This window comes from Centroberyx gerrardi, chromosome 20 (assembly GCF_048128805.1).
Source record: "Centroberyx gerrardi isolate f3 chromosome 20, fCenGer3.hap1.cur.20231027, whole genome shotgun sequence".
Lineage (NCBI taxonomy): Eukaryota > Metazoa > Chordata > Actinopteri > Beryciformes > Berycidae > Centroberyx > Centroberyx gerrardi.
Window position 1 is genome coordinate 7,434,493 of NC_136016.1, and position 108,008 is coordinate 7,542,500.

Consider the following 108,008-nt stretch of genomic DNA (forward strand, 5'->3'; position numbering starts at 1 on the left):
GAACTGTAGTAAATATGTGGCAAGAAAAGGGGAAAAAACAGATAAGTTGGCAAGTCTGAACTAGAGTGGTGATTTACTCTCCCTAGTGGACAAAAACGTGCACTGATCGACCAGGTTGCACATTTGACACCCTCCTCCTCTGACTGACTTCAGACATCACTTACCATTTAAAGTCATAGCAATCACACATTCGTCCTCTCCTCAAATTCATTTACGTATGTTAATATTTGCAGGCTGAAGGATGCAACTTATTGCTGCTTTGGTAATTATCTAATATGTGTAACATCTATCAAATGGAGTGCTGTAGAAAAAAAAACCTACAACTTAAAATTTGGTAAAACAAAACAACAAAAAACCACAGACAACTTCTGTTACATTAACTGTATTTTTTAACATTTGATACAAATATTAACCTTCATTAGGAGCCAGCTTGAACTGGAGTGTTTCATCCAACTTCAAAAAGATGAAATGTTGACAAGGTGATCTACTGTGAGTCCAAGAGGTGCTTGTAAATACTTTTAGTTGACAGTCAAGCCCAGAAATAAAATATCCCTTCTTAAATAATCCACTTCAGAAAGAGGAACATCAGACAATATTTAAATCAATATTGGCAATATCAGTACAACACACAAAGTGGGATTCTCTATGGTGAAACTAACGTACCAGTAACATGATTTAAAATGGACATCTTAGTGTTAATAAATGCCAGGGTGGGTACTGAATAATAAAAATATTCTTAGTTTGGCACAATGTTATGGTTGAGGACTGAAATGATGTTATTAAAAAAAATAACGGTGCCACTGCAGAACATTAAAGACAAAATCCAACAGAAGTGTCAGCTGCAACATAAAGTGAATTAAGCAAGTTTGCCCAAATTTTTCCTCTATAAATAAAAACATTAATGAGAAAATAGCATCCTTTCTATTAACTAGACAGCTACATTTGTATAACAAAAAGGTTCATAACCAACATCTTTGATTTGATTAGATAAATTAAATGGCAGAAAAAAAATATATGTATAAATATAGAGAAGGGAACACAGTGGTCCATTCTATCCTCACTTCTATAATCAAGTCTCGACTGATTTGAATACGCATTGATGCAGTCTGCCTGTGGTCCTACATATTCTTGGGACATACTGGAATAAAGGAGTGCTAAGAGTTAAGGGAAAATAAAACATTCAAGTAAGCATTACATTAAACACTAGTGTAAACAAATCGCTAGCTGTAGTACTTCATTATTGTAGTGGGAATATTACATGAATACCATCAGTGCCATTACAAACCTGATATTGTTATATGCGCTGTGTGGAAACAGTATTGGGAGTTAACCGTGATGACTGCCAGACGTACCGATTCACTGTGCATCCTGTAAAAAAAAACCCTCTGCTGAGCTGAGGCGTTACATGCAGTGAGAGGTGAGAGGAGACATTTCTACGAGGCTCCGTCTGGAATCCACAGTACTTTGCTCTGCTCCTGCTCCACGATGGTCATGATCTGAGTGTAAATGTAGGACAGACTGCCTCCTTGGACAACACCTGCAACATAATAGGGAGGGGGGTTGAATTTAAAATAGGCAGCGCTATGTCAAAAAGTCCAGCCTGAAACTTTGCTACTTGTATGGAAACGAGAGCAACTTTCCCCATGTGTTGTAGGAAGTCAACTTTCCTTTCACCCCTTGATGCCATCTACCACCCAGCACTCAGATTTCTAACTGGTGATAATTATAGTACTATAATATGGAGAAGTTGGCTGGCCATCTCAGCATGGGGATCAACACTGGTATGTGTTCGTTTACAAAGCTCTTCTCCATTAATCGCCCCCTAATATAGTGTTGTTAATTGACTGGAGAGTGGATCTCCAGCGCGTCTTGAAACTCAAACTGGTCAACCTGCACCATTTTAAAGATCTGACTTTAAATCTTACCATGATTGAACCTTATTTTATTGGTGTATTTTGGTGTCTGTTTATGCCTCTTGCTACGTAACGCAGCTCCATTGAATATGAGGCTCCGTCTTAGTGTGACTCAGAAGTGAAATAAAGGTTAAATAAAATACATTTTTATACTGGTGTTCATTCCGGCAATGTCTCTCCGATGAGTCATCATAAACACATTGCTGTCCGTACTGATTACTGGGCCTCATTCACTTCATTTCTCAAGATACACGGCTGTCACAGTAGAGCTGGAGTAGAGCTAGGGACGTCTACTGAAAACAAGACATCCCAAGATATCTCTAAAAGCTCTATATAAATATTATCATTATTGTCTGCATTCCTGTATGCACAGTATGCCTTAAAGCAATATTCCACTTAGTTTTGACATGGGGGTTATTTAGCTGTGAAAACCAGAATATAAATTAATCACCAAGATCGGATGCAGCTGGACGAGTTTGTAGTGTTTGGATTTTTACTTCCCATTCATTTGAATGAGGCCATGAAAGCAGCCTGAAAACTGACATTTATCATGTTCGTGAACAGATTCAACAATAGATCCTGCTACTGTGATTTTCAGTTGACTTTTGGCCTTACTTTTTCGTCATTTCACCAAATAGCATTTTTATTGATAGACGAGAACATAGAGGAGGGATACCATTTAGGAGAGATAGTTCCTGTTTGGGAGACCGGATCTACTTTCATTTTCAAATACTAATTTTAGCATAAACCAAGAATAGAAATACAAAATGACGACGTACCAATTACTGCTTAATTGGTACGTCTTAAAAGCAGGATCTGTTGTTGGATCCGTTCACAAACATGTTAAATGTAAGTTGTCAGGATATTTTCGTGGCCTCATTCAAACACTACAAACTCGTCCAGCTGCATCCGATCTTAGTGAGTAGTTTATATTCTGGTTAATAAACCCCATGTTAAAACTAAGCGGAATATTGGTTTAAAGCACACTGTGGATACAGGAATGCAGACAATAATGATAATATTTATATAGAGCTAAGGGTTGTTCGGTCAAGAGCCGAACAACCCCCATGTTAAAACTATGAGGAATATTGCTTTAACTTGGTCTAGCTGAATGAAAATAAGCCTTCACCACCAACCTGTGAAAAACCTGCTGTATTCTTGCTCTACTTTCTGTGCCGTCTCAAACTGCTCCTTGGAATGTTTCTGTGAGACTTTATCCCGCAGGTACAGAGGGTCCTTCTGCTCTCTGGGGGGAAAACAACAAAATCTGTCAGCATGCTAGAAAATCTCTTTTCACAACCATATCATACACAGGTTAATAAAAGAGTATACTGGGTAGACAGTGTGATACAAAAACCTGTATGACTCCGACAGCCATGTAGAGCTACAGTTACACTTGTCATTTCAACATCATTTTTTAGATTTGATTCTTAAAATCAGATTTTGTGAGATTACATCACTGAATGTCCACACTTGTCCTGAAAATAGCTGTTAATTGTCTCTAGTGGCTGTATTTATTTAAATCCGCTTGCCTTACTTTTCCCCCCACTCTCCCTGTACATCTCTTTACATTGCTTGCATGCACATTGTGGCTGGATTACAACCAGACTACCTACAAATTCAATCACAATGTGAGCCTGAGCACTTCAGTATCCGGTTTTGAAGATCTGATAGCAATGTGAGCAAAATCCTACTTTTGTCCATCCAAACCTGTCACTTAATGCATCCTGGTGTGATTGGGTGATAAAAGCTGCACTGAAATAACTGAAAAATGTAACTATGTGACTTCATACTCAAGTCTTACCTACAGCAAGTTTAATAGATACCCTGCTGCGCTTCAGTGAGATCCCTACACTGCCAAACAACCTATCAGTTTACTTCATATCTGAAAAACATTCTCAGAAAGAAGTAATGCGACTGATGGGTTCTCAGTCTGCATCCACCGAGAGCTTCTGACCTAACCTAGAATCGTGCTCATCTTTCCCTGGCACTGAGTATGTAGCAGTGAAAATATTGGGCTGGTGATGCCTTCCAGAGGATAAAAACACGGGGAATAGCTTGAGCTTCTGTCAAACGCCGCTCCAGGCAGGCAGTGGGTGGTGTGTGTATGTGTATGTGGCGGTAGAGGGATGCGGCCAGTGTTTTAGCCACCCACGCCACAAAGCGGAGCCACAGGCCCTGCTAGCCGCTCGCTGGGACAGCTGGCACTCAGCTGATGACAGAGAAGGCTTAGCAGCAATCAGCCTCCATGTTTGCCTGCTGCACCACTTCATGCATGTGTGTGTGTGTGTGTGTGTGCGTGTGTACATGTGTGTTTGAGAAAGTCTGTTCCTGCCAGACCTGAGTGTGAGTGTGAGTGTGTGTGTGTGCGTGTGAACATAAAGGACCTTGCTGAGGGTTCAGCAGACTTAATCTTCCCCTGCGATTATAAATGAAAAAGCCAGGGATCTTTGGTAAATCACAATTATCCTATCAAAACCCCGGCAGGTGGTGGAAGAGAGTGGGCTACGGCCCCTGAACTAATGAAATTGTGATCAAATCATTTTGATTAATTAGTTTTTGGCACGTCTGTGACATGAACCAGTGATAATCAAACCAGTGGTACTTTTGGAAATGTCAATTTCCCGGGGGTCTGCCGGGACAGAGAGAAAATGACGCTGCAGACATTAAGGAAAAGTCATCAAGAATTACGGCTGCTGGAAGGAGAAGTGGCACTACCAGAGATGAGACTAGCTCGGGGGATAGCTGGGAATAGTACAGCACCAGCTCATTCATCCTAATGTCAGGTCTCCTAACCAACAATGTACTTACTGGGCAAAATGAGCCAAGAAAGCAGTGATGCCAAATAATATTCTACTGTTTCTATATAACCGATTTTCTTTTAATTATATATGCATTTAAATGTCCAATCAGATAGTTTACTGGAAATTAGACAGCTAATTAAATGAATCAGACACTACAGACAGTATTTTCATTATTTCTGTGCATAAATGTTTTATATTTTGAATAAGCTTTGGACCAAAATTTCAGTACGATTCAATTTTCTGAAAATGTTATTGTCCTGAACAGCCTCCATAACCAAAATCTGGATGAACCAGTTTCTACAGTCTGTCTTTGGAGGATTCGAACTTGAAGTGAAATTGGGTAAACAGCAGTGGCACTGAAAACACAAAGCAAACCTGACATATCCTTGACATTTCTCCAGGCAACAAAGATAAAAAAAAAAAAAAACGAACAAACATCTATAAAAAGGCATGGGACTACTCACTTTATCTGCTTGGCGTTTTTGTAGCGAATGAATATGACGATTGGGTAGATGTGAACGCTGTGAAGTCGCTCAATGGCGTGAGGGGCAATGTCAAGTAAACAGTGACAGTCCTATGAGAGAAAATGACAACAAAAGACTGCGTGAGAAATGAGGGATGGTGCAAAGCAGAATTTTACCAAGAAAAAACATAAAAAAACAAATTTGACAAACACAACTTCATTTTGTTACTTATATTTTGTCATGGTTTCGGATACATATCTAAGCACACAACATAAAGCTGTCATTAAAGCTGCAATTCAGAGTTGGCAGACTTAACTTAGTGAAGGATTAGGCCATCACTTAACAACTGTAGATATACAAATAGCCAAATTATTTTTTATTGGTAATGATTGTTATTTGTAGCGTTTAATTTCTTTAAGATATAACCCAGAATGTATTTCCTTTCTTTAGATGTGTGTGTAATAATTTACCAATTAACAAATGTAATAATTTATGGTGTTTGATAGTGTCTGTGATTTGGAAATCATAAGAACATCAACTGACCTAATTCTGGCAGGACACTCCAAGTCATGTTATGCTGTTTCAGCTGACTGCTGCCTCACCTATCACACCTCACTGCACTGAACTGGCGGTCTATTTAAAGGCCTTCACACTCTTGTTCACTCTGTATAGCGATGTGTGCTTTGCTGCTGTTACTGCTGCTGCTATTTGCAACAGCCTCCTCCACTCAGCCTCCACCTGCTTTGGTTCTGCTCTGTTTGTATGCACCCTGGAGTGTCTTTATTTCCAAGTTAATCCCCATGGGGGATTATTGCAATACTCCCTGCAGTTTGCCAGACTTATTCTGCCTCCTCTTAAGATAGATATCATGCATCAAAAAACAAGTCTGAATTTGGAACATCCCGGGACTGGAGATGCCTTTTTTCCTGAATTTTTGGGAAACCCCACCCGGCACAGTTGCCAGAAAAGAGCTTAACACCAAAGATAAATGTGACTGAATACTGACACACAGATTTGGTATTAAATACCTGCTGGACAGACTTAATTCAACTCCAATTTGCAGCCTAGGTCTGTTTGTAGAGGACAGGGGTGTACAAATTGGCAGGGAGAATTACAAACATTTAACATGGGCAATGGGCCAAGAAATAACACTGGATATTGATTATTTGGCCCACAGGTGCCACTTTTCACAGCCCTGGTATAGAAACATATTCTAAAGTGAGAACAATATACCCTCTCTGTGATTTCTTTTATCGAAGCAACAGTTGTCACGTCAAAATGGCCGCTCCTCCGCTTGTAGTCGATGAACACACAATCCTTCACTCCCCGCTCAATTGCCTGCTGAGATGCCTTCATAACCTCTGGAAGCAAAATAGATGTCATCATTTTAGAAACTGGTCAAACTCGGTAAAATCTCTCTATAACATGCAACAGAAGACAGCAGTGCAAACCTGACGCACACACATCATGATCACCCTTCATGAATAAATAAACTCTAATTACAGACTGGATGTCATGTGTATGCTAGCTCACCAGGCAGACAGCGACAGAACTTGGCAGGAGCCTCCTTCACCAGCATGTCCTTGTTGGCCTCCACTAATGGACCCAAGATCAGCACTGGTCTGGGGAACGAGCAATCCACCTTCTGGACCCGCTGGTACACCAGGCTAACTCCATCTGAGCAGTAAATAGAGAAATATGTCATTCATTCAGAAAGACACCAAGACGGCATAGAAATACACCAAGATGAAGTTGCCCTACAATGAACCTTGTAATGTAGTTCTGACCGTCAATTTTTTTTCAAAGTTATATTCAGGGAGGGGTTTTGCTGAGCATGCATGCTTTTTCCAGCACCACCTGCTTCATTTACACATTTACACACATTCACACCTGGGAGCTGCCCAACACAGCTGGCCACCAAGCAAGTCTACTGGAGCAGTTGGGGGTTAAGTGCCTTGCTCAAGGGCACTTTAATGGTTGTTGCACTACTCATTTGCTTCCCCCACCCAGATATTCCCAGCTGGTCACACATCTGGTTCTCTAAACTTTAGGGTACTGCCGCACATGTACTGAAGCATAATTAGTTACACGGCAGTATAAGAGACATACCGTTAATCTAGTGATTCTAATTATGCTGTGCCTTGTGCGTCGTGGCAGTTGTTTTCTCACCCTCTGTGATGGGTAAGGAATCTGTGCTTATGGCATCCAGAGCCATCAGATCCTTCCCATCCTTGGATCCACTGCGCTTGTGCTTCTGTCTCCGACGGAAGAAGGATCTGCGTGCGGCGGCAGACAGAGTCTTGCTGGTGCCGTTATCATCTTTCATATCGGGCATGCTGTGTCTTCTGTAGAACTCCTGGTCCATCCTTATGTTATGGAGATATAACAGCGGGTTCAGATAAATTGAACTGTAATAACACACCCATCACATCCAATGTGTAAACGTAAAGCGAACTATAGGCTGGACTTACATGTATTTACTGGGGATCTGCCCTTTCTCCAGCTTCTGTGCATTCTCGTCGAGTTTCCAGGCCATCCAGTAGCCAAAATTGCCATTTGGTAGTGTATCTTCAATATACAGGATGTCATCTTTCTTAAAGCTCAGTTCCTGCTCTACCTCTGCCAACCTCTCATAAAGTGCTCTGAGAGGAGAAGGAACAATAAAGGAGTTCAGGTTATGGTGAACTTTTTCCCCTGACCTTTGGTGATACAAGGAAATATCAAACTGACAGACAAACGTGGCTGAAGAACAACAACATAATAGCCAGTAAGATAGCAGGGATAAGCAGGAGTCACTACTGCCAAAAAAAAAGAAACGGCGAAAAATAAGCATAAGGACTTGTCTCATGCTGCTTGCCTGAAACTTTGCACTGACACTTTGCATTGGTGACTGATTGTTGTGCTTGTCAGTCGCACAGTATGTTTAATGTTGGCTTTAATACCTGCCGCAAATGTAGTTACCCATTGGGACAAATGAAGTGGAAACTTTGTCACCAGTTAGTTTTGTTTGATAATTAGTTACCTTATGAAGAACCCATCTCCAGGGGAATCTTTGATCACAGCAAGTTCCTCCAGACAGTGCTGGACTTTGAACGTGACCGTTTCAGCTGGTTTCAACATTTCCAAATAAGCCTCTTCAGCGGTTTTGCTTTTCATGTTGATGCCGTTGTACTGTGAAAAACATAAATTACACAGTAGACAAAGGGATACTGAGCTAGGCTGCCAACACAGAATGACTCATCATTTTCTGTAACATCAAGTCAAGCAATGCATAAAAAATATTAAAACAGTTTTTAAGAAGCCCAAAATGAATCAAAGTAAAAGAAGGATTTGCAGATATGGTATGATATGTGCATATTTTGCCATTTAGCTACCTAGTTGTACTTTGTAAATCTGTGACTATGCCAAAGCTGCTACAAATTATGCCACATATGAACAATTCTTGCACTTTGAATGTATAACTGCCCTGTGCTTCTGTTCAGTCTACTTAACACACAGCACATCTTGTCTGAATTATATGTGAGGTGCCATTACATTTCATCCTGCACCCAGTGTGTCAATCCCATATTGTCCAACTTTCCTCAAATGTGTCAGCACCAACTGACCAGGTCATATTCATTGTGCAGCAGTTGTACTTGCTGAATTAAAGCGATTCTGATAAATGCTGCAGGTACCTCCAGTATAAAGTCTCCAGGCAGCAGGCCATCAGGGCTCTTAGCAGGGCTGTCATCCTCCAGACTTTCTACATAGATGCCGTAACGGTTGCCTCCACAGATCTGAACCCCCAGCTCCACCTGGGTCCTCTTCAGCCTCACCAGCCGAGGCTCTACAGCCTTGCGGGAACCTGCACCAGGCAGCCTGGAGGCAGAGCTCGCGGTCAGGGTTTGAATTTCTCAGGTCCCCCTTCCTGACCCCCAATGGCTATAGCTTAAGGCTTTTCATATGTGTTTGCTATAGATGTAGCAGCATGGTATATCTCAACAGTGAAATATCAACAGCGAAATAAATGTGACAAACAGAACATGAAATCTGAAAAGACACAGAGAAGAGCTTCCCCTGAAATAGTGGTATCTGAGAAAACTGAGATACTTTCCGGTCCTACCTGAAAGAGCTGTGAGGGCTGGTAGCAGGAGTGGTCTGTTTGGATGGTGGAGTCATGGTGCCCTCATCCTGCTCACTCAATGTATCAATGGTGGAGTGACTGTCTGGGGTTGTGGCGCCGCTGTCCTGGGGGGTCGGCTGGTTGCTGATGGACTCCATCCGAGAACTGAGGAGAAAGGGAGGGGGGTAGAATCTTATGAAGTTATGACGTTATTTGGTGATTTTCAGAGACAATGTCAACCTTAAAAGAGGTGATACTTAAAATGAGGTAACGAAGGTGCATATATACATTCCATACACTGTATAAACAAATTTATAGCATATGTGCAACTTATTGCACTCCATGTTGTTTTGCAGATACTGTATGCATGTTCAACGTCTGCATTTATTATTTTATGCTGGTTATATTTTGCACTCATCTTGCACCACTTGCTGTTTTTGCAGTGCAGTGTGTTGTATGTTTTGTACTCATTATGTGTTGTTTGATACTTAGTGTTATGTGTCCATGTATGTAGCATAGCTATTACATTTATTTAATCATGCTGTACTGTAAGCAATTCCTACAATTTGATCATCTGAAATTCATAAACCACTCTGTATAAATTGTTACAGTGGTATTTTTATACCTCAGTCCCAATGATTCTAGTTCTTACCCTGAACGGGAGTGGTTGCCCGGCTGAAACATGTGAGGATTATACTGAGCCAGAATGGTGACTGTGTCACATTGCTGCCCGATGACCAGACGGGCCTGCTGCTCATTGGCATTCCGCAGGTTGATTCCATTGAACTGGAATTAAAACAGCAATAATTCATTAGAAACAGACAGCAAATCACACTTTGTATTGATAACCACAGCTAGATATTTGGACAGAGGGTGGTAGCTACCTCTAGGAGTTGGTCACCATACTCCAAACGAGCTTGGTGGGCGATGCTGCCTGCTGTCACTTTGGACACAAACACTCCACCGTTCTCCCCGCTCACAATGGAGATGCCCAGTGGTTCTGCCCCTTTCTGTACCGTCACATTGCGTGGCTCTTCCAAGTATGGCCTTTGGAGAGAAAGAGGAAAGGACACTTTGAACAACTGTGATGCACTGACATCTGTGGAAAACCACGAAGACTGCTGGGAGGATGCAAGATGTGACTCTGATCAATGCAAACCTAGCACAATACCAAACAATACCAAAGGCAATTCTACAGCAAATGAAAAGGAAAAGAGAAGCTGCTGCCTGCAGTCTAATGGATCCAACACAATGTAGCTCCCTAGATTGTGATTTGCATTTGACAATTCCTCTAAGGCAAAGATGTATTGCTTCTGTTAAAAAGGTTTCAACAATAAGATATGGGAGCTGTGCGGTGAGTGCAAAGCACATTTTAGACTCCAACTCAAAATCATGCAATCATACAAGATTCAACAGCACTCTGAATTAATTAGAAGCACAGAAAAGAATGATGACTTTTAAGAGAAATGCATCCATTAGCTTTCATTATTAGCATTATTAAACATTCAAACAAACCTAGAGCACATCTGTAATTTAACAGATTTATTTCTGCGATGTGTACTCAGAACGATGCATGCCATAACAATCTTGCAGATAGCAAATATTTCACTCCGAGTAGCACAGAACAAACCTCAAGCTTCTTAAAGAGAAGAACTTGGGCTTAGCTGCCAGTGGGAGTCTGAGAGAGGATGTGTTATAAGAAAGACATCTGAGGAAGAGATGGAGAGAGGGAAGAAAGATAGTGATCACCTATAGCAAGGAGGAAAAGTGTCAGGTAATACTGAGCAACAGCAGAGAGGAGAGCGATGAGGATAATCTGATAGATACTGAGTCTAAGCCAGCTACTAATGACGTGGGACAGGGCTCACAGCTTTGTTTACCGCTTTACAAGCACTTCATCACAATGATGTAGACAGAAGTACAGACAAATGGAGGAAAACACATCCCAGTGTTGCAATGAGTGATGGCAGTATGATGACCCAGAAGGGGGGCTGGCCTACCTATCTTTCCGCCTGTCACCAATTGGAGCAGGGCTGACTGATATCCTGGGCTGAATGGAAATGGAGCTCTGTGATTGGCTGCTGCTGAAAGATGATGTCTCCAGGTTAACGGGGGACATTGGAGGTGTCGGGCTGCTACACTCTGAATGGGAGAGGGAGCCTGCAGTGGCAAGGGAGAGAATGGTTTTCACATCAACGGGGTAAATGTCTCTCAGTGACAGAGATATGGATTCAGACAAAATATATATGTAAATGCTGTGTTGCCTGATGCTGTAGCTGCAAAACTCAACCATACCTCTGTCAGACCCAGCAGAACGTGGATATCGAGTCGGGGGGATCTTAATGCGCTCCGCCCTAAACTGTAAAGTACTTGAGGAGCCTAAGGAGTGCCACAAACAGATGGAATTTATTTACCATGAAGACATAACGGGACAGATAATTTATAGGACAGATTATGGAAGTTAGAATTTGCATAAAACTAGCAGCCTGACAAATGTGGGACTCCGCACATACCCAGTCTGGCACTGGACGGCAGGGAGTTGGTGCTGTGTGGTGGTTGGCTGTAGCTCGTCTCAGTTAAGTCTCCAGTGCGCTTGTGGCTGAGGTCCAGACTGAGCCGACCTTGATGCTGGGGGCTAGAAGTGGAGAAAAGGGCCTCAATAAGTCCCCCGGCAGTCAATTATTCAACCCAGAGCAAGATATAATTTGCTCCATGCCATCTGTTCATGAGATCTGGGGCAGGGTAAACAATGTTATTTTGCACAATAATTACATCATTACTACATTACAGGATTTATTATATCAATGTTGACTGAGATACAATGATACGCAGATTAAAAATGATGTGAAAAATAATTTGCTGATTACTCACAGGATGTGCTGACCTAACTAAGAATGACATCACTGGACATATTAGTGTGAACAAACAAACATGCAGACAGGCGGGCAGATGGGTGGGCGGAGGGATATAGCACCTGGTATGCGAATGTGGGTGGACGCCCGGGCTGGGTGCCGGAGGACAGTTGTTGGGCTGGATCTCATGGCTCCAGGCTGTGTAGACTGGGTTCCTCATCACAGCGGTCACAGCAGGACATGGGGCTAGGCCTCGGTGTGCTGGATCTGGAGGAAGGCAAAGGACAAGGGGAAAGATCAGACGTCAAAAAATGCTATAATGATCACAAGACTGAATACTCACTCACAAATGTAAAAGCAGAACAGAATGGGTCATGTTGGTCGGGTGGCTTACGTGGAGCGATGCTGCTGTAGCCTGGGGGTGCAAAGGGCATGCTGTAGCGATGGGAGCGCATGGGAGAGAAGCGTACCAAGTCCACCGGCTCTGGGGAATGCTCGTCGTTAGAGAAACTCTGTACCTGCAAAAAGCAAACAACAGCTGCTAAGACCCACCAGGAATTTTGGGAGAAGAGAGAAGCATAAGGCTTAAATATACACACTCACATATCAACAAAGATGCCAAATGGCTCAAAGAAGGATAACGCATTAAAATTCATAGGGTGTCTCAGTTACCTGCATGGGAATTGGGATGTGTAAAGGGGTCACGTTTCGCCGCAGCGCCGGTGCCGATTTTGGCCGGTACCTCTTCCTGTCCTGCTCCTCTGACCTCTGCCTACTCCCCTCCTCCTCAGCAGGTTTCCTGGAGCTGCTCTTGGTCTCCACTGGAGAAGCATCAGCGTAGTAGTGCTGCTTCCCTGCCTCTCCCCCGTCTTGTGGGCTTAAGGACTGGGCCGGGGAGGCCGGGGGAGTGCCTGTAGTGATGGTGGAGTCCGACGCCGAGCTGTTCTGCTGACGGTGTTTGAACCTGAACGAGTCGCTCCTGGCTGGCGGGGTGGGAGGAGTCTGACCGGCCTCGGATTTGGAGCTCTGCGGGGAGTGCTTGGGCAGCTGGGACAGAGACAGGTAGTCCAGCTTGGGGGGTGCCTCGGGTCTTCTGAAAGTATCCACGTCAAAGATTGACTTCCTCTGTTTGGGCTTTTTGTAGATGGACAGCTGGGCGCACTCAGGAATGGAGGCTCCAACCATGACTTTGGGCCATGTGCCTCCGCTGGGCTTCTCTGGTGGGCCCTGCCCTCTGTCCAGGGAGGCCTGCTGGGGGCTGCAGTCGGAGACCACAGGGGTGAAGGTGAGGGGGCGATGGTGGAGGTCCTGCCTCCTGTAGCAGAACTCCTGGTGGGGCTCCGAGGGACTGTGCGGGGTGGAGGAGCCTCCTCGGTGGGAAAGCGAGCGGGAGTGCAGGGAGCTACTAGAAAAGGGCTTGTGGTGGCACTGGGTGCTGCTGCTGTCTAAAGTGTCACCCGGGTCCTTACGTCCCTCATCCCCTCCGCTGCCTAAGTCAGAGCTGTAAATGTCTGTTTGGGTGGAGCAGTTGTGCTTGGAGTTCCTGCAGTTCCTGGCGTGGAGCTCACAGGAGTGGAGCCGGAAGTTGGAGTTCTTTTCTGAGTCTCTCAAACTTTCAAATAAACTCTGCCCAGAGCAGCTCTGTGGGAGGAACTGTGGGGGGAATAGTTGAATACTCATTACTTTTACAGGACTAGAAATTACACAAAGCATACAAGGGTGCTTTTGAAAACCGAAATTTCTCTGTGACTCAGTGTGGGATGTGACACACTAATCAGTTTGTGAGAAATCAACCCTTAAAAAAAAAGCAATATCTAGACATCATATCTCCTAGGTCAAGATAGTCCTGATGTTACAATGACTCACACAAATTAGATTTCTCACCAAAAAAAATCCATCCTTTGTATTTGGACTTTAGAAAATCCCAGGTTGAGTGAGTGAGATATTGGCAATGAACACTAATCCAAAGACTACCCTCTACAGAAGCGGAAATTATTTCACATTTTGCAGTGCTCATAGAGGCTGCTGACAATAGAGTCACAGTTACTCAAGTGTTAGCGATTACTTTTTTCTCATTCTGTGCTAATTACTACTTTAAACTGACGTGCTTCACATCGGATTTAACAATCTGATCGATCTTGGATGGATAACACCGTTAACAAGAGAAAACCTAATGGCTCAGCCTAATAGACTTTTATCTCTCACTTCCAGAAGCTCATTGCAATTATTCTCACCCAACTAGTTCTAAAGGGAGTATCACATCGTAATTTGTTTTCTTATCATCTGGCTGGGTCTATGCCATAGCTCCAGGGACTAGATGAGTGTTAGTTTTCCTCTGTGGTGGTAAATGAAGACTTCACCTTCATGAGGGAGATGCTGAGAGAATCACGGCAGTTCCTCAGCAGAGCCTCACATTCAGAGAGCGACTTGTTATCGAGTGCGATTCCATTTATCTGAAGAGCAAAAACAAATCAGATCATCACTCAAGATCAGGAAAAGTCCAGCAGTCAGAACTCCAAGGACAATATGATATATACATCATTAAGTTTGCTTGCCAAGGCATTTGCATGGGAAACACAAGGTTCATGGATTCGTTATGGATGGTCAATTAGGACATGATGATCCAAAATAACATTTCATGACGGTCTGGAATATCACAGAGGCAGGCTGTGTTCCTTGATTTGAACACAACATTATTATGAACAGCAGAGGGCACTAAAGGTCAATGTTGATGCCCATCATAGCAGTCAAATGGGCACCATTCCTTCTCATGTAAACAAAACGGTATACTCACAGCTAACAGTCTATCCCCGACAGTAAGAGAGTTGTCTCTAGCAGCTGGACTTCCTGGAGCCAAAGTGGCGACAAACACTCCACTTTCCAGGCCTATGCCACTGTCTTTGGAGGTGAAGACAGAAACAAGGTGAGAAATCACATTGAGTTTCATTATCAAAAATTGAAATCCAAAAACATTCACCACCCACACATCTACCACCACCAAATATTCAACTATGAAATCTTTAATTAGATTTGTATTCTTGCAATATATGCATCAGTTTTGTGTACTGAAATGTTATTAGAATGAAATGTAATTGGACTGTTTTAATTGGAAAGGTTTCTCTTGATGGAGCCGACCTTTGTGTCCAACAAGGTTTAACTGGATGGGAGTGATGACCCGTCCGCCCAGTGACTTCCTCCTGCGAACCACCATATTGATCACTCCCTCTCCGCTGAGCACGGCTTTGATCACCTGCTTCCTATCCTTATTGGTCAGGTCCACGTCATTAATTTTCAACAACCAATCGTTCACCCTGTACAGAGAGAAAGGACTTTTCAGTGAATCAATTTCTCCAAAAGAAAAAAAGAACATTGATTGTTGCTGCATTACTGATGTGGCAGAGCGGTGTGACATTTACCTTAATCTTCCTTCAGCAATACTTCCTTTATCCACTTTACTGACAAATATGCCACAATCTCCTGGTAAATATGGATCATTTACCCCTTCGGCAATATCAAACCCAAGTGCTTTCAAATCCATGTCCTCCTGAAATAAGACAAGATCAATACAATATCATTCTGATTTGATTATATGTTCAAGATCGGTTTCATTTAAACCTGTAATTTACTTCATATACATCTGAGAAAATGACAAGATCAATAGTTGTTCATACTCTGTCCTTCTCAAATTCTACAACTTCCGTCTCCCATTCCATTGAGTCGGTGTCGATGGCCGAGTCATGTGAATTGTGGGCCATCAGCTGACGAAACCTCGCTTCCTTCTCTAACTGGTCCTCCATCTTTTCTCTATAGGAAACATGGAATTTGTAAACCTCCTCAGTATGTGTAGTCACCTCCAGAAATAGTCTGAACTTTACTCAGTCAGTGACCTAATTCAACCACTAGGTGGCGCAAAAGATCTGGTTTGAAATTACAACACCGCATCCTCAAAATTAGCCCAGCACAGATTCTCACACAAGTGGAAACATGAAAGAATAAGATTCCAGTTTCAGTCCTATAAATAGTGCGAGAGATGGCATAAGTCTGGCAAAAAAAGGAAGAAGTGCATGGAGGAATGACTCACTTTAGCTCTTTGAGTTCGCGCGCAGCATCGTTCTTCTGCTTCCTCGTGTCATCCAGATTCCTCAGAGCGTCTGCCAGATCACTCACAGCTCGGTCCCTCTCTCGCCTCAGGTTGTCACATAGCGTGCTGACAGATGCACACGCATTCATGAGGTGTCACAGAAAATGTAAACAAATCTATTTTCGCCCAAGTCCCTGTGCACTGACGAAGCATGCAGCGTAAATATGACATATCTGCCAGTAAGAAACAAAAGGCGTCTTTCAGACCCATTCGAGCCGAGTGCATTTTTGTTTCTGTGTCCTTACCGTATGCTCTCCCTCTCTGCCACTATCTTGTCCCTCTCCTGAAAGGCCCAGTCCCGTCGGCACTTGGCTACCTCGGCCTCCTGTGAGGCCTCCTTCAGCTCCTGAGAGATGGCCTCGTACTGTTTCCTCAGCATCTCAATCTCCTTGTTGGCTCGTTCCATGTCCAGAGTGGCAGAGTCTTGTTTCTGGAGGAGGTGAAGGAAATGTTTTAAGTTGATGGAAGGATTGTAAGTACCTAGGCACATTTACTTTAATATGGTACTTTAATAAATTTTTGAAGGACGTTTACTTGATTTTAATTCTTTTCCATTTGACTTTTTCCCTGCAAAAGTTATTTTTACTCCACTATATCAAAACACCTGAAGTTGCCAGTTACCTTTAAGAAAAAAAAAGATTTGCATACGAAATCAGATCAGTTCAAAAGAAGCCAGCCATCTTTCAGAAGAACAACTTCAGCTTAATCCACTTTGGTTAATGCACTGAAGATGGAATGCTTCCATCATGCCTAACCATGCCTCAACACCTAAAATCAATTGCAGTAGCTATAAATTAAATGGCAACTTTTCCCCATGAACTGTGTGTTAGAGGTATTTTGGGGCGTGACAGTCGTGGATTGGATTAGGTAGTGTGGTGTGAAGTGAAGTGGGTCAGATATAGTATTCTAGATTTAACTCTTGCTGAGGATTCTGCCAGTGTATCCATAGTTGTCCCTCTCTCTCTCTGTCTCTATCTCACACTCACACACACACACTTGGGATAGCTGACTGACAACAGGATAAGGGACCATTTCAAAAATACATACTACAATGGCATATGGTCTTCACAAGCTCAAAAAACTATTGCAGGGGGACTAGTCTGTGAGGCACAGTGAAAGCATGAATTATGTGCAGGGCTAAATTAATTCTATTGGATTTTCTACTTTACGTTGGCTGACTTAATTATCTATTTATGATGCAGCACAGTTTTCTAGTGCACTATGTGTCAAAGTCAGAAAAGGCCTTTTCTCCTAATTGCTGGTAATTTCCTAATGCAGGAATCTTGGGACTTCCATCAGGGTAAATTCGACAATCACTTAGACAGACGTCTACACCCCGATGTATTGTAGTGGTTAGATAGACACGCTTCTCAACAAAATACAATAATGGTGAAATCGATGTGTGGAAAACTGCCAGCTGTGGCGAAAACCCATCTATTACCATATATGAGATGGGATGAAGGGATTACGGTCAGAGAAATAAATCAATCCCTCCATTTGTAATGATAAATCTCCCGTCTGTCAGTCTACCTGTCTGGCCTGGTAGTACTCTCGCAGCAGCTGGTCCCTCTGGATGATGGCCTCTGTCCTCTCCTTGCGGGCCACGTCCCTCTCCTCGCGGACCGTCTCAATGTCCTTGCAGGCCTGGCTCAGCTCCTTCTGGGCCTCTGCCTTGTCCTTCACCTCGTGGCAGTACTTCTCCAGCAGCTCGTTCTTTTCACAGATGGCCCGGTCCCTGTCCACTAGCGCTGAGCCCAGCTCCTTTATCACACAAAGACATAACTAGTAAATAATGGACCTGCGATTATAATAAACTATTCATTGTGGCTTGAAGAGCTACTGAGCATTATATCAAGAGAGCGATTAAAAGGTTGTGACAGATTGTTATGACAGAATGTTCATTCAGCATTTTCAGCGACCTCTTGATACATGTGGCATAACACAGAACAAGGTACGGCCAATAGGTGAATGACTAAATTATTATTTTTTCCTATAACAGCATACCTTCAACTTTTTACTTACCATGGCCAATTGCTTGAAAAACATAAAATAAAATAATATAATAAAAAACAGGCCGTCTATTCATATTTCCCACTTTTACTCCTGGAATTTTCTTTACTTGCTAGGCAACTCGCCCAATACTGTAGCCAATGATACACCAATGATAATCTGATGACTTTTACCCAGTCAAAATACCACAACTGAGCTCAGCTACATTTGCTGCATTTGTAATAGACATATATGCTGAAAATCATGTTTTCATCAATAGGTTTAGCTGCTTAAGTTGTGGGGTTGACACACAATGTCAATCACAGTCACTGTGTGAACTAATATCTTGAGTTTCAACACGTAGCATACAGCATGGAAAGGAACCTTGTTAATTTGGAGCGGCGATTGTGTATTTAATGTTGTAATTATTTTAAAGCTGTTGCCACCCCTCCACCCAAACAGGATTGATTATTCACCCAGGCCCTAATGTAATATGCTATAATGAATACACAGCAAACCTAATTTAATTCTTAACTGCATGGCACTAACTAAGTACTTCTTTCAGCCTTTTGTTACCTGTCGGAGAGCCTCCAGCTCCTCGCTGGCCACCCGTCTCTCGGAAGAGGTGTTCTTCAGCTTTGCCTCTGCCACCTCCAGCCCCGTCTGAAGCTTGTCCACCTCTTTGATCACCTGGTCCCGTTCGCTCATGATCAGACGGTACTCATTGAACACAGAGTCCCGCTCCTCCTTGTATTTCTCGCAGTCCTTGGCGGCCTTCAGCTGCTGGGTCTTGAGCCGCGTGGCCTCTGACTGCAGCCGCTCCATCTCACGTTGCAGCTCCTTGTTCTGGGTCGTGGCCTTGGAGAGTTCCTGCTGCGTGGTGTCAAACCTGGAGCCAGGAAAAAGATGGTGGGGTGGGAGGTGTTGAGTTTTACCGCCCATTATAATTCTTATCCTTTGTGAATGAACACTTGTGCAAACAAAACACAACACTAAAAACATAACGGGTTGCTAAGAACCGAGACAGACAACAACACCACCAAGTGACCCTGCTTGCACTCTCAGAATCACAAAGGGAATGTTAAAATGAGGTAGCATCTGCCCATCCGCAAAGCTTCATCTGTCTTGGATTAAGATTACTTTGAGCGCTTCATAGTGTGCAGATTTGACTGACACTGATCTCATGTATTAAGTATGTAGCAAAGTTTGCTGCTACTGCTGGTAGTCATTAGGCTTTGTTTACTGCTGCTGGTTCTGTGTGTGTCTTCCATCTCCTCCTAGGGGAAGGCCAGTGCTGCTGGTTTTGTGACTGTGTGTGTGTGTGCATGGGTTTGATTGCTCCAGCCTTACCTCCTCATGGAGGAGGAGTACTGCTGCTGGTAGTGGATGGCAGCATCCCTCTGCTTCAGCAGCATGTCCACCTGTTTCTGCAGCCTGTGGTTCTCCTCCTCGGCCTGCTCCAGGCGACTCAGGTCTGTGTTGTGACTGGCCGTGTTTTCATTGTAGCGCTTCCTCAGTGCCTCGTAGTCCCTCTTCATGGCCTCCAGCTTGTCCACGGCCGTGTCGTACAGCTTGTTGAGAACATCAGATGACCCCTCTCTCATCACCTGGAAATTACATCATTCAGGTCACTTGCTGAATAGGGGGGGCACAAGGACTACTCAAGCCATTCATCTGCGGTGCACTTGAATAGGTTGAATAGGGATGCTGTAGAAACAACATGACCCAATTTCCTTATGCAATGCATCTCATTGACCAAGTACTTCACTGTTATTATATAAAGATATCAAAAGGTTTGGCCATGAAGGGTAACCTTATTCAACTTCTCTTACGTCTAAAATTCAGGTGGGCCTAATGTAAATAATCAAGTCTTTAATGTACATAAACAATAAACAATGCCCTAGCACAGAAAAATAACGACATTTCTTTAGACATAGCATATAGTCTTAAGCCCTCTATTGTTTCAAAGCAAGATTTAAAGCCAGATTCTGCCTGTGTATAGCAGTTGCCATTCCTCTTGTATGAGAGCTGTTTTTGAAGCAATTTTGAAAACACACATTTTTCACTGTGTAATAGCACTTTCGTGTAATGGATGAACAACTATAAAAACTGTGGTGCCTCACTGGTGCTATATTTATAGAATTTAAACTGCAACTCTGTTTCTTAGCGCTGGAGATCAAAAGGAGGAAACCTTCCCAGTTAATTCCCACACTGGAACAGTATGTCAAATAACTCGCATGACATAAGGCATTTAACCAAGGGTCAGGGTCCTAGCGCTAAATTAAGTAACTCTAGCCTAAAAACCACGCAGATAAACTGTTCAAAATCTCTGCTCTAATGGCTTTTCCTTTTTCCAGGAAATGACTACAGAATATGATACAAATTATGGACAGAGTGCCAAACAGCTAGAGCAGACACTGGGACGACTTTTACATGAGGTCTGGAGTATGTCACCGGCATCTAACAACTTCACAGTAATGGCCTAGTTTGGATTGACATCATTGGGCTAATTTGATTCCTAATTTGAATGACGCTGAATAGTAGTTAAACTAATCATGACATAAGCTCATAAACACCACAGTATGGAGACAATGAGGCATGTATCCTTGCCCTTCTTATCAAAATGCCATATAAGACATTCCCCATGGTCATGTAAGGTATTGCAGACATTTAACGATCTGACCTTCCTGACTGTAACGAGGCCCAGAATATGTCACACAGAGTAGCAATGGCAGATACAGGTTAGGTCATTTATCTAATTTGAAAGAATTTCTGATCCATGGAGACATCGGAGAAACAAGCCTGTCTGACCCTGTTTCTATGAATGATGCCGTCCTCTTGGAACAAATGGTCACAGAGGGGCAAATAAAATGACTTCTGCCTCAAATGTCAAGAACCAAATGGGTGATTGCATCTCAAGGGCGGTCAGAGATGGAAGTGTGTGTGTGCATTATGTGCACACACTTGCGTGCGAGTATGCGTCTGTGCTTTTTTTGTGAATAGGAGTGTTTGTGCAGGTCCGTTTATTCGCATTTGTGTGTGTAAGACTGAATGTGGATGGAGTGCCAGCTACGTAGGTACCTGCTGGTGCAACATCCTCATGTCAGCCACCTCTCTCTGGTCGTCGTCATGCAGCCTCCTCAGCTCCTCGCAGGCCTGCTTGACGTGGTTGTGCTCCCTGACCAGCTGGATGTTGTCCTGTCTCACCGCCTCCAGCTCCTCTTTCAGCTGGGCCTGCTCGCTCACCAGACGACTGTGGAGCGTACTGAGGAGATAACATAGCATGCACAATTATACGATGGGCACTTCCAGTCACGCAATCTGACCGGTTAAATAGCTAGTTCAGCCATGCTTAAAATCAGCATTAAAGCACTCCTAGTCGTGCAAAAAAAAAAAAAAGAACTATGCCTCACTGTCACCATAAATAACACTCCGCCATTCGTACAAATTAACAGACATGATTAAACACTTCCGCAACATCTGTGTATAACGGTTATTTTTAGCTATGCTGAGACAATTTTCTTGATATACTCTTCATGATGAGTTAGTAATAATATGTTGTTCTGTATCCTTGTAGTCCAAATTGCACGTTACTAGTTTGAATAAACAAATACATGATAGTTTGTGTTCCTCATTTAAAAGACAGGCTTTAACCGCTGGCAAGTCAAATAAGCTAGTTAATATGCCACATGTTGTTTAGGGAGTTCATTCTGGGTTGCTAGGGAGCAGTTCCTGATAGGTGACTAAGGAACTAGTTTATGAACCCTCTAGTTTCCCCCGATATGATTAGATACTGTTGCATGAAAGAATTACATGGTAATCTTTTTTTGTATCATCGCAATATTACACTCATGGCTATACTTTTCACGTCTTATTGCTACTTCAGTGCTGTTAATCACTGTTGTGCCAGTGTTAACAGTAAAAATACCCTGTTGTGTAATACTGCTTAACTGATATCTATACAAGTATGAATTACTAAGATGAACAATGAAATCCTCCATTATTACTGTATCATTGTAGGGTGTGTATCTGCGTGCTAATGCTAGCCTATAAGTTAACTGGCTTATTGATGCAAGTATGATTCATCCATCAGTGATGTACATGATTTAAATGACTTCCAGTTCACAGGGAATGGTGTTTTAATGTGAATGGGCAAGTAGCGAGGCAGACAGGGTGGTAGTAAATAAAGACTTTTTCTGATGCGCAAACAGGGCCCAGAGGGAGAGGCTTAAACATGGCAATAATCCCTCATCTGTCTGTTTGCATTGCAGCCAGCTGTTGGTTCCCTACACTTTGGAGACAGTATGGCATCATTAAATCACACAAATGGACCAGCCTCCCCTTCACGTCAAGTCGGCACAGCTTATTTCATGGGACAACAAATGGTCCGTTGGTAGCATTATCCTCATGGCACAGATGCCACGCCATGCCCACTGTGTCCAGATGATGATTATGGAGCACGCTTCGGCATGAACTCTCCTGGGATTGAGCAGGACATTACTTTTAGTGGAGTAATTCGGTCTCTGGTCTTAACTTTTGGTTTGAAAAGACAACCTTTGGTTTGAAAAGACAACTCTAGACTGTATATACTATCGAAAAGACAGTAAAAACTGTTTTTTAGACAATCACAATGATGAAATTTAAAAGTTGGAACATTTTTTTTCATGGCTTAACTTGGCAGCTTTTGGGCTGTTACAAAGGCTTCACCCCTATTACTCCCGCAAAAATAAAATCTGTTCAATGCAATCTGCTGTGACTGTGTCATAGGAGGGACCAAATACAGGTTAAAACCCTGCAGGCTGAGTGCGAGAGCACGCAACACAAATGCGCCGTCTGTTAAAAAATGTATGAAGGCACTGTAGATGGCTTTCTACTCACTGGTAGAAGTCCGCTTTCTTCACAGCCTCCTCGCACCTCTTCAGGGTGGTGCTGTGCTGGTTCTGCAGGGACTGCAGGTCTGCCATTGCCTTCATGCATTGCAGCTTCAGACGCTCGTAGTCATGACCTGCTTTGGAGTTTGGTCTGTCTCACACGGGGGAAATAAGGAGACAAAACAGTATGACGCATCAAAATCAAGCCACATGGGAGGATGGCAGAAGCATAAGTGAGATAAAAGCATACAGACTTTGTGCTTATGGGAACAGTGGGGAAGAGAAGCATCATTAAAATTGTATGCTTACCCCTTGTTTTACAGAGTTGAGCATATTTAAAAACAATTTTGCGTCACGTCAAGTGAAGTAAGTACTTACTCCAGTTGTTTTTAGATGCTTTTAAAAGTTGAACAAGGCGAGATCCTTCTAGTCACCAAGTGTAGGTATACACTGGATCACAGTGTCTCTCCATAAATGTTTGTTTTGGAAAGTGGGCTGAGTGCATGAGCTCAGTATAGTACCTGCAGTCATCGAAGGTGGTTCCAGGTGAAGAGAGGGCCAGCCGTTTGCGTAATTCGTCCCTCTCGCGGGTCACATGCCTAAGCTGGAACAGGACCGTCTCCATCTTCTCACTCATCTGGCGGCTTTCCATGTGGGCAGGCGGAGGTGATGAGGCTTGACCAGGAGTACCTGTGTGAGTCAGCATGTCACTGGCGGCAAGTGCTATTTACAAGGCTCAGATGATGGAGGAAGTAGCGTTAACTGAAGCTATAAAAAAAGTCCCAACACATTAGCTCATAAGGAAATATTTGTCAAAAATATCAGAAAAAACATTTGAAAATTAAAAGTAAACAAGGAAGCACCTTCTTCTATTATCTCACCGCATAATCTTTAATCAGTGGTTTGTTTTTTTTTGCAATCAGTGTAATAATAAGAGATGTGGTACTTATTAACTTCAAGTTAATGCTTGTGAGTGCTTATGCCAACCACTAGTTTTCCTTGTGTTTAGACCACAATAATTACCCCACCGATGACAAATCAAGAAATCAAGGTTCTGTTCCCCTTTCAGTGGCATGGACCAGTCAAATCCTCTCTCCCTGAGAGAATAGCTAAATAAAACAGGTCTCTGTGTGTATATGTGTGTGTGTGTGTGTGTGTGTGTGTGTGTAGTTGGGGGGGGGGTGCATTTCTAAATCCTTTTCACATCTGTGTAATCACTTGCATGTGCTCAGAGTCTAAACGGGGAGCAACCAATGAGTATTATATCCATGTATATCACGGTGGTTGGTTCCTTGGCACACAGTTATCCTTTTTCCAGAAAGATAATGCATTTCTATGACAGCATTATTGCAACTGACACCTGAATACTACCATGAGCGCCAGACTCACCTAAGCTGCTGAGAGAGCTGCTGCTTTCCGAGTCCGACGGCATAGTGGACAAGACGCTGTAAGTGGACCCTGTGAGGGGGGACAAAACATTAAAGTCAGCTCCAAGTGCATGCTACCACGTCTCCTGCATCATAGTCAGATGATTATCTCCAGCATTGTATAGTACATCAAGGCTCTGCGGCTTGGGTTACGTTCGGGGGCTTTATTCAAAAAAGACCGGTTGGAGGGATAATAAGGTGGGACTTTCCCCAACTTCGGATGACAGCCCTGTGGGCCTGACAGCAGAGTGTGGCTAATTATCAGTAGGCCGGGGAGCTTGAATATAGACTAGCCAGGGCCCCAAAGAGGCTCAGCACTGCAGCCTCAGAGCTTCTCCTTTCATCTCCGCTGACAACACCACACAGTCCCCCTCTGAAAGCCCCTTCCTTTGTAGCCTAATTCATAATTAACTGTACAGTAAAGAGCCTAAGAGTATGATAGAAAAACGTCATGCAAAAATACAATGTTGTGAGCACAATACACGCTTACAAACCATGGTAAAACTCAATCTGGAAAAGAATCTTACTCCTGCTACTCCCAATTGTTTACTCCTTCTATCAAATGTGAACTTTCTAGAAAAAGACATTAAGTGCCTTCACACATCTGAACCTGTGACAGAAGTGCCTCAGAGCAAGCTGTGAGAATTTTAATGACGCTTGAGATTTTGAACGCACTCCCGTGTCATCTTAAAGCCATAGACATCCACAACTCTTGACCAAAAAGCCAGTGGTGTGCACATTCACTGAGATCTAACTTGGCTCTGGGATGAACAGCTTATAGTTCAGTTAAATCAGCAACTTCCAACCCCTGATATAAGGTCTAACACTCAACTCGGAGCAGGAGCATGACAAACAATTCTATTTACCCACGTCCCAGTGCTCTAAATCAATCCCTGGCTGGCTGTGTTCCCACTAGCTAAAGGAGACTATGGGTTTGATTAAAACTGGAGGGAACCCAGCTAACATGGCTCACCCCTCTTTTTTCCCAGCGAAGGACTGAAAGAAAAAAAAAAAAAAAAAGAAAGAGTGATGTGCCTCAGGAACCGTGGCATCCCATGGATCAAGCTCTCTTTGTTCTCTCTCTAGCTTAAGTTTCCCATGAGTCTGTTTGAGCAGTGAGTGTCACAATGGACAAGGTTCACTGTGGAATTGCTCACTCACTTTTCTGCTTCTTGGAAGTCATGTGACCTGGACCTCACTGCGGTCCGACCCTCACCGCTCAAGTATCTCATTTGGGTTGATCACTTTGCTACAGTCAGAGCCACTCTGTGCTCTTCTGAAACTGACTAGACCTAGAATGTTCAGGGAAAACAGAATGGAAATCTGGAAGAGAAATGCATCAAGCAGGAACAAACTCAAGTTTCAATTCTTAAAAGTGAAAGTCTACACTCAAACATTTCAGATTTGTTTATTTCCTCTGTTATTGGAGAGTTTAGTCTACAATGGAACATTGTATCTCTCGACGCTGAAAACAGCAGAGCCAAGACTAACCTGTGATGTCATCTAAAGACGCGTCTGGAGCTGCTCCACTGATAACTGAAACACTTTGTGGACCCTGTGCCACTACCCACAGTGATTTTCCACAGATATGGGTACATGTTCTTACTCAGATCTGAAAGCACTACTATAAGTTACATTTCATTTGGGGTGTAAAAGCTCAAACACTCTTTCTACTGTATGAGTTCATTAGGTCAGTCTTTTCTCTCATTTATTGATGGAGCAGCTCCATAAAGTGGCCCTTGATAAACCACAGATTGGAGTCTTGGCTATTTGCCTTCTACTTTCGGGGAAAAAGGTAGATCATGTTCAAAAATATTGATTGGGCTGTCCAAGATCATTCGAATAACATCTGTGAATTCTTATTAGGGGGCATTTTCCTTTCACGTGAAACTCTTAAAACTCAGGTTTTTTTCCTCATAACAAGAAATACCCTTTGAAATCTACCAGTATATAAGGCCTAATGAGGCCCAATTATACTAACTACTGAGTATGAATGCAAGATAAAAGCACATGAGTTTTGTTTTTGCAGTAAAATGCTTGCTGCATTTAGCTATTATTTGCGGTCCCAGCTAAGGCTAATGGAGACAGTGGTGGATTCTCTAAACGTCTCTCTCCCACTTAATCAAGAAATGGAACAAAAGCAAAGTATTTTACCATCCTACTATCGAACACACAGGCACAATTTGAAGTGAGGCGGACCACAGACATGAGGATGTGCTCTAAGTAAGCCATCGCACACGCCCTTCTGAAGCGCTGCCGTCATTTTATTGTTCCTCAAGAGACACTGAGAATGGTCTGAAAACAAAAGGTCTTTGCTGTCAAGCCTCAGAGCTATGGTTATATAAAAGTATAGAATATCTCTGTTTATTAACAATAAAACAAAGAGCCCCCAGGGTTTTACAACCCCCTTCCAAGCCAAGTCAATATGTGCACGCATCATATTCACGTCATGATGAAATTCTTGCAGTTCTACCAGTGGCTCGATGACCGTGTCAGTAGGCTACATTTACATCTCCCCTCCTCAAAATATGACAAAGTTATTATGTTTTAACCTTTGTTGAGGTTCAGGTTCACCTGGAGTGGAGTACCTGCTGTGGTTAGGAAACAAATACAAAGGCTCTCACTCGCTGTTCTTCTTCTCACCTTGTTTCAATTTCATAGATTATCTAGCTCACACCCTCTGGGATATGAGTTGACTTGAGAGTAAATAGACAGAGCAGGCTGCTGAGTGCTGACAGTGCATATTATTGAAAACTTAGGCTATAACAAGCTCCTGTTGTTCCTGGGACAGGCCCTGCTTTCGGCTGTGCAGTGGACGAACCTGTCTGCCCAGTAGTTAACAGCGGCTCAGCCCATTTGTGGCCTGCGTGACTACTAACAGGGAGCTGTAGACTACACCACACTACTTGCACCAGCCTCAAACATGTTCATGTACAAACCTCGTCAGTAGCAGAAACTCAAATACCCTATCAGTAGTCAGTTTCATAGCCAGTGCGTGATTGTGAAATGCGGCACAAAAATGAAAAAGTTTAAGGAAAGATTGACTCACATTGGAGCTTAAGTTTTCTTATAAATAATGAGGATGGAATAAATGCATAATTAACACTTCACCAAGAGTGGCTTGGAATCCTGTCAGCTTACTGAGTATGACATGATAGCTTGGCAGTGAACAAAGTACCAAGCAATGCAAATATTTCTTTTGAAATGCAAAGGGGCAGAAGAGGTGCTGAGCAAGGACCATGTGGCAGTGTGCATACATTACTGCTATTATCATTACTTATACTTCTATATTTCAATAAGGAATTTAGTCCCCTAAGTGAGATTGAGGAGTACTGGCATACAAATTACGGCCAGTTACAGTACAGTATCAGAGCAGTTTGGCTTACATTGACTTTGAAGATGAATTGATTAGCATTTTAAACAGAACAAGCGTATTTCTGTAGCTTTAGGATTTTAGCTTGTGGGAGAAAAAAAAAATTTTTTTTGAGGCACTCAAATCACTGGATGGGAAGAGGTACTTTCATGAGCACACAAGAGAAAATTACCCCCAAATTATACTGAATGCGATGTGGGGAGGAGTAAATACATCCTAAAATAGAATTAGGCTAGAGGCTGTGATGCCATCTTATCATTGTATCATCTACAATAGGTTGTTATTTTCATACGAAGAAACAAAACATACTGTAATGGTATCCAAATGATTAGATGATTTAGAGATTAATTTGGAGATGGAATTTGTATTCAATTTCCTTTCATAAATACTAAGTTAAAATGTAGGCCTACTGTAATATGGCTATATCTCCTGTTATCCCAAATAAACAAAGTCTTAATGGTGTAACTCCAAACTCCCATGTGTCAGTATAGAATAAAAAGGAGAGGCATAGCTTATTGCTTTCTGCAGATCTGCTCTAAAACATTTTGGTAAATGTGTAAAAGGTCATACTGAATAGTGACTTGACTTTTCAACACTATATGCACAAACGCATTCATTTTGTGGTAACACTGAAGTGAAACCCAGGTCTTTCAATCCCCACTGTACCAAACACAAAAGAACCCAAATTAATTCTACACTCATTCATTTGATTTTTACAAGGGGTTATTGATTTCACCCCACCCCCCTTTCAATAAAAGCATAGTCAACCCTGCTGTCACTACATGGATTGTTTGAGCCTTTTTAAAGTCCATTAAATACTTTCACAAACAGCTAGCAGGCTATGCTTTTAGTGACATGGGAAGGAGACAAGCACAGTAGTGTGAGTGTAAATGAGCATAAAGTCACATGATTGTGCAGCTCTCTCTCTCTCGCTCTCTCTCTCTCTCACCATTCTTGCCCAAAGGAAAAGTCCTGTCCTTCATCAAGTTGTCATATTGTCAATATCCTGAATGTTAGATCATGCTCTGAGCTGGATCGAAACCAGCTTGGGTCAAGCCCAAAATGAAGCACACTGGACCACTAGATCCCTAACAAGAAGTCACCATAATATTCCTATAGGGACTTGCAGTGTTGTCTGTGGTACTCAATAGTGAGTTTAGAGTGACCTTATTTTTATGGTATTTCATCTCCTATGGTATCACTATACTATTCCTATAGGGGCTTGTAGATTTGCTGTGATGGCTCTTTAGCATCCTTATAAAATAACAATGTTGTTTACACATTTTACACATGGTGTTTTTTTTTCTGGCAGATGCTTCTATCCAGCATGGCATGCATCAAATCATAATTCTAACAAGATAATTAACAAGTAATCAACATTTCTATTCTCACCAGTTGTGTGGTCCACTGGTCCAATGCCATTCAGAAGGACAGAGCTCAGGTGAGGGTGAGTCTTCTCCAGGGCCGTGCAAAGCTCTGCGAAATGGTCTCTCTCCTTACTAATCAGCATCTTCAGGAGAAGGTCCACTTTTTCCGAGTTGGAGGAGCAGTTGTGGCTCAGTTCGTAGCGTTCAGACTGGCTGAGAGTACCAGAATGAGCTAAAACATCCACAACCCTGTCTGCATCTGTTATCGACTCCAGTAAGTTCTGGTAACATTTCTCCAACAACTCTTTATGCTTGGACTCCATCTCTTCTGCCCGCTTCGCCCTCCTCGATACGAGGCGACCAGCGTTGAAACAAATTCAGCTTCAACTTCTTTGTCTGGTAGTCAACTTCACTTCGGCGTGTTGTCGGGAGTCCCCGAAATTGTGTTGCACAGCCAAGTTGGGACGGCTCTCAACCCGAATTGAAGGAGACACAAGTAGCCATATTTGTTGCCCAAGGCTGTTGACTGCACTAAGATGAAATAGCAACACATTTTCCCAGCCGCCGCTCCAGTAGTCGGTCCACCGGTTCGTCCTTCCTGGGAAGACGTCTAAACCTCTTCAGCTCCGCTCTGCATTTGCTCCGAAGACGATGTCGTCCCAAAATCAAGTTCTTTCTACATGTTGAAAAGTGTACCAACTCTTTAAGAGCCCTCTCTGTGTGACTACAAACTCCGCCATGTCTCACCGTTTTAGCAGCTGTAGCCCTCTGCCAATCATATTTCCGTGCAATGGCCATTTAAGGTAAAAGAGGGCGGGGCCTATTTCAGACGCACCTGGCTTACCGACCGAAACTTTACATTTACATTCGTAATATTCCTATATATTAGAAAGTTATAATGTGTCTGTGGTATTCAATTGTGAATTTATAGTGACCTTATCGTAATGTATGGATTTCTTTCCTATGGTATCTCCATAACATTTATATAGTATTCCTATAATATTGGAAAAAATCCTATAATATTCCTATACAATTCCTACAGGGACTTATAGCATGTCCGTGGTTCACAGTAGTGAGCTTATAGTGACCATATCATACTTATATATATATATTTTATAATACTACTAATAATAATAATTAATAATTGATTACATTTATATAGCGCTTATCTCCTACTGAATCACCATAATATTCCTATAAATTAATATAAGCATATTCCCTTCTCGTGGTTTTCATAGTGATCTATTGATATTATTTATAGCGGGCGCTCCATAATTTGTTGATGATTGTAACTGACTGGTTACAGTAATATTACTTTTTAAGTTATGAAATAATTACTATGGACAGCCTTTCAGATTTATAAGGAATGGAATCATTATAATAAAAATCACTACAGTATTCCTACAGCGGCTACTGTGAGTTTGTAGTGATCTTATTGTACTTGCATGCATTTTTATCTCCTATGGTATCACTATAATATTCCTATAGGGTCTTATTGTTTTGCTGTGTATCCTTCTAAAATGTATCATAGGGTTACTATAGTTCGTTTCTTTTTTGTTAGGGATTCTATATATGAACAAATGGGAGACCCAAGTTTTAGTATAGTTATGTAAATATTACAGCATTACAAATCATGCATTGATTGATTTGGGCTTTACTTCCCAGAGCCTCCACTGCTCCAAGGGAATATCTACTGATACAGTAACAGACTACAGTGCATTATGCAATGAATGCAATTTATTTCGGGAGAATGCCCTAGATTTCATTTATTGATTTGATGTCTTTTTTTCAGAGGAGATTGCAATGCTTACATGAACCTCCAGAACATATTTGTCATCTGGATTGTCCCCTGACACATCTGCACCGCACTATAAGCTTTCTTCTGCTCCACATAATCCATCAGATCTCAAAGGAGAGGATTCTCACTGGAGGCAGATGTCACATCTGCAGAGATTGAGATCCTTAAGAAACCAACCAGGTTAAGTGGAAGTAGAGAATGAAGTCATATATGAGATTCCCTGAGATACAATTGACCTCTAGAGATGTGGATGTGGAAATCTGCTTTGAGATCTTTTACCATGATTACTGATAATACTCTATATTACTATGGGACTTCAGTGTATTGCCTATAGGGATTGTAAATGATACTCATCTGGAGTAAGTATACTGGGCCAGGCTTTTAAGCTTAATTTGGTCCACAGTGTGCCTATACATTGTCCCACTTAAGTTCTAAACAGCTTTAACAATGCAGCTGATTATGTAACAACTCAGCTAATTTATTTTCCTAACAGGGGAAATCCATATGGCTCTCACCAAGAAAAACTAGCTGGAATGCTGTGGAATTATGCAAATATCCTAACACCATCACACCAGTTATGAATGGGGGCTATTCCCTTTAAACCTGTGCTGTTTTGCAGGGTGAACATAAAGAGAAGTGGGAGCCATTTATAGTGACATGCTGTCATTCTGGCAGATATAGGGTGTGCACCTATTCTTCAAAGCCTCTTTAGTTGGAAGTTTGTAGTCTGCACACACACAAACAAAACATGAACAAACCAAAGGAGCAGTTTGGATATAGGGTTTTATTCTCATATTCAGAAGATGAACGTCAGGAGCATGCATTGCTTCGACTTCTGCAGACTGGATAGTGATATCTGCTGCTACATCTCATGTGTTGTTCATCTAATCCTTGGGTTTGTGATTTGCTTATAGCCTACACATGCAAGTTTAAAGCAGGATTATGTCCCTGGCAACCAAATATCACTTAACCACACATTCCTCGTTGGATGTTTGGAGGAATTCCACTCCAATCAACTATTTGGTCAATACTTACTTTACTGATTGTGTAAGTCTATAACGCAGTAGTAACATTACAGGCCGGTGCTGCAGATGTGGATTAAGGTAAATTGTAGACCAAATTCATTTCAATAGGGAGGGATCTGCATTGAGTGGGATTTTTCATTCTTGGGCAATGCTTAATCTGAGTCTGTGAAACAATCCTATAATGTTTCAGATGAGATAGACTGATTGTGAGTGTATCAGTGGTAAAAATGCTTAATTTAGATAAATGGTTTTCTGTTTACTGTTTTTAAGAGTTTTATTTCAAAACACTATGTATCCATTAAAATAATTTTGTCATCCAAGGACTCAAATTTTGTAAGATTAAGGGTCATATTTTCCAAATGATGGATACATCAAATTGGGAATGAAACTCTTGTAAACCACTTAAGAAGAAGAGAGAAAGCTCTAGGGGTGTGAGGAGGTGTGAAGGCCTACAGCTCATCAGACTGACCTTGACAGCTCCTGTCTACCACCAGTACTGATGACGCAGACGGATATTATTGATTGGCATGGCTCCCATAAGCACATGCTGCTGACACCACCTCCAATAAAAAGTGTAACCCTGTGTGTGTGTGTGTGTGTGTGTGTGTGTGTGTGTGTGATCAAAGTCCCAGAAAGGGCACAGCACTGGCAAATAGGCCCCTATCACGTCCACATGTTAATAATTAAGAGTCATTTACTCTAGAAATCAGGATCGGGGAAGTGTTCTGTTTTGTCTCTCACCGCGTTAAAATAAAAACAAACCAAATGGGAGGCACGGTTTCCTTTTGACCTATATATTTCAGGAGGTATCACGGCAAACAGTCGCTGCTACAGAGAAAATACACAAATACCCACATCAAATATTTATCCCCCTTTGTCCTTAGGCTGGTATGTGCTTTCCATTCTGTGCATATATAAGAAATAGCAAAGTGAGAATGGAGTAGAAGAGGTGAGTGCTTAGTGAAGTCATTTGACTCTCTCTGAAGCTCAGCTCAAGGCCAGCGAGCACAACAGAAAGAAGACTTTAGGACATTGCTGGTGTCTCCAATATGGAACACTATTTATAGCCTGCAGAAAAGCTCTCTGCGCTATGCCACTCCACTGCTCATGCCAATGAACTGTAAAGCAAACCTGAACATTTTCCCCCCTCTCAGATTATAGAGCAAGACACACGCACAGAGAAGTCACTTATGTAAGCCGTATTACTTGCACCTTTTGACAGAAGGTGCTGCTGATATTCCTCTGAAGAAGAGGGCTGACTCGCTCGCTGCAGTCACAATACAGGCCAAGGCGGTGAAAGTGGAACTGGCTTTGAAATGCAAATTGTTCATTGTGCGCCGGCTCACGGTGGAGAATCAGCAGTCAATGTTTTATGCAAACAATGATCCGGTTTCACAAAGACAATCCTGATGTGTCAAAATGTTTTTATTGAATTGAGTGGTGGCTTTATATACGTCTCAGGAGACGGCACAACTATCAAATGGCAAATGTTACAAAATGGCAAAGGCATCCATTGAAATTCAACGACTGAGCCATTATCATACTGCAGGGACAATGGCAACATAGAGTTAGTGCAATAGCTATTCAGTTCTAAATCAAAACTCAGTCAGCAGTCAATAGCGATCACACACCTATAAGAAATGACACTGTGTGTGAACCAAGAGCCCTCTACTGGCAAAAAAACATACAGCCAGTAACAGATACTCTATGAATGGAAATGTTATAAACACAATATTGATTGATGAACAATGTAATGATTATATTTCTGTATTAATTCAAGTATGGATATGGTTTGATTGCAAGACAAAAGATAGTGAAACATGGACGTATCATATAACCACGTAGCTTACATAGCAGCCCTGACATAGGCATGACATTTTCCCTATAGGCTTTGGGTTTTCAGCATTCAATAAAAGGCAACATTGTGTCTATAGCTGTTGAACAATGAATTGAAATGTTTGCATATCAGAAGCAAAATAAGAGCAGTATGTAGCTGATATGAAGATGAAATGGAAATGTACTTGCAAGCAGGAGTAAAGCTCTGGTTAGTTGGCATGAACATTTTAAAGACGCTGTAGATAACTTTTGCAGAACAAGATCTTTATTTATTATGTTCAAAATTCATCTATAAAATTAATTGTGACAACCAGTAAACCTAACCCTAAAGGCATCATCAAATGGCCACATGTATTTACTTTGCATTTCATGTGCGATATCCATAGTTCTATTTAATTTGGCGAACCCTGCATCGTTGAAATCTCACACAGCTTTGTTTACATTCTCAGAGCCTACCCACCCACAAATGATTGACACTGTAAGATACGGTGGAAATGCTTGGCAATGAGGTAAACATTACCTAAAACACATCTAAATATGCATTAAGTATAATGTGCTAAAATGTTTCCCCTCACCCTAAAAACAGAAACACAGCACAGACCGGCTTACTTTCTCTCAAAACCCTCTGCAATACATATTCTCCTCCAGCTTGTTGTCTTCACATTTCCTTATTTTGTGATAGTGTATTGATTCCCCAAAGGAAAAATTAGTCAGCTGTAAATACAAACTGAGGTAGACTGATAGGCTAGTATGTTACTGGACATTTTAGATAATGTCTATGATGTTTGATGCCCACAGTAGCATTATAGTATCTTGACCATGGCCTTGCAAGTTGCAAATGCCATCTGGACAATGATTCAGTCAGGAATGTGTCTGTGAAGGTGTGTGCCAGGAAAATTTTTTGTACTGTCACATATGACTATTCATAAGTATGCAATTTTCAGGGACCCACTTTTTGCTCTAGGCTTTCATGTTTCACCTAATGGTGAAAAGTTATCTATTGCGTCTTTAAAACTCTTGATATATATCTCTATATATTTACTATTTGGCAATCATCTAGTACAACACAGTAGCAAACAATTAAACATGTCTTTGAATATAGTAGAAAACAAAAAGTTAATATTGATTGCGTGTCATAACAAAAATAACATTAACTGCATGCATCAGAGGCTGATATAAGGTCCTGTGACACTGTTACAACATGGACTACTATACTGTCCTTATGAGAGGTGTCTTCCTGTCCCTCTAGTCACTGCCTCCGCACAGCTTCAGCAGCAGCTTCTTGTAATCCCCAGAGGTGTCACCCTGAGAGAGAGAGATGGAGAGAGAGAGAGAGAGAGAGAGAGAGGGAGAGAGGGAGAGAGGGAGAGAGGGAGAGAGATACCATCTTCAAAATCCTGTTTCAAATTTGAAATTAAGCCACAAATCCAGCTACAGGCAAACTTATTATCGGATAAAGAAGGTACAAAGCAAGGTGACTGACACTATTATTGCCATAATGTTATTGACTTGACTTACTGAGATGTGAGTGTACAGCGATTTGCCATAGGTCTTCACATACTCCTGTCTGATGTCCAACATATCCATCTCAGAGCGGGATACCATGATCCGGATGAGGGTCCTGTCCTTGGTCCCAGCTCCCTGTCAACACATCACAATGCGATACTTTATTGATCCCTGTCAGGAAATTCTCTTTTGCCTCCCCTTCTTCCACAACAACATCAGAGCTGGTAGGGATTCAGTGTCTTGCTCAAGGACACTTCAGCAGGGCGGATGCTTGCTGGCATGGGGGGGTTGAACTCAGATTCTCTGGTTGAGGGGAGGTCTCCCTACTCACTACACCACCCTGCTGCCCAAATACAAAGTGTTACAAAGTGATATTTACAATGAGGCATATACAATGAGTATACCTGCATGGCCTTGTGGAGCCTTCCTGCAAAGTAGCCAGGGGTGTTCCTGATGCATTTCACTAGAAAATGGGAACAAATACTGATGTTAGTAACTAGAACCAGTGCACTTCAATTCAAATCTATAAAGATCCAAATGGACAAGTGACGTATTATTCAGTAAAACCTCTAATATATACTCTGGTAAATGCCATGTATTGTAAGGAAAATGCTCCAATTTCATTTTACCAACAAGGAACAAGATCAAACAGGTATAGAATAGAAGTAATAGATAAGACAGAAACATTTTTGGCATTGCCACATATTTTGTTCACTACACCACTCAGTTTGGTCTGAGGTTTGGAAAAGGGAAGCCTTATTGTAACGTACCCACAGCCACCATGCCAGACTCCACATTTCCAGACATTTCCCTGCAGATACTCTTCTCAATGTCTCTCCCACACATCTGCTGGTACTCATGGAAGACTGACAGAGGCAAGAGTCATAGGCAGGATGGTTATAATCATATCATACAGGAAATGTCACCTACCACTGCGAACTATCAAGATATATAACAAATAAATGTAATCAATGCATGAAATGAAAGCCATGCTTCTATAGCTTTTGGCAAATTCCTCTTTGTGAAACACCAAAAGCTGAACAAGTGTGTTTATGACACCGTGGCGAAATGAGGCAGAAGTCTTATGAGGAACTTTGTGTGAATGAGGAAGAGCGACGATAAAGCTGAGGAAGGACAAACACGTTAAAATACACACCTGCTCGAAGGTGAGGCTTGCTGCGGGCACACAGGATGGCATTGAACTGGGACTCATCAGTTCCTACTTTGTTTTCCCCGGCGGCATACAGTTTCTGTCACACACACACACACACACGTAAGAACAGGAACATCGTATACATAATAACAGCATAATCATTAGTTCCCACAAATGTTCTAAAACCATATAATCTTTAAAGCAGTACCTGGGCATCCTGTTTGGCCAGGGCGATGTCGACAGTTTCCCTCTCATCACGATTTCCCTGGAGAGAGGAAGAAAGATTGCAATTGCAAGTCAATAATTGAAGTGTACACAAACTGAACTCACAACTGTAAACTGTGCAGCAGCTACAGTACCTGACAGAGAGAGACCAGGAGTCGGCGGAAGTGGCCTGAGGTGTCGTTGATGATGGCGTCCTCCAGGGTCTTTCCATACTCTGCAAGGAAAGTGTGGCATTTTAGGAAATCAATAAAAAAAAGCATCTGATCAATATAGAATCAAGGATATCTTTCAGATATCCTTTAACCTAAGAAACACAATATGAGGTAGCTAAACATGGCACATTACAGGCATTATGAGGCTTGTTCAAATTGGTAGTGCTTGTAAACATTTTGAGTTTCAATTGGTTATGAAACTTGCAAAGAGCCACTTGTTTGTTTTCCATCTGGTAAAATAGTTTATGTTCCAGTGAAACAAGATGTGTTCAGCTGCATTAACACAACAGCAGATTTCTAGGCATTTATAACAGTGAAATTGTTCATGTTTGACTCCTTTGAGAATGTAGATATATAAACATAATTGGAAGTATTTTCCAAATATTATGGCATCTAGACAAAAATAGATAAATTTCAGGACTTTGTGTGAATGAAGGTCTTATCAAGGTTAATCAATAACCTACTGAAATGGAGTAGACAACTGTGTGAAGATGTATTACACCACTGGTTGCAACCACAATTACACAATCTAACACTATTCTCTCACTCTGTGGCGAGTACATGGTAATTATAGAGCTATTATGGTTTTATACCATGGAAACCTGATTTAAAAATAGAAATTACAGGACAAAAACTTACCAGATTTGTAAATTTGATTGATTTCATGGATCTCTGCATTGCTGCGTGATGACAGGATCTCGATAAGACATGCTTCATCAGTACCTGCACCCTGCACAGAAAGAGGACATGAACTTTTACAGTAACTGTAACAGTCACTGGTTATTACCCATGATGCAACTTCTCTGAACTTTCCTCTCATTTAGGGAACTTCTTATTCTCCTTTTTCCCTCCTATTACATGATGAGTCACACAGTGTGGTTTGGACTGCAAAACCAAAATTGAAGCAACAACTTGAGCTTCCAACCTTTATAGCCTCTCTGAGTTCAGATGCATCAAAGTGGGAAGGCTTCATCAGCATGGCAAGAACCAGACTCTCAAAGTTTCCAGTGAGCTCAGACTTCAGATCATGCTTTAAATCCTAAAAGAAAGAAAAAACAAGATCATGCTGGATATAACTTCCATACGGTGCCCGCAGAAGCAATTTCAACTGTTTCTCTGTGCATCTTACCTTCCCATAAGTAGTTTTGTAGGCAGCTACCATCGGGACCCTCTGCTTAGAGGTGCGACTTCCGAGAAGTTCAATGATGGCGTTCTCATCAGTGCCTGTTCAAGAGGTTTATTAAGACCAGGGAGGAGGTGTCAAAGGGGGATGTCAAAAGGGGATATTCTGGCAAATAAACTGCTCATCAATGTTCAATAAGGATTATTTCAATGATTTATGCATTAATCAAATGTACAGTGTGTACATCAATTACGCAAATGAACATAATTTACTGACCAAAACCCTTCATGGCCTTTCGAAGAACTTCCACATCCCTCAGTGGATCAGCACCTGGAAAGTCTTTGATAGAACCCCTGTATCCTTTCTGTTCATAAAAACACAAAAACAAACAAAAAGCACTTTAAGACAGAACACAGTAAATGAAAAGTGGCACAGATGTATTTTCACCAGTATGTGCATCCGAAAACAGTTTCAGAAGGAAGCTGTAGAATGAATAGAAATGAAGCTTGAAGAGGCATACAGAAATGGCAGGTGCCTGTGGGATGGAAGGGGCACCACTTCCATATCCAGGCATAGAGGGGTTAGTTGCTGGGGCGCCGGGGTAATTTGGCATGGGCTGGCCCGGGGCAGGGCCCCCTGGGTATCCCTGCTGAGCTGCTCCTGGCTGCAAACAGAGGACAGCTGTAAGTGGTAAGTACATGGTGACAAGCTTCATATAGAACAAACAGCCATGGTGGGGTGGACTTAGAAGGTGTAGATAAGATGATTTGAGCAAATAAGAGCTTTAGCTTAAGTCAGTCCATATGTTATTAGTTACTTAGTAGTGCAGAGGTGAGGAGTGAGATAAGATGGTTCAATGTACCATTCCATGGCCAGACGGTGCTGCACCCCAACCTCCTCCTGCAGAACATATTGACATTAGACTCAAATGGAGGGATTTCATTCAAAGGGTTAACAACTAAACCAGAGATATTTCATCATAAAAAAGGTTTTTACTGGGTGCATTAATTTTGTGGAAAGAAACTAATGGCAAATAAAGGCAAGTCCTAATGACTCCATTAACAGACAACAGTGTGGACAACATGGAGCCTCACCTGCTTGAGGCATGGAGGGATAGCCTCCTGCTCCAGACTGGGGTGGGTAGCCTCCTGCTCCAGACTGGGGTGGGTAGCCTCCTGCTCCAGACTGGGGTGGGTAGCCTCCTGCCTGAGGGGGGAAGCCTCCAGCTGCGGGAGGGAAGCCACCAGCCTGGGGAGGGTAGCCCCCCGCTGCTGGAGGATAACCGCCTGCTGTGGGAGGGTAGCCCCCGGCTTGGGGTGGGTATCCACCTGCCTGCGGGGGGTAGCCTCCTTGTGCAGGAGGGTAGCCCCCTGCTGCTGGAGGGTAGCCGCCTGCTTGGGGTGGATATGCCCCTGGTTGGGGCGGGTAGCCCCCTGCCTGTGGTGGGTAGCCACCGGACTGAGGAGGGTATCCAGGGTAGCTCATCTTCAGGACCTAGAGGTGAGACGAAGTCATGGCTTATTACTGTGATGTATATGGGCTATCATAGATAATGAACTTCAGAGGGTTGTGCAATGCCACAACAGTGGCTGAAGATGTTTCATAGCTGATAATAAATGGCAAAGGTGTGTAAAACAATAAAACAATAATAATAAATAACTGAAAAAAAAAAATCATACCAGGAAATTGTTCTGGGATTTTCAAACAATGGTCTGAAAATAACGCAAAACACCGGATCCACCCCCCAACCCCTCACTTTGCACCCGTTTAGCATGGGCCAAATAAACTGTTCCACTCTTCCCCTCCTGTAGGTTCATTAAAGGGCTGCACCTTTGGACAAGAGCCTCAGAAGAGTTTACTGCAGGTTACACTCCACAGGCTGTCAGGTTCATGGTAACACGGACATTTTCAAGATTGCTAACTATGTGGGTTATCTCCATTGTGACTCTGCTGTCAAAGTTGCCTTCCCTGTTGTGCAAGCTGTATTTTTATTTGTCCAGACGTACTTCCTGTGGATTCATGCCAAGGACTGTGTGCAGCTACACAAGAATTTTACTCGGTGTGGGCTTACTCTTACCCTTTCCACTAATTTGGTATTGTGGATGGCTGCAGTCACCGAGGAATCGGTCCACCAAACTGAAATCCTTGAGAATGTCACAGGCAGCATGTACAGAGCCAGCTACGGAGATGGCAAGTGTAAATGCAGTCACTCGGCGTGTGACACCTTCAAAGAGGCCTTCTACTACCTGTACCCCTTCAACATTGAATACAGTCTCTTCGCCTCTGCTATGGCATATGTAATGTGGAAAAACGTTGGTTGAGTAGTGGAGGACCACGCCCACCACGTTAAGTTCCGTCCAAAGGATGTGTGTTTGGGACCTGTAGCAGGAATACTCCTGATAGTTGCAGGTCTGGCAACCTTCATAGTGTATGAGGTCGGCGTACTACAAGAGGAGCAGAAGAAGAGAAACAAAGCCCTGCTGATTCACTTCATAATGAACGTAGTGATAGTGAGCCTGATGTCTGTCTCCACTGTGGTCGGCTGTGCCATCTACAAGCTGGACCAGAGGGAATAGATATCAATAGCAATAAACCCAGGAACTTCCTGGCTTCAAATCTCAGTTGGAAGAGAAGGGTCCTGAAGGAAGTCTGTGCATTTTTACTGCTAGCTAACATCATTCTCTGGATCATGCCTGCATTTGGCGCTCGTCCCCAGTTTGACCACTCCATCGAGACCAAATTCTACAAATTCACCATGTGAGCTGCCATTGTGAATATTGGACTGCCTTTTGGAATCTTTTACCGCATGCACTCAGTTGCCAGTCTCTTTGAGGTGTACTTGATTTCTTAGATCAACTTATTTTAAGATGTATAGAGTAATTTTTATGCTATTGGTCGTCTATTTAATGTCTAAATCTTAAGTATTCTGTTTTTATGTTAAAGACTTGTTACAAGAATAAACTTGCTTTTCCCAGTTAGAGAATTATAGGCCAATCTCCAAGCTACCTTTTTTATCCAAAATCCTAGAAAAAGTTGTTACAGACCAACTCCTGAAGTTGGTTGAGTGAGGGTCATAACATCTTTGACAAATTTCAATCCGGATTTCGCCACAAGCATAGTACTGAGACTGCATTACTAAGAGTGACCAATGACATTCTTATGCATGCAGACAAAGGTGAATATTCCATCCTTATTTTACTCGATTTAACTGCTGCCTTTGATACTATCCATTTTACTTGATAGGTTGCATAACTGGGTTTATAAGCAAGCCTTTTTATAGATCTCTATCCCTGTCGTATGTTTTTGTTCGTTTTATTTTGGTCTATTTCTCATTGTGCTGTGTTTTATATTGTAATTCATTTTGCTTTATTTATTTATTCGTTTATATTTTTTTTGTGTGTGAAGCACTTTGTAACTGTGTGTTTTAAAAAGTGCTATATAAATAAAGCCTTACTTACTTACTTACTGACCAGCAAAAACAGATAAAAGGCAATAAAACACTAAAAAACTATGAAAAAATACTCATACTAACTACATACTAACGTGCCCTATAATTGCTTTCAAATTGTGCAGTTATTGTCACAGGCAAAGTCCATTATGTTGACAGAAACTCACAATTTCCATGTGTCTAGATCCCCAAGCATGGGATGATTACATAAGAGCATGCTCATTGTTTTGAGGAGTTCAAACTTCCGTCCAAGTTTTCCTTCCTCCTTCTCAAAAAACACTACAGTGAACATTGCATTATGCAATCAAAAACAAGGGTCCAAAAAACTGTTACACTTTAGGTCACAGACCCTGTTTTAAAAGATTTTGTCCATGCCATCCCATCCATAGCTGCCTATGCAAGATTAAGGTGCATCATCCCATAGAAATCTTCATTTAACTACTCTAATACTGACTAAAAGAGCAAAACACTTGCATACCCAACAGCTATAATGAGTGGTAATTTAATTGCAGGGCTAGAAACTGTGGCATTGTCTGTTAGAGGTGACACATACACCGCTTGCTGAAGGACATTTAGTGTTAGACGCCCCCCTCCTTTCGTTTAAGCATTCCAGGTTTCTCCCTGGGATCCTGGAATACTCGGATGATGCCTTCAAGTGTTGTCAGAAATATCCATACTACTAGCTGAGCACATATGAACGACCAACCCAATAGGTAGGTGCCAACAATTGATGGCATGTAAAGGTAATGCAAGTTATTTTATTCTTAAATGTTAGCCTTCTGTGCAAATTATTAGTATTGTTGTATGTTTCTATTTTCAGTCTTTGTTTAGCAATGAGTTTCTGTGCATTTCAGTCTTTGGACAATTGTAAACATCAACTAGAAAGGTGCATTTTCTGGAGAAAATGCGTGTGATTGCTGAGAGTGCAAACTGTGGCACTGGTGCAGTTTAGTGTGGGTACAGCTCACCCTTTCTGTTGGCTGTCTGCTGTCTGTGACTGGTCTATCACTCTCCTCTTTCCCTCTTTCTTATTCTATGGCTGTATCTATGTCACATATTTCTGTCTGTGTGTGTGTGTGTGTGCGTGCGGGTGGATGTGTACATACCAGCAGCTGTATGTGTGTGTGTGTGTGTGTGTGTGTGTGTGTGTGTGTGTGCGCGTGTTTTTGAACATGACTGTGGATCGTCTGTTCAAACTGAAACGGCCTAATGCCTAATGCAGTACGTTGCTCCTCTTCATTCTGACACTGCATTCAGTGCCGCTTGATTTCTAAAATAAACAAATAGCCTCCAAATGCTACTTTTATTACATGATCCATTTTATTACCACTTTTGACAAAAAGCACTGCAGGGGCACGACGGTCTTAATTACAACTTTCGAACTGGGAAGTTTACGATTTTTCGAGGAGCACTTGAAGGCAACAAAACACCAAATTGACGAAGCATCTAGATGGGCCTGTGAATTCTGAACACGTCGCCAACAAGCTCTCAGTTTCTAGCCTGCAATGATCCATTTTCAGAAACAGCTGTATACACAATACATAATATGACTATAGAGTGTGCTGCCAGTTCACTAACGTCACAACATCTTTCTTGCTAAAGCCTGTACCGACCCCGTCGTTGTTACATAATCCCACTCGGGCGAAGTTACAGTGAGTGTAGCATTTAGCATCCAGTCTAGGTGCAAAGTGGAAACAGGAAGAGACGATTAAGTAATAAAATTCGTTAAATGCCCGCGGGACTCGTTTAAAGGCGGCAAAGTCCAGTCTTGGCTGCTGTTCAGCGGTTCAGAGGCTGAATACATAGTGGGACTGTTTCATTAGGCGAGGCTAGTTTACATTATACTGCCAGATAAGTAACTACGATAAGGTTAGATAATTCAATGTTGAATTCTACATTTAAGTACATTGAATTGTATTGGTGCCTGATAATGCAGAGTAATATTTCGCTGACATTTGCAATGCAAAACAATACAAAAGCGTAACTTACTTTAGCGACACGGACTTCAGTTCCAGGAAGAGAGATGGGCAGGGTGCAGTCTGTGTATGTGTAGCAGTCTGGAAGTGGGTGGGTCCTCAGCTTAGTTTCCGTCCTGCAGTTTAACCTTTGCTCAGTTTTGTCCAAAGTCAGGGGGACGGGGAGAGGCTTATGTTGATTCAGCGGGTCTGTCATGTCCGTGCACGAGCACGGGCTTTTTTATCACAACAAACTGTCTGAAATTGATAACTTGGCATTTGAAGTTCTTATTATGGCTAAAACTCATTAGGCTAGTAAATGTTTTCAGTGAAATGAGTGAGTTTATTCACTAGGCTAATACATTAGGCTATTTACTTATGCAGCCTTCACTGGTGTCGGAAATACCGCAGTTATGAACGATTGTTTCGTTCATAACTGCGGTAGTTCAAAGTGGTTAATAGAACTGGGAAAATTGAGTGTTTTTTCAACATTTGATGGTAGTGATGCATAATAGGCCTACAACAACAAATGGCTAACAAATGGTTTTTAACATCAGTTAGCTAGACTACATGATGCACATTTTCTCGTCTTCGTTCTGCGGCTACAAAGTGGCTCTGTGCGTCTTGATAAAATATAACAGCCACCGGATCACTACTTTTGTTCGAGTCCATTTTGTGATTATTTTCGACCAAAAGTAGGCTACTTGAACGCGCAACAAGTTGTATTTACAACTGGCGATCTAGAAAGTATGATCTTACGAGGAGCCCCTGAATGCAGCACACCCATCGTGGGGGAAATCACTGCACCGCTCTACATTCACTTTGTGTGACTGAATGCACATCATCGTCATTATTGCCCAAATTAAACATGCCTAAAAGCTGTTGTGTGGTGGGCTTCACAGCCAACAAACTTAAAAACCACGAATTACAGTTTTTTTGTGCTCCCGAGCAAAACAAGGAGCTGTTAAGAAGAAAAATGTGGATCCAGGCTGTAAGGAGAGGGTAAGGAGACTGACTCATGGTTGGTAGAAGACTGCGATAACGTGAGCCGCCGAGTGCGAAACCATGGTCAAGCCAGCCGCCGTCTGAATTTCGTTGCGCATAAAGTAGTGTAATTACGGTAAGGACGGCCTCTGAGCGAGGCGAAGGTCCTGAAAGATACATATACGCGTTTTCTTTCATGTTCTTTCTGTGTTCTTTTATGAACATAATGCTGACATCGTTTTGCATTGTACTTTTTTGTACACTTCCAATACACTACACTTTATGGTGTCTTATTAATCTGTGATCAAATCTTACGAGAAAACAAAGCCAATCCATTCACATGATTGGCTTAGCATCATCTTTGTCAATCATTTGATTGGATAAGAGCACATTAATATATTGTGGTTGGATGATGGATAACAGGGTGTTCAAGCTGTGGAAACTACTTGTATAGCAGTTTTCTAAATGGTACGATTTCACAATGCTATGAGAATTATTATATCTGTAAATGATAAAATTTACAAGTAATGTGACACGACCAAGTACGCTTAACGTAGGTTTGCACTTGGTCAGCTTCCTTCTGTCAACTCAGTTTCAAGTGTGACATCCGCAATTTTTTTAGTAGCTTAGTTAATATTTGTTGTGGTTGCTAACTCCTAATCTCCTCTTCTATCACTTCATGAAATTTTGAAATATTTTTCTTAAAATCTTTGAAGAATCTCAATTCAAATTAACCTCCAAGACGAAAAAAAGCACACATACATTTATCTGAACTTTGACCTTTCACCAAACAAATTCCTCAATAGGTTAGTTCACCACTGTCATGGCATCCGCTTCCTAATGTCTTATTCTATCACTGGTACAAATTTGGTTACATTTTACTGCACCAACCAAGGAGGTTCCTACTTCGAAATCTGTATGACGCGCTCAGCGAAATCTTAACAGATACGGACAGCCTGACAAGGTTTTCTGTCAAAGAATTATTTCAGCACACTGCCTCTACTGAAAAAATGAACTTAATTGGCCTCCATCAACGTCCCTTTTCAATAAAGCTGGATAAATGATCCCACGCAGTAACTAGTAGTAGTAGCAGTAACTAACCCTGAAGTGAAATACTTCGACATTTACCACTACTTAATTTAATCACCAGGTAAGATAATAAGTTGACTGAATAATTTCACTTCATATTTAAAAATTGGAACTACAGCTATGCTTTTCAGACTATATGCGCGACGCTGACGTGACATTGGTTATTAAAGTGGATTGTTGCTAAATGAACTATCTTATGTTAGCTAACAAGTCAGTGAGATTCCTCATTACTTTGCACCCTGGACTGACAGTCAGTACAGAGCAAACTATCTCAGACCCACACATGAACACAACTCATCTGTATAGAGAGGAACTGCCTCAGTAATGTTCGCTGTAGCAGCCTAATGTTAGGACAGCATGGCAGCTTTTAAACACATTTTAACATTCAGGTTATCTTACAAGAATATAACTAGATAATTACTGGTAACTTACTGACCAGTGACAAAATACTGGCCACATTATAAGTGTACGTAGTCTCAGTCAGGGTCCCAAAGTGTCCCCCTCTTCTGCCATGTACCACTGTCAGCGCCTCTCTCCCCATTTTTCTTCTCAACGGCTCCCTTGTTTTGCTCGGGAGCCCAAAAAACTGTAATTCACGGTTTTTAAGTTTGTTGGCTGTGAAGTCCACCACACAACAGCTTTTAGGCATGTTTAATTTGGGGAATAATGACAATGATGTGCATTCAGTCTCACAAGGTGAATGGAGAGCGGTGCAGCGGTTTCCCCCACGATGGGCGTGGCCTATTTTATGCACTGTCTCTATTGAGATATCTATCTCTGTCTCTGGTCCACCTGTAGACCCGCAGGAACATGTGGGACTCGTCTGATTAGTAAAACCACTCTCCTGAATAGTCGAAACATGATTACATTTGTCTCTCCAGCTCTATTTTAGATGGGTAAAACAAGTCTTCACATTATAAACCATCTCCCCTGCAGAGTAATTCAGTATTTTGTCAAAATAATATAACAGCCTATCTTAGGGTTAGGCTACTTCAAAGTAGTAGTGTTATGTAGCCTAGTGTTATAGTAACAATGACTGTCCAATGAAATATGAGAACTATGTCCAACTGTGAATTTTATCAGTATTGACCATAAACACTAGATGGCAGCAAGCTACTGTTCCTCTAGTCAAGATGTGTAGGCTATGGCAGGACATGTTATTTACCGGCCTTGTAATCAGTTTACCGTTACATCCTTGTTACAGTAAGATATTCTTATAGTGACATTTAGACGCTTCAGAGCTGCAGGCCAAGCTCTATCCCATTATGAAACAACCCTCAATAACTTTCCCCTCAACCCTCAAATTGTTACACATTAGTAACTTCATAGTGATGCAACTGTGTTAAAATACAACATTACTGTCTAAATTATTTATGCACTTAAAATTATTTATTTTTGACAAAAAGAATGTTGAGGATTATGGTTAGGTAATCAGTAAGTAAGTCGATTTCTATCATACTTTTCTATGCCTATATGTTCCCGCAAAATCCATGGAGGTATAGGGTTAACTTAAAATTTGTTAGAAAATGAGATAAGATTTGAGTAGGCGGTATTATAGCAAGATTGATACACAGTTTAAAAAAAGAAAAGAAAAAAAAAACTTGAGAGGTAATGTAATGAAGTGCACACAAACTCATGTCGGACCTCCTATTTCGGAGTGACGCAACCAGGACTCCTGCACGGAGCGCTGCAGCTCAGAGCGCACAGGTTCTGGACTGGCACAAACTTTCTCGCTCTGTCATGCTTTCACCGCGGTCCCCCAGTGACCACACTCCAGGAACGGGGGTCCCCTAGGGCTCCTCTGGCGAATGCAAGAATCCAATCCACAGAGCCGAAGAAGTGGGATGGTTTGAGAAGACTCTTGGGTGATTTAGAAAATCCGGCGGTTCTGACGGTGCTGTTCCAAAAGGCGCATTCTTCCAAAAAAAACAAAAAACAATATGATGTCTGCCATAGACGCGGGTACCCCGGTGTACCAACCGGCGCAGCTGCTGAACTGGGTCTACATGTCTTTGCAAGACACTCAGACCAACACGTTCGATGCGTTCAGACCCGAGTCGGAGTCTTCTCCTCAGGACCTAAACAACGCCAAGCGCAGCGCAGCTGATCTGAGCTCCGCGCTCAGCTCCAACTATCTCAACAACTTCTTACATCTGAGGAGTGAGGTAGAGTTCATGTGCTGTTACTGTCATGTCGATTTGTATCATATTCATCTATTAGGCTACACTTTGCACGGCTGTTTTGCAGTTCACAAAGTTCCCATGCTTTATTGGAAAACTGTTCTGTTCAAGATCATTCACCTGATGCATTATTGTGGTCTGATGACTGGTGTGACTTTTCTGCTGTATGTCAAAACCTTTTCTAAGAAGCCTGCTCCGTGAATATTATACTCTCACATATTTCACTCCAGGTTATTTTTGTTGCCCATACAGTAAACCTCACCTGCATACCTCCATTGGGTAGCACTGTGGTGAGTGGGTAGTACATGAATATGCGTTTTGTACGCTGGTATAGTGCCTGTGTGTGTTCAGACTGTTCTGGTGTCAGTGCGCAGCTCGAGGAGGTATGGCAGGTTGAGAAAGGCCTCTCACAAGGTTTTCAGAGAGTTGAATGTGAGAGTTCACCCAGGTCGGCCTCCCCTCGGTCAGAGGAGTGTGCGGTGTTCACTCAGTGGGGCCTGGTGCTGCTCAATTTAATTACCGTCCCGCTGAGGAAAAGACTGAAAAATACATTATGAGTGGAATAGAAATGCAGCATTAAAAACCGGTAAGGCTTTCTAGAACATAATGCTATTAAACTCACCAAAACTTCAAAAACTTCACTGATTACTTTCCCTTTACTTATCACTTTTGGCACCAAAACTTCACCAAAAACTTTCAAAATGAAACTATCTCTGCTACACAGCTGTAGGTGTTTTGTAAGTGCATCAAGCAGGGAGTAGTCCGGTCCCACGTGTGTCTAACTGTTTCAGCAGTGGATGTTTATCCCTCCAGGGCGACACACACATGGCGTGGATGTGTAGCAGATTGAAGTCTTGGGCAAAACATCACCCGCTGCAATGGACATCACTGTGCGTCCGAACACAATTGCCTTTCTGTGCGATGCCTTTAGAGTAAACAGCCACTGTCTGCAAGCCTGTTCTTCACACTTGCTGTGCGGTACCATAGCACCCATCTCCTCCACAGGCACAATGATGCTGATTGTGCGGCCCTGATAGGAGCGGTCGGAATAATGCGCGACAAAGGCATTTTGTTCTGTCAAGGAAATGGACACTATTAGCTCACAGAGTAAATGCAGCACATCTGCAGAAATGGAATAATGTCTACTAACTGTCCTCTGTTGTATGGAGCAGAGAGACTGGCAAACAGGAGAATCAATCAGTGTGATGGACTGAACCACTGATAGGGAAATGCTGTCCCATCCTCCCATAGTTACACAAAGGGATATAATGACATTTTTATGTGTTTTTGTGTGAAATGTGTCCAAAGCTCCCAATGTTTCGATCCCTACATTCACACGGTGCCGTTTTCTCTGTTATGTTTCCGTTCGACAGGCCTTGAACAACAACTTCTACAAGAGCTCCTCGCCATACGGGTCCCTCAACAACATCGTGGAGGGCCTCAGCTCTCTGACGGACCATTTCTCCGAGCTCTCCCTGTCCGCGGAGACACGCAAGCCCAGCAAGAGGCCGCCACCCAACTACCTGTGCCATCTCTGCTTCAACAAAGGACACTACATCAAAGACTGCCCTCAGGTGAGCGCCGCATGGTATGGCCTCTGATGCTTTACATCGGCCTCCTGGCAAAAGTACAGTCAGGTGCAGGTCCACACACACACATGCACACACACACGTGCAGTGGCCCTAAATTGAAACAGGTGTGTAGTGGAACATATGAGCTGTGTATCAAATTCATCAAAATGTTTCCAAGAACAAATGAGGTGCTGTGTGATGAAATGATTTAAAGAGAAAATTGGTTAAGTGAATATGCTGACACTGTTTAGGCACTTGTGGATTTACTGGAAAGAGATTTCATAACTATTTCTGATAAAATCTACAACGTCCACCGTTTATCGCCGCACTTTATTAGTCATCACAACTTTATTAAGTCAGTTTTATGTTCATACTCTTTTTTTCAATATGAAATAGATTCCACAGCATATATTTTATGCACATATTTGAGTTGGTTGTACCACCACAGGTTGGTAATGAGCAGCAGATGCTAGATTGGATCTGTAAGCCAGCCTTAATGAAAGACGATAGGTTTTTCTGTGGAGTTAAGCAAGAGCTCCACTCAGAATGGGAAAGAAATATTACCACAACTTTCTGCGCAGCTGGAGTTGCCCATTGATCATTTTCATAAGGAAATGGCTGACATTTGTCAGATGTAATGGAAATGATCACATGATTGATGGACAGGATGCTCAGGTTGTGCAGTGTTGGAGAAACTAGGGAGCAAAAAAGTAAAGTCCAACTCAAAAAGTTGGTAAAATTCTAAATGGTCAATTATGTAAAGTAAAGCGTAATTGCTTCCTTTTGTGAGCCAAACAGACAACAGATGACTAGACCTGTTTCTCAATGTGTATCTGAATCCAGTCAAAACACTGAAATGAATAATGAATACCTATTTGGTTAGAAAATTGTGAAAGATTTAAAAAAGCCATGAAAGCAGTAACATGTTGTGACAATCATACAAATAATGTTTTGGTCTTTTGGCAATTTATGACACTGCTTTGCTTTAAGTACCACTTGTCATGTTGTGCCTGAGGTCTTAACCCCTGCTATCCCAACGTAGATTCAGCCTCTCTGATGTCTGACCTGGCGGCTGGCTCTAGTGGGGGAAGGGGGACTATGTGCATCTTTTAAACAGAAGTATTGACACAACATGTGTCCTTCAAATGGAGATCAGTTATGGTAATGAATGGATAAATCAAAGTATTTCTAAGTGACTTTGTTAAGAGTGAAAACAGAATATTGTTAGCAGTAGTATGCATGGGTTTGTGGAATGCCTGTCCCGGGCCTCCATAGCTGACTGGTTTGGATTGGAGCTGCAGTGGATAGGAATCAAAGAATGTCATGGCTCAGTAACAAGGGAGAAGAAGCACACAGGAAGCGGGTGTGCAGGCCAGGGTGTCCGCTCTGCTTTAACAGCCTTTCAGCCAGAGAGGTAGAGTGGACTGGGGCCCGCGTCCTGCCAACTCTGCAAGTCTGCTCCTTTGATAATGCAACATAGGAAACATCGATGGAAGCCTGTTAGGGATCATGTGCTCTTCCACTGGTATCAGGAATAAGTGAGAAAAACACCAGCTTAAGTAGAGCCCATGACTTTAGAAGCTGCAGTTCTGCTTAAAGGCATTAGATATACTATCCATGCTGTCCTGGCCATCGCGGTGGTAAACATCCTGTTGACAGCATAGTCAAGAGTTAGGTTACTCGCTTCACCGGGAGGTTAAGACGTCAAAGGATTACTTGGAGATATTTACGATTCCTTTTTACGGCCCCGCCCCTTCCAATGTGCAAAATCTGGAAACCATTTCTGCTGGCTTTAATGCAGCTCTTGCTCCGCTTTAGGAAGATGATGTCAGATTTTATCATGTGTTGCTAATATTTCAGACCCAAAGCAATGATGAAGGAACCCGTCTTCATGACAAAAGGCCTCTTCAGCTGAAGCTGAAGCTGAACGCTGTGTAGCTGGAGCTAATGAACAAACTGCTTTTTGTTCTTGTTGGTTGGAATCTGTGGCATTTGTAGTGTGTTCAAGACAACTGAAATAGGTACACTATGCATTTCTTACTGTATGTTGGGTAGTAGAAAATCACTACAGACTATAGAGGTTAAAAACTACATTTTTTCAACATTTTTTTTTAAGAAACCCCATATCTAGCCTTAACAGTGTAAAAATCACCCACACACTGTATCCTTTTGATCATCAAGCTGCTTTCAGTCTCTACCAACAAATGACTGCTTATGTTATTTACCCGATCAGTCCACATATTGTAATAAACGTGTCTCCACTTCAGCCCCTGCCACCCCTCAACCCAAGGTCATAACATTTTAGTGACCCCTTGCCAATTAAGTTGCTGAACTCTGTTACCGTAAAGAGAATACACAAGTGACAGTGTGCTGACAGTAAATGGTTCTATGGTGGGAAGGGCTTGGGCTAAATAAGGAGTGTATTGTTTCTCCAAAGGGGCTGTGGAACCAAAGGTCAGGAAGTCAGGCTGTATTGTTCGCTCAGCTCTGCCTGCCTGGCTGCAGTCATCCTCGCCTCGCTCTGTCTGTGCAGAGGACTCTGCTGGCAGAGAGACAGGCTATCGGACACTCGTTTAAAGGGCCAGTGGTCAGCTACACGCAGACCTCTGCGTCCAAAACATGGCTCGACATGTTTTTGGAAACGCGGTGCAGCGGAGGAAATGAATGACCCGAGGTACCGCGTCCTGATTTAGGATCTAATAATGTTTGAATGGAGGGAAGAAGACTTTGGACAGAGAAGCCTTTCACAGTCGCGAGGGTTAGAGGAAGAATGTCTCGGTTTTGGGTTCGACTGAAGGCCGATACCACTACCGGTATTTTTAGACTGAAGTTGCAGATAGCTGATATATTGTGCCGATATTCAATATCTTAAACTTAAACTCTGACCGTTTTCAGTATTCAGCGTTTCCCACAGAACTTTTATCCTTGTCAGGGTGGAAAAGCCTCTTAGACCACGAGACACTAAATCTCTCCATTGAAACTCAGAGTAATGAAACTCTTTTAAGGCTAGCATCTCTTTAAGGCAGGGTGACCAACCTTGTCTATTCAATAGTAGAGGAAACTCTGGGATACATTAGGCCTTTAAATGAAGAATTAATTGGGGGGAAAGCCACACATGCACCGACCAACCAAACTGAAGTTTCTTATAGCCGGTCAGAGCAAGAGTGTGTAATAACCAGTCAATGAGCAGCATAATTATCCTTTGACCTTTCAAAGTTGGCAAGTGCCAAGGCAGGTGGGGCGGAAGCCTACGTGAGCCGTGGCAAGTGCGCGAGTGAGTAGCACCCAATTCTGTATTAAAATATATCAAACAGAGATCCTTAACTTAAGCATCCATATTGAGCTGTGGAAAAAAGATTAAGTTGTAACATATAACAACTGGCGGACTGTTTTCTGCTTAAGTTAGCCTTTGCCTATAGCTAAAATCTTGCTCCGATCGGCTATAGGAAACTTGGCTAAAGGAAACTTGGATTTCCCCCAACTTCCCATGGAATAATAGTGCAAAAAAGATTTGCGTCTCAGCATCAGTTTGTAGGATGAGATTTACAAATGCACAAATGCATATCTGTGACTTATAAGACAGGTTTGTACTTGTGATACACAACAGTGTGCATTTGAGGAAATACATTTACACGTGAATTTTGTTTGCTGTTCACAAATCTTCAATCACATGTGTATGTTTGTTTTTTCAAAAACGTGTAAATAGTATTTGCACCATTTTCACTTCATAAAAATGCCAATATCGCAAAGCAATTTCTATGAGTCTTTGGTTGAAGTGTGTGTTTTCTGTTTGAAGACAGCACAATTAAAAAATACTCCAAACCAAAATAGACATTTTGTTACATGTTTGATTTTGAACATTTGAATCCTCATATATTTACCAGTGGACATGAATGTTGTTATTGTACTGGACAATGTATTTCTATTCAGGTGGACTGATACAGTTCACAGCTGCGTGTGCGACTGGTGAATCTCAAGCAACACTGGCTGATTGAGATTGCTTTGGTCCTTTTGTTTTTGCTGCTGATAAATGTGTTATCTGTCCTGACTGTGGTTTCTGTTGCTTTTGGCCGGAGCATCTGCTGAGGAGGACGGGCGAGATAGAGGAAACCCTGGAATGTGGGGCAGATAGACTCCCTCTGATAACCAGTTGCCGTCATACACCAGTCTTACAGTCAAAGCTAATGAACATAATAAGAATGTTGTCCAGCTCGGTTTATCTGAATCTCCTCCGTTACTTGGTTCGCCTCCTTGTCTTTCTTGTCCGAGCTTATGGTTACATGTTTCCAGGACTAGACGGCATCCTGGAGGATTTGGTCGTTGTGCATTATGATCTTTCCATTTTCCAGGACATGTGAGAGGCAGGAAAGGGAAATGAGTACAAGAGAGTGTGACATGACAAGTAAGCCTGTCTGTGGCTCTAAATGCACTTGTGTCCACATCTTCAGTTCTGTGTGATTTGCATAATTTGAATTTATCAGCACACTAACTTTTATCCATACCCTGTTCTGTGTTTGTATCTATTGTTCTGTCTCCTAATGCTATTGTTGAGTATGAAAGGCTGTTAACTTCAGAGCAGGGTGTCTGAGTGTCCTGAAAAAGTCTTAAAATGTCTTGAATTTAATGACCTAAGATCAAGACCTCAAAAGAGTACTGTTAAATACTGCCTTTACATCTTAAATTTAGTTTTAGAGATCTTTAAAATGTTGTGGTTTCTTGGTGTGATGTTAGTCCTATGTAGTCCCATTCTCTGATTGGACATTTTTTTTCTCGTTTTCTCATTTCAGTGGCCGAATTGGTCTTATATTTCATTCTAACAAGCATGAAAAGCTCTTAAAAAGTCTCAGATTTAACTTGATGAAATTGGCAGACATCTTGCCGAAACACCATGTAAACCAATGAAACTTTTCTTATAGCTTAGGCGAGTTATTAGTCTTATCCAGCTGTATGCACATACAGTTGAATGTGAGGAGCACATTGACTCAAGATGGTGAATTAGCTGCCCTGTTCACACCATATCATTCAGTCAGGGTAAAGACAGAAAAATGGTTAAAAGAATTACATACGCTTAATGGATTCTTATGCTTTTCCATACTTAGGGCCTCCATTTGGCCAGGCAATGTGGGGTGTGATGAAGGTGGGTGGCACCCCTCTTGTTAGCAGGTATTATGAAATACCTACTATGACTCAAATCAAATAAGGTTTTGGCTTTAAGATGTGATTTAGGGCAGAATTGTATATATTCATGTGTATTCCTGGTGGGACAGTGATAACAGTGAAGGGAATGTAACCTATGATCAGAATAATCCTTCCCCCGGTACAACTCAATCTTACTGCAGCAATTACTGCATGTGACAGTGAGATGAAGCTCTTTGTCATCCTGTTAGGGACCCCCTGGGAGGCCCCGGAGGAGCCTTAGGGGGCCCGCAGGATCGCTTTGCCACAACCCATCGCCACAAAGAATAACTTTCCCTCCCCACATCCGTCATAAGATTTTGATAACCCCTTCTTGAATCTCGCTCAGCCGCTGTTTTGAAATAAAGCAGGGGGATAGTTGGCGTAGTTGCGTTTCTTGTTTGTCTGCCAGCCCACCTGCCGCTGTCGTTCACCCCGTGTGAAACATAATGCCGGCGTACAGCTGTACAAGTCGTCAACTTGGCCATGGCCGAGACCCGAGCTCCGTCCCACTCTGGGGCGAGCAGTGTGTGTACAGACATCGCCATTGATTTTCTTTGATAGATGATCCTCGTTCCGTGAAAGCAGCACTACGTCTGAAATAGATGCTAAGAGGTGTAATGTCAATGGAAACACTGTGTGTGTGTGTGTGTGTGTGTGTGTGTGTGTGTGTGTGTGTGTCTCCGGGGGCTGGGTGGGAATCATTCTGCAATTTTAAAGGACAATTGAAATTCTGAAGTCATGTAGGAAAACAGAAAAGCAATCATCTGGTCTTTGGCCTTCAATTGTTAGCGTCTAATCGTGTTTATTTTGGGGGAGGGAAGGTTAATCCCAGCAAAATTGCTGATGTGCAAGATTTGTAGAAAGGGTGTATGGGAGGATTACCGCTTCATGTTACGAGTAGAATCATTTGATATCTGGATGTTTCCATTTGTGGACCATTTGGACTGAAATTTTCTGGAAAAGAGGAAATGCCATTGTGTAAAACAGGATAAGTTTGCTTCCATTGGCTGAGCATGGGGAGCGTCTCACATCTCATTTCCTTGAATCACGGCTCTGTGGTTTGCGCTCTTGGTTTGGTTCTAGTCTTTTTTGTGGTATAAGCGCACTGTGAGTACTTAAGAGGGGAAGGGGAGTATCGGTTGTTGGTAGTCGGTTCATCCGCATTCAAATGTATGTGGAGAGCGGGAATGCTGAGTTCAGCATCTATGGCACAGTGAGAGCAGCTGTGTGTGGACAAAACGAGGGCATCTGTGTAGTTATGATACCCACACTATGTAACTGGGACTGTGTTAACTGTGTCGTCGTAATCTGCACGACTGGGCCTCAGTTGCAGCAGTGCCTACAAGTGCAATTAATGCACAGTTGTCTAGATGAAGATGATAAAGGTGCAGATGGGTACAAGTCCATCATTTTAGGGAGATTAATTACTATGTCATAGTACAGGGGTGTGAAAGGAAATATTTACTATATGTAATAAATTCATCCCAAGGGTCAGGGATTGGTAGGTTACCTTAAAAATGTATTCCATTGGTTACTACTTAGCTCATCAAAACTGTAAACAGTATTCCTGTATTCCTCTCAGTTATTTTCAGATTACTTTGTCATATTTATACTTTAAATTTGATAAAGGCCTTCTGAGTTTCTTGCTTTCACTTTAAAAACATTCCCAGTAATCCTCCTCCTTTTTTCAACAGTATCTGTAATCCAAATAGATTTTTTTTAGGCAACGTAATGGAATACAGTCACATTTTTTGTTGTTGTATTTAGAAGTAGAGCTGTATTCCATTACTGCCCAACCCTGTCAAGTATGGTAGTAAAGTTGTTCAATAAGATTCCCATAGAAGATCAAAAAGTCAAAGACAGTTTTGTCATATGGTTATGAAATACTCATTGTATATAGAATATCCACTTATTACAATAGCTGGATTCATTTGGAAGGCAATTGTTACTCCATCCAGCTGTTATTGAAAATGTATTTTTTGATATGGTGTCCATTGGTCTTAAAATGCATCACACACGGATGACTTTTCCTCTCTAATATCTAGGTTGTGAAACCCTCTTGGAGGTAGACGATTGCTTGCACAAGATAATGAAAAATATTACTACATGGGAGCCTTTAAAACACACAAGGCCTTTTGGTGCGGGTGTCAGTCCAGGCATTTATCTGGTGTTTTCCTTTGGTAACAGCTGGGCTTCTCCCTGCCGCTGGGGGTCCAATCCAAATTAAACACAGCAAGGGAGAGAGCTTTGGGTTTGTTAGTGTGGAGTAATTGACCACATGGTATCCGATGGGCTCAGTGTTCTTGCGGTCTCCGGGATGAATGTCCCACGGGAGCGAGGGGAGTGGGGGAGAGTGAATGAGAGAGAGGGAAAGGAGAGAGGGGGAGTGTGGGAGGTGGGACGGGGGAGGATTGAGGGGGTGGGGGTGCAGGCTTTGGAGTACTCCATTGTTTATCCTGATGGTTTCCAGATGATGGCAGAGGGAGGCAGCCAACCTCCTGGGCCCCTCTCACCAGGCACCAGGATCCAGGCCAAGCCTATCTGGTGCCGTGAGGAAATCTGGCTTCACCTTGCCACTGAGGACTCTGGGTCTGATTTCACTTAGACAGCGCTTAAGTTATGGGCTTTTGGATGGGACGCCTGGTAATGCACTTCATAAATGAATTTAAATGTGCATTTATCTCGCGCTCAAACAGCTTCACACATGTTGCGGTTTTCTGGCCGCGAGGATCTTCAATCAAATGGGAAGAATCTGCTTTAGGGAAAAAAAAAGAAAAAAAAAGCGTAACCTCTGCTCCCCTTTTAACTCTGTAGTGTATATTGAAATAATATTCCAACAACTATCCAATTCAATGACTTAAAGGCAGATTCTCTAACACACTGCATATCCAATAAGAGAGTTGAATCATGCATGCAGGCGTCTTGATGATGCATTTTTTTTCTGCATTTACTCTCTCTTTCCTACTGGGCCTAGAGTGTCCATTCTGTGTCCGGTCCAGAGTTCCATATGTCGCTTGTCGGTGGCACTGCTTTGATGGGACCAGTGGAAACTCTGGAGTGTGCCGTGCCCTTTGGTGCCCTACAAGCGACAGAGCGTAGGCAGAGTTTGTTTTGCTTGCTGTGCTGTAGTGAAAGCTGTTTCCTCCGTCAGGAAGACGATGCTCTGCCTGTGAGTGGGCTTCAGAGAGAGGAGAGAGAGGGCTGTCAGACATGTTATCACTCCGTAACCTCCCACAGTGCCTCGTGGTGGCGGAACAGCGCACATACAGGCCTCGAAATGCTCATTATCACTCATCCACATAACAGTGGCTTTGGGTGTTATGAGACTTGGCTGTTGGAGCCTTAAAACACATTTTTGGAGCTTTTTTTTGTCTGGATTTAGTCCAGGGAATAGGCTAAATGAAATAATCGATGGGTTTTATGCACTCCCATTTTGAAACCGACATGTGTTCTTCGTATGGAATCAAAACAAGGTTTGATGTAGGCCGTTGGGGTGGTACAGATTCAATACGTCTCGGCCCCCCCTAATTTTGACTCGCCCTACTTTCCAGCCAAGGTGCTTCTAATTCAAACCAGTCTTGTCGAGATGATTTCTTTATGATGGGTTTAGGATTTTGTCATGTTATACAAGTGCAGGGTTCATCTGGGTTTGATTTCCTCCCCACTAAGATCCCCGGGCCCCGATTGGTGGGCCGGGGCCAGCTGGGAGGGATGACTGAGGGCCTGAGGTATTTGTCCTGTAGCGGAGAGGCCTCTCCCATTGGTCCCTCCGTAGGCCTGGGCCTCCTTTATGGTCCCCCGGGAACACAGCTGGAGGGAGGGAATTCATTTCTAATGGGAAAGCTGAGACTCCTTCTTTTCTGCCTTATAAATAAATTAGACTCGCAATTACAATGCTATTCCAACTCCCTCGCAATGAGCCATTGTAGCGTTAAAGTTTAGACTTTTGCTATAGTAGAAAGAGTGTTCCCGGTTGCTACAATAAGTATCACACCCATAGCTTTTAACATAACACAGATCAGAAAGGCCCCCCCCTTGAAATGTAGCGCTCACTCTCCCAGAACCAAAAATGTATAAGGATTCATTTCCCAATGCAGGATGTCAAAGCAAATTTGCACTTTTCTGCCCTGTATTGACAGAAACCATAAACAGACGTCCCATCCCTGATGCTGAACCACTTCATAAACTCTAACCCTCTTGACCACCAGTGAGGCTGCTATCACTTCCCGTTACAATCACGCAGCGCTTTGACTTGGCTGCCGTCCAAAGAAACCAAATAGGTCGGTCTCCTCCAGGAAAAGGTGGTGAGAGGCAAAAACCAAAATGTATTCAAAGCCCCTGAGTTTTACACGCTGAGAATTGTCTCAATTTTTAAGCATATAATAGTACACTACTAGTCAAACACACCTGATTGAATGTACTATGTTTTTCATTCTCTTAAAGCCATTTTGATCTAAAGGCTTCTGCTTAAATGCTTGAAATTTGTTTCTTAGACAAATATAAATAGTGAAGTTGATCCTATGTATGAATTTCTTTCCAAAGCCTTTGCCTTTCCATCAAGGCAAAGGGCGGCTACTTTAAAGAACCTAAAATATGAGATAGTTTTGATTTGTTCACTGCATAATTCCATTTGTGTTATTTCATAGTTTTGATGTCTTTACTATTATTCTAAAATGTGGAAAATAGTAAAAAATAAAGAAAAAATGTTCTTATGTTTGACAATTTTGCCTCACAGGCTCGACCCAAAGGCGAAGGCCTGACTCCATATCAGGGAAAGAAGAGGTGTTTCGGTGAATACAAATGCCCCAAGTGCAAGCGGAAGTGGATGAGTGGGAACTCCTGGGCCAACATGGGACAAGAATGTATTAAGTGCCACATCAACGTTTACCCTCACAAGCAGGTAACGCTCCCTCCCGACTTCCCTCATCTCAGCCTGAACCACAGACAATGGCCCTTTCTCCCCCTGTCTCGCTGCATTTCATTATCTACTCAGCAAACCTATGCAGTGGAATCCCCTCAGGAGACCGGCGCTTCGCAGCACACAACACGACATTAAGCCAATTTATGCTTTGCAACTGCGTGTTGTTATATTGCCTTGTAGTTTGACCCTTGAGGCCTTAAGGCGGTATAAGAGCTGCTTTGTGTTTTCTCTGTGGCCCACAGTAACCTGCTTTACTGTGGAAATTTAATATATGGGAACATTTTCAACAATTGAAAAAGCAGCAGTAACAATAACAAGACCTCATAACTGCCAGCGCAGATAAAGCATCAAGAGGAGTTGTTGCGGGCAACTCGCTGAACTGTTTTCCCATCGATATCCGAACATGGATTTAAATATATCCGAATTAATTGTTGGTTTCACCCTGTTGAATGTCATCCTGGAAATGGAGAAAAACCTTGTAGATTGAATTCTTCACCCGAAATTTCACTCTGAACTTTTTTTTCTGTGATACAGTATGTGATGCTGGATAGTAACGACCTGTTTCTTTGCTGCAGCGACCTCTGGAGAAACCGGATGGGCTGGATGTGTCCGACCAGAGCAAGGAGCATCCGCAGCACCTGTGTGAAAAATGCAAAGTCCTCGGCTACTACTGCCGCCGCGTGCAATAACACTCACTACTCGCCTTCCGCTCGCATACTCATCCAAAGATTTATCACAAACTTATATTTTAGCTACTAAAAAAGACCTGATAATAAACTTTTATTGTACTGTAACGTATCTAACTCTTTGTTTATTCCCATAATGTATGCTTTATGACACTATGACTCTCAGTATTAGAGCTTCATTGTGGTGGAAGTTTTCTACAGCACCTCTCAGTGGAGACTATAGTGCTTTGCTGGGCTCTTTTGACTCATTCAGTTGGACCCATTTTATTATGTGAATATTCATTTGAAGTCTTAACTATGAACGGTGAATCTTACCAACTGTGAATTAAGAAATTGTGGATCTGTCACTCTCTCCTCTCATGATGTGCGACATGTGTGAACAAAGTTCTGCGTATTGTTTTCTTTTTGTCGTGATGAGTTACGAGACAGATTTTCTTTTACATGTGTTTGTATATTCCAGAAATAACTTAATGAAAAAAATATAAGTTGTGTACCATGATATTTTCTGTATAAAATATGCAACAAATCTTTACTAAGGAGGATATATTAATGTGTATCTGTATTATTATCTGTATTATTATCAGTACTGGATGGTACATAATTTTTGAATATATTTTAAAGCCATTACTGTTTTGTTGATTATTACTATGTGAAGGAATATGTTAGCTTACTAACAACTGTTCTTTATATACCATGTGCCTACTCTTATTTGTGAAAACATCTTTCAGGCAGTTTGTTATTATTCCAGAGTTTTAAGAAATGTCTAACAAATGCAATATGGTAGCACCATTTTAATTGTTCACAAATATGAACCAAGTGTAAATTAGAGTACAGCTATATTTCAGCAGCCAGTGCTAGAAAAGACTCACCAAAGTGCTTTTAGATGGATCTTAGACTGCAATATCCATCCAGGCAACATTAGCCCAAAAAGGAGTAAAAAATCTGAATGTACAATGTGAAAAAAATCATAAAGGAAAAGTTGCATGTGCATGCTGTTTGTGTTTAGAGGGTTCTTTTATCAAGGAAACTGAAATTATGATAAAAAAAGGGAAAAAGTAACAGCAATACCCAAAGTCTTACATTTCCTGGTGTTTGTGATGTGTGAAACACCGTTTTACGTGCCTTAGTTTGAGTAACCATGAAATGGATCTCTTAATCTCTTCGTATATTTGTATTAAAATGTATTATAACTATTGTCTCAATGTGTTCCTTTTCCTTCTACTGTTCAGTGAAATATAGTCACATTTCTAATGAAGGTAGAACCAAGTAAGAACATAGTTGTGAACTGATAGTCAAATTGTTCTTCACCATTATCTGATCTAGAGGTTATTCTCTCCATTTTGTGTTTATTCCCCCACAGCATAAAACAAAAGAACTAATCTGGATCTCTGTTCGTACTTAGACTGAGCATCTGGCAAGACTTAGTTATGGCAATGCAAGATCAGTTTTTGTTTCATCGACTTCTCGTCTACGAAAACTGGCTGAATCCACACTGATACAAAATGGATTGCAGCACATGCAGGCAGGCACCCTGCAAAGAAACACTTTGGCTATGCAGAAGCAATTATATCTGATCATATTGTAGGACCTAATGCTCTTGGACAGACCTCGCAAAAATAAATATTTAACTGACTCATTTCATTAGTCAAATGAAACCAGAAGTGGTAGAAACAATCACACAAGAGTGATCCCGTTGCTCACCCGGTAACACAATCTCCACAGTTGCTCAATAAATGGACATGCCTTAGACTGAAATGGCTTCATTTCAGCCTACAGTGTTTTACTGCAGTAGTTCCTTTTCTGCTAGAGATTTCAATAATACCATCACATCACCCTGGTAAGTAGTGTGGAAACAGATGGGAACAAAATGCTCACATATTTAGTAAAAACGACTTTATATAATGAAATGTCCCCTTCCCAAACTAGTTGAAATGCAGGTTCATGAATGCATAGTTCTCTTTAACATACAATTAAAATATTCAGTGTCTACTTCTATTTCATAATGCAAGTTCACATTAAAAAGTATGACATCAACAGTTCACCGCTTGTTGGTCATTACCCGTTGAAAGACTAACACAGAATTTATGTACCAACAAAAGGACTGACAATGTAACTTTACTTGATGAACTAATTGTCAGTAAAGAGAGGTAGCACTCTGTGCCATGGCTAAAGAGAAGAGCCACTGAGATGAGACTAGCACCATCTCCACTGCCTACATGAAGTCTACTGGAGTTCTCCACAGTCTGTGACAGTGATCCTCTTGGAGGTTCGCCCAGACCGCGAACCAAAGGACTCCACTTTCTTGATCACGTCCATTCCCTCCTTCACACTGCCAAACACAACATGCCTGCCATCCAGCCTAAATGGAGAAAGAAGAGGTTTATTATCATTGCCCCGGACAGTGAAGCTATGCACAACGCACCAAGTAGGCTCCCACTGATATGGGGTTTTGAACGCCAATGTCGATATTTTTGTACTGAAATGCCAAAAGCTGATATTTTTTGCTGATATTCATTCAATTTTGACATTGTTCCATTTTCATGCCAAGAAAAAATAATACAAGAATTCAGCGTTTCCCCCAGAATTGTATTCTTGTCTGGGTGGAAAAGCCTCTGAAACAGCACTTACACCCTTATAGGACACTAAAACTCGAAACTCACAGATTTTTAAGGCAGGGTGATTCACCCAAGCTATTCTGTGACATGGAAATTCTGGGATAGATAACTACCTTTAAATGAACAATTAATTCATAAAAAAGTGAACACTGAACAATTAAATGAAATCAATAAAATATGTACAGAAAACAAATTTACTGCAGGTTTTTAGGCTTTTTAAAAAGGACAATATCAGCCTGATATATCAGTCTAACTCCAACACCAGCCTGTACAATGGTCTGTTTCTCAGCACATACCATTCTGTTTTACTGGTGCAGATGAAGAACTGAGATCCGTTGGTGTTGGGTCCAGCATTGGCCATAGACAAGATACCTGAAGTACAACAAAGTAAAATAGTGCTTAGTTTTCCTCACTATCCACAATTCAAGTTAATCTAGATCAAGATAATAGAGACCTGTGGAGAATGGGTATAACCTGATGAGTGTATTGATAAAACATGCTTTAAAGTAAGTTACAAACCCATCAGCAAGTGGCAGGGGTCAATTACATACACCAGAAAATTAGTCAATTCAGGTAAATTTAAGGAAAAATAGGTCATCATCTCAAAACACATTGAGTTCATTATGAACAGGTCACTGAAACACTATCAGCATACTGCTGCCACCTGGTGGTGAAAAAGGAGTGTGACCACAACATGTTACAAGGAAGGATGGTAATTTAATTGTGTTCACTTTTAATAATGTAAAGTTCTCCAACGTGGCCATGATGCAAAAATTCCATGACTTTCCATAACTCTAACCCTAAAAAAAATATTTTTCTTTCTGGTTTGTTAATGTTAATTTTCAGCTCAGAAAAGTTCTCAAGTGGTAAACAGCTGAAGACAGCCAGCCTAGGCAATGAATGAGGAAGATTTTCTTGATATTCCCTGACTTCCCAGGACACTTTACCAAATTCCCTGACTATCCCTGTCTGGAATACACTCTGAAAATTCAATGATACTCCAGAAATCACGACCAGTGGGAACTGTGTAATTAACAAACTGTAGAGCATTGTAATTCTTCTTATCATCATCAGTGTACAAACAGTGCAGCAGGATTACCAGGTCCGGTGTGCTGCAGTTTGAAGTTCTCATCGGGGAACTTCCATCCATAGATAGATTTCCCTCCAGTTCCATTGTGGTTGGTGAAGTCTCCACCCTGCAACATACAACACACATCTGACATCACGCTCACTGTAACATACAGCACACTGGGCAGAACTTATCAGACAGTATGGGACCGGGAGCGTACCTGGCACATGAACTGAGGGATCACCCTGTGGAAAATGGATCCCTTGTAGCCAAAGCCATGTTCCCCTGTGCACAGCGCTCTGAAGTTTTCTACAAGAAAACACTTTGTCAGAATCTCTCATGACACCCTTACCTGTACAGGTCAATGGTTCCCAAAGTGGGGTCCAGGGACACCCAAGGGCCCTTGGGAGGGTGCCAAGGGGTCCCCAGCAAAAAAGGGAATAGTTAGGCGACTATTATTTCACTCTCTAGCATTTAACACATTGAGAGTAAGTATAAGGATGACAGTTTTGGTCAGAGGTTTCACTGCCCCAGTTATCACTCCACCTACAGCAGTGTCAGTTACAGTTTTTATGGTATAAATGTTCACAGGTGAGGTTCATTGGGACACAGTCTCATCAAATGGGGTCCAATGTTTATTTTTTTCTGTGGTGTTTGATGTGAAACCCTTTGGGAATCCCTGGTTACCTGCAGTTTTCGGCACAACATCGGCGTTGAGCTGCAAAATAAATGGAAATGAGTGAGGCCTAAATGCGAACATCATGTTCCATAAACAGTGAATGAATGTCCGCCACGAGTAAACCTTACTGAATGGACATTGGGTGGACTTTGGGTTTATATCGGCGTTTTTTTTTTTATTACTTCAAAAGCATACATATATACACTAAAAGCCAATGCCATGCAGACTTTTGCGTTCCTGTGAACTCACCTCGAAGGTTACTCTCCCAAGTGGCTCATTATCTGCAGCAATGTCAAAGTAGACGGTCGGTTTGTTGTTGGCAGCAGCAGGGCCGCTGCTGCACAGTCGCGCGGCGGTAACCGCCAAAGAACATATTTTTATCCTATTTGATAAGAGTAACATTTCGAAGCTTGTCCGGCTCAATTAACTTGCACAGGCGTGAGGGAACTGCAAAGAAATGTCACGCTTACATATGGTGGACCAGGAAGTTTTTTCTTCCACACCCGGAAATAGAATTCATCCGAGCTTTCCAACCCGGAAGCGAGGAGAAAGGAAGGGAAGGGGCTCGCGCGGGCATTGCCAGTACTTTCAATATGACAACTTTCTGTCACCTCTGAAGTGACAGCTAACGTTAGCAGGCAAGCTAGCTTTAGCACCCGGTAACCGGTAATTGGACCGGTGTCAGTCCAATTGTGGAAATGCCAAAGACTAGCTGTGCGCCTTTATGCACTGCAAATACTCAAAACGTTCCAAATAGCCTGGGGAAATATATGCTTGTCACAACATGCGACCAACTGTCATTAGCCGTAGCTAGCCAGTTAGCATTTTAGTGTTTTAGGAGAAGTCAATATTACAGAGGACAAGACAAAGATGTCCTGTTTATTGTCAGAATATAGGAATTATAGGAGTTGTGACAGCTTCAGTAGGGAGAGACAGAGAATGTGAATTAATATTGACATTAGGGAGTCTCCTTATCTGCTGCCCCTCCCTTTCCTGTCTCTTATCAGTGCCCATCCATCACCTCGGTGCTCTCTTGTTTATCATCTGCTTGTTGAACACATTAGCTCATATAGAAACTGCACAACTCCCCTCCAACATCACTCATTTCAGCAGACTGGCAACCCCCATCACCCTTACACAGCCAAGCTTAAAAATTATGAATGTTGTGGGCATTCTGCAGCAGCTTCCTTTTCCACACAAGCAAACTGACTTTCAGCTATGCAAATCTAAATATCAGTACAATTTGATACTCTCATCACTGAGTGCTTTGATAAGTATGTGACTTACTGTAGGTAATTGTCAGGCTAGTGATTTAAGTGCACAAAAGACAAGACCACAGCGGCATACAGGTATCATCTGAATACATATTTATTAGATAAATATTAGGTTGTCACATCATCTAACTACATACAATTCTGCAAGACTAAAAATCACAATTAGTTCCTTTATTTTCTGACCAGTTTAGAATATGAAATGATTGTACATACAATGTACAAACATAGAGACAATGGCCACATTGCATGAATCACCTTAGATTGTACCATTTTGTTTTTTCCATCTGCTCATGATATCAAAAATTGTACAAACTATGGATTTGGTTACAATCTTCTGGACCCATCCCTCCCACCGAAGACGCCTTCCTTCCGCCCCTCCAAGCGTTCCCCAGTATTTTCTTGGTAACTTTTTTTTGTTTTACTTTAGCACCTCAGAGTATGCAGGTGACAGACTAGAACACTTAGGCTAAATATTACATGTAAAACATAGCTGTCCCAGTTCCCCTAACAAAAGAGGTCAAAGTATATTACAGAGGGGGAACAAAATGCTGAGAGATACCCACAGACACTAACTAACAAGTTTCATTTTCCATATTCAGCCACTTCCAGTAGAGGGGTTGCAAGCTTTTTATTATTCTGAAGAAACAATGCACATTCCCAGGGAAAATGAATACATTTCTGTTCACATGTCTCTATATTCATTTACATATATACAGGCATCCTTGGGACGTTTACCCACTTTGACCTAGCCTTGCCCTAAAGATCCTCTCTAGGCCAGAATAGATGAACGTGCCCTTTCCTCTCAGTAAATTTTTTTTTTCCTTTTTTTAAAACAACTTCCCCCAGAGAAATGGCCCTTTATCGTGATTGTGCAACTACAAATTTTGGGGTGCTGCCTAATACACAAAATTGGCTCACATGTAAATAAGAACAAAATGTGAAATGATAGCTATTTCCATGGGATTGATCAAAGGTTTCAATTCAGATAGCGAATAAAAAGAAACAATAATGTGGCAGTGTATAGTTAAAAGATGGACTTTTGATTTCATTGGTACAAGGTTTATATCTCTTTGTGACTTAAATATGAAACAATATGTCACTGTTGTACTGGAACAAATCATATTTCTAAAACATAATGAAGTTTAAAATAATGTTTACATATAACCAAGGTGTTTTCATGAGCACATTGCTACAGCTGAAAGAAATTATATTTCTAACCTTACAGTTTAATAAGAAAGAAAACCAGTACAAAATAATTTACCAAAAAAAAAAGAAAAGAAACAAAAACGGGATAAAAAAAATTTAAATGGTCTCAAGCTTTTAAAAAAGCCACATTTTCTATAACAAAAATAAAAACAATATCGTGAATTTCTTTAAAATAAGGTTGTGATATATCTTTGAAATACCACTTGTGTATTGACCTTGACAATTAGCAACAATTATGATATTCACACGGTTCACTAATTACACTGAAAGCCAGCTGATGCCACAGCTTTTGAAACCATTATTGTTCGTTATTACTGATAAAATGTTAACGTAAATTTGTGAATAGACAAGATTGATCATTTTGAATCGAATACATCTGAGCGTTAAAGAAAATATTGCTTCACACTGAGCTTGAGCTGAAATTTGAAATTAGGTTACGTGACCATCTGGACCTGATGCACGGATGGGGAGCTGGGAGAATAAGACAGACAGAGAGAGACGCCTGTCTATAAACTATAGAGGCTTACTGAGTGTGCTGGGGGCAAAGTGAATGGAAATAGCTTATGCGGTGAGGAGAGAAGACATCTATTGTATGCTGGTTACAAACAAAGTCAGTGGTCAGATGGAGGTCGGGAGCATACGCGGGTTAGGTTGGACGACTAATTATGAAAGGACAAACATTATCAAGATGATACAAAAATATTCACAATGATATTTACAGTACAATAGCTTTTCTTAAAAAATAATACATTTGCATACTGAACAGCACTCTTCTCAAAAAGTGAAATTGAAAACAAATGTGGCAAAAGGTCTGCTCCAATACTGCTTGAAAAACCACATCTCCAACAGTAGCGATGGATAAACTGTATATTTGTCTTCCCCCTATATCTTTGAAATCAATATTAGCTCCCATCACACCGATAGAAACGCACTCGCGCGCTCACACACAGATATGCACGCACACTCAATCACACACAGAAACAGGCAAACACAAACATCTCCATTCTCATCCCCCTAACTTTGGTGATGTTGAGCAGTTTCCCAAAGATTTATGGATAGTTTAATTTTGCAGCAACAAAAAACGAGGAAAAAAAAAAAAAAAAAGAAATCAACACAAACACAATATATCAAGCAGATACATGATAAATGCACTGCCGATATCAGCATTATCCCTTCAAATGTTAGTGTTAAATAAATCATACTAAATCGGACAGAAATGAAAAACAAACATACAAACAAACAAAGGGCTGTGGAAACAGCAACTGATAAATCACACTATCTTTTACCACTTGGAATATCACTAGACAAGGGCTTGGCACACATGCACTTTGTAGACTACTTAAACAGTACATCATTTAACAGGGAGAGAGATGCAACTTTGCAAAAATGCTGACAGGAGCAACGCCGGGCTCATGCAGAGCAGACAGCATGGAAGGAGTTCTAGCTAGAAGCAATAAACGCAGCAAGATAGTCAAAGGAACCCCGTTCTCTCATATTGTACCTTTCCTTTCCGTGAATATCACTCCCCTATACAGGAGGATGATAGCTATACAATATGTAGAAGTACAAGTATGCTATTCTTGGTTTGCAGTATAAACACCCATCTCAGCGTTTGTTTTTGTGGAGCCTCTCTCTCTCTCGGGAGACGGCGGGCCAAAATCCTCTCCGTTCCAGCTGCCAACCCTCAGAGGATTGAAAAGCAGGGATATCTCTTTTTGACAAAAATATATATATATCACAATAATAATTGTAGACAAAGTGGAAGCCGATCAGTCCCGAAAATCTTTTTAAAATCTTGGGGGAACAGCAAAAAAAAAAAAAAAATCTTTAAAAAAACATTTTGTCAAGGACAGACAAAAGCTGAGCTTTCTAATTGATCATGTCACTTGTTTCCTTCTGTAAAGAGAGATAAGTATTTCTTTTTGCATTGCCATAATCTCTTGTGCTTTTAAATGATGTGTGGCGGACAAAACAGTGCTACTAACCAGTCAGGGAAAGGAGCTGTGACACTGGGAGGCTGTGGCCTCTCAGATTGGAATAACAATATGGACATAATGCACACTGGCCAGATAGCGCAGGTTTTTTCAGTTATTTTTCTGTTTTATACAATGGATTCCTTTTCTTCTCAAAAGGAAACAAAACATGAATAAAAAATGCTACAACACTTTCCTAATGTGCACACATACACCTGTGTGGCATAAAAAAATCAACTGAATATAGCTGCACAGTTCAAAGGTATCGCCACAGGGCAAAGAGGGCAGGCCGACCCCGCATACCGCCGTGTCTTTTGAGTTTGAACCTCGTTCAGTCAATCTGCGCTGGCGAATGAAAACTGTACAAGAGGAAGAAGAGAAAGGGAGTGCATCTTTGTGTTTATCAAGTACTGAGCGACTGCGCCGGGTCTCAGGGAAAAAACTGCAGGCAGTCAGAAAAGTTTATAGTTATGCGTGTCTGAATCGCCTCAGTTGTTTTCGAAGAGCGAGAGAAGGTCGTCGTTGCTATTGCTGGGGAGGTCCGGGGGATCCAGGTAGGACAGCAGCTCATCTGGGTTAGCGAGCTCTGGAAGAAGCTGTAGGGAGAGAGAGGAACAACACAACTTTAGTTAGGCATTCAAGTGAACTGGAGTGAATCAAAGAGATCATTGGCTGTTAAATCTACGGTTTCGATATCCCCACTCACATCTAAAGAAGGCTCCGGCATGTCCGACCCCGCTTGGCTGTCCAGGCTGTTGGAGGGGTTGAAGGCCAGGTCACTGTGGGGGTGGCTGTTGGGGCCGGGCTGCTGTTGCTGCTGCTGCTGCTGCTGTTGCTGAGGGGGCGGAGCCTGTCGCGAGGGCTGAGGGGGCCCGCTGTGGTGTAGCTGCTGCCCCGATTGGTTCCCAGGGTGCGGAGAGGCGTGTAAGCTCTGCTGCAACGAGCTGTGCGACTGGTCAGTGCCGGCAGGATGAGGTATCTGTGGAGGGGGGAGAGAGGGGGGACAGTTACTAAAAAAAGTCTGTGATGAGCAGAATATTCAGACCAAACAACAAAATCACATTGATGACTAAGGGTGCGATCACACCTACAAGTTATTCTTTGGTATGAACCATAGTAGAAAAGTTTACTTTGTTGCATTTTTGTATTCTGCCCAATTACAAGTAACCGTGGGCTTGAAAACAAAAGGCACATAGACTCATAAGTAGCTTGTTTATTGGGCACAGTTTTGGATTCCAGTCTCTGGAGCTTCAGCTAAGAATGATGGACTTACTCTGAAACACAGAGTAAAGAGATGCTACAGTGCAGCCTGGAGAGACTACTGGAGAGGCTAGAAAGTGATTGCGACTGGTGGGAGAACTCACTGAGTCAGGCATGTTGTGGGAGAGCGGCTTGTCTTGGGCCATCAGGCTGCTGGGCATGTCCGGTGGGTGGGACAGCTGGGGACCGTGCATGAAGTCGTTCATCGACGTACCACCGGGGTTGCCATGAGGGAAGTCGAAGTTCCCGTGCCCCTGGTAACTGTTGCCTAGCACACAAAAACAAAACAGTTAATACGTACATTTCTTAGTTATGATCAGGTCCATAGGGAAAAGGGAAAATTTCTGCACACTTATATCCATACAATTTTCATCTTCTTCTGATTCTATCTTACCTTGGCTGCCGTATTCACTGTTGTTGCCCCCTTGCTGAGAGGGTAGCGATGGGTAGGGCGAGGGGCCGGGGCCGAGCTGAGCTATCATCTCCATCACATTGGGCATGATCATCTGGCTGGGACTCATGGTCTTAAACCTCTTGGCCAGTGGTCCGTCTGGATCCTCCTTGATGTGGATATCAGATTTGATGGCCACCGGCCGCCAACTACATGTCGGGTCAATAGTGACCTCCTCAAATTCCGAGCTGGGGGAAATACAGATAGAGGTATTAATCAACTGCTGAAATTACAAGGCGATTAATTAACATCATCAGTGGTTATTGTTCAAAGTGATTCTGATAAAATTTGATACAGATGCGATATGGAATCTTAGATGTCTAAGATGTGTCTTGACTTACTTTTGGATGGCATTCAAGATTCCCCACATGTACTGGTCTACTTCGAGTCCTTCTAACAACGCTGTTTTACTGAGGAGAGAGTTGAGACAGGAGTTAAAATGCTGAGAGAGACAATTAAAAGACATTGCAGTTGACATGCTGTGCATGCATGGGAAATACTTAACAACTTGTTATGTATTTGAGCTGGAAAAACGTACTTGCATACAGGACATCGCCATGTCCCCCGCTCACAATTCAGTTGTAAATATGATTCCAAATCGAAACACTGCAAGAACAAGACAAAATAGCATCACACATTTGTTATCCAGTGCACTGTTCTTCAAAACGTTTCTCCCTTGAGGCGTCTATTGACACCAAATGCATCAATCTATCACTTGCCTGGACATGTTTGCAGTCATGGCCTCTTGCTGGAAGCTGTATCCGCCGGAAGGTGATTGGACATTTGAGGGAAACCTTGATGGCCGTCTGCTCCACGCCATCCTCTCCGTTGAGTGTGGCATTGCCCGACGATGCCGCTACGCTGCTGAAGTTCCTCTTGACTTTGGGGCAGAAAGAGAGAAAAAGACAGTGGGTGAATAAGGACCAGGAGAAGAATCTGGATTTCGGGGTGTATATTGAAAACACTGTGGGGCAACGTGTGCATACCTTTGGTGATGCAGTGCTCTGCGGGCAGAAGCCTCTTCTTCAGTAAGCCCTGGAGGACAGAGCGGACCGAGGGCCTGTGGACCAGCTGCAGCACAAACAAGTGCGACTGTGGGAAGAAACCGTCACCATTACTATCATCATCATCTTCCCTAGTTTCTCCATTGTTTCTACATGTGTATCCACATGAAAAAAGACCTGATGGAGCCTGCTGGTAGACGAAATATTTTACACTACATATCATTTTACTTTTATTTAACTTGCACAATTTTTGGATATTTAGGGATTTGTATACCCTCTTATTATTATTTCTGGAGGTGTTTATAATTATTACTTCTGGGGATGTTTTACGTACACAGCAGCAGGCGGTGACCGTGATCTGGATGGTGTTCCTTCCTGGCTGGCACACGTGTTTCAGGTGCAGGGGTTTGTGGGAGGTCTTGTTGTCGCCCCGCTCGATGGTGAGGGGCGTGGCGTTGACGCTGACCTGGACTGACGCCGGCCAGTTGGTGTTCATCTGACGGTCTTCGTGGTGGTAGCACTTGAACTGCAGCTCCAGATCCGATCTGCCGAGCCAAGCAAAGGGAAAAAAAAATTTATTCAATGAGTGTTATGTGGGACTTTACTGCTGTAGTAAAACTTCTCTCCATTTGGCACCTGACAGAACCCTTGTAGCAGCATTCTGGATAGTGTGAGAGGGAACTTTGAGTGAGGCAGGAGTAAAGGGAATTACAATAATCTAACTGAGAGGAAATGAATGCGTGAATGACCTTCTCCAAGTCAGCTGAGGATAGTTGTGGTTTGATTTTCGAAATAATTCTTAGCTGCATGACTGCACAACCTTTTTAATCTGCTTGTCAAAGGTTAAATTGGAATCAAAGAATACCCCTAGGTTCTTAACTGCAGGTTCCCCTGTTGACTGTGGATCGTACTCAAAGTGTCAGGGGGACCGAAAAGAACGATGTGATTTGTTGTCGTTGAGGTGAAGGAAATTCTTCTACATCCAGGTCTTAATCTCTAAAAGGCGCTCATGCAGACTTGTCAGGACACTATAACTTGCTGTTGTCCAAATAACTATGGAAGGACATGTTTATGGATAATTTGACAGAGGGGGAGCATGTACAGGGAAAATAGTATGGATCCTAGAGTAGAGCCCTGTGGGACCCCAAGGTTATACTGTATATTGGAAGCAGGAGGATGTCTTCAGAAATTCCTTACACTTTACACAAGAAGGCTGCATAAAATATCTGGAAGGTTATTGAAAGGATGTACTATATGTTGACCCAGTGGGTGATGCGTTACCTCCACATGAGCGTCTGATGTACGGAGGGCCGTAAGTGGAAGACGTGGTTGCTGACGGCCAGGTTATGCTCTAGCCTGAAGGGCTCCAGGACCACCCCATCCCGCACTGGGAACGTCAGACGCAGCTCCTCGTTGGGGTTGGCTGTGTAGGTGAAGAGGAGACAGAGTCAGACTGTAGCAAACTTTTGGAATAAAACAGTGTTACATTATTCTTTATTTTCCTGGCAGCTGTCTGGGATCGCTTCATGGCACTTTGATGGCCCACAGACACTACAGACAGACACTGGTCTACAGGACATTTACCCGATACCCACCTGGAGGAGGAGGAAGTGCAGTGATATTTGGTTTGATGTCAGGGGGGAAGGGCGGCTTGACGTCCTGGTTTGGCGACAGGTATGGAGGGATATTACTGCCTGGGGTCATTGGTGGAGTAGGGTTGCCTGGCACTGGGGAGTGGGGGTAGTTACCCACCGGTCTGGGCGGCTATAATGAGGACAGAATAGGTAAGTCAAACACATTCCTGTGTCCAGAGTATGTATGCAGTATGATATTGTGATCAAGCTGTTACCACCTGTGTTATAGTAATGAACTTACCCCATTCATATTGCCCTGGCTGTATTGATATCCACTCCCAGAAAAGTTATTGGTTTGGCCATTGAAAGGTGGCTCTTGCTGTAATTGGATAAAACACATAAAAATGAATGACATTGCCTACTCTCACAAAACAACTGCTGACATGAAAGCACATTATGGTTTGCTATTAAAATTATGAGCCATTTATAGACCTTTGCTTTCATAATATTTATGTTTTTGAGGATAGAATCATCCATGAGTTTTAAATACTGACGCAATTAATTAATTTTAGGTAGAATAAAATTCCAAAGCATATATATGGCATTTTGGTATGAAACCCTTCAAATAATCATTAATATTTTGCATTTGGGTGCATTTACTACAAAATGCTCCAAAACATTGAACAAACATACAGCAATACTGTACCTTATAGTACTGGCCCATGGCACCACTGGGTGGGGGGTACTGGCCCTGGATCTGCTGTCCTGGCATCCTCTGGCCGGGGTAGTTGGGGGAGGGCAGCGGCCTGGAGGCGTTGGGTGTGGGGTACTGCCCCTGCTGGTTAGGGAACTGGCTGTTTGGTCCATACTGCTGCCCACCATAGTTTGGCTGGGGAAGAAATGATGAAAAATACATTTTCAACATACAGTGAATTATCTTGAAGTTGAACGTTAGGCTGAGTGCAAGTGTGAAGTTCTCATCCACTCACCTCCCCTGGGTAGGGTCTCTTCATGCCCTGCATGCCCATGCCTTGAGGCCGGGGTCCTGCATAGCCTTGCTGGGGCATCCTTTGGCCGTGGGCCCCGAACGGCCCCATGCCTTGGCCCCTGGGCTGGTTCATTCCCATGGGGGGGCCGCTCATGTTGGAAGCATTCATGCCTGTGCCCATGTTCCCAGGGAGGGATGGAGGGCCACGGGGCCCTGGCTGGTTCATGAACTGGCTGTTGTATGCCTGGTTTGGTCCCATCTGGAAAGAGGAACTCATCTGAAAGACAAAACAGGTTCAGTCAGCCATCTCAGAGTTGGCTGTCAATGTTGCAAATTTGCTACTTAAAAGAGTCTATTATAGAGCTAGAAAAACACGTGCCTGTTAACTTTTATTCTAGCTAAATGTGCCAACAGGCTCCTTTGCACAGTCTAGTTGAGCTCTTTAGTCTCTCTTAACACTGATATACCCATGTTCAACAATAAGCCTAAATCCACTTCTCTCAGCTCGCCGTTCTAGTGCTTTTGCTATTTTTGAAAGGATTGCAGGAAAAGTCAATGAGCATAAAGTAGGCTCCCAAATAGTCAGTTTGATATTTATCAAAACAGTACGATGTGCAAAAAAAGAAGTGCCAAGAGCACATAACCAATATTTTCCTTATTAGCGTAGCTGATCTCAATTGATACTGATATTATACTGTAATGGTGCAAATCAACACAATCTAGGTTTGTGTGTCCTGCTCCTACCGGTCCATATTGGTTCATGTCCTTGTTCTGCGTTTCCTGCAGAGCGGCCACCGTCGCTGTGGCAGTGGCGGTTGCCGTGGCAGCAGCAGCGGCGACTGCGGCTGCGGCGGCAGCAGCGGCAGGCTGGGTGAAGTCCGACGGAGGACGGGAGTGTGGGGGGATGCCCATACCACCAGGTCCAGCATTAGGCCCTCCAGGGTAACTTTGACAAAGAGAAAGGCAACACAAGAAATGGCCTGTTAGTGGAAGAACTCCATCAATAGTGAGCATCCACTGCTTGAAAACAGATGCTATCAAAACACCGCAAAAAATAACTTAACAAGTTCTTTAGTCCAGTATTAAGTCTTAAAATCCTATTTTTCTTTATGTAAGAGAATCTGCCAAATGGGTGCAATAATTCCACTTGTTTCCAGTGTAAATCAACTGTCAAGCATCTAGGCTACTTGAATCAAGTGTCCTCTTCTTGACGTTAGTGCTGTGATCTGCCTCATTCTGCCTTGTTTCTAAACACTGACACTCACAATTCCTGAAACAAGTGAAAATTGCAGTGGAATCGGCAGAATTTTTCACTTGTTTATAGACTGAACGACTGACGAAATGACTTAAGACAGACTTTCTTTGCAGTATATAACCTTGCAAACAGACATTTTTAATACTATGATAAGCCCTCCTTATCTTTTGTTTTTTCACCCAATGCATATTTGGTGTACTACTGAAGATTAAACTGTGATTGACCTCTCACAACTTCTAGACACTGTGACCAGTGCTAATCCACTATCCAGACACTCACTTGCCACCAAAGCCTCCTCCACCAGGGTAGTTGGGTCGCCCGTACATGCCCTGCTGCATGTAGGCCTGGTTGGAGTTGCCTTTGTTGGGGAACTGCTGCTGAGGGCCGGGGAACTGGGGGGAGTTCATTCCTGGATTGTTACCAGACATGCCCGAGCCCATGGGGTTGCCCCCGGGGTTCATGGGATTGTTGTTGTTGGCCATGGGATTCCCTAGCACCTGTTGGACATACACATACATAGAAATAAACATGGGTAAATGCTGGATGCTTTTAGACTAGGGTGTCTACAAGTTTCATCAACTTTTTAGGATGGTTTTAATAGAAATTAGAATGACATATGAAAACAATTTTGCAACTAAAATAAACATGAAAGTCAAAACAACTCAGAAACAGAATATAGGCCTGTGTCTGATATCTCACCAGAAAAACAACTTACCCAAGGAAAACGCAGCCAATTTTTTTAAGGCAGCTAAAACTCAATTTACAACTTAAAATGCCACATTTAAGTGGATTCGGGACCTTTAAAGGCCTTGAGTTTAGATAACATCATTTAAGACTTTTTCAGGATCTGCAGAAACTTTGTTAGACACTAATGCCATTCCACAACTAGCTTAAAACTTCTGAGCCCTGGAATCCAGGCAATTTTCATTTTTAATGCTGGGCTTTGGATCTTAGTGACCTTCATCACAGCATACAAAGAAGACACCGGGTTGGTGGGTATCAAACCACACCACAGAGATACAACACCTATGGTTGCATGTAAACCCAATGTAAACCCAAAACCCAACCATTGACCATGTACCATGACACACAAGAAAGTCCTTGTTTTCAGTTCTCCAATGGGCTGCAGATAACACAAAACATTGAAAACCTAAGACACTCTAATACCAATATGTTGTTGTTTGTCACACTGTCATTACTTCACTGCAAAAAAATTCATTTCATCTTTTCTATTGAGTCCTAAAATCTTATTACCCTCAAAATAAAGTCAGCCAGCGGGGTGAGATAAGATAAAGAGATCTTTTGTTTACAATGCAAATCAACTTTTTCCAATAAGTTTCTTAAGTGACATTATCCTGAAACTAGTGGAGTAATCTGCCTTATTTCAGGATAATCATAGTCAAAGGATAGTCACTTCTTGCACTGGAAACAACTAACCCCACTGGCCGATGTTTTTGTTTCACTTTTACCTCAGAGTCTTGTGTTGCAACCCTCTGTGGTCCCGTTTTCAACCATTACCTGCTAATATTACAGCTGTATAAGTAGTGATGAAGAACCTCCTGCAGCAGCACCACAGGACTACAACAACACAACCCTATCAGCCCCCAATCAACCTTGAGATACATTTCTACTGTACATGTGCGGGATCTCACCTGGCTCTGTGAAGTGTTGGTCACGCCCCAGACAGTCGTCACTACAGACAACGAACCCGGCGGCTGATTGGTGTTCTGTTGCCAGGGAACCGAGTCGTAGGGAAAGGACCCATCTCTGCGAGGGACGGACAAAAACACACACCGTGTTGGCAAAGCAGAAACAACGACAAATACTCGCCGTGCTGAACCGTACAGTCGCACAAAGCATATTTGCATTGGGAAAGACAAAGGTTTTTAGTGTTAGGATTATAAAATAAAGGCATGTTCTTACACTCGCAACCCGTTGACACTGTGTTGTAATTATTAACCGCTCATAGTAGGGGTGGCGAGGTGCTGCTTGTCCCTATTGACCGTGCTGCAAGCAGTTAGTCTGGCACTTTGTCTGGCCACTGATCCATAAGGAACAGTGGGCTTCATGGGGAGAGCAAGGGCTTTCCCCTAGGGCCTGGTCTGTCTGTACAAACACACACACACACACACACACACACACACACAAACAAACAGGCACAGTAGTGGGAACACTGACCCGTGTGAGAGGCTGGGCTTCATGGAGCTCATGGGGGGCTGCATGGGCACTTTTCCCGGAGGCTCGTTCTGCCTGTTCTTCTGGTGACGGAGGAGGAGGAGGCGTCCCAGCTCCTCACACCAGGAGGACAGCAGAGCTGGAGGAGAGGAGAAGGAGGAGGAGGAGGAGGAGGAGGAAGAGAGCAGAGGAAGAGTGTATTAGTGCTGTCACACTCCTGTGAGAAATAACTGCAGAGATAACAGCCCTTCACAGCAAAGCACTACAGAACCTCCCACTGAGGGAGATTGAATGTGTGAGAGGAAGAGGGCAGATGAAACATAAACAACGGAGGAACAGAAGCTTCTGAGCAAAGTAGGAAAACAAATCGAAAAGCAATGGCCCGGCTGACAGAACGATGTATAAAATTCCGCCGTAAGAGACAAAAGGAGGCGCCTGATATACTGCAATAGGAAAAGCTCAGCCTCCAGCCGGCGTGTCACTGCTGGTCTCGGCCACTAGGGTTCACTCTGGGCCTGCAGATGGACTCCAGCCCTTCCCTTCTTTCTACCTACCGCTTGGTTAGGTAACTACCACAGAGTGCGTTTGATCAAATCATATGCTTTTCATCTGCAGTGCATCTTTTTGCACCGTGCCAACTACAAAAGACTCACTTTTCCTTTTTTCTCTCCCTCCCTCTCTCTCTCTCTGCCTCCTTCTGCCCCTCTCACCGGCGGTGGAAAAGAAAGGGAATGTGGATTCAATCAAAGAGGAGGGCAGCCACCTCCTCTTATGATTCACAGCCGCGGCACTTCTGGGCTGAGGAGCGGGGGTGAAACAGAGTGCTCAATGATTTCAGCTATGGCTGCGGCTCACGCAAAGCCACGTCAATATGACAGCAGCGCAGACTGTCCTCGCAGGCAGATCCACCCTGCTGCCAGACACAAGGACAGGCCACCATGGCACATATTATACAGAGAGAGAGAGAGAGAGAGAGAGAGAGAGAGAGAGAGAGAGAGAGAGAGAGGGAGATAGGGATTGGTAGGGAAGAATAAGCAGGCAAGAGACAGAGAGAGAGATAAAAAAAGAGAGAGAGAGAGGGCGAATGAATCAGTGAGTGAGTGAGTGAGAGAGGAGACAGCAGGCTAATGGGGCTGATGGGAGGGAGGAACAAACAAAAGCTTCTGACTCCCGTCATAAACATGGCAACCCAGAGATTTGACCACACATGAGTGCTTGCACACACCGTGCATGCCTACTCACTCGCAGATAAGCGCACACACACACACACACACACACACACACAATCCCAGTCCACGCATAGAGAAAGACACACTGGCTCATATTCATACATGTACACACACACACACTGTCAAAATAAATAGGACACGAGATGTCCTCCGAGTGTGCCAAATTTTCCGAGTGCGAGAACAAAAGGGGATTTCAATATGAACGCTCGCGCACAAACGCACACCTTCTCCTCTCCCTCGGCCCACTTGAGGCAGAGCATCTCACCCCAAAAGGCACCTCTCCTTTCATTTGAACACTGAGCACACCAGCCTCGCTCTGTGTAAAGATGAGGGCTGGAATACAAAAGACGTGTACAGATGGTGCCAGCAGTCTCCCTGCCTCTCCCTCCCTCTCCTCTCTCTCTCCCTCCTCTCCTCTCCTCTCCTCTCCCTCCCACTCCTTTAAAAGCAGCACGGGGCCCAGGCACAGAGGCAGCTGGGTTTTTCCTCCTTCCCTCCCTCCCTCCCTCCCTCCCTCCCTCCCACCCGCCCGCGCTCCCTCGCTTTTTCCTCCCCCCCCCCCCCTCCCTGTTCTTGGCAAAGCAGGTGCCAGGAGACAGACTGTGCGGTTCCTCCAGAGGATCGATCTGACTTTACCGGGGCTGCGCTTGGGGTTGACAGAACAGGCCTCTGCCCCTGTTTCTCAGGTGCCCTTCTAAACCCCCCCCCCCCCCCCCGAAAAAAAAAAAAAACCCTGTTAAGCTCACGGGTAGAGTACCGGATTGGTAGGTTAATTTTAATTAAAAAAGAAGCGGGTCCAAGTGCAGCTAATAGGTTTACGAGCGTACCGTCTCACATCTATGTCAGAACGTCCCGTGCTGTTTTAATGGCCCCCTCCCTCTCCCTAGACCCCCTTCTGATGGAGAGAGTTTTCAATTCGAGAGCCTGGCGACCAGCCAGCATGTTACAGCTCAATTAGGTCCCATTATTCTCTTCCAACAAGGGGTAACTTGCACTTCTCCTATGTTGATAAACATGTCTCCGCAATTTATCCCCAAACCGTGCCACCGTGAGACTGTCTGGCTAGGGGGACCGTATCCTCATTTCACACCGAGGCTGACATCAACAGCCGCAGGACTGTTTATTGCGGTGAGAGTGAAAGCAATGAAAAAACACAACAACAACACTGTGCGGAGAGCAGAGCCGAGCAGAGAAATGACAATGCATATCTGGGAGAAAAGACAGAGAGAGACAGGGAGAAGCTCCCGCCCCGCCACTTAAAGGGGAATTATTCTACCCCACCATTAGATAAAGGGCTTATCGCCCCACAAAATTACCACCTCCGCTGAGCCCCAACCTGTTTAAAGGGGAGGCGCTCTGTCATTGAGTCAAAGGATAAACTTCAGGTTTCATATGACGGGGTAAGAGGAGCCAACCCATTCCGCTCCTCACAAGTCTCTCCCTACTTCCTCCTCCTTCTCCTCCCTTCTTCACCCGCACGTCTCTTAGGACAGTGCGGATGACGAGCACAAAAGGATTACTGTTTCTCTTCTGCTCTCCTCCCACAGCCAGCCCTTCAATAGACTCATCTGTTTCCCTCCCCGCAGTCCCGACGAGAAGAGCCAAAACTGGAGATAATCGTCTCAGGTGTTCCTCATCCACCCCGGCCACTCCACAACAACTACTCCGGAGTGCATAAAATCGCCATTTACTGTTACAGAGCATCACTCGGCCCTGTTTACATTGGTCTGCTGTACTTAGTCTCCCGGGCGACGGCGGGTCTCGCTCCTCCATAAGAGAGGAGAGGAGCCTATCCTGTTTGCCTTGTAGATAGTCCCAGGGGCCCGGCTGTGTCTGAGCTGTATTGATATTCTGGTGCTCAGCTGCACAGCCTGATGGTCAGCCACAGCGAAGGGCAGTAAATGCATCTGCTGGGACTAGATGGGTGGTTCAGTAGCTGGGGCTGCAGCTTCCAGCTTCACTCTCTGTCATAATGCCCCAGGGAGACATGACAAATGACATGGACTGCATCCCTGACAGTTGTTCAATGCTCTTTCCAATGATAATGCTGCACCCCCCCCCACCCGCCGCCGCCACCCCTCACCACACATGCAGACGCTGCAATGGGAAGCAGAGAGAGAAAGTGTGCTGATTAAATGCCTTGTCTTTTGTCTCTCTCTTTTTTTCCCCTCTCTCTCTCTCTCTCTCCCCAAAAGAAAATGGCTGCTAAATTAAAACAGATACACAGAAAACGTCCCCCCCGGCCAAAAGGAAAAGCCACTAAGTTCTGCGAGTAAAATCTGCGGGAGAGGATAAGCCTTAAAAAAGAGGCAGACATGAGTGGCTATCATTAAAGAGGTCTCTCCCTCCTCCAAAACGCTCTCGTTTTTTCCCTCGTCTCTCCCTCTTTTCCTTCCCTCCCTCCCTCCCTCCTTCCCTCTGTGCGCTGGCAGGGGACTTTGGGGAGGCAGCAGGTAAGGCAGATGCCAAGGGCTCTTGTGATCCTCCTCCCTCCCCCCCCTCCCCTCCTCCCTCCCTCCCTCTCTCCCTCTCTATCTAATAGACACCTGCTCCCTTGTCAACCCAGAACCCTGGACTCCCACCTGGCATCATCCCACATGGCTCGGTCAATACGCTCGCCATCCGCACCGCTATACATTTCCAGCCACTCGCATACGCACACAAATCTGCAGCTACTTCATCACTCATTTTCATACTAGGTGTAACAGTAAAGGCCAACGGAGGTTTGCGCCGTAAACCTGTCTGACAGAATCATGACCCCCAAATGGTTTGTTTGAAGACGTTTAGCCAGAGGGGCTGAAAGGAAAACAAAGACCATGAGCAAACTAACAAGAACGGCTCTAGCGGGCTGCGCTCTTTAGTTTCTGAGGGAGCTCTATTCACATTCTGTTCTGGGCTGAGGCCCTCTTTCCTCCCTCCCTCCCTGACCAGACTGGTCTGAATGGACGCAGGCCTCCTGCAGGCCAAAGTCAATTAAAATAAGAGAGTGGCTAGGGAGCCCTAGTATCCCTGGTTACTGAACGCACCTAAGAGGCCATGCAAAACATTCATGTCTGGTTTTGGCCAAAGAATTCCTCGCAATACGGGCTTGCAGGCTTCCTGGAACTCTAAAATGCCGGGATTTACCTCGTAAAATATGGGGAACTGTATGAATAACTGGTTGCTATGACATTGCTTCAATAGTTACGTAGGCCCCGCGCCAAACTATCTTGTGTGTGCTACCGGCCTGAGCTGGGCCCGGGGTCGTAAATCATCTGTCCCGCTCTGCCTCGCAGCTCTCTGACACAGTCACCACGGAGCCACGGACGCCTGCCTGGCAGCCATCAAGCCTCTCTTTGTCTTTACCCAGATGCCACAAATTATTCATCGATGCCAATTTGATAATGAAACAGAAACGACTCGGCAGGCATTGGCCTTGCGTACGCGCGCGCGTGTGTGTGCATCACACCATCTTTTTCAGTGGCAATGAGTGGGTATAACAGGTTACGGACCTGTCAACCCATGACAGGCCGGCATGTTCAGCTGTGCTAGTTGTTCATCCATGGGGGGATAATTAGGTCGAAGCTCCAGTGTGGCGGGATAGACTGAGCTCACAGGTGTACTGTCTTAAACACATGGCACACATCTACATCTCTGGTTACCCTCTCAACACTCAATAGAGGGAAAATAACCCTTTGGCATGGAGGCAAGTGTGAATTGGGGGTTGTAAAACTAAGTCAGTAAACTGACTTCATTAGCTCCGGTTACAAAGTTTTTAAAGTGGGGGTGAGTCATTCCACATTTCGTGACATATTTCAGTGTGACTGATTAATGTGTGCAGAAAGCTGATGAAGTGGGCAGGACGTGTGAAGTGGATACATGTGAATGTCATGGCTGCCATGTGTCATCAGAATGTGACATGATATTTCCCCTGACCTCCTCGGCACACGGGGAACTCTTAAGCACTTAAACTATAGCGGGTGAGCCGTGACTGAAATGCGTCTTTAGCCGAAAGAAAGATTACACAATCACAATGAAAGCGAGTATTTAAGCGGTGGGGAAGCATGGGGGAAAGCAGCTATGCATTGTTGATTTAAAGCCTAACAGTTATAAAACAGCCCCGTCTATCTAGGGCAGACAACTGCCTCCTCTCTGCACCTCATCTTTGTCTGACGCTTCTCTGCTTGCATCCTTCCCTCTCCCTCTCTCTGGGAAGCCAGTGATGTTGGAGTCTTGTCAATGAGTACTTAGGCCCATTGCCTCATGGGGAGCCAGACTTGCTGGCTAGGTTTTATGGCCCATTTCAGAGCTGCCCCAGCTTAAATACAGCCTCCTGCTGGCCACATGGCCACAGTGTCGTGCCATGTCCATCCGGCGAGGGGGAACGCTTGGCCGCGTGCCAAGAAGGTTTTACTGAGGCCAGAAGCATATGTGGCCAATGCGGAGGCAAGCAGCACACAAGGAGAGAAAGAAAATGCCATGGATTTAGTGTATCTGGGTTGCCGTTTTGACATCCTGTGTTCTTTGTTGCTACGTCAACAGCCTCTGAGCACTTATTACTGACAGTTCTTTGAAAAGCGCTCTCTTCCTCCACTTAGCTCCCCGCCTCTGCTATTTTAAAGAGGATAACCTTATTCAGATATTAAGAGTTCACTATTCAGTATCCAGATAATAAGAGTTCAAAGCCTCAATCTTAATATTTGGCCGTTTGTGAATATCCAGCAAGCAATTGCGTGATATAAGTTTCGATCCATGCACATACAGCCATGAGATATACCTGCAGGAATGCTAAATAAAAATCAATAATGTCATAGATAAGACATTTATCTTCAAATAAAATCTGTGTTCCCAGATTTCAGATAAGGATTATACTTCCTCAAAGAAATCCATCTGGCACTAACTGAATACTAACTGGAACATGAGATGTGCCACAATCTCAAGCTGATTTTATGCAGATCTCAACACTGTTGACTGTCATTCCTTGGTCATATTTACACAGTAGCCAACCTTTGCCTAAGTAGGCCAGTGTTTTAAAAGATAATCTCTCTTGGCGTACGCGACAAATCTCTTCCTTAAAAACAGGGCATGCCATTCAGTCTGCCTGGAAAACACGAAGGTGGAAATCTATAGCATTCACCCCCTAGTGAGAATTAATTCCTTGTGCGTTAAAGCCAGAAATCTCCCCCAACCAAACTCAATCTTCAATCTGTTAATGCATGTCTTTCCGTGCAACAGTAAGCTGATTGGGAGCAAAACTCCCTCCAAACCTACATGTTTATGTCTTAATTCAGCGGCTGCAATCTGCCAACGTGGCTCCAGTGTGTCTAAGGTCACGATTTGGAGCCACCCAAGGAGGGGAAAGCATCTTTATTGATTTGAGTGTTATTAATACAAGATAAACCAAGCAAGACAATCACATTATGAATCAAAACAGGACATGTTATCAGATTGTATGAGACAAATCAAGCAAACACTGAATTTAGATAGTCTGACCTTTTCATCTGACCACAGTGGTTCCTAAGAGTCAGCCAAGTGCTACATGAAGCTGCCTCTACCAGCGCAGAGTGTGTGTTTAACCGTGTGCGCTCCTGTAACCAGATTACCAGATAGGCAGACCTGCAAAGAAGCTGCTTACAGGAGCCAGACTGTTTCCCCGAGCAACAGGCTGCTATTAACGAAGGCCCAGCCTTAAGCCCTTGTCTACAATGATACTAATTAGGCGTGGAGCAGATGCGCCCAGACTAGTGCCCACCTCGGGGTGCTGGGCAGGGCCGGTAGTGCCACGGTGGCACACGCTGGCGGCTGATTCACCTGTGACCTTTTCACAGTGGGCATGGGGTCGGAGCCTCCCTTTAGAAGTGCGGTGAAAACACACACTGGAGGAGCCCGGGTAGGATCTTGGCACCCCTCTAGGCTCATTAGAGTCATCCATATGTGCAAGCAGCCCAGGATTTGAATAACACCCTTCCTCATGATACCCACTCAGCCTGCATGGAAACAATGAAACTCAGACCTTCTCCGCTTCTTCGAACGAGCCGCACTTATCCTTACACCTTTATATACACACGTATGGCCTTAAGCAGACTTGTTAATATGATGTATATTTGCTGTAAATTCACATATCTGTTTTCTTCTTATTCACATACCTATCTCATTATGATATACTGCATTTCTATTAACATTTTAATAATATTTCTACCTATTTCATCCTGCGTATATTTCCTAGTTTTGGAATAATTTCATATCATATTCTGCTTTCATTCATTTGTTTGTCTCAGTAAGTTCTGCTGCTGTTATTTGGCACAAACTAATAATGTTGAAATCCAAACTTTTTTCCCAGTACTTTTCATTTATCCATTCTACATAACATGGTCTAGCATTGAAATTGTCGGTTGCATATGTTTATATAACCCCCAATTTGCTATAGTCTTGTTTATACTCTGTTTTTTGTTGTGCAGTGGCCCAATTTCCCCACGGGGATCATTAGAGTTTCATCTTATCTTATTCTTACTCTGATGTTAGCTTGGTTCACAATTCTTACTAGCTGTATTCACAGAATCAGTTTTTTTTTGGAGGGGTGGGGTGGGGATTATATAATTAACATACAAATCAACAAGGGGGACAAGGGGAATACGTAGATTGTTTGATGGCTTTAATGAACAGCCCAGAAAACAAGTGTGCACTATGACAAAAGCAAGATGATAAAACACCATGTGTGAACAACCATGCTTCATAAAACTCCAACAGACGACAGAACAGCAGCCATGTAGCTCTTCTAAAATGACCAACTAAAAAAAGCACATCTGATGTCATTCCATGTACAGTATGTCTACACGGTCCAACGTGCGGACGCAAAGGAATAAAATGCAAGGACTGCGATGAGGATGGTTGGATCCAGCCAATGCTTATGACTTTTCTGTACAGAACACACAACCAGTACCTGAGTCAGCCTGACATCTCCTGCAGCTGTTGGTTTCTGTAGGGTTCAAATTTAACATTTTACTATGGTCGGTAATGCAGAACTGTTGAAACATTTCTAAGGTATTCAATGAATGATGACAGACATACTTGATCATGGGTTGCTCCCTTGTTCAAAACACCCAACCTATATGAGGTGACTGGATGATTGACAGATATGCTTATAGTAGTCAGATCCTCCATCACTTGCACACGTTTCAGAACATCCAATAAAAAAATAAAAACATCCTATTGAGAGGCAGGAGAGGATGAATATGAACATGGACATGACCATCACACAGTGAGCAGAGACATGGAACTGCAAAGAGCTCAAGCTGTTATTAAAGGGGCAATAAGCAAGATTTATACTGCCCCATAGCACAAAAAGACCATAATATATCTGCAAGGGTTTGATGGGGTTGTTGATCAATACCAGTGACTCAACGATTACTTGGCCAGGTGCTGAGACTTCTAGATTTCAAAACATTGCAACACATTTCATCTACGGAGGCTAAAAGGCCTTGTTCTCAAGCCAGTATGCAATATTATTATTCCAGTTTTCTGCCAGAGACTTGAGTAGGAGGCAAGTTCTACTGATGTTGTTGCAGTTCCTACTGGTCGCCTATAGGGGTCGACAAAGGTCATCGATTGCTTAATGCTCCTTTAATGTGCTGGTTTAACATGGTCCAACACCGTCAATTGTAATCTCTCCTAACTGCCTCAGCCTCATTTTCTGGTTTCCTCTTAAGTGCCTCTCAACCCACAACCACTTACTCTCTCTCTCTAGTAGGTAACTCACTCTGCTGTAGATATGCATGCAGCGAAGTGCTTTCCTCTGCTCTACCCTCTGATACCAAACCCGCAGCTTACAACGGGGACCAAATGTACAGTATGATTACTTTTCATCTATGGGACGCGCGATAAATTAAGATCAATTAATGGTCCGCCGATTGAATGCGGCCGCTGGTCTCTGTTGTTTGTTCTCTGAGGAGGAGATGCTGTCAGGTGGAGGGAATCTAGCTGCGGTTACACCTGTCATTACAATGCGATTTCCAAGATCTGATTATCAAGATCGGATTTAAGGAGATCACATCACTGGCGTCTACACTTGGCCTGAAAATGCTCATGTCTCTCCCATGGCTGTGTGTAATCACATTTCTGTCGGTACTACTTTTTCCCCACTCTTCCTCTCTATCACCTTATGCCCACTGTGGCTGTGTTGCGTCCAGAATACGTAGAATTACAAATCACAATTCTGTTTTTTGGAGGGTCCGATATCAAGTGTGAGCAAAATCTGTTTTTGTTTGGATGATAACAGTTGCATTACCAAAAAGTGTACGAGTACACAACCTGTACTTGTGTTTGGATGGATCTCTTTCATTAAAGCCACATGAAAAAAAGGCCTCTAGATGCTCTGAAAATACACGGCAATGACTGCTCATGCATGCCGATAGCTGTTGTTTTGATTTGGGGGTTTTTATGGAGGAGCTAAGTCAGAGGAGTTACTTCAAAGGAAAAGGTTAGTGCGATTTCACAACTTGCAAAAACATCTCCAATACTGAGAACAAGAGCTTCATTGAAACCCACACAACAACGCTAATGAATGGTTGGAACGGTACAGCGCAGCACAGCTAGTCAGGCATCTCTTTAACAATACCGCCTGTTGCAAAACCTCTCTTGTCTTAGCATGTTGGGAACTGTCCCACAGACACATATGAGAGAAAAATCACTGAATAATTCCCAAAAGCAGGACGTGATTTATTACCTATTGGAGATGAGTGGCTCGGCGCTGTGTGTTTACAGCTGAAGAAGTGCGAGTGAACAATAATACAAAAATTCAAGGAGGCGTTAAACCAACATACCGGAATATAATTTTTCAAGTGAGGTCAAGAGGGAAAAAAATTACACCAGCTGAATTTCGCTCTCTAAACAGAAGCTCGTTCAGCTTTGCTTGTACAGCATCGGTGCTTAACCTGCGTTTTTGGTATCTTAGCGTCTCAGATACTGAACACAACACCTTGAATTCAAACCTGTTGCTCATTTAAAAACCTGTATGCAGCAGAGATGACTGAACCAACAAAAACACCAAATCAGCCTCAGTGTTTTTGGAGCGAAGCTGGCTGGTTACGCTGTATGTTGCCGGGGGAGTGAGTGTGCTAAACTGCCAAGAGTCTTGCAGGAAAATGCCGCCTCAAGTAGGTCAGCGCGACTCCGAGAGATAATCAAGGCCATTTTGACCCCTTCTGTGTGAGCAGTAAGTGGGTCAAATGCAGCAGTCAGCTGTTGCAACTCTATCATGTGGAGTGCTGCAAGGCACTAGTCATACTGTCAAACTCCATTCCATTAGTTTAAGGCATGGCAGGGTGCCCGCCCCCACCCACCGCTGAAAAAAAAAAAAGAAGAAATCAACCCTCTATCTGCCCCCCAGGGGTAAAATAATGTGAAGTTCCTCTCAGCAGCACATCCACCTTCCCTCTTGTCAGTGAATGCGCCCCCTACAAACACAGCCCTCTTCAAGTGTTGTCTCCTCCTTTTGACAGCTCACAGCTTCACAGCTCTGTCCTATTCACAGGAGCAGAGAGTCCCCCCCCCGTCTAAAATGCCACCCGCATTTCAAGCAGACTTACTCCGCCAATGTCCCTGCCTGTCTGTCTTATTTCTCACTCTTCACTGCACAGAAAAAGGGGGACTCATGTGTCTAGAAACACTTCTGAGCAACGAATCTGCGATAGCAGAACAAAGGCGATACAGGGCAGCCTTAATCTCTGCACTATTGAAGCCAGCAGCTATTTTAAAGCTTTCTCTCTCTGTGTGTCTCTGTATCCCTCCCACCCTCCTCTCTTCTCTCTAACATTCTTCCTCTCCCCCTCCCTTCTTTTCCCTCGGTGTCTCAGGGCAGCAGCTTCTCTCTCAGTTTTCCTCTCCTCTCTCCCTGCGTGTCCAGCGACTGACTGCACAATACACATCAATTATTCATGGCTGCTCTCTCCGTTTCACAGGCAAAACCAATCACAGATGGAGTCATTGCTAATGGGCTCCTGCTGTACTTGCCACCGGCTTCTTTGCACTCAGGCAACAAATACCCCAGAGACAATGGGAGGGAAAACAGGGATAAGCTGCAAAAAAGGGAAACTTCATACAGCACTAACAGCCAGGAGGAGGACACACGTTTGTGATCAGAGGTGAAAAAAAAAAGAAAAAAAAAAAGAAAAAAAAAAAGGAGAAGAAAGGTACGGATCGTCACAAATAATTCAGCAAAATCAGGAACCGGCTTCTGCAGCACTAAAGGGTTAAAGACAGAGAGGGGGAGAGGGAGAGAGGGAGAGGGGGAGGGAGGCAGAGAGGGGGTGGGAGGACAGGGAGAGAGGGAGAGAGAGAGAGAACCAAATGCTTATCTCCTCACCTCGGATGTATGCAGCTGTTATTGATGTATCTTCTTTTTCTGTCTAGTGATCCATTGCTTGCTCTCCCAATACACACATCACACAGAAGCAGCCACAGCCACTTCGCCAGAAGGGAGAGAGGGAGGGAGGGAGGGAGAAAAGGAAAAAAAAAAAAAATGCAGGCAGCTCACATTTCAAACTTGCAAGGGGGGTGGTGCCTAATGTGCTAGACAGCCTGTATCTTGGCCCGCGTCCAGAGCAACGAGTAAAAGAAGCCTCAATCAATTCATTTAAAGCAACATTTGTTACAGGGGAGAAGCACCACAAGTCCTCCCGAAAAGTGGCAACAGAAACGGTCTGGATGGGTACATTAAGCAGTGATTTCACCCCCCCCACCCTTGTCTTTGCATACTGTCGACTTAATCCATCAAACTAGTCATTGTAATTAAGGGCCATGAGGACGAGGAGGAGGAGGCTGGGCACGGTGGCTTCCTGATGCGCAGAGGGCTGGAATCAGGACTGCCGGAGAGGGAGGGGCCAATTAGACCACATTTGTCTCTCAGCACACACGAGCCCGCGCGAGGCGTTGGATAAATAATTACACAACTATAAAACATGTAAACGGCAGACACCGCCACCTGAGGCGGTCGATATCAGTCTGGCACCTCCATTGTCATCCACAAATAAAAATATTCTCACTCTCCAGCAGCGGGTCTATTCGCTTGTCAAATTAGTGCGACTGATCTGCAGCTAAAACACAATAATGAGCGTTTAATTTGAGACGCAAGGTACAACATGGCATTAATTGTAATACGCAAACAGCCCATTTCAACGCAGGTGATGCTGCAGAGCCGTGCGGAGCGGCCGGAGATGCTGCCGAGCAGACAGAAGCCTCTGTTTGCTAAAACAAGAAGGGAGGAAGGACAAACAGGCTTCCAGACAGGCTTAACATCTCTTATCTCAAGTCGCCCCTGTATTTGCTCTCCTGGCATTTACTATCAACTGAGAGCATGGCGGGTGAGTTACAGCCCTACACCCTACTGCAAGTTACCGCATCTATCATGGCTGACTTGAACACTTACCTCGTTCGTACAGTGTAAAACATAGAAACTGTCCAAACTGGAGACAGTGCAGATTTATAGTATCTGAGACACGTTCCTCCCTAAACATTGGATGCACATACTTAAGTCCCTAAGAAAGAAAAGCCTGCCTGTGAAGAATCCAATATATCCAGATGGTAAATGTAACTTTGATAGACAATGTCATGGAATTAGAAATACAGATTAATATGATTATGAAAGCTGCTTTAGGTGGGAGACATTAATTCACTTGTATACTAATAATGCCATAAGCAGACCATGGACCCCCATTTGATTACACTGTATTCCATCTGAGGAGATTTCTGTGGTTAAATATGACTTGGTACAGGATTATATAACTGTCTATGCTATATGTGGGCTGATAACTGCAGTAGGGAGAGTGAAACCTATGGTCAAAATATAAATTCTCTCATTTCTTGGGAGTAAAATAGTAGTGAAATTAAAAGCATTCCTGGTCACTTCATTCCTAGCGGTCTTAAATATTAAGCAGCTATACAAGGACGACGACTACATCTTTACTCTGAAAGTGTGTTTAATAAGCGCCTGTTTGTTTCTCAGATACAGTCTTCAATTCAATTCAACTGCCGCTGACAGTCAAACATGGTCAAGGCCACCAGCAGTGTTTTTAGACGTCCATGTTATTTTCTATTTAGGAAAAGCCGCAGCCGAACTATAAGTCGAAGCACGCCGAGTGGGGAGAGAGAGAGAGAGAGAAAAAAAAACACACATTTTGGTGTGGAAAGCTCTGGGGAGAGAAATTACAGCCCTGGAGGCCTGTGTGTGTCTGACCTCTGCATTGTGTGTAGAATCTGAGACCTTTCCACAGCGCGATGACAACATGTCCGACTGCTGTGTCTTTAGCAGCGTTTTACCGGAAGGCATGGCAAAAGCCCATATAGAATCACCACTTTAACTACATTTTAAGGGAAATTTACATTAGATCTGTGCTAGACAATTAAATAACATCGACTGAAGAATAAACGCTTTGCCCTATACTCCAAAAAATGTCATCTTAACAAGTTATTTAGTCTAATATATTGAGTGTTAAAATCTTTTTTCCTTAAAACAAGTGCAAATTTTTGCCTATAGGGTCACTTGTTTCCAATGTAGTTTTACCTGTTTTTCGAGAATTTTCTTCAAACAGGTGCCTTGAAAAGCAGTAGATCACAAAAAAGATTCTTTAAACAAGTTGATTTGCATTGGAAAAAAATGACATTTTCACTACATTAAATGACTTGTTAAGATGGACATTCTGTGCAATAGATGATTTTTATAGTATGGAAATAATAACCATAAAAGTGTTTACTAGCCCTTGGGGAGTAGTTGGTCACCACCTCTATTGCTTAAGTAGAACTGCAAACACATGCAGCATTCCCTCCCAAACTGGCTCCAGCAGTTCATGCTTGGGCTGGTCGGAAAACTGAGAAAGAGGAGCTTCTGAAGTCACACCTTAAAAACTCCCCTTGTCAAAACAACTAAACAAGACCAAAGGAAGGACAGAAACGCCGCTGCTCACTCCCCCAGACACATATTTTTTCCTAACAAAGTACACAGTAATTACAACCCAAGATGTCTTATCAAAACTGGAAAATGACACGGTGCAAAATGAAGTAAAAGTAATAGAGATGAACTAGTGTGACGGAGTGAGAGTTGTAGCCCAACTAATTATCTGTTGAATAGTTGGTTTACCAGGCGTTTGTTACACTGAGAGAATGAATGGCCAAAGGAGCTGAAACAGTCTGACTGGTTTCCCCCTCTTATAACTTGGCGCCTTCTTTCACTCTTTTAGAGCTGAGGAATTCCAAGAGCTTGCTGAGGCGCAAGCGATTGGGAATGTGCCACTCTGACCCACAAAGAGGAAGAATCGTGATTAAGCGTTTTGTCTAAACACTTGTACCAGACTGAACCACTGCTCCCGCCAGAGAGGGGTGGGCCGCTCCCTGATAAGTGAGTGTATGACACCGATGAAACAGATCCTACAGGGCCTGTAATGTATCTTGTGATGGAGAGGGCGGGGGGGCCTTGATGAATTTATCCATACAGAGGGAGCGATCCCTTTTCTCTGACCGCACCGCAGCTCCACGTGCGTGGCTCTGCCCTGTGGTAAGACAGTCCAAGTAATCACAGATTAATAGAGCAGGCTAATCCCATTCACAAAGAGGTCACTACTGGCAGACGGACGCCCCTCCCCCCCCCCCGGCGCTCCCCCTGCATTGTGGGCCACTTGCAAAAAGGCTAGAGGACTAAAACTAGCCTATCCTGCTAAGTGCATCCAATAAAGCGATCAGTGGTTCAATTCAGCAAGTCACGCTGTGCGTATCGTACACTGGCTCCCTTCCCAACCAATCGGAAAGGCAGAAGAAAATTAGTCATGATTCCAAATAACGATAAGCAGTATCTGGCCTCCTTTAGACCATTAAATCCACTCACAATACTAAATCTCGGATACATAAAATGGATGTCACACGTGAAGGTGGCTGGGTAATTGTTAAAATCCAACTAAAAGCACAAGGGGATGATAAGGAATCGTTCTCCTGATGCTATCCCACAACACGCTCCCCGCAGGCAGAAGCTCCACACGGCGGCGGTGTCACCCGGGTCAAGGTGTATTTCTTTGAGCTTCGCACCGCTAAGCTTATCCCCTACTAACAAATAATGCGAGCGGCGCCTTAAACTGTTGGAGTGGATTTTGTGATGAATTGATTCGTCATACCTACCAACCTGTTTCAGCTGTAAGTTGATTGTGAACATTGATTTCCTCCCGCTGAAATTAGCTTTCCACTCTCCTCAGCACAATTTCCCCCTCAATTTTCTCCCATGTTCAGGAGAGGAATTCAGATGACATAACAGAAATGTAATAGCTGACCGCTTCATGTGTCAGAGCCAAGAGCACTTGGGTACAAGTCAGGCCTAGTTAAAATGGGACACCAAATATGATTTACTTATTAGTGTTCATCCATTGACCTAATGTTCTCTGTATGCAGAAAGCCCCACTTGACCAGATATCTAGCTTCTCCCACTCTCAACACAGATTTTCAGAGCAGATTACAAGACGCACAATGTGACTGAGCAGACCAGCGGTTATGAAAATACGATTTGGCCTCAAATGCTCCCTGGACACTCACGCTTTCCTTTTAAGACAAAGCCAGCAACAACTCCCAGGGTTCGGGCTACACAAGCCCCTTTGTCAGCGGAGATAAGAAACAAACATGAGGTGGAACAATTGCTACTATGTCTCCATTTAGAAAAATCAAAAAGAAAAAAAAATGGCATGTTATGCAACAAATGGCAGACTGTCATATTCATGATTGAGCTGAGGATTTGAAAGGGACTTTCTGCTCTGAGCAGAAATCTATGAAACCCTCATTGAACTTCAGCTTGGATCGCATCCAGGAAACCTGGCAGACTTGGCTAAGTGAATTATTGTTAAAACAACATTATGCAAAGGACACTGTATTTAATTAAAAACAAAATTCACCTCCTCCCCTCACATCCACCCCCCCCTCCCTCCCCTTTTTCCCTCTCTACATTGAACTAATCTGGCATTCCAGAGTTGATTTGTTCTCTGTTAGGTTCTTTGAGGCTTCCAGCAGCCTCCTCGCTGAATGGCAGACACTGACTCGCCTGTCTCTGGTGTTGGATGGCCGACCTGTTGCCGCCATCCCGGCCCCATCATGTGATTCACTCCCTTCCCCGTCGCCGGGCAACGGCCCTGCTGGATGCCGGGGAGCGGGTCCTGCCCCTGGGGCCCTGTGGGAGTGTCGTTTAGGAGCCGTCTCCCTAGCTGCCAGCATGGGCTTTCTCTCCGCCTTAACAACCTCCTCGGCTGGGGCCTCCGCCGGAGCGCTTTTGCAAAGTTTGCAGGAGAATGCAAAGCCTCTGTGGAGGTTTCCCTTTCTCCCTCTTTCTTTCTCTATCCAGACTTTTCCAGGTTTCTCAACTAGAGCATTCAAAAATATTTATGCATATACATAATTGTGCATGAAATGCAGTTTGGGATGCTGCCTAGACTTGACTGCTCGCTGCTCTCCAAATGACTACTGTTGCAGGAAATTATTCAGACAGAGAATCAATTGGCAATCTTATGGAAACCCATGAAGTGGGGCCAGAGATCTGATTTAGAATTAGCCAGAATTCTATCACTTGGTAGTGCAAGTTAATTGTAGACAGAGAATGATTCCTCTCCCATGGCTGACATGGGAGTCATATCACATGATTTGAAGCCTCATGTAATCATATAAAAAACATGAACAGCATAAATCAGAGTGGCAACAAAGTGAAAATTCAAACAGTATGTGGGCCTGACTTTCATGTCCTGGTAGACTTAGACAGCAGAGAGAGCAGAGGCCGAGCACACAGCAGCAATTGCACAACACATTTTCCTCGTAACCCAAGACAGGTGGAAACCACAAATCAAAAACTGTTCAAGGACCACAAAATATTCCTCTGTTACCATAGTTATCTCCCGAGCCGCTGACAGCCTATACATCTTCATTCCCATCATGCTTCAGCATGCTTTTTCCCCCAGCTTGATAACAACATTTAGCAGTCCACATCTGTCTCAATAATCCATCACTATACCCTGATGATGGTACTGTATGAAAACAGGAACTCCTCATCACTGACACAATATTTTTCAGTCCCATGTAACAAATGGAGGATTTTGCTACACCCGTTCTGTCTGAAGCTGTTTGTAGAGAGAACAAGGAGACAAAACAAGTCGCTGTAGTTCTCTATGCTACTGTAGAAGGAACAAGTTCGGTAGTAAGATGCAATATAAAGATGTCAATGTTTACGCAGGTATTAGAGGATAATATTCAAACATAGGAGGTATCAGTTCTTTTCTTCATTGCTGCCAAACAGGGAAAAGTATTTTAGCGTAACCATTATTGTAAAAAAGAAGAAGAAAGAAACTAGATTGTACTGTATATCATGCAGAGAGCTTCACACTTATCTTCATCTGTTATCTCTCTTTCAACTCTGCTTGAAATAAACAGATAATCTAATAATGTGTGTTATCAATTCAAACGGATAGGGATGAATTAAAACATGAATGTGACCATCTGATACAGAACGGTGACAGACACAGGCAGGCACACTTTCTCGGAGAGTCGGGATCTTCTGCAATCTAGGTTACATCGTGAAATCTGGCCCAAGAATTCAGACAGGAACTTTTGTCCCCGGACGGGCCAGCATGGCCAGATGGACGGGGAGAGCGGCTGAGAAAACTCTTGGTCTTACCTGCTGATTTTGGAGTGAACTTGTCCCTGTTGGCAGCGCACACAGCCAGGAGCCGGTAGCCCAGGTCCAAGTCAAAGCCTTGCTGTGCGGCTACGCGGCTGACCACCTGAACAGGACAACAAGCCACCACACCCAGTGAGGACAGACTGCGGCATATGCAGCATGGTACAATGGTCTTTGCTATTCAGACAACTGCTCAAATAATTAAGGTAAGACTTTCTTTTTTGATGTATTTGCTATTTCTTGGAAAATTAGTAGCATGTCTGACATTGCATAAATATTGTGACACACAGCTATGCATAGGTTTTTGATAAGCATGAGGTCTAAAGAGGTCAATTACTGCATTTTTGTATGAAGACAGTGATGTAGGAAATGCTGCGTTATGCATTTGACAATTTAATGGACTATTTGATTAGTTGACAAAAAAATGTATTTAATCAGGCGCAATCCTTGTAGGTAAATTCATAAAACAGACTGAATATCCCAGTTTCTAAATGTAGTACAATCTGAAATAAGAGTATAGTTTGGCCACTTCAAAGATCCAGTTCTACCTATGTCTACCTATGCAAAGGCACTAATGGGGTTATCAGTTCCATACGAGGCGGCGGACAGCAAGACGAGGAGAGAACGCGGCCTCCGGAGTGCGGCGATGCCCACTGAGAGGAAACATTAAGGGAAACCTCCACATGCCACGGGAGGCCCTGTAAATCACCCTTATGTGGCACACGCTGCTTTGATTTACCAGTCCCATTATCTACTCAAAGAGGCCTCCTCCGCTCCTTTTGACCTTAAGGACACATTATGGCCCGAGCCGCTGCCGCGCCTCGCGAGAGACGGATCCTTCCCCCTCCGCTGCTTTTTTCATACCCGCAATCCCGCTGTCGCACCCAGAAGTTCAAGATTAGCCCCAAGGTTCTATAGCCGAACGCCGCTGCGCGCACCGTGTCATTATCTTCTGTAAGTATAGTCCTGACGTGACACCAAAAAAGAGCATATCTGGCCCTTATTTATGGGAATCTCCCATTAAGAAGAAGATATATGAGCGTAGGCTGTCTAATTAGACTCTAAACTCGCGAGGGGCATTTTCCTAAATGGTAATTCTAGTGTTAGATGTTACAACAAGTAGTTCTAATTTCGGCGCCTTAATTGTACACGGTCAGTAGAATTGCGGTGGATTTCCTACTGTAAGGCAAACATGTGCCTTTAAGCAGCATTCATCTTCTCATTTGTTTGACAGACACAAATCCAATCATTTGGGCATGCATGGCGTAGCTTTAAAGCCCAGCAGTGTGCTAACTTAAATGAACGCGTTTTAAAATGAATGTATTGCCATGTTACGATTAGTGAATAATCTAAAAATCACTAGGCTCAATTACATTATTTACTAGCTCAGTCCTAAACTGTTTGCGCTTACTAGCCAAACGCCTGACTGCACTGAATAGAGCTACAAACACGCAGGCACCAGGGTTAAGTGTTTATCTAGGTAGATGTGGGAGCTGGCAATTTCACAACCGCATCAGAATCCATGTGCTCCCTCCCTCTTCATGCAGTTCAGGGTAAGGTCTATACAACCTATAAACTAAAAGGACAGTTTCCCTGCGCGCTTGAGATTTTCACTGCAGGAAACAAATTGAATTGGCGAAATGGAGGAAAAGGCACCTGCTGCTGGCACATTAAAGCAATAATACAAACAATCACTCGAACGGTGAGATCCGTCAGAGTGGTTTCAAATCCCTCGCGCTCCTTCGCCGGCTGTAACCGCGTTTGCTCTTGCGGGGTTACAAATTGTACCCCTGAGAGGAGCTATACGTATCTCTTATCCAGCGCTGGAGGCACTCGTATGACAATCTGCATGTTACAGCGCGGTATGGCCCAAGGTGACATGTGAGTGACACTTCCACAGTCCATCCATATTCTATCTGACGGAGAGGTGCGAGGCCCGAACTTTCCAGAAGACACAGTAATTCCCCTAAAAGGGTAATTGAGTGTGGCAGTTTGTCTGTCTGCATTGACATGGCATGATTCAGAGGAGGTTGTTATTACATTTACATTGAACCTGAGAGTGCAAGGACAAGGTGTTTGTCTTTAGGCTGTTTGGTGCAACCTTGTAGACAAACAGCCTCTCCCCATGTGTCTGAGATCTAGTCAAAACATGCCCAACTGCTATTATGCATTATGAATTTCTTTTGCCCAGATTTAGTCTTTGTTAAGTTTACAGGATACACTATGAAATAGTCAAGTTTTTTTTTTCCCAAATGTCATGGGACACTAATTATTCAATTAATCAAAAGCCCCTAGGCATTTAAGTGGGAGAATTAAAGGCTTTGGAGCCTTATTTCTTTAAGAGCATTGATTGCTTTGTGGTTTGAGGACATTTGCTGCACCCGTCCTTTCAGCGTTTCACTGTGCCGATTTCATAAGCCACAGCGCAAACTGTAACTGAAGTCAATGAAAGGTGACTACATTTCAATAGTTTTCTACGGGGTGAAGCGCCTGTTATTTGCCAATGACCTTAGTGAAGATCAGGCAGCAGCAAAACATTCGTATTCTCATTTCCCTGTGGGAATTCTCGAAAGAGCCAATGCAGCAGTTGTTTTACCAGCCCTTCCCTGTCCTTGAACCCTCAAGTGTGAGACCATGGAGGGTGTGGGGTGTGTGTGTGTGTGTGTGTGTGTGTGCGTGACTGGCGTCTTACCGTTAGGCATCCCATCAGGCTTTGCTCAAAGGGACGCTGGAAGGCCCGGGGGTCGCCGCACCAGTCTAGCAGCTCGGTCGCTGCCGTTTGGAAATTTGCTGGATTTTGTAAGTGCTGGAGGGGCAAAGAGAAACATTAGGACTACATCATGGGACCAATAACATTCAGAGGTCAAATATTCACAATGAAGATTCGGTTTAGATTTATTTATTTAAGTAAGCAACAGACTGGCGTTGTTAGAGAATAGCGTAGACATAAAATCACTACCAAACCTGCGGAAGAGGCTTGTTACCAAGGAGAGGGGGCAAACCAATAGCATGATGAATAATTAAAAGCACAAAAATAAGCAGCATTTTCACAACTAAGTTCCATGGCACTTGCTGGCAGGAAGTGGCACCAGACAATTTGCCTATCACATTTAAGATGGCTTACAGCGGAGGTTAACGGCATTAATGGATGGGGCTGAAGGGGCATGTCCCCATTACACACAGACACAATCATGCATCCACTTCACTCTCCCCGGGTCTCTGTAGCACGCCTTCCCATTGAGCGTAATAAATCTCCCTGTATGGCTGTGTGAATAGCTGCGGAGGCCCTTATTTCACCGCTCGGCCCTGAGCTGTGGTGTGACTTTATCTGACAACAGGCTCCTTGACCTTCAGGCCCCCCTTTATGGCATTCATTCCCCCGCTAGATCCAGCAGCCCACTCACTAATCCTGTTGTCTCTCTTACTGTACATCTGTGAAAAAGGAACTGAAGGATGGACAACTGCAGGTTACAATGATCAGATGGGACATGCTGTCGGTCATTTATGTTCCAAACGCCTTCAAATCCTCAGTTTGCATCACTTTATACACATATATATATATAGGAGAGGAATAAGACATACCACCTCCACTCAGAGGTAATCTGTTGCCTTTGGAGAGATTATGCACACAAGCCTTTGTAGTGCACTTGTACAAACCAGAAACAAATGGACTCCCACTCCGTGGCATCAAAGGTAAATAGAGAGGTTTGTCGGCTTAAAGTGAATGGCTGCCTTCTTAACACGTCTGTGTGCTTTGATTCCGCTGTCACAGGCGGGGAGGGGAGAGAAGTGACAGTGGCACAGTCACTGCCTCGCAGGGCTTTTTCTTGTATGCTCTTTAGGGGGCAGCAGAGGTCAGGATTTGATTAGGCAGCTTTCATATCAATTTACAAAGCCAGCGTTTGACAAGGGCCGGATGAAACCAGTCCTGTTTATTTTATGCGCCGTCCTAGACTGTGTCCCGCCCCTCCCCCCTCCCCTCCCCTCCCCACCACGGGGTAAAATCTTTGTTGGGGGACAGTGGGGCCGGGGCCGCGGAGGGGAGGGGAGGGTTGCTGAGCATGTGAATTCTGCTAGTGGATAAAGTCTACTGGAGAAACACACATTCACAGATGCTAAATTTAGATGAGTCTGGAAGCTATACAACGCACGCAATCAGTGTACCAAGGATGGAGGGCTGGAGGAAAAGGGGAGCGGGGGTGGAGGGGGGTAGAGGGGTAGAGGACGGGGGGAGGAGGGGGAATATGTAGAGGGGAGGGAAAAAAATAACAACAACACCACTTCGGCTTGAAGTGATTACTGTTCTTTGCACTCAGAACAATTGGTCCCACCAGTGTGGCTGTCACACGGCGAGCTTGGCAGTGCCATGCCACAGATGTTCCCCCTACTCCGGCCAAAACCCACCAATCAAACCTAAACTAGTGGCCAAGAGACAGCCCCCCCCTCCACCACCACCCACCCACCCTCCCACCCACCGTCCCCCTGGGTGCGAGCGATCCTCCAACATTTACACTAAGCCCCACTCCAGTTAAAGCTTGGGCCCAGCCAGAGGGGGGAAACAAAGACAGACAGGAATCGCGCTATCCCGAGAATACTCGCTTTCTACAGATACAATCAACCTCTGTTGGTCCCCGTCTGGAAAAACGACTTGATCTGCACATCTGCAGCCAAACTCAATGTGACAGCACGCGCGATCCGGCGAAGTATCCTCCCTCCCTTTCAAAAAAATCGCAGCTTTTGGTTATGCCGCCGCACTCATTCTGCATTCAGCGACACCCCCAGAGCACTGAAAACATATTAATGGGGACAATTACAGCGGAAAGGGATACAGTGGCAGGCAAAAAAACAGCTGCACAGCCAGTACAGTGATACAGAGAGGGGTCTTCCAGTTTATCTTGAAATATTGACATTTACAGTTTGAGGAAGTGTTCCCGCAGTGAGAGGATAGTTCATAGTTTCCGCCAAAACCCCCGTACATATCATCGACTGGAGAGTCTGACAGCAAACTGGCTTCCCCACAGCGAGAGGAAAAATACTGTCTCTGAAATAGATACCAGCAGTATCAAGCAGCCCATCTCCTCCTAAGTGTTCACAATGGTGCAATTCTAGGACACGGGAGGAAAACAAACTGCCACTGAAAAACAATGTGTTGGGGTTGAGATCAGATAAACAGTTTTTTTCTGTAGCACTTTTTAAACATTGCGCTGTGTTTGGAGGTTAAACAAATGAACATATTTATTTTGCTGTATCACTTTTTAAAGCACACAGAGGCAGAGGGTTTAGCAGCCCCTGCACACTGCATCAGCAAAGAAAATCAATCAGCATTGCTTACTTTCTCCCACTAAGTAAGCTGATACATTAATACTTTCAGTTACACCCCCCCACCCCCCACCCCCCATTATTTAATGTTTAACATAATCATTTTTTATTTATTATATATTTAATCTAAATGGGATAATTCATTGCTATAAACTAATTCAAACCAAATATTAAATTATGCAGGGATTGGGTCACAGCGTTCAAGTGCATGGCATTAACTTATGGACTTATTTTTTTTAACACCAATGTTAAGCAATAGAGAAGTTAATGAGGTAAAGTGAAGTGTTTAAATTTTAAACACTTTACATGTTGAAATTAGTGCGTGGGAGTGAAAAATAACCGTGTTTTCATAGTTTATGAAGAGTCCAGCTAAGTTGTTATTGTTGAAAAATCGCATTAATATAATCTTACAACAAGCCGCTAATTTGAAAATTACCACTGTAATAATTTCTGACTTAACTTTTAACCCGTGATTCAATCACGCCGACCGATTCCAATTTCCTACACTTTATCATCGCTCTCAGCAGTAATTCATCATTTGAGCAACAAAATCAATTTGTTCCCCTGTCCGCTGCAGTGGCTGGGACTATTCAGACAGACGTGTCACATCTCCCAGAAAACAACAACACAATAGAGGGAGCCTCATTTATATTCCTGCTCCGCCACATCCATATTGCCTTCAAGATGCCAAATTTCAGCATGTGCACACTTTCAATTAAAGCAAACAGCTGGATTGGTTTACAATATTTCCTTAATTATTTTAATGGCTTGGATATTGGACAATGGGGAGCAGGGGGAGAAGATAGTGAGTTAATTGTTCTGATCTCCCCTGATGATCATCTTTGTGTGCGGGGAGGAGAATAGAAGGCCGGCTGAATGGGCTCACTGCTAGTCTAATTGGCAGGACATAAATGGTATTTATTATACGGGCCTTCCAAACCCTGATTGTCTGCGGCACAAAGCTGCCTCTATTAGCAGGGTGCTGGCTCTCACTGGTTGGTTTGAAATGACCCGCCGCTTAACCATTTATTAGATGAACTGGAGGCCTCCTTGTATGCCATGGATCCCTCTAATTGGCATGTTTACCCATGTGCTGCTTCCCCCGGCCGCTAACATTGAGACATGTTTGTTTAAATTTTTGCTTTGCGGGGTTAATACTTTTGACCCCGACATTAGAATTGTTTACACTTTTTGTATTGGGCAGATGCAAATCCCCCCTTGTCCTGTTCTCTGCGCCGCCTTCATAGAATAATCCATCAGCTGTTCGCCATGAAAGCAACGTAATCATACAGTGCATTAATATGAAAGGATCTTAATTCCAGAATTCAATTTCACCTCCCCTATAACTAATGAAGGAGTGGATATTGAATATGCAATAACCAACTGTGGAGAGGGAGAGAGAGGGGGAGAGGGAGAGAGAGAGAGAGAGAGAGAGAGAGAGAGAGAGAGAGAGAGAGAGTTAAATAGTGAATGTGTCTGGTTTACCTCTCTCCAGCCTATTACCTGAGAACATCAAAGCCTGCCTCATCAACTGGGGGCTTCCCTCTGTTTGCTCCCTAAACACCCTCCCTCTGTCTCTCTATCTGCCTTGCCTTGTCCCAGGACATCTCTCTCTCTCTCTCTCTCTCTCTCCCGCTCTCTCTCTCTCTCTCTCTCTCTCTCTCTGTCTCACAGCCCCCCTAATAGCCGGGAACTCCCCGCCGAGGGTGACGCAAATTGCCACGTCCACATATGCGCTAACACGCTGGCCCCTACGTCGTCCCACAAAGGCTCTCCGCTGTACTTCCCGAGAGCTGGAAACCGAACAAGACCCAGCGCAGAGCAAAGAAACAAAACGGGTCGTCAGTTAAGCGGGAGATCAAAGGGATAGACCTATAGCCTGGGGTTACGCACGTAGGCCCATTTAATTCTGCCAGAGATTCATCCTGTAGTAAACGGTGGTGAGAGGAGAACAAAGGGACTTGCTGGGGAGTCCGTAGTGGTTGGAAGGGGAGAGGGGAGACAGGGGGTGGAAGGGGTCGAGGGGGGGTCTCCTCTCTTTGACCCCAGTCAGTAACCTGAGTCCCACCACAGTCCTGATGAAAGGCCCTAACAGATTAGCCGTTTACAGTGGCCAGAAGAGATGGGACAGGAGGACTAGAATCTACTTTGGCCATGAATGTGAATGTGTATGTTGAATCACATGCTTGGAAAGTGAAGTGTTTACTTTTAAAATGTGCTTTGGCAATGACATATATGTCCGTATGTGTTGCATATCGCTGTCGTCAGGTGAAAACCTCATAACTCCAAAATGTCACCTTTAGAGTCAACAGCCGTGTTTTTAGCTTGACGACCATGCATTTTGGAGTTTATCTAATTGGTTATGAAAAAAAGTTTCATAAGCCCAAGGGTTGTCGAATTTTCTCAATCCATAGAGGAACATATAATCATTCAATTGACGTTAAAACATGAAAATCGCCAAAATTGGAGTTACAAGGTTTTTACCTGACAGCAACGAAAATTGGCTGTTTTTGTACGTACCATACCATATTATGTAACTAATATGTGTCATACAGTAGTTTGCCTACATCCAGATATATAAACATATGCGGTATGTAGCATATACTGTATGTCAACCTCTCTCACATTATAACATACAGTATATGGTTATATATTAGATTTCCATAAGGAAATACTTGAAAACAAACGGTCTGGTCAAACCGTGCCAACTCACCTGTTTGATACATAGCAGACGGTCATTGGTCTGCTGTATGTGTCTGTCCATCGACGGAATCGAGTTCATGTTGATTGTCCCTCTTTGGCCTCTACCTGCCAGCCATTAAACTGGAGCGTTCTGGAAGAGAGACAAAGACAAGTGTTACAGCCCGGCTCTTCCCCGGGAAGCTGCCAATCCCATCACCGCCAGGATATTGCAGGTTAGTGCGTGCGCGCGCGCATGTGTGTGTGTGTCTCTCTGCGTGCGCGCCGGGGAGCCGAGCAGGGAGATATTGATTTGGCAGGTGACAAGCACCTCAGAGAGCTCAAAGGATGACATTCCTCTCAGCTCCTGTGACACCCTTAACAAGCCCTGGCGGTTGCCCCGAACGCTGCCATACAACGGGGCCGACACACCTTTGAGAGGACACATTGGCCAACTTAGAGAGGATGTCTGACCGTGTTTAAAGCACCCCGGGGCTAAAATGAACAGAGGTGGAGGGAGAGCCGCTGGATGTCTTTTTTTTTACACACTCATACACACACACATATTGTGCTGCCAGGTCCACCCCGCGAGTCTGTCAAGCATTACCTCAGAAAAGGGAGAGAGAGAGTGAGAGAAAACCTTCCATCCAGCCCTTGTGAGAACATTAACTTGGCATGTGCTCTCTGTTTACATTACTTGGCCATTATGTAATCTTTGGTTAACAATTATCTGTACCCTGGGCCCAGACATGCTCTACATTTCATTCCCCCCCCTCCTCCTCCACACTACAGCTACATAAGAGTTCCTCTAACACAACCCCCTTAAAGCGCACTATTGATTTTGGAACAGCGGCTTATGGAAAACATTTTTTTCCTTCTTTCTTTCTTTTTTTTTTTTTTTTCGGGGGGGAATAATTTTTCACGGAAGGCAAACAATAGGGGCTGTGATCTGACATGCTACATAACATTATCACAAGTTAAAAGTATTACGCCCTACATTAAAGGTTATCAATTTTGCCCGGGGGGGTGCTGATTTAATGTTGCATTCAACGTCAAATAAATATCACACTCGGTGCGCTGGCTATAACTCATAGTGACCTGCAGCTTCAAGCGGAGGGCCAAGTGAATTAATAAGCACATATCTGCGAGGGGGGGGGGGGGGGTACCTCTCCATCTTCCTCCCATCTCCTTTCCTTTTCCTCTTCCTCCTCCACCCCCCATTCTCTCCGTAGCTTTATCTCACCCTGTCTCAGTCTATCTCTTTCTTTTTCGCTATTGCACAGTGCATCTCTTCCCGCGGCGCATCATCTCTCACTCAAACACTCGCCTCATCACTCTCCCTGTTCAGACCCCCACCCCTCCTTCTTTCTCCATTACCATCACACAGTGAAAAATTCCAGCACACAAAGTACCGGTGAGACGAGGGAGGGAGAGAGAGAGCGAGAGCAAGACAGACACAGAGAGAGAGAGCAGGCAGCATGCTGCACCATACTGATAATGCTCACTTAGGGGTCTCTAGCTGGATTTAACGGCAGGGCCAGTAATCTACTCCACTAGACAGCTAAAGAGCTTTTATGCTACCTATTGGAGCTGCTCATGCCTGTACTTGAGAGGAGAGAAGGGCACACTAGTGCATTCCTCTCCATAAATTAGAAAGCTCATAAAAAAATAAATAAAAAAAAATTAAAAAAACACACATCGGATGAGTTTTTCTTCTTCGCCCAAGTAAGGAATGTATTTGTTTGTTAACACCTTCGCGAGTTGGCGTGTTTGACGGGACGGACACAGTGAGGGTGTGTGTGTGTGTGTGTGTGTGTGTGTGTGTGTGAAGGTTGGGGTGGGGTGTAATTACAGGTTTTTATCAAGTGTGTTAGTTTGTGAGAGTTTCTCTTGACAGATTAAAGTATCTCTTCCAGGAGCTTTAAACCTGGATGTAGCCATCAGCTACACCAAGCATCAACAATGATTCAAGGATAATCATCACCAGCACCATTACCAGCAAAACCAATGAAAAATGATCCTATTATATATTATTTTGAATGAAGACATCCTCAATGTCAGCCAAGAGAAAGAGCCTCACCCTGAGCCTGGATATATTCATGCACTCACATATTACATCTCCCTCTCTCTCTGGTGCGTGCTTCCATAGCAGCAGCCTCGGTCCCCGCTGTGCCGGGGCAGCCGAGCCGAGCCTTGGCCCCGGCGGCCCCCCCACCCCCGTCTCTGCCATCGTGCCCCAGAGCCACCAGCAGGTGTCTCCCTGCCCCTTCAAAGGCCTGGCCAGTGGCACAAAGAAGGCGGAGCGGTGTTGCTTTAAGCCTTTACAAGCTCTACAAATCCTCAGCTGCTGCTTCCTAACAGGGCCCACTCAGCCCAGCACTGCCTGTCTGACCTTGTGGTTATTGATGAGCGCGTCGACCCGCTCTCTCTCTCTCTCTCTCTCTCTCTCTGTCTCTCTTTCCTCGTTCGCGCTCTCTCTCCTCTTTTCCTCTCGCCCTTCCCCTGTCTCTCTCTCTCTCTTCCTGTATCGCTCTACCTCTCTCTCTCTCTCCATGTCATCTCTCTCACCTCCAGCAGCGAGTTAAAAAGGGAGGAAACAGAGAGGAAAGGCTTGCCTTTTTTTTACCGCTCCTGTATTATTCGTCTTTTTTTTTTTTTTCTGTTCAACGCACGTTTGACCTCCACAGTCCTGTAGTGTGAAGGCTGAGCAGGAAAGAGAATGAATGACCACGCGTGATTGGGATGACCTCTCTATCCATTTTACACTTAAGCAACACAATTAACATCTTATTTTCTTCCCAAGGCCACGGGTAAAAAAAAAATAATATGAGACGACAGTGTCAGGGAGTAATTTAATTTTGGGTTATTCACTTGTTCTAATTAAACGCCAGTCCTTTGTTAGATCTTTAATGACTAACAAGAGCCAAATTAAAGATTAAAATCAGGATGCTGTGGAGATATGACAACAGATGCAATTATGAGCCTTCCCCTATTTATTTGCTCTTTTCTATTTCGCAGATGTTATCATTTATTATGTTCTCTGCGCCATTACCTTATGTGAACTTATTTGCCTTGATTCAGCTAGTTAACCCAGAAATCCCGCTGCACACTTTTTTTTTGGCGCGTGTGAGGGGCAAATCGGCGCCGATACATGCGTTACTTGAGCTTAATTTACTGCAATCGCAAGCCAGGCATTACACAACAAGTTAGAGAGCTGTGGATTCCTGCACAACAAAAGGGACTTGGGGGGGCGGGGGGGTGGAGGAGGAGAGCAGGAGGAGGGGGGGGACTCGTTTTCCTTTCCCTTTCAAGGGGGAGCTAAAATATATGTATTGAGTGGGAGCTGTAATAAAACGAAACGGGTGAGGAGATGCAGGCTGGGAACAAATATGAAAGGCAGTGAAGTATGGCGGAGAGGCGATGGAGCACCACCGGAGGATTGGATGAAATTATCTCTTTATAATCAGGGGGCTTCTGCATGGCTGCCTTCTCCATTGCCCACTGACAGATGCGGCCTACCTCTTCAAATGGGCTTTTCACAGTGCTATCAGCCCACCTCTGGGGTAAAACAATGTTTTTCTTCCCCCCCCGTACCACCACTTTAAAAAGCCGTGTTTCCACGCAGCACCCCGCGGAGGACGGGATCGTCTCCCATCAAGCGGGGTCCGTGTTTGTCTCATTACGTGATCATGTTACATAATTGTACCTTGAAAGAGACTCCGCAGATTTAATTTGATGACAAAAGTGTGCAGCGGTAGGGACAGCAAGATGGTGACACTAAATAATGTCGAACAAAGACGCTACAGCAGAACAATATCTCCAGTAAAGTAAGAGGGATTGCTCTTTGAACTGTCACAATCACACAGTCTGGCAGACACATCTAAATATTATTTCAGACACCCAAACCCGTCCCCTACATCTTCAAAGAGAGCTGCTAGCCTGTTAATAGAATGTAGACGAATCGCGCGCCTCTGCTCGGCGGGATAAAAACATTCAGAGGGGGAGAATGGGAGACAATGATTAGCTTTATCCCGCCATCACAGCAGAACAAATGGATCACGAACCCTTGCCGCTTTACACAGTCTCTCAGCTGAGCTGTCAAGGCGCGGGGAAGTGGTAAACAGATTTAATTTATTCATATAAATGGCTTGTGTACCAAAACAATCAGGCTCCTCCGGGGCCCAGCGCAGCGTCATTAAGGGAGACACGCACGCTGCTCCTGGGGGCGAGGAACCCTCGAATAAAGACACATTTCCCTCCAGTGGCCGAGGCTGGAGGGAGACGGACGCAGTATGTCCGACGATAAGGGGGGGGTGGAAGGTGGGAGGGGGGGGTCGAGGGAGTAGAAGAGAGAGAGAGAGCTAGTGGGGTTGTGTTGGCCACCATCCCGACCACACACACA

The 108,008-nt window shown here is 43.5% G+C and overlaps 5 protein-coding genes and 1 pseudogene across 6 annotated transcripts; 2 read left to right on the forward strand and 4 right to left on the reverse strand.

The window, feature by feature from the left end:
• Positions 1-385: 385 nt before the first annotated feature.
• Positions 386-29,817, reverse strand: LOC139918449 (disks large homolog 5-like). The gene is made up of 33 exons (XM_078290883.1): positions 29,329-29,817; positions 24,526-24,594; positions 23,658-23,826; positions 23,144-23,287; positions 21,347-21,530; positions 19,616-19,872; positions 18,842-19,154; positions 17,807-18,037; positions 16,522-16,706; positions 16,217-16,342; positions 15,807-15,939; positions 15,552-15,679; positions 15,271-15,446; positions 14,930-15,033; positions 14,496-14,588; positions 12,808-13,788; positions 12,530-12,653; positions 12,258-12,402; positions 11,797-11,918; positions 11,579-11,662; positions 11,284-11,443; positions 10,168-10,330; positions 9,936-10,069; positions 9,284-9,448; positions 8,856-9,039; positions 8,204-8,352; positions 7,653-7,823; positions 7,351-7,547; positions 6,715-6,858; positions 6,415-6,542; positions 5,182-5,291; positions 3,050-3,159; positions 386-1,537 (listed from the first exon to the last, which is right to left on the reverse strand). Exons 1-33 carry the CDS (start codon positions 29,624-29,626, stop codon positions 1,434-1,436), a joined length of 5,985 nt encoding a protein of 1,994 aa, XP_078147009.1. The 5' UTR covers positions 29,627-29,817; the 3' UTR covers positions 386-1,433.
• Positions 29,818-33,535: 3,718 nt separating this feature from the next.
• Positions 33,536-43,677, reverse strand: LOC139918368 (annexin A4-like). Of its 2 annotated transcripts, XM_071907724.2 has the most exons (15): positions 43,619-43,677; positions 39,276-39,675; positions 39,044-39,081; positions 38,702-38,845; positions 38,458-38,545; positions 38,188-38,282; positions 37,984-38,097; positions 37,698-37,788; positions 36,981-37,060; positions 36,830-36,886; positions 36,625-36,718; positions 36,239-36,334; positions 35,873-35,931; positions 35,481-35,603; positions 33,536-35,267 (listed from the first exon to the last, which is right to left on the reverse strand). In XM_071907724.2, the coding sequence occupies exons 2-15, from the start codon at positions 39,664-39,666 to the stop codon at positions 35,208-35,210; spliced, it is 1,530 nt and encodes a 509-aa protein (XP_071763825.2). In that variant the 5' UTR covers positions 39,667-39,675; positions 43,619-43,677; the 3' UTR covers positions 33,536-35,207. The 2 variants fall into 2 exon arrangements, with proteins under 2 accessions (XP_071763825.2, XP_071763832.2); XM_071907731.2 differs by lacking the exons at positions 38,702-38,845; positions 43,619-43,677.
• Positions 39,798-40,942, forward strand: LOC139918450 (proton channel OTOP2 pseudogene; annotated as a pseudogene).
• Positions 43,678-47,484: 3,807 nt separating the features above from the next.
• Positions 47,485-61,395, forward strand: LOC139918507 (zinc finger CCHC domain-containing protein 24-like). The gene is made up of 4 exons (XM_071907918.2): positions 47,485-47,822; positions 49,211-49,411; positions 59,322-59,486; positions 60,083-61,395. Exons 1-4 carry the CDS (start codon positions 47,598-47,600, stop codon positions 60,194-60,196), a joined length of 705 nt encoding a protein of 234 aa, XP_071764019.1. The 5' UTR covers positions 47,485-47,597; the 3' UTR covers positions 60,197-61,395.
• Positions 61,396-62,077: 682 nt separating this feature from the next.
• LOC139918323 (peptidyl-prolyl cis-trans isomerase A-like) lies at positions 62,078-65,051 on the reverse strand. Its single transcript, XM_071907644.2, has 6 exons — positions 64,806-65,051; positions 64,565-64,595; positions 64,098-64,186; positions 63,908-64,004; positions 63,105-63,180; positions 62,078-62,552 (listed from the first exon to the last, which is right to left on the reverse strand). Exons 1-6 carry the CDS (start codon positions 64,956-64,958, stop codon positions 62,417-62,419), a joined length of 582 nt encoding a protein of 193 aa, XP_071763745.1. The 5' UTR covers positions 64,959-65,051; the 3' UTR covers positions 62,078-62,416.
• Positions 65,052-65,947: 896 nt separating this feature from the next.
• Positions 65,948-103,745, reverse strand: LOC139918363 (zinc finger MIZ domain-containing protein 1-like). Its single transcript, XM_071907716.2, has 21 exons — positions 103,641-103,745; positions 98,301-98,414; positions 95,606-95,711; positions 77,720-77,855; positions 77,194-77,308; positions 75,821-76,038; positions 75,031-75,232; positions 74,288-74,563; positions 74,005-74,187; positions 73,600-73,677; positions 73,320-73,488; positions 73,006-73,147; positions 72,059-72,269; positions 71,707-71,812; positions 71,440-71,600; positions 71,259-71,326; positions 71,062-71,130; positions 70,664-70,908; positions 70,374-70,537; positions 69,716-69,988; positions 65,948-69,605 (listed from the first exon to the last, which is right to left on the reverse strand). The coding sequence occupies exons 1-21, from the start codon at positions 103,707-103,709 to the stop codon at positions 69,498-69,500; spliced, it is 3,213 nt and encodes a 1,070-aa protein (XP_071763817.1). The 5' UTR covers positions 103,710-103,745; the 3' UTR covers positions 65,948-69,497.
• Positions 103,746-108,008: the final 4,263 nt, after the last annotated feature.

Bases quoted from the DNA above. Each gene is read 5' to 3' on its own strand.
- LOC139918449 (XM_078290883.1), bottom strand. From the start codon at position 29,626: ATGGAGTCCAAGCATAAAGAGTTGTTGGAGAAATGTTACCAGAACTTA. The intron at 7,824-8,203 runs GTAACTAATTAT...TTCTCCTCTCAG, and splicing joins GGAGATGGGTTCTTCATAAG to AGCACTTTATGAGAGGTTGG. The intron at 6,859-7,350 runs GTGAGAAAACAA...TTTACTGCTCAG, and splicing joins TTCCTTACCCATCACAGAGG to ATGGAGTTAGCCTGGTGTAC.
- LOC139918368 (XM_071907724.2), bottom strand. From the start codon at position 39,666: ATGAGCTACCCTGGATACCCTCCTCAGTCCGGTGGCTACCCACCACAG. The intron at 38,098-38,187 runs GTAAGATGCACA...TCTTTCTTTTAG, and splicing joins ACAAAACTACTTATGGGAAG to GATTTAAAGCATGATCTGAA. The intron at 36,719-36,829 runs GTACTGCTTTAA...TGTGTGTGACAG, and splicing joins TGGCCAAACAGGATGCCCAG to AAACTGTATGCCGCCGGGGA.
- LOC139918507 (XM_071907918.2), top strand. From the start codon at position 47,598: ATGATGTCTGCCATAGACGCGGGTACCCCGGTGTACCAACCGGCGCAG. The intron at 49,412-59,321 runs GTGAGCGCCGCA...TTTGCCTCACAG, and splicing joins ACATCAAAGACTGCCCTCAG to GCTCGACCCAAAGGCGAAGG. The intron at 59,487-60,082 runs GTAACGCTCCCT...TCTTTGCTGCAG, and splicing joins ACGTTTACCCTCACAAGCAG to CGACCTCTGGAGAAACCGGA.
- LOC139918323 (XM_071907644.2), bottom strand. From the start codon at position 64,958: ATGTTACTCTTATCAAATAGGATAAAAATATGTTCTTTGGCGGTTACC. The intron at 63,181-63,907 runs GTAATCCTGCTG...GTTGTACTTCAG, and splicing joins ACTGCAGCACACCGGACCTG to GTATCTTGTCTATGGCCAAT. The intron at 62,553-63,104 runs GTATGTGCTGAG...TTCTCCATTTAG, and splicing joins TGCACCAGTAAAACAGAATG to GCTGGATGGCAGGCATGTTG.
- LOC139918363 (XM_071907716.2), bottom strand. From the start codon at position 103,709: ATGAACTCGATTCCGTCGATGGACAGACACATACAGCAGACCAATGAC. The intron at 71,813-72,058 runs GTACGTAAAACA...TTCTTCCCACAG, and splicing joins CGGTCACCGCCTGCTGCTGT to TCGCACTTGTTTGTGCTGCA. The intron at 71,601-71,706 runs GTATGCACACGT...TCTGCCCCAAAG, and splicing joins AGAGCACTGCATCACCAAAG to TCAAGAGGAACTTCAGCAGC.